The 144,179-nt window shown below is 44.3% G+C and overlaps 2 protein-coding genes and 2 non-coding genes across 5 annotated transcripts; 3 read left to right on the plus strand and 1 right to left on the minus strand.

Moving 5' to 3' along the window:
• Positions 1–22,306: 22,306 nt before the first annotated feature.
• On the minus strand, positions 22,307–22,441 carry LOC130030862 (small nucleolar RNA SNORA70). The gene has a single exon (XR_008793533.1). It is a non-coding gene; the product is annotated as a small nucleolar RNA SNORA70 (small nucleolar RNA).
• A 7,912-nt stretch (positions 22,442–30,353) lies between these two features.
• On the plus strand, positions 30,354–34,759 carry LOC130030096 (protein PET117 homolog, mitochondrial). Its single transcript, XM_056121252.1, has 2 exons — positions 30,354–30,477; positions 34,480–34,759. The coding sequence occupies exons 1-2, from the start codon at positions 30,382–30,384 to the stop codon at positions 34,627–34,629; spliced, it is 246 nt and encodes an 81-aa protein (XP_055977227.1). The 5' UTR covers positions 30,354–30,381; the 3' UTR covers positions 34,630–34,759.
• A 112-nt stretch (positions 34,760–34,871) lies between these two features.
• Positions 34,872–71,846, plus strand: KAT14 (lysine acetyltransferase 14). 2 transcript variants are annotated; one of them, XM_056121250.1, is made up of 10 exons: positions 34,872–35,227; positions 37,332–37,450; positions 44,490–44,611; positions 52,661–52,842; positions 55,774–56,190; positions 56,614–57,179; positions 65,027–65,163; positions 66,194–66,369; positions 67,919–68,109; positions 71,005–71,846. In XM_056121250.1, exons 1-10 carry the CDS (start codon positions 34,969–34,971, stop codon positions 71,176–71,178), a joined length of 2,343 nt encoding a protein of 780 aa, XP_055977225.1. In that variant the 5' UTR covers positions 34,872–34,968; the 3' UTR covers positions 71,179–71,846. The 2 variants fall into 2 exon arrangements, with proteins under 2 accessions (XP_055977225.1, XP_055977226.1); XM_056121251.1 differs by lacking the exons at positions 67,919–68,109; positions 71,005–71,846 and adding an exon at positions 66,588–66,635.
• On the plus strand, positions 49,389–49,509 carry LOC130030875 (small nucleolar RNA SNORA28). Its single transcript, XR_008793542.1, has one exon. It is a non-coding gene; the product is annotated as a small nucleolar RNA SNORA28 (small nucleolar RNA).
• Positions 71,847–144,179: the final 72,333 nt, after the last annotated feature.

Consider the following 144,179-nt stretch of genomic DNA (forward strand, 5'->3'; position numbering starts at 1 on the left):
TTCCTGTTCCACCAACTACCACTAGGAATGATCTCTGAACACAGAGTCAACAGTAACCCCCTGAGCACTGTTAGGGGTGGTCCCAACCTTAGTACCCACCCCTAACCCCCAAATGGGAGGTGAGAGAGAGGTAGTACAAAAGATTGCCTTGCATGTGGCTGATCCTTGCCACCTCTTTTAGTCCCCTGAGCATCACCATGGGTCATTCCCAGAACCAGAAATAGCCCCTGAGCATTGCAAGATATGGCATCAAATCCCTGTCCCCTGCAAAAAGTTATTTTAAATGGTAATGTCTTGATTATTGATAGCCATGCTGAAGGAAGAAATGCCTCAGTATATAATACAAGGCTAAAACAGTCTTCTTTTGCTCATAATTTTACATTAAGATTTTGGATAGAATTTTAGTCATACATAAATGAGTACAAAACTTAAGGACCACCTATTTATTTCCACAAACACATCCATTCCTGCCTTCTTCCATCCAACGGTCTCTCCACCTTCCTGCCTTCTGTGCTGGGTAGTGTTTACTCAGGAGCTCATGCCTTTCTGCGCGCACACAAAGACACTTCTGCAGGGTTCACTGTCTCGGGGTTAAGCTGCTGAGTCACAGGGTTACCTCCACTCAGTTGAAGCAGATAGAGCTGAAATTGTTCCAGCTCCTACTGAGAGTACAGCATGTCCCAGCTGTTTCGTGTCTTTGCCAACATGTGATTATGTGCCATTATTGTTTAACAATGCTCTATAAATTTACAACAACAGAAATTACAAGAAAGAATCTAATAGCTCTTTGTTTTTCTTTTTGGGTCACACCCGGCAATGCACAGGGGTTACTCCTGGCTCTGCACTCAGGAATTATTCCTGGTGGTGCTCAGGGGACCATATGGGATGCTGGGAATCGAACCCGGGTCGGCTGCGTGCAAGGCAGATGTCCTACCCGCTATGCTATTGCTCCAGCCCCTCTTATAGCTCTTATATTCAATTCACAGGAGTAATGTTAATATTTGTTTTCTGATCATTTTATTAAATTTTAAGTACAAAAGAACATAGTCATACCAAGGTTGTTTTGTTTTCTTTTGTTTGTTTTTGTTTTGGGGGTCACACCCAGAGATGTTCAGGGCTTACTTGTGGAGGTATTCAGGGGACAATATGGGATGCCGGGAATGGAAATCAGGTTGGCTACATTCAAGGCAAGTGCCTAACAGCTATGCTATCTCTCTAGCATCAACACCTACTATTGTGAAAGAGAAAAACCCTGTGTCCAGAGTTTGGACAAGTACCAACCAGGATGTTGCAGAAAGACCCACTCAGCTGCCAACAAACAGGTATTGCCTGAATGCACAAAAAAAAAAAAAAAAAAAAAAGGAAATCAGAGCCACTGTAGACAGCGGCAACACACACAGGAATATTCCCTCTCCTCTATCAACAGTAATGGCGGTCCTGTCTTCTGCCCAATGGTGGGTCCCATGTATCATATCATAGCAGGCTTTGGTGCAATCATGTTAATTAGCAACACATATCAACTAGCTGCTCAAGGAGGTAACAGATGTATCACTGTCCCGGAAGTACAGAGGAGGAAACTGAGGCCCCAAAGACAAGGGGTTGTTTCCAGTCAAGACAGCAAGGATGCTGAGAGCTGAGTAAGCTCAGTAGCCCTGCTCCCAACTCTGCCGAGAACCTTCTTACAGATGCACAAGTTCTGAGACTCTTATGCAGGAGGATGGCTGGAGAATCTCATGCAGGACGATGGCTGGGCTCTGTCACTAGAATCCAATAGAAATGGAAGACCTCAAAATGAAAAGCCAAAGGGGTATGAGAACAGACCTCTCTCCCCTCCCCACCTCACTCTCCTCTCTCTGCTGTTTCTCTTTGTCTCTCTCTCTCCCTCTCACTCTCTCTCTCTGTCTCTGTTTCTCTCTGTTTCTATCTCTCTGTCTCTCTCTGTATCGCTGCGTCTCTATCTGTCTCTATTTGTCTGTCTGTCTGTCTCTCTGTCTCTGTCTCTTTCAATTTCAGGGGGAACCTTAGGAGTTGGATGTGATTACTCTAGAAGCTGTGAGGAGATGGTATCAGATTTGCTATTCTCTTGGTTTAACCCTTTCTCCCTGATTTTGTTTGTGTGTTCATTTAAGTCTTCTCCCTGTTCGTTGGCCTCTCTCCTTCCTCTTTTTTCTTTAAGTAAAAGGAATGGGAATATTCTAGATATTCATTGTTTCTGTGCCCTCTGACTGAAGGAAGATACATATTCTCTGCTTTAAAAAAATTTTGGGTTTTGGCTGGAGCACAACCTGTGGTCCTCAGGGCTTACTCCTGGCTCTATGATCACTCCTGCCAGGGATCAGGGGACTATATGTGGTGTAGGGATCAAACCTGCTTGGCCTTTTGTAAGGCACTATTTCTCTGGCCCCTGCTTGAAACTTTTAAACCAAGTAAATCTACTTTTGAAATCAAGTGTAAAATCCACTGGTAACTCTAGTGTCTGGTATGGGCTCCTGACAAAATAATCTTTTTGTGCCTTGATTTCCTCATCTGTAAAATGGGAAAAATAGCAGCATTTATTTCATAGAGTAATTGTGAAGATGACTCAATACATATTCATATAAATAGCCCTTTTTAAAAAACATTTTAAAAGCAGCTTTATTGAGGGGGTGGAGAGACAACACAGCAGGTAGGGTGCTTACCATCCATCCTGGTGAGCTGGGTTTGATTGTGGCACTGTACCACATGTGGTCCCCAAGGAGAAAGCCCTGATATAGTCAGCATGCCTACTTTTCCCCCACCCCTCACCCCCCAAAAAAACAACCCAAAACAACTTTATTGAGAAAAGAATGTACAAACATTAAATTAGCACCCCACCCCCTTTTGAAATATTCAGTGATGCTCAGGACTTAGTCCTCATGCTGTGCTCAGGGATCACTCCTGGTGGCACTCTGGGCACCAACGATCGAACGGAATTGACTGCACATAAGGCAAACTCATAGACCTCTGTACTATGTCTCCAGTCCCTAATAATTTTGCCTTTTTGTTTGTTTTTATAATGTAGGAGCACTGCTATTTATTCAGTCATTGATTAAGCTAATTGAATTGGGCATGAACTCCACATTACTTTTTCTTAAATGTTTTGATTTTATAAGTTAGTTCGCAATAATTGATTACCTTCAATATTCAAATACCAATCCAACCACCATTACAAGTTCCCACCACCAAATTTGGGATGTTTCCATACCAAACCCCAATCCCTGTCCCAAAACACAACCAAAACAATATATTTCGTATTGTCTGTTATAAAGAATTGCTGAACATGCTTACAAAGGAGTGTTCATATAGGAAACAGTGTGAAGATTGTTCTATTTTGGCAGGAGTCATTAAGACATTCTATAGGATATCACTAACATGTTGTTAAAGTTTGGGTGATGTGAACTTTGGTATATATATATCTGAAAATATGTATAGATGCATATATACACATTTTCCTCTATGATCTGTTGCCTACTATATGAACCCCATCAAATGTGGTGTGGTAATCATGGAGAATGGGTAGGGAGTGTTTTATAATGCATCACGCAGCCTCGAACATGTTTACTCATATGTGAGGCTCTGCCTGAGCACTTGGGGAGCAGCCTTGAGCGTGGCAGAGGTTGGATTGTGGAGAATTTCGGCTGCCAGGGCTGGGTCCCTTGGGGCGGGAAGGGCTCTCATCTACCCCCCTCTGGGGCGCCCCATGTGAAACAGTCTGGTACAGAGTCTGGCGGCATAGTTATGGGGGCCTCATGTTATTCTCCCTTTTGGGAGAAGCAGCCATGTGATCTGGATGGTGGCCTATGTGAGACTATCTGGCGCTGAATTTTCCCTTGTTTTGTTTCATTATTTTTCCTTGTTGGTTGTTAGTTTGGTCTTCGGGCCACACTCAGTGGTCATCAGGGCTTACCCCAGACTCTCTGCTCAGGGATCATCAAGCCCATCAAACTGGGGCAAAATGAACCCTGTCAAAGTGCATCATTCAGTGGTGTTTTACTGAATTATATTTTAATAATTTCACTAGGCATTTTGTTGTAACAAGCATATAACATGTATTATTTTGTGCATGTTAAGGGAGTAGGCTTGGGGGATGACTGGAAAACTAGGAACACTGCTTTGAGTTAAGGATACATTCATGGTGGGACTATATGGTATTGGAGTATTGAATACCTGAAACAACTGTACTGAGAACAACTTTGTAAATCACAGTGTTTAAATAAAGTTAAAAAAAAGTATTTTCATACCTCCCTTTTTACCCGTGACCATACACACAATACACACACACGGGATTGTTAAGTAATGGTGGAGTTAGTTTTCACTTCAGTAATTATTTTGCACTGCAAAGGTATATCAAATGATCACATTGTACACCTTAAAGATACACAACTTTTACTGATAACTTATACCTCTATATACCTGGAAGGAAGAAATTTTTCTTTTCCTTTTTTATTCTGGAATGGGGGATTGGGCCAGCTATAATCAGGGATCACTCCTGAAGGGCTCAGGGGATCATAAGCACTGCCAGGGATTTAACCTGTCAGCCACATTTAAGACAAGTGCCTTGATCACTGTACTATCTCTTCTGGCAGGAAAAAAAATCAATTTGGGCAGAAAATATTAGGCATCGAGAAGAAAAAATAATTAAACACACAGAGAGAGGAAGAAATGGTATGTGCATTGTACAAAATCGATGAACTTTTTTTAAAATTATTTTTTAATTGAATCACCATGAGTTACACAATGACAAAGTTGTTCATGATTGAGTTTCAGTCATACAATGTTCCAACGCCCATCACTTCACCACTGCACATTTCCCATCACCAATGTCTCCAGTTTCCCTCCCACCCCCTCCACCCCCAGCCTGCATCTAAGGCTGACACTTCTCTCTCTCTCCTCGCCCTCTTCTTTCTTTTAGGCATTGTGGTTTGCAGTACAGTTATATCTCAGCACTCAGCTCTTGTCCAGAGGATCAGTTACAACTATCATTGTCATAGTGGTCCTTTCTCTTACCTAACTACACTCTCCCACCTCCCTGTGGCAAGCTTCCAACCATGGACCAATCTTCCTGAACCTTGTTTCTTTTGTCTTTGAATACTCACATACTATGTTTTTTTTTTATATCCCTCAAGTGAAATGAATGTGATCATTCTGTATCTGCACCTCTCACTCTGATTCATTTCACTCAGCATGATATTGTCCATGTCTATCCATGTATAGGCAGTCATCTTGGTTTTGTAGTTGGCGAAGGACAGGCGGGCGTAACGAATACTTTTCCCAGCTTCTGCAGCATCTACCAGTACTTCTGCTCTTCTCTCTTTGAGGTCTTCCTTGATCGCATCTCTGCACTGCTTTGCGAGCTCAGACGTTAGCTTGCAGTTGCCTGAGGCATGCGCCAAACCACGCTGGCGAATTAGCTCAAGAGTTTTCGAAGACAGGCGATTTTTGTGGCTATCTCTCTCGGCGTTCCTCGCACATTCATGGAGGTGCTGAACCAGTCGATTGTATTCCTCGTCAATGTTGTCAACAATGGCATCTTCCCATGTTGCCGCAATAGTGCCAAAGAGTTCCCAGTTGGTGGTCGTTCTGGGAGTTCTCTTTTTGAACTTTGCAGCCTTTTCTCCCGCTCTGTGAAGTAAATTTTGCACGAAGGAGACGGTGGTCCGATCCCGTTCGAAATTTTGGGACAACAGCGACATCAGTCAGGCAAAACCGTCGATTGAATATGATGTGGTCTATTTCGTTGTGGAATCGTCCACTGGGAGACTCCCATGTCCAACGTTTAGATTCTGCCTTCTAGAACTGTGAGTTCCCATGGATGGTCTTGGTCGACATGATGAACTCAGACAGTCTCTCACCCTGTTCGTTCCATTCTAGACCATGGGTCCCGATGTGAAGTTCTTCAACTGATCTTCTCGGTCCTATCTTGGCATTAAAATCACCCATGATGATCTTGTAGAAGTTGTGGTCTTCTTTATAGAACTTCTCCAGCTCCATGTAGGACTTCTCGATTTCTCTTTCATCATAATGAGATGTTGGTGCATAGACAATGAAGATAGAAACTGCAGGCAGTGAGCCACATCTATTTAAATATAAACGTCCGATTCGGGTAGTTAGGCATTCGAATTAATCAATGCTCTTGGCCAAGTTTGTGTTGACAAGGACACCGACGCATCTGACACCTCTTTTATGGCATGTTCCGAGGAACAATTCTTCTCCAGTGTCGAAAACGGCATGGTGAGATTCGTGCCTTCTTGTCTTGGTCAGACCAATGATGTCATACTTGATCATTCGCGCTTATACCATCAGGTCCTCGATGGATGTATCTGATGCTAGCGTATGTGCATTGAAAGTACAGACGATCATTTTTGTCTTCCTTCGTTGTGGCAGCCTAGTTCGGCCTTGAGATTTTGTCGGCATCTCCTTTCTCATCCTTCTCAGTGCTGCCATGTCGGTAAAGCCTTCAGGGTCAGGTGAATGAGACCAGTTGTAGTTACTGGTTTTGGCATATCGAATACAAAACGGATAGCTTGCCAGGCTCTTCCGTGTGGGCGGAATACTCTCGGTAGCTTGCAGTCTTTCCGAGAGGGATAGAGGCTTTTGGGGCGACCTCTAATCACCCTTGTAGGTGCTACCATATTTGAGCCCTATCAAATATGTTACGACAATTCCGGAAGATGGGTATTTAGTGTCTTATGATGAGTCGCGCGGCCGCTTTGCGGCCGCATGGGTCCGGAAAACATCCTGGAGTGTGGCAACGGCTGGGTAGTGGAGGTAGTGTCGATAGTGGAATTCGGTCAGTGGGGTATTTATCTGGGTAGGGTGGGTCTTCTGTGCGCAATCGGATCCCTGGGTGGTTGATGGAAGCAGACAGGGCAGGGTAGGGTGGGGCTCCTGATTAGAATCCCTTTGTCACCTGTGGTTGGTGGGAGCAAGCAGAGAAACTCTGTCCCTGGGTCTGCCGAGCTGGAGTCCAAGGTCTCAGAGAGTTTCGCTTATCTTGTTCTGTGGGTCTTCAGTCGTGCGTAAGTCTCCAGAATGGCAATGGAGAAGATTATCCATGACTTCTACTCAAATCTCTTCAATAGCCATGTCCACTTGCCGACATACCAAATTCCACAGGATGGATATGTCGTTCCCAACGTTCTCCCTTCTGAAATCCAACACGCCATTTTGTCGGTAAAGAAACAAACAGCACCCAGCCCAGACAAGGTCAGACCTGAACACCTGAAGAACCTTCCATCAGTACTCATCAATACACTGGCTCGGCTCTTCACTCGCTACCTGTCTGAATGCAAGGTTTCATCCCAGTGGAAAACCAGCAGGACCATACTACTGTTCAAGAAGGGAGACATCCATGACATTGGCAACTATTGCCCTATCTGCCTATTGTCTGTCATCTACAAGTTGTTCACTCAAGTCATCCTAAATAGGATTGGCAGAACACTAGATGAAGGACAACCATGCGAGCAAGCCAGGTTCCGCAAAGGATTCAGCACCATCCACCATATCCACACAATAACCAAACTCATTGAGGTTTCTCGGGAGTTCAAGATGCCGCTCTGTTTAACGTTCATTGATTTAAAGAAGGCCTTTGATTCTGTTGAGATGGAAGCGGTCATTGAAGCCCTAGCCAATCAGGGCATTCAAGCCCAATAAATCAAGATCCTCCGTGAGCTGTATTGTGGATTCACTACCAGAATCTCACCATTCTACAAAGAAGTAATCATCGATGTCAAGAGAGGGGTTTGGCAGGGTGATACCATTTCACAGAAACTCTTCAGTGCCACCCTCGAGAACATCATGCGACGACTGGAATGGGAAGGAATGGGAGTGAAGATAGATGGTCGGCAATTACACCACCTCCGCTTTGCTGATGACATTGTTTTAATAACACCAAACATCAGCCAAGCGGCACAAATGCTGGCCGACTTTGACCGTGAGTGTGGAAAGGTAGGACTACAGCTGAATCTTACGAAGACAATGTTTATGAGAAACAGCCTCGTTCCTGATGCCGCATTCGCTCTCAATGGAACGACCATCTCCGAATGCAACAGCTATGTGTACCTAGGTCGAGAGGTCAACATGACAAATGACCTGGCACCCGAGCTGCGCAGGAGAAAGAGAGCGGCTTGGAACGTCTTCAAGAACATCGAAGAAATAGCTAAGAGGATGAAGAACGTCCGACTCCGGGCACATCTCTCTGATTCCACTGTTCTTCCTGCATTAACATATGCCTCAGAGACCTGGGCCCTACGCAAACAGGATGAGAACGCTATTCAGGTCTCCCAAAGAAGAATAGAAAGAGCTATGCTTGGAATATCACGTTTCACTCAAATGAGAGAAAAAATCCGGAGTTCTGACATCCGTCGACGATCAAGAATCAGGGACGCTGTCTCATTTGCCAAGGTGTCAAAAATCAGATGGGCTGGTCACGTAATGAGATTTAAAGACGACCGCTGGACTAGAGCTGTTACTGACTGGATTCCATGGGATGTCAAAAGACCGCGTGGCCGCCCACCTACCAGATGGTCAGACTTCTTCATGAAGATCATGAACGATCGGTTTGAGGCTCTTCATGTTCCCAGAGCGAACAGATGCCATTGGGCTACACTAGCACGCGACAGGGAGAAATGGAGATGTTACTGGCGCCCGCTCAAGCAAATCAGCGACTAACGGGAAGTTAAGTGATTAAGTGATCCATGTATAAGCTTCGTTTTTTTCCTAACAGCTGTGTAGTATTCCATTGTGTCGCTATACCATAATTTCTTTAGTCACTCATCTGTTTTTGGGCACTTGGGCATTTGGGTTGTTTTCAGATTGGGGCTACTGTGAACAGTGCTGCAATGAACACAGGAATGTAGATGACATTTCTGCACTGTGTTTTTAGGGCCTAGGGTGTATTCTATAACTAGGTACTACTGGGCAATATGGAAGCTTTATTTCTAGTTTTTTGAAGAATGTCTATATTTTCCAAAAAAGCTGGACCAGTAAGCACTCCCAGAAGTAGTGAATGATGATCCCTTACCCCCACATCTGCCCTAGTCCTGGTTGTTCTTGTTCTTTTTGATGTGTGCCCATTCTCTGTGGTGTGAGATGACACCTTATTGTTGTTTTGATTTGCATCTCCCTGATGATTAGTGATGTAGAGCATTTTTATGTGCCTTTTGGCCATTTGTATTTCTTTTTTGAGGAAGTTTCTGTTCATCTCTTCTCCCCACTTTTTGATGGGGTTGGATATATTTTTCGTTTAAAGTTATTCTATTGCCTTATGGATATTAACCCCTTATCAGATGAGTGCTGGGTTAATAATTTTTTTATTCCGTGGTCTATGTTTGTAGTATCCTGGTCATCACTTCCTTTGAGGTACAGAAGCTTCTTTACTATTGCCCCATTTGTTTGTCTTTGCTTCCACTTGCTTGGTCGGTGGTGTTTCACCCTTAAAGATGTCTTTAGCTTCAATGTTATGAAGAGTTCTGCCTATTTTTTCCTCTATGCACCTTATATGTCTAATATTGAGGTCTTTAATTCATTTTGATTTGACATTTGTACATGTCATTATGAAGAAGTATGAGTTTATATTTTCATATATTTCATTTCATTTCATTTCATCATCCTGTTATTCGTCGATTGCCTCGAGCAGGCCCCAGTAACGTCTCTTTCATCCTAGCCATGAGATTATATTCAAGGCTATTTAGGAGAATGAGACCCATAATTGTTACTGGTATTTGGCATATTTGGTACATCACGGGGAGTTTGCCAGACTCTGCCCTGTGGGCAGGCTACATTCGATAGCCTGCAAGTTTGTCCAAAGTAGGAATGAGACAATAAGATGTCATAAAAAGAGTTCTGATAAGATGTCGCGAATGCGGCCGCGCGGTTCCAGGATCTGGATTTTATAGTCTCTGAGTCTTGGCCGCTGATGGGATTACACGGCGCCAGGGGGCCAGGTGGTGGGTGTGACCCCCGCCTACTGGAATTTGGAGGATCTGGGTGGAAGATGCTCGACTCCAATTCGAGTAGGCTTGGAGGTCTCGGCCCCGGAACCCGCGTGGCTTTGTCCCTCTGCCAGTACCTTCATGTGTGCGGAGAGTGGTCTCAGCATGGTGGTGGCTGGTCCTGGAGGTCTTCGGCTGCCGGAGCCCTGGTCGGGCAGGGAGGAAAGCTCAACCCACTCCCCTCCAAGGGGCTCCGGGAAGGAACACCCAGGCGCGGGGACAGAAGACTGCACTGTTCTCGTCCGGGATCTGGATTTTATATATAGAAATTTCATATATAGTTGATCTGTTTTTCCGACACCACTTGTTGAAGAGGGTTTCTTAACTCCATGTCATTTTTTTCTCCTTTATAAAAGATTAACAGATCACAAACCTCAGAGCCTATGTCAGGATATTCCATTCTATTTAATTGACCTGAAGGTCCATCTCTGGTCCAATACTATGCTGTTTTAATTACTGCTGCTTGGTAATATAGCTTGTAGTTGGGGAAAGTGATGCCTCCCATCTTCTTTTTCCCAAGGATTGCCTTAGCTATTTGGGGTGGTTTATTGTTTGAAATGAATTTCAAGAGTGTTTTATTTATTTCTTTGAAAATTAAAATGGGTATCCTTCTATAGAGAGAACTGAATCTATACAATAGATTTGGGAATACTGTAATTTTTTTAATGTAGGAGTATTGCTATTTGTTCAGCCATTGATTAGGCTGATTGAATTGGGCATGAACTCCACCTTACTTTTCTTTTCTCTTTTGTGTTCTAAGTCTTTAATCCATTTGAGTTCACTTTGTGCATGGTATGAGATAGCACTGAAGCACTGTCCTCCCATTGTTCATCGATTTGCTCGAGCAGGCCCAGTAACTTCTCCATTGTGAGACTTGTTACTGTGTTTGGCATATTGAATATGTCACGGGTAGCTTGCCAGGCTTTGCCGTGTGGGCAAAATACTGGTATGACATAATGGTGCAATTTATTGTGTGTGTAACTAACCAGTTTTTACACCATTTGTTTGGTTTGTTTAATTGTTTGGGGGCCACATCTGAAAGTGCTCAGGACTTACCCCTGACTCTGCACTCAGGAATTACTTCTGATGCTGCTTGGAGGAACATAAGGGATGCTGAGGACTGAACTCAGGTCATCTGTATGCGAGGCAAGATGTACTACTATTCCAGTCCATCCATTTGTTAAATTTATTTATTTCTTCATTTTATGTGGGTCACCTCATTGTCATAAAATAAATATCCTTATACTTAAGGGTTTATTTCTGGACTTTCAATTCTATTTTATGGGTATGAAAGTCTGCTTATATTTCAATGCCACACTTAAATACAATAATTTTATAGTATAGTTTTAAGTTCAGAGAAGCACAAGGCCTTCTCGATTCAAGATTGCTTAGGCTAATTTGGAGAAGAATTCTATGGTTCCATATAAATTTTATTAATATTTGTTCTGTGTCCATGAAGAATTCTATTGGAATTTTGATTGCACTGATTTTATATAGATAATGCTTTGGTCATTTTAACAATGCTCAGTCTTGCAATCCTTGAGCATGGAATAACTTTTTCTTCACCTCTTCACAATCACGATCATCCTGTTGTTCGTCAATTGCCTTGAGCAACCACCAGTAACATCTCCTTCTTCCTAGCCCTGAGTTTTTTTTTTTTTTTTTTTTTTTGCTTTTTGGGTCACACCCGGCACAGGTGTTACTCCTGGATCTGCACTCAAGAATTACCCCTGACAGTGCTCAGGGGACCATATGGGATGCTGGGAATCAAACCCAGGTTGGCCGCGTGCAAGGCAAACATCCTACCTGCTGTGCTATTGCTCCAGCCCCTGCCCTGAGATTTTAAAAGAGTCATATTCAATGCTCTTTTAGGGTTAGGAGAATGAGACCCATCATTGTTACTGGTATTTGGCATATTGAGTACGACACGGGAAGTTTGCCAGACTCTGCCATGCGGGCAGGATACTTCCGGTAGCCTGCCGGGTTCTCCAAAGTAAGAATGAGATAATAAGATGTCATGTGGCCGCAAATGCGGCCGCGCGCTTCCGGGAGCTGGGTTTTATAGTCTCTGGGTCTTGGTCGTTGATGGGACCACCTGGCACCAGTGGTAGCTGGTGGGTGTGATGCCTACCTGCTGGAATATGGGGGATCTGAGTGGAGAAGGCCCAGTTCCAATCTGAGCAGACTTGGAGATCTCAGCCCCGGGACCCGCACGCCTGGGTTCCTCTGCTGGTTCCTTCATGCATGAGGCTTGTTGGGACGTGTGGAGAGTGGTCTCCGCATGCCTGTGGCTGGTTCTGGAGGTCTTCGGCTGCCGGGACTCTGCTCAGGACAGGGAGGGAAACTCAATCCACTCCCCGCTCCAAGGGGGCCCGGTGAGGACACCCAGGCGTGGGGGCAGGAGACTCTTCACCTCTTATCTTTTTAAAAAATTTTTTAAATAATACCTTATAATTTTCTTTTCCTTTGTTTCTTTTTTGTTGTTGTTGTTGGGGGATCGGGGCCACACCTGTCAGTGCTTAAGAGTTCTGTACTCAGAAATCACTCTTGGTGGAGTTGGGGGAATCATATGTGGTACTAAGGGGTCTAATGTGTAGTACAAGTGCCTTGCCAGCCATACAATCTCTCCAGCCATGATGAATTGCAATTTTATGTATTTATTTATTGGTTTGTGCTCAGTCTTACGCCCAGTTCTGCTCTTAGTGATCACACCTGGAAGGACAGGGGCTCTGACGGGGTGCCGGGGATTGAGTCCAGAAAGACTGGGTGCAAGCAAGTGCCCTGAAGGTGCACTGTCTCTCTGGCCCCTGAGTTACAATTTTAAAATATGGCTTTCACCTAATTTGTTAAATTGGTTTCTAGGTATTTTTTTCCTTTTTTATGCAATTTTATGCAACAATGGAAATTAAAAATTATTTTTCTTAGGTAATAGTTCTTTGCATAAGAAAATGCAACAAATTTTTGAATTATGCTATTTTTTTTTTGCCTTTTTGGTCACACCTGGCAATGCACAGGGGTTACTCCTGGCTCTGCACTCAGGAATTATTCCTGGCAGTGCTCAGGGGACCATATGGGATGATTCTGGGAATTGAATCTGGGTTGGCCATATGCAAGGCAAATGCCCTACCTGCTGTGCTATTATAGCTCCAGCCCCAAATGATGCTTTTATTTATTTATTTATTTATTGCTTTTTGGGTCACACCCGGCGATGCACAGGGGTTACTCCTGGCTCATGCACTCAGGAATTACTCCTGGCGGTGCTCAGGGGACCACATGGGATGCTGGGAATCGAACCTGGGTCGGCTGCGTGCAAGGCAAACGCCCTACCCGCTGTGCTATTGCTCCAGTCCCGAATGATGCTTTTATAACCTGTCACTTAACTGTATTGGCTTTTGTTCCTAACAGATTCGGGGGGGGGGGGTGTTTCTGGGTTTACTATGTTTTATACTCTATTAAAATAGTGATCGATAGCACAGCGGTAGGGTGTTCGCCTTACACGCAGCCAACATGGCCGACCCGAGTTCGATTCCTCCGCCCCTCTCGGAGAGCCCGACAAGCTACTGAGAGTATTCAATATGCCAAACACAGTAACAACAAAGTCTCCAATGGAGACGTTACTGGGCCCGCTCGAGCAAATTGACGATCAACGGGAGGGCCTTTAAAATAGTGATAGCTTAATTTTTTTCTATTTTGAATTTCTTTTGCAGACTGCTATGGATAGTACTTCTAATATTATTCTGAGTCATCGTGGTGAATGAGAAACCTTGTTTTGTGCCTGATGTCAGTGGAAATGTTTTTAGTTTTTCTTTATTGAGTATGATGTTTGCTCTGAATTTGTTGATATGATCTTTACTATATTTATGCATAGTCCCCTCTCTGCATTTTGTTGAGAGTTTTTACTATGAACAGGTATTGATTATCGTATGGTTTTCATTGCTCCTTTTGTTTGGTCCCTAGCATAGGTTGAACCATACTTTCCCTCTAAACTAAATGTCACATGTCATGATGTGTGATATTTTTTAATGTATTGCTAATTTCACTTTGCCAAGATTTTGTTGATGTTCAGGGACATTGGCCTACAAGTTTTTGTTTTTTTGTATTTTTTGTTTCTTTTGTTTGTTTTTGGCTTTTTGGGTCACACCCAGCGTTGCTCAGGGTTTACTCCTTGCTCTGCACTCAGAAATTACTACTAGTGGTGCTTGGGGAACCACATAGGATGCTGGAGATCAAACCTGGGTCAGTCACATTCAAGGCAAACACCCCACCCACTGTACTATCACTCTAACCCCAGGGGTCTGTAGTTTTTTATAATGTCGACCTCATAGAAAGAAGACTCTCATTTCTCTCATTTTGGGGGAATAGTTAGAGAAATGTAGGTCATTGGTGGGATTTCCTATTTTGTTGCTGTTTGTGCTAGGGATTTAATCCAGGTTTTTATGCATAGAAGGTGCTTTCCTTATTGAGACACATTGTTGATGTGGTAATAAGGCATCTTTTTGTTTTTGTATTTTGGGTCACACACAGTAGTGCTCAGGGATCATTCGTGACTCTGTGCTTAGGGATGACTCCTTGCAGGGCTCAGGAAACCATATGTGGTGCCATGGATCAAGCCCAGGTCAGTTGCGTGCAAGGCAACATCCTACCTGCTGTACTATCACTGCATGTGCTTTGAAGGATTGTAGAAGTCACTCAAAAACTCATATAACCCGGACTTTCAGTTTGGAGTCTTTTAATTACTTCTTCGGTTTCCTTGCACCTAATTTATTTATTTAGGCTTTCTATTTCTTCCTGATTTGATCTTGATTTAAAATCACTTAATTTAAAAATGATTTTAAAAATGTGTCCATGGGGCTGGAGCAATAACACAGCGGGTAGAGCGTTTACCTTGCATGCGGCCAACCCAGGTTTGATTCCCAGCATCCCATATCCTTGAGCACCGCCAGGAATAATTCCTGAGTGCAGAGTCAGGAATAACCCCTGTGCATTGCCGGGTGTGACCCAAAAAGAAAAAAAAATGTCCATTTTTCTAGGTTGTTCAATTCAGAGACATAAAATTATTCATGGTGGTCTTTGATTTCTTTGAATGTCTGTGATATCTATTGTAATTTACCCCTTTACATTTCTGTTTTATCTCTTTTTCTTTGTGAATTTAGGTAAGAGATTTTTATTTTTTATTTATTTATTTATTTATTTATTTGCTTTTTGGGTCACACCCAGCGATGCTCAGGGGTTATTCCTGGCTCTGCACTCAGGAATTACTCCTGGCGGTGCTTTGGGGACCATATGGAATGCCGGGGATTGAACCCAGGTCGGCTGCATGCAAGGCAGACGCCCTACCCGCTATGCTATCACTCCGGCCCCGGTAAGAGATTTTTAATCTTGACTTTTAATGTTTCTTTGATTTTTTAAACAGTCATTCAAGTATTTGTTAGTCTCCAAATGTTTGAGTTTTTCTCAGCTTTTTTTAAAATTTCATTTTTGGGGGCAGTGTTTGGGGATAAACTTGGCAGTGCTCAGGGCTTATTCCTGGCTTTGTGCTCAGGGATCATGACTAGTGGTGCTCAGGGCACCATAAATGATGCTGGGAGTCAAACCAAGGTCAACCATATACAAAGCAAGAACCTTAATTCTGTACTATCATTCACGCCTCTAGCTGTCTTTTTAAAAAAATTTTTAATTTCATAAGTTAGTTCACAAAGTTTGATTACATTCAATATTCAAACACCAATCCCACCACCATTACACCTTCCCACCATCAAATTCAGGATGTTTCCATACCAAACCCCAATCCCTGTCCCAAACACAACTGAAATGATATATTTCATATTGTCTGTTATGAAGAACTTCTGAACATGTTTACAAAAAGGCGTTCATATAGGAAACAGTGTGAGGATTGTTCTACTTTGGCAGGAGCCATTAAGACATTCTATAGGATATTCCTAACATGTTGTGAAAGTTTGGGTGCTGTGAGCTTTGGTATATATATCTGAAAATATGTATATATGCATATTTATAAACATATTTCCCTCTATCTATCTGAACCCCATCAAAAGTGGTGTGGTAATTATGGAGAATGCGTAGGGAGTGTTTTATGATGTATGCAGTCTAGGAGTATGTTTACTCATATGTGAGGCTTGGCCTGAGCGCATGGGGAGTGGCTGTTGGGTTGTGGAGGTTTTTTGCTGCCAGAGCTGGGTCTCTTGGGGAGGGAGAGCTCTCGCCCGTTCCCTTCTGGGGTGCCCTGGTGAAGACAGCCTGGGGCAGGGTCAGGACATTCTTTGACGCTCTCTTTCAGGAGTTTTATTTTATAGTCCCTGGGTCTTAGTCATTGATAAGATTCCATGGCGCTGGGGGCAGTTTGTGGGTGCCATTGCTAAGCTACTGGAAAACTGGACACCTGGGGGAAGGAGGCCCAGTCCTATCCAAGTGGGCCTGGAACTCTCAGTCATGGGTTCCTGACTACCTCTGTGCTACCGGCCCTAACTTCATCTTTTGATCTCTTTTGAGATTTATGAGTTTCTGAAATAAGGCCAATAAGTGAGCTTATATTGCTGAGCCAGAGGTGGTTTGTGAGTGTGTCTCCCACATACCCAATTTTTGGCTGTTTAATTTCATGGTAAGCTTGGCCCCAAGTTGTTGGGTTCTGGACAAAGGCACAGCAGCAATTTGGGGGTATCTGGAAGTCTGAAGGCACCATCAGGCTGCTGGTGCATTCGCCCACAGGTACAGGTTGACCTACTGGAGGCACCATACCCCCTTCAGTTGTCTTTTATAATTAGTTTATACCTTTATAGCATTGTGATCTCCCTCGATGGTTCACCGCCTCATCATGGCGAGAGGGTGGCAACGATGCCAACCAGCAAAGAGTGAACCAACATGCCACCCGCATGGCAGAGCCTAGTGAGCTACCCGTGGCGTATTCAATATGCCAAAAACAGTAACAAGAATGAGCCTCATTCTCCTGATCCTGGAAGAGCCCCCAATAGGGCAGCATTGAAGGGGATAAGCAGGAAGAGGCTGCTAAAATCTCAGGGCCGAACTAGGCTGCCAAAACGAAGAAGGACTAAAATGACTGTCTGCACTTTTAATGCATATACAATGGCATCGGAATCATCCATCAAGGACCTGATGGTGCAAGTGCAGAAGATCAAGTACGACGTCATTGGATTGACAGAGACAAGAAGGCATCAATCACATCACACTATTTTTAACACTGGAGAAGAACTATTCCTTGGAACATGTGTCAGTAGAGGCGTCGGTGGTGTCGGTGTCCTCGTTAACATGAACTTGGCCATGAGCATTGATTCATTTGAATGCCTAACAACCCAAATTGGACTCTTACTTTTTAAAAAATTTTTTATTTATTGAATCACCGTGAGAACAGCCACAAAGCTTTCCAGTTTAAGTCTTGGCCATACAATGATCAAACACCCATCCCTTCACCAGTGCACATTTTCCACCACCAAGAACCTCTGTATACTCCCCCCTTACACCTGCTGTGTGGCAGAAGATTTCCACTTTACTCTCTACTTTGATCACATTCAATATTACGACAAAAGACCCACCATTATTATTTGAAAATTTCCCCAACAATCAGACCTGCCAATAAGCCATCATTAGATCATTTGTTTTCTATTGCTGATTATGAAGAGCATATGATGTTGCACAGCATGACCGTGATTTTGTATTTCTGATATTTTAGTAATAAGTCTGGAGGGATTTCTGCCAAAAGCCGCTGGGTTCTGAGATTGGTTTGTGTGGCTCTGGGATCATGACCGTTCAGGAGCCGGAAGACACATTTGTGGGCGGCAACTCGGGGCCTCGTCAGGACCATCAGGGCCAGTTCCACCCCCCTTCCAATGAGGCCCGGTGTGCCTTGTCACTGCAGTCTCATACCTGCCTGTCCATTAGGCTCTGAAAGATGTCGGCCACCATGCTGCTGCCCCCAGGGGGAAAAGGTGGAAGGACAAACACCCTTCCCCTCCCGGGGAGGCATGGCACTGTAATTTATTTATTTATTTATTTATTTTTTGTGAGACATCATGAGGTACAGTTGCAGACTTACAAATTTTTGTGCTTGGGTTTCAATTATACAATGCTCAAATACCCATCCCTCCACCAGTGCCCATTTCCCACCACAACGGATCCTAGTATCCCTCCAACCCCCCATCCCCCCATCCCACCCTGCCTCTGTGGCAGGGCATTCCCTTTTGTTCTCTCTCTCTTATTGGGTGTTGTGGTTTGCAAAAGAGACAATGGGTGACAATCATGTTTGGTCTATAGTCTACTTTCAGCATGCTTCTCCCATCCTGGGAGGATCCTCCCAACACCTTTATTTGGTGTTCCCTTCTCTATCTGAGCTCCCTTTTCCCCTACCATGTGTGGTTGGCCTCCAAGTCATGGAGTAAAACTCCTGGTACTTATCTCAGCCACTTTTGGGTGTTAGTCTCCTATTTTGTTACTTTATGTTCCCCAGATGAATGTAATCTTTCTATGTCTATCCCTTTCTTTCTGAGTCATTTTGCTTAACATGATACTTTCCCTGTAGTACCACTTGTATGTAAATTTTATGACTTCATCTTTTCTAACAGCTACATAGTACTCCATTGTGTAAATGTACCAAAGTTTCTTTAACCAGTCATCTGTTCTTGGGCACTCTAGTTTTTTCCAGATTCTGGCTATTGTAAAGAATGCTGCAATGAACAAACAATTGCAGATGTCACTTTGACTATACTTATTTGCCTCTCTGGAATGTATTCCCAGGAGTGATATTACTGGGACAAACGGGAGCTCAATTTCTAATTTTTTGAGAATCGTCCATACTGTTTTCCAAAAGGGCTGAATCAGTCGGCATTCTCACCAACAGTGAAGGAGGGTCCCTTTCTCACCACATCCGCGCCAGCACCGGTTGCTTTTGTTCTTGTGGATATGGGCCAGTCTCTGTGGTGTATGGCACTGTAATTTAATGCACAGTCAAGATGCATTTCTGTTGGGCATTATATTTTGCTCGAATTTTCCCACCACCATTCAAGCCTGCCCTCCAGGTACAGACACTAAATCATTTTCTTTCCATTGCTCACTTTGCATATCAGGAAAGGTTTGGAAGAATAGTCCTGGTTTCCACATACTGGAGCCATGCTTGTAGAAGCTCATGGTTCCTGGGATTTCATCTGGTGAAGGCGGGGAGACTGCACCTGCTCCATCTGGGACCTCCCAGCGATATAGGCTCAGTATGGGGCCTGGAGAATTCTTTGCATGTTGTGGTGCCTGCCGGCCAGGATTCTTCACTGCTGTGTCTGACGCTTATATTTGAATAGATGTGGCTCATTGCCAAAGTTTCTATCTTCATCGCCTATGCACCAACATCCAACTACAACAAAGAAATTGAGAAGTTCTACATGGAGCTGGAGAAGTTCTATAAAGAAGACCACACCTTCTACAAGATCATTGTCAGTGATTTTAAGACCAAGATAGGACCAAGAAAATCAGCCGAAGAACTCCATATTGAGACCCATGGCCTAGAATGGAACGAACAGGGTGAGAGACTGTCTGAGTTTATCATGTTGACCAAGACCAATCATGGTAACTCACGATTCCAGAAGGCCAAATCTAAACGTTGGACATGTGAGTCTCCTGGTGGATGGTTCCACAATGAAATTGACTACATCATATTCAATCATCAGTTTTGCCTGACCAATGTTGCTGTTGTCCCAAAATTCCAAATGGAATTGGGCCACCATCTCCTTCATGCAAAATTCTATTTCACGAAGTGAGGAGAAAGGGCTGCAAAGTTTAAGAAGAGAACTCCCAGAACGATCACCAACTGGGAGCTCTTTGACACTATTGTGGCAACATGGGAAGATGCCATCATTGACAACATCAACAAGAAATACGATCAAGTGGTTCAGCACCTCCATGATCGTGTGAGGAACACAGAGAGAGAAAGCCACAAAAAGACACCTGTGTTTGGAAACTCTCGAGCTCATTCGCCAATGTGGTTTGGCATGAGCCTCAGGCAATCACAGGCTAACATCCGAGTTTGCAAAGCTGTGCAGAGAAGCAATAAAGAAAGACCTCAAAGAAAGAAGAGCAGCAGTGCTGGCAGAAGCCGGCCACCTGTCTTTCACCAACTATAAGACCAAGATGACTGCCCTCTGACATCCTGATGGATCTCTCACATCTTCCAGAAGGGCGATAGAGAAGATTATCCATGACTTCTACTCGGATCTCTTCGATAGCCACATCCACCTGCCTGCATTCCAAATTTCGCAGGATGGATATGTCATTCCCAGCATTCTTTCTTCGACATGCCATTATGACATGCCATTTTGAAATATGACATGCCATTTTGTCAGTAAAGAAGCGAACAGTGCCTGGCCCAGACAAGGTCAGACCCGAACACCTGAAGAATCTGCTGCTAGTACTCGTCAATACACTGGCTTGGCTCTTCACATACTACCTGCCCGAATGCAAGGTTCCATCCCAATGGAAAAACAGCAGGACCGTTCTGTTGTACAAGAAGGGAGACATCCATGATATCGGCAACTATCGCCCGATCTGCCTGTTGTCCGTCGTCTACAAGTTATTCACTTGACTCATCCTGAATAGTATCAGCAGAACACTAGATGAAGGACAACTGTACGAGCAAGCTGGATTCCGAAAGGATATGGCGCAATAGACCATATCCACTCGGTGACCAAGCTCATTGAGGTTTTGCGAGAGTTCAAGATGCCGCTCTGTCTCATGTTCATCGATTTAAAGAAGACCTTTGATTCTGTTGAGACTTCAGTGGTCATCGAAGCCCTAGCTAATCAGGACATTGAAACTCAGTACATCAGGATCTTCCATGAGCTGTATTACAGATTCACCACCAGGATCTCACCATTCTACAAGGAAGTGATCATCGATATAAAGAGAAGGGTTCGGCATGGCAATACCATTTCACTTAAACTCTTCAGTTCCACCCTCAGGAATGTCATGCGATGACTGGAATGGGAAGAAATGGGAGCAAAGATAGACAGACGGCAACTACATCACCTACGTTTTGCTGATGACATTGTTCTAATAACACCAAACATTAGACAAGCAGCACAAATGCTGGCCGACTTCGACCGTGAGTGTGGAAAGGTTGGACTACAGCTGAATCTCAACAAGACAATGTTTATGAAAAATGAACTAGTCCCTGACGTTCCATTTGCTTTCAATGAAATGAACATCTTCGAATGCAGCAGCTATGTGTACCTGGGTCGAGAACTCAACATGAGGAACGACTTGGTGCCAGAACTGTGCAGGACTAAGAGAGTGGTGTGGAGCACCTTCAAGAGCAGAGAAGAAGTTGTTAAGAGGGTGAAGAACCTCTGGCGCCAGGCACATCTTTTCGATCGAACCGTTCTTCCTGCATTAACACATGCCTCAGAAACCTAGGCCCTAAGAAAACAGGATAAGAATGCTATTCAGGTCTCCCAAAGAGGAATCGAAGGAGCTATGCTCAGAATATCATATTTGATGCAAGTGAGAGAAGGAATTTGGAGTTCCGACCTCTGTCGATTATTGAGAATCAGGGACGCTCTCTTGTTTGCCAAGCCATCAAAAATCAGATGGGCCAGACACGTAAGGCGATCCAGAGATGATCACTGGACTAGAGCTGTTACCAGCTGGATTCCATGAAATGTCAAAAGGACACCTGACCTCCCACTTATGAGATGGGGAGACTTCGTCCAGACCCCGAACGAATGGTTTTGAGGCTCTTTGTGTTCCTGGAGCAAGCAGATGCCACTGGGCTACACTAGCTCATGATAGGGATGAATGAAGATGTTACCGATACCCGCTCGAGCAAATCAATGAGCAACGAGATGACAAGTGATAGCATTGTGATCTTAAAAAATTTTGATATGATTTCAATCTTCATAATTTTGTTTAAAAACAGGATCTATTTGGATGGGGTGGTTTTCATTGCTGGGTAGCAGGGACTCCAGGGCAACTCTGAGGTTCTTAAGAGTTCAGTGCCTGTCGTTTGTTCAAAATCACAGCTATCTGGCACGAGCCGGTTTTCAGCCACCACATCTTCAAACTCATCTGCATCAAGCTCTGTAAATCCATGGAGATGTGGCTCTCCTGATGCAAAGTCTCAATCACATGCACCTTACTCTGCAGTTTGATTGGGTTGGACATGATGGAAAATGTTCACCTTGGCTATCGTGCCTTAGGACATTCCAAAGCTCTCCCAGAGCACGTACCTGTTCGGAAACTGAGATCAGGGCCAGCATGAGAATGGATAGGAATGCCCAGAAGCGAAGGATTGTCTTTAAGGTCTCTTTGATCAGTCCATACAAACCACAGGCTGCTGACAATAGTGAGGAGGCTTCTTGTTTGCAACCACTGCAAGGCGAGTCCCAGAGGCCAGTGAGCATGGTCAGCTCAACGGGCTTCATGTTCAGGACTTTACTGATGCTTGCTTAGTGTTCCCTCTTGTGGGATACCCAGGGGAATGTTTCTTGCTTACTGGAAGAATGTATATTTGACTTTTGGGAAATGGAGAGCCCTGGAAATATTTATTAAATCCAGTTCTTCCAACACCTCTTTAAGTTTGTTGTTTTCTTGTTGATTGTCAGTCTGGTTGTCTATCCACTCATTTAAGTCTGTACTAAAATCTCCTACAGGGCATTCCCTTTTGTTCTCTCTCTCATTTGGCTGCCACAGAGGCAGGGTGGGATGGGGGGGGGACGGAAGGGAGGGATACTGGGATCAGTGGTGGTGGGAAATGGGCACTGGTGGAGGGATGGGTACTCGATCATTGTATAATTGAAACCCAAGCACAAAAATTTGTAAGTCTACAACTGTACCTCATAGTGTTTCACTAAAAAAAAAAAAAAAAGAAATCGAACCCAAATCAGTCATATGCATCACAGCATCCTGCCCACTGTATTATCTCTCCAGCCCCTCTCCCAATAAACTTATTATTAAAAAAAATAAAGTCTCCCATAATAGGAGTACAGCAGGCTGGGTGCTTGCCTTGCTCACAGCCAACCTGGAATCGATGCCCTGCACCCCATATGGTCCCCTGAGCATTGCTGTCCTGTTATTCACATGTCACATGAAGCATTGCTTCACAGTTATCAGTAGCTTTTTTTTTTTAGAATTTTGATATCCCTTTATTTATTTCTTTGCTTCGTGGAGGGTTTTTTTTTTTCTTTTTGGGTCACACCCAGCCATGATCAGGGGTACTCCTGGCTCTGCACTCAGGAATACAATACTCCAGAAGGTGCTGTTACTTTATTTAGTGTGTGTGCGTGTTAATGAGTTTTAAGTTCTCTTAGTCTATTTATCTATTCATTATTATATAATACTAATTCTTACCTTTTATTATCTTTTTTAGTTTGAAATCGGGCTGGAGCGATAGCACAGCGGGTAAGGCGTTTACCTTGCAAGAGGCCAACATGGCCGACCCGAGTTCGATTCCTCCGCCCTTCTCGGAGAGCCCAGCAAGTTACCAAGAGTATCTCGCCCACATGGCAAATCTGGCAAGCTCCCCCTGACCTATTCGATATGCCAAACAGTAACAATTGTCACAATGAAGACGTTACTGGGCCCGCTCGAGCAAATCGATGAACAACGGGAGGACAGTGTCAGTGACAGTTTGAAATCAGTTTTATCTGATACTAGTAACCTTGCCTTTTTGCTACTCTTTGCCAATATTACTGTTTTCCAACCTGCAAGTGAGTCTCTTGCAGACAGAAGGCTGCATTTTGTTTCCTGATGCATTCAGCCACCTGTTGCATTTTGATTAGCAACTTCAGGTCATTGATATTTAGTGAAATTATTGAAATAAAGAAATGTAGCTTTTGGAGGGTTGGCTCAATAAACTAAGTGCTAAATAAACTCAATGCTTTGACTATGAAAAGCCCAGGTTTGATTCCTAAGACCACCTGGTCCCCGAGGACTGCCGGAGTTAACCCCCACGCACAAAGCTAAAAGCAAGGCCCAAGCAGCATTTAGGGTGCCCCCTGCAAAGCAACTACAAAAAAGAAATATATTGCCATTTTTCTAAATGGGTTTGGGTGTTTCTGTAGTTTGTCTTTTCTTCTCTAGTCTTTCACTCTCTGCCCTAGACTTTGCTGTTGTCCTTTTATGTAGTGGTCAACTCCATTTGCACCTTCTAGTTTCTCTTATGACTTGAACTTACCATTAGGTTTACATCTTAAGTTCATAATTTAAATTCCATTTTAAATTTAAAACAAATAGAGTTTCACGTTCATTCTAGGAAAGCACACTATTACTCTTCTATCCCATATTTCATATTTCTAAAGTACCTTACTACTTCTGAGTGGAATTTCTTAGCCTGTTTTAGAAGACCATGAGAGAGTTCCTGAAGAGCCAGTTCAATGGTCATAAATCCTTTTGCCATTTGCTTTTCTGAAAGCTGTTTATCATTTCTTTTCAGAAATGATAAATGATAAATGATAAATGTGTATTCTTGGTTTGATATCGCTTTTATTTAGCACTTTATCTATTGTATTTGTTATGTTTTTGGCTCTGTACTCAGGGATCACTCCTGGTGGGGTTCAGGGGACCACATGAAGTACTGGGGATTGTACCCAGATAGGATAGAAATGCTGTACCTGCTCTACTGTTACTTTGGCCCCGCTCTTCAACAAAGAATTCTTCCGAGAGATAGAGGAGAGAGAGAGAGAGAGAGAGAGAGAGAGAGAGAGAGAGAGAGAGAAAAGCCTCCCATAGAGGCAGGTGGAAAGGGGGAGCAGCAGGGAAACTGGGACCATTGGTGGGGGGAACTATACACTGATGAAAGGACAGGTGTTGGCACATTGTATGACTGAAACCCAATCATGAGCAACTTTGTAACTGTGTATATCACTGTTATTCAATTAAAAAAATTTTTTTTTTTTTGCTTTTTGGGTAACACCCGGCTTTGCACAGGAGTTACTCCTGGCTCTGCACTCAGGAGTTACTCCTGGCGGTGCTCAGGGGACCATATGGGATGCTGGGAATCGAACCCGGGTCGGCCGCATGCAAGGCAAATGCCCTACCCGCTGTGCTATCTCTCCAGCCCTCAATTAAAAAATTTTTAAATGAAATAAAAAATTTTAAAAAGAATTCTTATTCTTTCGTTTTTTCTTATTTTGGAACCCTATAATACAAACATTGTTCCCCTTATTGCTATTGCATAAATCTCTTAAGTTATCTTAAATTTTTAAAACTTTGTGGTATTTTTCCTGTTCTTTTGGCAGGGGGCGGGGCTGGATCACAGAAGGCAGTGCTCAGGGCTTACTCCTGGCTTTGCATACTGGGATCACACCTGGCAGTGCTCAAAGAACTACCATGTGGGGTGCTGGGGATTGAACCTGGGTCAGCCATGTGCAAGACAAATGCCCTCCCCTTGCACTCCTCCTGCACTATTGTTCCGGCCCTCTTTCCCTAGTCCTTGAGCTCACTGATACAGTCATAGTATTCTGTAATTCTGCTGCTTAGTTCCTCTATTGTGGTTTTTAGACAATTACTTTATTCCTTCCTTGTGGGGACAAAGCTGATGGTGTTCAGGGGACCATGCCACATCTCACCAAGCGCGCACATGTCCAAGCCCTTTGCGTCATCTCTCCAGCCCCCGCCACTGTCTTCTTTAGTTCAATCATTTCTGTTTGGATTTTACTCATGCTTCTCTATCCTTGTTAAATTTCTCTTCCATAGATTGCCTAATTTCAGTGGACACCATTAAGATTATTGCTTTGAAAACTTCATCAGGGAGTTTGGAAAAGATCTTGCAGTTCTCAGGCTTTACTTTTTTTTTTTTTTTTTTTTTTTTTTTGCTTTTTGGGTCACACCTGGCCATGCTCAGGGGTTACTCCTCGCTCTGTACTCAGGAATCACTCCTGACTGCTTGGGGGACCATGTGGGATGCGGGGATTGAACCCAGGTCAATTGCGTGCAAGGCAAATGCCCTCCCCACTGTACTATCACTCCATCCCTCAGGCTCTACTTTTTATTCATCAAGATAGATGAATTCCTCCTCTGATTTAGTCTGTGTGGTGGTAGGCAGGAGGCTTAGAGATCCTTTCCCAATTGCAGTTTAGCGTTGTGTGCTCTTTCTTGGTGAGGGCATCCCTCCCTCCACTCTGGGAGTTCTCCTGCTACCCTTGTGTGCCAGGATTTCAGGCACATGTTCCCCACTCCATCTCACTGCAGGGCTTCCTGCATTCAGCCAGGTCGAAGGAGGCTGCAGCTGAAGCATGGGGCTGCCTGGCTGTGCACTGCTGATTGTAGCCTGGTGTTCTTTAGTACCAGCTGGAGAAGGGGCCTTCTCTTCGAACTTTTTGGGGGCTCTCCTTTTACCTTTTGCTTTTCAGAGTCCTGAGGACATTTTGTGATTGGTTCAATGTTTGGTGTAGACTCAGAAGTGAATGCAGGAGGGTATAAATACAGGTTCTCGGGGGTATGGTGCCACCAGCAGGTCAATCTGTACCTGTGAGGCGAGTGCATCAGCAGCCTGATGTCACAGTCAGACTTTCAGATACCCCAAAATTGCTGCTGCGCCTTTGGCCAGACCCCAAAAACTTGGGGCAAAGTTTACCAAGAAAGTAAATGGCCAAAAGTTAGGTATGTGGGAGCCACACCCACAAACCACCACTGGCTCAGCTATATAATTGTGGGCAAGAACTCTCTGGTTCCTGATCGAACTGCTTAATGGCCATGATCCCAGAGACCCAGAAACGAATTTCGGAACCCAAAGGCTTTTGGCAGAAATGTGTCCTGTTCCTGCAGTAGGTTACTTGCTCTGGGCCACTCCAGGTGGAAATAGGTTTCGTGCCTTGGCCTGTTTCCCCTGGCGGTCCGGTGACTGCCATCCTCCAGAGGCCACAGGACAGATAGGTTTGGGCCTGCAGTGACAAGACACATGGGGCCTCACTAGATGGGGGTGGAACCGGCCCTTTCCTCCCCATCCCAAAGAGACCCCAAGTCTCTGGCTCCTGACCAAGCAGATTAATGGCCATGATCCCAGAGACTCAGAAACAAATCTCAAAACCCAGCGGCTTATGGCAGAAATGCATCTGGACCGCATACAAGGTGGCCGCCGACTCAGAGCTTATTAGAAAGCCAGGTATGAGCAAGCAGTGACAGGGCAACTGCAGTCTCATGGGAAGGGGGGCAGTACTGGCTCATCCTTTACGCCCTACTGAGGTCATGAGTTGCCCCCCACAAGTGGCTCTCCAGCACAGCCATAACACCAGATGCACAGAAACCAATCTCATAATTATCTGGCTTTTTGCAGAAATCCAGAATCATTATATGACATTATATGATTCTCATACCAGCTATAGAAAACAAAGTATTTCACAATGCCTTTTCAGCAATTCTGATTGTTGGGGGGAAAATTCTAAACAATAATGGTGCATCTTTTGTTGAAATAATGAATGTAATCAATATAGAGAAGAGTTAAGTAGAAATCATCTGCCTCACAGGCATTGGGGGGAGGGGGGCATATTGGGGTTCTTGGTGGTGAATAATGAGTACTGGTGAAGGGAAAGATGTTTGATCATTGTATGACCGAGACTTAAACCTGAAAGCTTTATAACTTTTCCCACAGTGATTCAATAAATAAATATAAGAAGAAAAATAAATAAATAAAATTATGGGAAAAAAGTAAGGTGGAGTTCATGCCCAATTCAATCAGCTAATCAGTGGCTGAATAAATAGCAATACTCCTACATAAAAAAATAAAAATAAATAAATAAATAAATAAATACAGGTTCTCCCTACTGGGCCATCTTGGCCCTGTCTTGACAAATCCTTTTATCACTATTACTATCACCCCATTGTTCATTTATTTGCTCAAGCGGGCGCCAGTAACGTTTCCATCCGTCCCTGTTATGTGCTAGTAAAGCACGATGGCACATTGGGGACTCTTTCAGGGTCAGGGGAATGAGGACCATCATTGTTACTGTTGTTAGCATATCGAGTACGCCATGGGTAGCTTGCCAGGCTCTGCCGTGCAGGCGGGATACACTCAATACCTTGCCAGGCTCTCCAAGAGGAATTGAGGCTTTTGGTGCAGCCTCTAATCACCTTTACAAGTGTTCCCAGTCAGGCATATATATGCAGGCAGGATACTCTCAGTAGCCTGCCGGTTTCTCTAAGAGGGAGAACTAGGAAATAAGAGGTCACATGGCCGCTAATGCAGCCACAAGCTTTCGGGAGCTTGGTTTTATAGTCTCTGGATCCTGGTCGTTGATGGGGTTACATGGCAGTTGGTGGGTGTAACTGTCTAGCTACTGAAAGATGGGGGATCTGGGTGGAGGAGGCCCAGTCCCGAACCCAGCAGGCTTGGAGATCTCAGACCCGGGTCCCGCACACCTGGGCTCCTCTGTTGGTTCCTTCATGCGTGAGGCTCATTCAAGCATGTGGATAGTGGTCTCAGCATATCTATGGCTGGGTCTCGGAGGTCTTCAGCTGTTGGGGCTCTGCTTAGGGCGGAGAGGGAAACTCAACCCACCCTCCTTCAAGGGGCCCTGGTGAGGACAGCCAGGTGCAGGGGCAGGAGACTCTGCATTGTTCTCTAAACATATCACGATCACGATCATGACCATCCTGTTATTCGTCGATTGCCTCGAGCAGGCCCCAGTAACGTCTCCTTCATCCTAGCCCTGAGATTTTTAAGAAAGTGCTATATTCAAGGCTCTTTAGGAGAAAGAGACCCATCATTGTTACTGGTATTTGGCATATTGGGTACGCCACGGGGAGTTTGCCAGATTCTACCGTGTGGGCAGGTTACATCCGGTAGCCTGCCAGTTTGTCCAAAGTAGGAATGAGATAATAAGATGTCATAATAAGATGTTGTGCAGCCGCGAATGCAGCCACGCGGTTCCGGGAGCTGGTTTTTATAGTCTCTGAGTCTTGGCCGTTGACGGGATTACACGGCGTCAGGGGGCCAGTTGGTGGGTGTGACCCCCGCCTACTGGAATTCAGAGTATCTGGGTGGAGGACGCTCAGCCCGGATCAGAGTAGGCTTGGAGATCTCAGCCCCGGGACCCGCTTGCCTTTGTTCCTCTGCCGGTACCTTCAGGTGTGCGGAGAGTGGTCTCAGCATGGTGGTGGCTGATCCTGGAGGTCTTCAGCTGCCTCGGGCTCCTGGTCGGAGAGGAAAGCTCAACCTGCTCCCTTCCAAGGGGCCCCGGCAAGGACAGCCAGGTGCGGAAGCAGGAGACTGCACTGTTCTCTTTATACTAAACATATAAATTTAGTATAAATTCTTTTATGCTAAACAGAAATTACAGCACACACACTTTGATATAAGCCTCATCAATCAGCTCATATAAGAATGAGTTCAAATTGGGTCAGAGAGATAGTATAGCAGTCAGGCGCTTCCTTTGTACATAGCTGACCTGGGTTCCATCCTGGGTAGCCCATAGGGGCCCCCAAGCACTGCCAGGAGTGACCCCTGGGCAGAAGTGAGGAGTAAGCCCTAAATCCTGTTTTTCGAGAGGAAAAAGAAGTTCAAACTCCCCTCCCCCCAAAAAACTCCATGTTCTCCAGGTACCTCCCCTGCCAAGAAAACAATGATGGCAATGTTAGTGAAGACAGTTAATAAGCAAAGCACAGCAGTACAAAGATCAGAAGGAGTGGTTTGGGAGAAAGGGCAGCGAAATATCACCGAGGTATCCCACCCCAATATCCCCCAGTGATGCCTCTGGAAAGGGTTGAAATAAGGCAATCAATGCAAGAGAACTTTAACAAGGATAGAGAAAGTACCAAGAAAAGACCAACCCGAAATTGTTGAGTTAAAAAAGACAGTAGCTGGGGCTGGGAAGATAGCTCAGAGGGCTGGAACGCATGCATGCTTTGCCTGTAGGAGCCCCGAGTTCCAGCCCTGGCTGACCCGGTCCCCGGAGCACCACCTAGTTTGCTCTAACAAAGAAGGAATACAGTAGTTGAATGAAAAAACAAAACAAAACAAGACAACAGAAGGGCGGAAAGGCAGAATGACAGATGGTAAAAATTAAACCAGTGAGTTCGAGGACCAGGGAAAGGAAACTATCAACAAAGAACAGAAAATAAACTTTAAAAAAATTAGGTAACAGATTCATGCGATAGCATAAGGAGGAAGAAGGCTGAAATAAAATGCCCTAGCATCCGGGCCAGCTCCGGGCCTCGGCCCTTTGTCTAGGCGACCGCCTGGTATGGACGGACTCCCCCACTCCCACGCCCCCTCCTCCGCCCTCGAGCCCCCGCTCCCCGCGAGGCCACCGTGCGCGCTCGGCTCTCGACTGCTCGCGCCTGGCGCTCCCGGCCGGCTCTGCGCTCGAGCCGTCGGGCCTGGGGGCACAGAGGGCGGCGCGCGGCGGGGCCGGCGGCGGGCGCGGGGATGTCGAGGAGCTCCAAGGTGGTCCTGGGCCTGTCGGTGCTGCTGACCACGGCCACGGTGGCCGGCGTGCACCTGAAGCAGCGGCTGGATCAGCAGGTCGGCGCACTGTCCGCGCGCTGCCGGGGGAGCGGGCGGGGGTGACCCTCGGGTGGCCCAGCCGCGCTGGGTTGTTGGGGTCGTAGGAAGAGTGTCCCCTCCGGCCCCCTGCGGCTCCGGTCGCCTCCCCTAGCGGGGTGCGGGGTGAGACCGTGCACGTGCGGGGTGGGACCGTGCCCGGGGTGCGGGGTGGGACCGTGCACGTGCGGGGTGGGACCTTGCGCGTGCGGGGGGCCGGCACCGCCGAGCGCGCCCCCAGCCCAGCCACTGTGGGTGCTGCCGTGGTCCTCGGGGAGAGTCCGCCCGGGCTGGGAGTGACCGAGGCGCGGCCACCGGCCCCAGTTTCCTCCTTCCGAGCCTTCGCTTCCGGAAGTGCCCGGGATTCGCCTCTTCTGGCTCCCGGGCGAATAGTTTCTGGACTGAAATTGACCAACGTTTAGCGACTCTGTGCTGGACGCTCGGCAGTTTGGGGATCCGAGCTGCGGAAGCGCGTCCCCCTTCTGGGTCGGAAAGGCGAATGACCGCCGGCCCTGCCCCCCGGGGCGAGAGTGGACAGCGCTGGGGGACGGCGCGTGGGCCGGCGGGCGGGGCGGGGTGCGCCGGGTGGGATTGGGAGGGCGCGGCAGGGAACAGAGAGGAGCTTCGGAGGTCTTTGTCCTCGGTGGCCGAGAGGAAGAGGGAAAATGTGTGGTATAGGAATTTTGGCAAGGGGAAGTTGCCGTCATGCCTTTAAGTGTTTTTATTTTAATGCCCGCTGGCCATCATCCTTTAAAAATCTTTTTATTAAGGCATCGTTATGCATTAAAATTCAGTTTTCAATTATTAAACAGTTACATATTAAACCATAGTTTTGTTTCATGCATACATTGTTTCAGCACCAGTTCTACCACCGGTGTCTGCTTACTTATCTGCACCAGTAATTGGCTCTTCAGGTTCCTCCCAGCCCGCCTCGCTGACACATTTTTAAGTTTGGTTATTGTAGCATGAGTCTCATGCTTGCAGTGTTGTTCACTCAGTAGTTTAGGATATGTACCTGTAGCACATTTCTAAACCACCTCTGTGCAGGATGCCCCCCCGACCCCTGCCTGCTCCATTTTTTCTATTATGTAGGGTAGAGGTAATCTAGGTATCAGTGGAAGTTTATTTGACAGAATGGGGAGACTATCGGTGATGACAGAAGGTCAGGGAAGAGATTGGAATTGGGGATCAAGCCACTGGTTTTAAGGAGGTAACTTTTGGATCAGGGGCCTGTATCCCTGTCTATGGAAGGAGATGAAAAATAAGGTGATCCAGAAAAACAATTGAGAGGAAATGGAGAATGGTGTATCAGATGGATATCGAAGAACTGGACTTTATTACTGTCATTTTGTTTTGTGTCATACCCAGTAGGACTCAAAGCTTCCCTCTGGCTCTGCGATCAGGGATTGCTTAGGGTTGTATGTGATGCTGGGGATAACACCCGGGCTTGGTCATGTGCAAGGCAAATACCTTGTATTTGCACTGGTAAATAGCACTGTACCCATGGCTGGGGTTTTTAAAGAGTTGGGGTAGGGATGGGATCTTGGTGGTGAAACTTACCTGCAGGTCTTGTTTTCTGGGGAGTCTTCACAGTGTGGGCACTAGTTTCCACCCTAGTATCAGAGTGTCCTGAGATGGCTCTTTGCCGTAGGCTTCTCAAAAGGCTTTTGAACCAGCAGCTGAGAATCACAGTTAGAAGGGAAGAGTGGAATAGAAAGATTTATGTATTTGAAGAAAGTTAGGAAGCAAACATTGCCAGAAATCTTTTATTACTACTATTTTGGGGGGATTGAGGACCACACCCAGGCAGTGCTCAGGACTCTCCACTCAGGGATCACTTCCGGTGGACTGTAGGAAGTTTTGGCAATTGAACCCAGGTCAGTCATATGCAAAGCAGGGCCCCCACTATCTGTCTAGCCTCCATTTGTTTTATTTTATCTTATCTTTTGTTTTTGGGGTTGGACCCATTGGTGCCCATGCTCAGTCACTGGAGAACGCATGTGTGGGTGGTACTGATGGAACTGCAGCATGTAAGCCAGGCACCATACCCTCTGCACTTTCTTTCTGGCCCGCTTGCATTATTTCACATCCAGTCATTGATGGTGGACTTAATAGAAATTAAGAGCAGGGGTAAGAGTAGGACAAATGCTCAGCACCGTGAATGTCTTGGAAGGTTCAAGGAAGCAAGAAGTAATAACTGTTATTTCTGATCATTTCTTGTTGAATGTTGTTGGCAAGGCAGATGTCAGAGTTACAAGAAAGATGTTGGCGAGGCAGGAGAGGTAGTACAGCGAGTAGTGTGCTTGCCTTGCTCATGGCTGACCCAGGTTCGGTCCTCAGCATCCCATATGGTCCCCTGAGCCTGCCAGGATCCCTGTGTGCAGAGCCAGAGTACCACCAAGTATGGCCCCCAGACAAATGATATTTAAGGTGATCATGATAGACTTGAACATTAGAGGAAGATAGCAAATGTGGAAAGTCTGCTGAAATTCGAGAAAGGGTGGATCTTCGGCAGATGTGGAAGGAATGATTCCAGATGTAGGATGGGGGTGGTGTAAGAATGTCCTGGTGCAGCATTTTTTTTGGCCTTTTTACATCATTCAGCTGGTACTTGTCTGCATATGGGGCAGTTATAACCACTGTGGCAAACCATTGATTTATGCCCTCTTACACCTGTGGACCTGTGCCTACAAACCACAGTCCTGGAGCACCGAGCATAGGATGGTGGAAATGGGGGAGGGAAAGCAAGAAGGTTGAGCACCTTCACATCTTTTATTGTTTCTTGTCTGTTTGGTTTTTATTTTTTGCCCGCGCACACAAAACAGGCTGCTCCTGGATCTGTGCTTGGGGACAGCTCCTAGGGGTGTCTCGGGACCTTGTGGTGCAGAGGATTAAGATGGGCCCCTGCATGCAAGCAAAGTGTGCACTCAGCCCACTAAGCTATATCTCGGGCCCCACACTTCCACTTCTGACCTTGGGATCTTGCCAGGTTGCTCAGGATTCAAGAAAGTTGTTTTTCAGTTTTCAGCCCCAGGACTCTTTAAATTCCTCGACTGCCCCTTAATAGCAAGTGAAGTTCTAAGTGGAGGAGATCCAGGAAGTGGGTACTTGGGGTAAATTTCTAATATAGGCATGATAGGGCCAGAGAGATAGTACAGCAGGTAGAGAGTGTTTGCCTTGCATGCAGTCGACAGACCCAGCATCCCATACTGTGTCCACTTCCTCCACTGTTGTCCGATACCTTAGTTGCAGCGTGTGTGTGTGTGTGTGTGTGTGTGTGTGTGTGTGTGTTGGGTCAAACCCAGCAGTGCTCAGGGCTTATCCTAGCTCTGCACTCAGGGATTATTCCTTGCAGGGATTAGGGGACCATATGGGGTGCCATGGATTGAACCTGGCTCAGTCACGTGTAAGGCAAACACCTTACCTGCTGTACTATCTCTCTGGCCCTCATACCCAGGTTTCTTAACCAGTAGACTTAAAAAAAAATTTAAGGCCCAGAATGATAGTATTATGGGTAGGGCATCTCTCTTGCATGTAGCTAACCCAGATTCACTCCCTGGCACCACATATGGTCCTGCAAGTACCACCAGGAGTGCTCCCTGAGCACCACAGGTCTGGCCCAACAACAGCAACAAAATGTTTTAAAGGTAATTTTGTTATGACTGTCTCAGTAAATGTTTGATTTGTGTATCTTTTATATATACCTGTCGTTGCCAGTTTAAGAAGCCTCTGTTCAATACTAAATGAAGAATTTCTTAAAGTATGGCAAGAATTCATTTTAATGATAACAGTATTAGCACACCATCATTAACTTGTTTCTTAATTATGTTTTACATTCATTTAGAAAATTAAAACAGTAATTGAATATTTGAAATCTTGAAAGTTTTATGTGAATTTTGTTAACACTTTTTTTGGGATTTGAATGGTACAAGAATGAAACCACCTGTTCATGGTGTTACTGAAATCTGTTTTTTACATTTTTAGAGACTTCATTACGGCGTGATCAGAGACATTGAGAGACAGAATCGGAAAAAAGAAAACATTCGTCTTTTGAGAGAGCAAATTACTTTAACTGAGCAACTTGAAGCAGAAAGAGAGAAGATGTCATTGACAAAGGGATCACAAAAAACATGACTTGAACAAGAGATGTTAGTGGAAGGACAGTGTCGAGTGTGTTTGTGTCTCTGTGTAGGTGGAGAATAGTTTAGTGAGGTAGATCTCCAGCCTTTTCTTGACGCCTTGCCCATATAAACTTGATTGAAAAAAAAAAAAAAGAGTAAGCGATGGATCACAGATTCTAAATTATTGCTTTGGGAGGAAGCCCTTAGAGTTGAGTCAAGAAGTCAGCAGAAATTCTGAAGAGTTTCTGTCTCTGTGATACTGGCCTGTTAGCTCCTGTAGCCTTTGGGCCAGCCCAGTAATTTAGGATTATTGCCGAAAAGCACTTCTTATCTAGCCCATAAGCAGAAAGGGATGGATAGTAATATCCATCTGAGTAGTCTGATAAGTCGGCACGATGATGAAGCCACGAGAACATCTACCTCAGAAGGACTGGAGGAGGGGGAGGTTGAGGGGGAGACTCTCCTGATTGTCGAGTCAGAAGACCAGGCATCTGTGGACTTATCTCATGATCAGAGTGGGGATTCCCTTAACAGCGATGAAGGTGATGTGTCGTGGTTGGAAGAGCAGCTGTCTTACTTCTGTGACAAGTGCCAGAAGTGGATTCCAGCCAGTAAGGAGCCTCTCAATTTCTTTGGTTTGTTTTTCTAACCTGTGAAACACGAATGTAAAAGAGACCTTAACCAAAGATAATCATATTAGTTTGGTGGATTGCTTATTTATTTCAGACAACACCTGTACTAATAGAAATACTGTCAACCTGTCACACTATTAAATGAATGTTCTCGGTTGGTCACTGACACTATCACTGTCCTCCCGTTGTTCATCAGTTTGCTCGAGTGGACCCGGTAACATCTCCATCATGAGACTTGTTACTGTGTTTGGCATGTTGAATACGCCACGGGTAGCTTGCCAGGCTTTGCCTTCGGTTGGTAACCCAATAAAAATCAGAAAATTGGAAATCTGTGTTAAAGACTTAGCTACATTTCTCTAGATCATGTTATAAGAGCATAAGATTATTATATCTCTAATAAGATCATGTGGGACTAAATAATTAAAGGCTAAGTTATAGGATGATCCTTCTAGTTCATAGTGACATGTAACCGTGATTGGATGTTTAAGTCAGACCAGAAGTAGCAGATGCGTAGTTTGTCCTCTTTTGTCTGGGTCATTTGTGTTTTCCTACTCACTCTCCTCCGTATTACACTAGCGAGTCTTGTGTCCACTCTGCCTCCACATCCTCCATCAGCTGCTCTGCTTCCTGCCTCTCGCAGGGTATCTGCCAGCCCGTACCACTCTTACCAAAACAGAACTCTTTGGTTGGCAGAAAGTCATATGCACATATGTATTTAAGGAATTCTTCATGTAATGGCACTTGTGAGTGGGTCAGATTTATGTACGTGGTGGAACAGGTCATTCTAGTCATTCTCTGGTTGGATGGAAATGTTTTTAAGATGGATTAGTAATTAACGATATTTTCACAGAAAACAAAACTTGAATGTACTACCTTTTAGCTAGTTCTTTGTTTCTGAGCTTTCACGTGGGTTCTAGAAAATCTTAATGATTTCCCCCCTAACCTCACAGGTTACATTTTAAATTGTCCTTTGTGATAGGATCATGTACCAACTTTATCCTCTGCCCTTGGTGTCCCTTTATCCCCACATAGAAACAGAACTTTGCAGTTAGGGTGAACTTGAACCATGCCCTCCATCCCCCCCCCCCCCCACAACCGGGGGCCCTTCTACCCACAATCCATTCTATGTAGGACTATAGAGATCTCTATAGTCTCCATAACAACACCCACCCCCAGCGCCTCTCTTTACCTGGCTAATTCCAGTGTCTGTCAAGTCCCCTGTAGACCTCCCACTTTTCCTGGCTCTCTTACTATAATTGGCCACCCTTGATTTTACTTTCAGTACCAAGGCTTGAAAACGTGGCTCCTGCCACCAAGCTCCATCCCAGGCCGTCACGTTGCTGCAGGTGGCTGCATAGCTTCCGAAAGTGCTTTGTGTTACCTAGGGAATAAGGCCCTGAAGACCACCACCCTTTGTCTGGAGGCAAAGTCACTGCTTGTGGGTAGACCTAGATGATAAAACCACTCTGGGTGCTTCCAATACTCTGAGGATGGAGAAAACACTGTACTTGAGTGACCTACCTGCATCCCCCACATGAGTAAGCTGCATAGCATTCACGAACTGCCGAGAACAGGCACTGCCTGTCTTGTGCGTTGTTTTGTGTTCCCAGTTCTTTCTTTCTTGGTTTTGGGGTCACACTTGGAGGTGCTCAGGTCTTACTCCTGGCTTTGCATTCAGGGAATCTCTCCTGGAGGACTCAGGGGGCCATATCCGGTACCAGGGATTGAACCCAGGTCATCTACATGCAAGGCAAGTGCCTTACCTGCTGTACAGTTCCATGTGTTCCCAGCTCTTATCCCAATGCCCGGCCCACAGTGCAAAATTGAATGTTTCCTGAAATACTGTAGCTAAACCTGCAGGAATCAGGAATGTTGGAAAATTCAGTATTTTTGTCCTAAAAGTTAGGAGATGACCTGTGATGTTGGCAGAATAAAAATCTCCACTTCTGTGAGAATGGGGGTGACTGAAAAAAAGGAAAACCAGCATGGAAAACAAAACATCAATAAACAGTGTAAGCCTTCCTCTGAGTTCTAACTGGTGTAGATAACATCTGTGATGTGCTTTTTTTGGTTTTTCTCCTAGGTCAGCTGAGGGAACAGCTCAGTTACCTTAAGGGTGATAACTTCTTTAGGTTTACTTGTTCTGATTGCTCAGAAGATGGGAAGGAGCAGTATGAAAGGTTGAAGCTGACATGGCAGCAAGTAAGTAAAAAGTGACTTAGAATTCTAAAAGGTTGGCCCCTGAAGGAATTCACTGGATTAAATAGAGAATGAGTCAGGAATGTAAGCTTTTTTAGGGCCACTTTGTATTTTCACAATGAAAATGATACATAGAGTATGTTACAACTTAGATATAAAGGCATTCATGATAAAAAAAAAAAACCTCAGTGCTGGGTTAATGAATCAGGCTTGGTAATTTTGAAAATCTTAACACAGTTTTATTAATTTGTTTTTTAAAATTTTTTTTTATTTTAATGAATCACTGTGATATAGCTACAGACTTACAAACTTTCATGATTGTGTTTCCGTCAAACAGTGTTCAAATACCCATCCCTCCACCAGTGCCCATTCTCCACCACCAATGTTTCCAATATCCCTCTCCCTACCTTCAACGTTTATGTATAATTTTAAAATGATTTTAATTGGAAATGAGGTTCACATTTTTCTGGTAGTCACAGTTTAGAAGGGTAAAAAAGCAGTTTAAAAAATGCAATGATGGCTACCCTAGGAAATAGATTTGTTTTGTTTTGGGGCCACACCTGGTGATACCCAAGGCTTACCCCTGGCTCTGTGCTCAGGGATCACTCTTGGCAGGCTTAGAGGACCATATAGGGTTCTGGGGGCTGAACTCTGACCTCGTGCAAGGCAAGCGCCTTACCCTCTGTACCATAACTCTGGCCCTGGAAATGGATTTTGAAGCCCTAATGTGGCTGATTGCAGAAGGGGAGTACCAAGGTCCTCAGGGACCTCCAGAGCTGCCCCTGTGATTCTGGGAGAACCATGTGCTACCTGGGATCAAACTGGAGTTGGCTATGTGTAAGACATGTGCCTACTTAACCCCTTGTACTCTCTCTTCATCCTCCTTATGTTCTCTTTACTTGCTAAATTTGATACTTGGACCACATCAGAGGTGCTGGGGCTTGACCCAGGATCAGCCACATGTAAGGCAAGTGCTTTAATCCCTCTACTATTTCTCTGTTCCCTCTAATGTTGATTGTAAAAACTCTCCAAACTCTCTCCACTCTGGCCTAAGCTTACTATAGGCTCAACGTAATAGCTTTATGCTGATCTACTGGTTATATCTTTTTGATTGTGTTTTTATATTAATATGTCTACAGGGCACTGGAGTATACAGTCTTTATGTTCTAAAGACAAATGGTGTAGACATTACTCATGTTTTTGTTTATCTGCTCTGGCAGTGCTCAGACTCTGCACCAGCTCTATGAAAATACAAACACCATGCTTTTCAGGTGATCCTTAAGATGCTTGTGAAGTACCAACCTGCTGTTGCTGTCCTCAGACCCCCCACTCAGAGTTTTTGTTTCAGCAAAATTAGTGTAGCCTGGTGATGAATGGGACAGCCAGGCTAACCGCTCCAGGCTGACCTTCTGGATTTTATTTAGACAGTAAAGAGGTAAATAAGTTAATTAACCAGAGCACTTTTTGCTATGAAGGAATTAAACAGTATTGAGAAATAGATTTCCAGAATATGCAGTCTAAATCACTAAAATGTTCCTTGTAAATTGTAGTTGTAGCCTTAGTCTATTATTTAAGTAATAAGTGCTTTTTAAGGAAGTTTTCTGATGAAATCTGTGAGTAGTGAATTTAGGGAGCCTTATTATCCATTTTTATGTACTTGTTTTGGTTTTGGGAACACACCAGTGATGCTTCAGGCTCACTTCAGCTGTGCATGCAGGGATCACTCTTGGTGGTGATGGGGATCTGTCTCTGGTGCCCCCGTTGAATCGGGTTATCTGTGTGCAAGGCAGGCATCCTGCCCACAGTAAGATCTCTCTACCTCCAACGATACCTTTTTAAACTTTCTAAAAAATATGTAGATATTGAACGGAACTTTGTGTTGAGCATGTAGTCTCCTGAATATTGTAATTTCGATATTTTCCCCAAGTGTCAATGGGTGCTTTATTAGCTGAGGACAAACCAGCATCACTGCCTACCACCGTCCCACTCTGCACTGGCTCGCCCAAGGGCTGTTAAGCAGCTCAGCGTTCTTTTCAAGATTAGTTCTGGAGCTGGGTTGTTTCATTCTTACTTTGTTATTTTTTAGAATAAATTTTCTACAGAGATGCTTTTTAAAAGAAAAACTGGCTTCTGGACATCTTGCTCAATGAACAATAGGACTCAACTTGAAATTTTTTTTGGGGGGGTGGGGGCCCACACCTCCTGGTGCTCACAGTTTTTTCCTGGATCTGCACTCGGGAATCATTGCTGGCAAGGCTCAGGGGACCACCTGGGAGGGTTGGCTACATGCAAAGCAAGTACCCTATCCACTATACTGTTGCTTCGCCCTGAATTTGAGCTTTGAATCAGGTAAACTTTGACTTTTTTTTTTTTTTTGGTGGGGGCTGGGGGGAGAGAGTCACACCTACTGATGCTCAGGGGTTGCTCCTGGCTCTGCACTCAGGAATCACTCCTGGCTCGGGATGCCAGGGATCAAGCCCCGGGATGGCCGCATGCAAAGCAAATGCCCTACCCACTGTATAAATCATCCTCTTTTTTTTTTTTTTTTTTTTGGCTTTTGGGACACATCCACCAGTGCTCAGCTTAGTGTGGTATCTTGCTTGACTCTATGTGCAGGAATTGCTCCTGGCAATACTTGCAGGACCACATAGGGCTTTGGGGAGCAAACACAGGTTCGCTGCATTATTTCTCCAGCCCCCCAAATTCATCTTTTAATTTCCCAAAGATGTATTCAATTCCTCCGCCCCTCTCGGAGAGCTCAGCAAACTACTGAGAGTATCTCACGCACACGGCAAAGCCTGGCAAGCTACCCATGACGTATTTGATATGCCAAACATAGTAACAAGTCTCATAATGGAGACGTTACTGGGCCCGCTCAAGCAAATCGAAGAACAACAGGAGGACAGTGACAGTATTGGTATTGGAGTCATTGGTGTGCTGAAGCACTGAGTTAGGGCTGGCTGACAAGTTTTTTTCTCAGTAGACTGCTGGCCAGTGTTTCTGGCTGTGGCCAAAAATTCCAACCTCTCTGGGAAGAGCTGAGACACCCTAAGTCATGAGTACATTCTGCTGAAGCTACCCGATACCAGATAGTCTAAATATTGGGGTGTGAACTGATATGTATATATTCTTTTGGCTTTTTGGGTCACACCCGGCAGTGTTCAGGGGTTACCCTGGCTCTGTACTCAGGAATGACTCCTGGCTGTGCACAGAGAGACCATATGGGATGCTGGGGATCCCGCCAGGGTTGGCTGTGTGCAAGGCAGATGCCCTACCCACTGTGCTATCACTCCATTTCTGTGGACTGACTGTATTTTTAAATCTTAAACTTTCTCCTTACTGATTTACCGAAGTATTAAGTAAAAATTCTTGGTTTTGTGGCCGCCGCTGGGGCCACATGGTACTAAGTGGCTGAGCCCCAGTCCCCTCTATATGCTTGTTTGTATTACAAAATACCAGCAGTCAAGAGCTCTGCTCTCCTGACTTAGAGGCCACTTTCTCCCATGCCTTCTGTCCATCTTCAACTCTTTTTTTTCCCACTTTTTATAATTTTATTTATTGAATCACCGTGAGAGCAGTTACAAAGCTTTTGGGTCTGAGTCTCAGTCATACAATGAAACACCCGTACCTTCACCAGTGCCCATTCTCCACCACCAAAAATCCCAGTATACCCCCATCCCACACCCTCCCCCTGCCTGTGGGGCAGATGATTTACACATTATTCTCTCTCTACTTTGATCACATTCACTATTTCGACACCAGACCCACCATTATTTGAGATTTTACCCCAACACTCAGATCTGCTGAAAAGGCAACAATAGACAATTTGTGTTCTATTGCTGATTATGAATAACATATGATGTTGTGTGGCTGCAGTAGGGCCATGTGTAAGATTAATTTTTAAGAAATTTTAACGCTTAAATCTGGAGGGATTTCTGCCAAAAGCCACTGGGTTTAGAGATCTGCTCCTGAGTCTCTGGGATCATGGCCGTTGAGCAGCTTGATGAGGAGCCAGAGAGGCCGTTTGTGGGCGATAACTTGGGGTCTTGTTGGGTGGGGAGGACAGGCCCGGCTCCCCCCACCCCCCATCCCTTGAGGCCCAACAAGTTTCATCACTGCGGGCCCAAGCCTGACTGTCCAATGGCCTCTGGAGGATGATAGCCACCAAGTCGCCAAGAGGGAGCAGGCGGAGGGACAGCACCCATTCCCCCCTGGGGTGGCCTGGCGACAGTAACCTACTGCGGGGTCCGGACACATTTCTGCCAAAAGCCGCTGAGTTTCGAGATTTGTTTCTGAGTCTCTGGGATCATGGCCGTTGAGCAGCTTGATGAGGAGCCAGAGAGGCCATTCGTGAGCGATGACTTGGGGTCTCGTTGGGGTGGGAAGGACAGGCCCGGCCCCCCCCCCCATCCCGTGAGGCCCAACAAGTTTCATCACTGCGGGCCCAAGCCTGACTGTCCAATTGCCTCTGGAGTATGACAGCCACCAAGTCGCCAAGAGGGAGCAGGCGGAAGGACAACACCCTTTCCTCCCTGGGGTGGCCTGGCGACAGTAACGTACTGTGGAGTCCGGATGCATTTCTGCCAAAAGCCACTGGGTTTTGAGATTTGTTTCTGAGTCTCTGGGATCATGGCCATTAAGCAGCTTGATCAGGAGCCAGAGAGGCCATTCGTGGGCGATGACTTGGGGTCTCGTTGGGGTGGGGAGGACAAGCCCGGCTCCACCCCCATCCCATGAGGCTCTGTGTGTCTCGTCACTGGGGGCCCAAATGTGACTATCCAGTGGCCTCAGATGGATGGAGGCCACTGGGCCGCCAGGGGGAACAGGCCAAGGCATGAAACCTATTCCCACCTGGGTTGGCCCAGCACCGGTAGCCTACTGCAGAGACCAGATGCATTTCTACCTAAAGCCACTGGGTTCTGAGATTGGTTTCTGAGTCTCTGGGATCATGTCCATTAAGCAGTTCAATCAGGAACCAAAGAGGCCTTGCCTCCAATTATATAGCTGAGCCGGAGGTGGTTTGTGGGTGTGTTTCCTACATACCTAACTTTTGGCCGTTTACTTTCTTGGTAAACTTTGCCCCAAGTTTTTGGGGTCTGGCCAAAGGCACAGCAGCAGTTTTGGGGTATCTGGAAGTCTGAAGGCGCCATGAGGCTGCTGATGCACTCGCCTCACAGGTACAGATTGACCTGCTGGCGGCACCATACCCCCTTTCAACTCTTTGGCAACTTATGAACAGTTTGAAATGAAGAAAAAGCTTGACCAGATATATATTGGGTGAATAGGGTAAATTTTACATTCCTGTCCTGTACATCTGTTTCTGTAGTATAGGGCGAAAATGATCTCTTGCTCTGTGTTCCTTTTTCTAATTGTGCTGTACAGATACTTGGGAGCCCAGCTAGGATCTGTTGGTCTACAAAGCCAGCTTCTCATTGCTGAGCCAGACCTGACACTGGGGAAGCTGAGGACTGGGCTAGGCTTTGCTAGGCTCCAGGAGAGGTGTGCTTCTTCTATGGAGTTTCTGGTTTGCACAGTAAATATTAAGATAACTAGAAAAGGTATTTTCAAGGAAATATGTGAAATTTAATTTTTTTCACCCACAAAATGTTCCAGGTATATATTTAAAAAAATAGATCCCCAGAGATTGGAGAGATGGAATAGTGGTTAAGGCCCTTGCATGTTTGGTCCGTCCTTTTGCACAGTTTGATCCCCGCCATCACGAGTTCCCCTGAGCACTTCTGGGAGTGATCTCTAAGCACACAGCCAGGAGTAAGCCTGAGTATAGCCAAGTATTGTTCAAAAGCCAAAAGATAAAAAATAAAAATAAATAAAAATTCAAGAAGTAAGGTCACAGACCTTTACGTTTTTTCTGCTGAAATTCACAGTGCATGCATATTACTGCTACTCTAGGAGTCTGGGATTTGGCAGAAGCAGCTAATCTCATTTTTTTTGTTTTTTGGGTAATGTCCAGCGGTGCTCAGGCCTTAACTCCTGCCTCTGCACTCTGGGATCACTCCTGACAGGCCTGGGAGACCATATGGGATGCCAGGAATCAAACCTGGGTCAGTTGTGTTCCAGGCAAGCACTATATTTGGAGTACTCTCTCTGGCCCTTCCTTAAAGTATCTCTTGAACAGTAACTTTAAAATTGTGGCAACATACACCTAACATGAAAATTTGCCAGATCTCTGTATTTAACTGTGTAGTTTGTGGCACTGGGTTCTTTCCCATTCTTCTGCAATCATCGCTTAGCTGTTTCCTCTGCAGAACATTTTATCTTCCCAAACTGAAGCTGAATCCATTAAACCATAACTTCCTCATGAACAGTGACTGTGAAGGGAGATCCAGGCTGGCCAGTATAGACCTGATGTAGGAATAAGTGGAAGAAGAAAAATCAGTCATTTGTGGGCCATCTGCCCTTTTTTGTAAATTTAAGGATGGGAAGTAGAAGCATCAGAATTGCCTCGGCCTTTTGAGTCTTACAGTTTTACACTAGTCTCCTGGTAAATTATTTCAGCAGAAACCACTGTATATGTTCATTAATTATGTTCATTCAGCTGAAACATGAATAATGTTCATAGTTTTGTCCATGTGCATGACTAATTCCACAGCTACAAAATTGCTTGTAGGCACAAAGAGAAGTATTTGAAAGGACAGTGAATATAATGAAAATGTTAAAAGTGATTTCTTTACAAAAGTGTTCTAATCTGGTTTTTCTTTGTTCTATATTTGAGGTCTTTTTTTTTTTAGGTAAAATTTTCTAAAATTTTAGTTTATTAAAAATTATAAATTAAATTATAAATAATTTTTTAAATTTACTTACTATGATTTACAGGTGTTTCAGGAATACAGTGTATTGAAGTCATTTGCAATGAACTTCTGTTATCTGTTTTTCTGAAAAGTACTTCCCTGTGGGACTATGAATTTGTAGCCCATTAGATGACAAGATTGGGCTAGATGTGAGAGCTCTGGGCAGTGCCGCATGACAGTGGCTGAGCTGTCCACTGTTAATCATGTTTTTCTCTCACCCTTCTCTGTTTCAGGTTGTGATGTTGGCAATGTACAACTTGTCTCTGGAAGGAAGTGGCCGCCAAGGTTATTTCAGGTGGAAAGAAGATATCTGTGCTTTTATTGAAAAACATTGGACATTTTTATTAGGGAATAGGTAAGAAAATTTTTAAAATACTATTTCTCAGTGATGATAGAGAAAATGAACAAATCATGGGATTTGAGAGACCTTAGCTCTTTAAAGAATTAGAATAGTTCATGCAGTTGATTACATTTTTTTAATCCAGAAAATACTGTTCTCGTCTAAGAAATTGGTTTTTGTAATTACTTAAAAAGAAGCTTATTTGGGGGCCAGAGATAGTACAGCGGGTAAGGCACTTGCCTTGCACACAGCCAACCCGAGTCTGACCCTTGCTTGGCACCCTGTACGGTCCCCAAATGTACCAGGAGTCATTTCTGAATGCAGTGCCAGGAGTAAGCTCTGAATACTGCCAGGAGTGGGTCAAAGACAAAAATCAACAACTTATTTGTATAAAGTCATAGTGGAAATGTAAATTCTTAAATAACCAGTTTCTGTTATTTAATAGTTACTTAAATAACTACTTCCCATGAAAGCTGTTTCTGCTGAGCATGAAGAGATTTTTTTTTAATTATTTAAAATATTTTTATTGGTTTGCCACAGTTTTAAGAAACTATGTACATTTTGGGGTTCACGTTCATTACAATATGAATTGTACTCATTTTTTCATTAGCACAGCGGGTAGGGTGTTTGCCTTGCGCACAGCCAACATGGCCGACCCGAGTTCGATTCCTCCGCCCCTCTCGGAGAGCCCGGCAAGCTACTGAGAGTATCTCGCCCGCACGGCAGGGTCTGGCAAGCTCCCCGTGACGTATTCGATATGCCAGACACAGTAACAACAAAGTCTCCAATGGAGACGTTACTGGGCCCGTTCGAGCAAATCGATGATCAACGGGAGGGCCTTTCTAATGTATATTGATTTACAAATATACATTTACTGTGATATGTATGACATAAAGGAAAGATTAAAAAAATCATGCTTTCAGATCTGAAATACCTACCTCATCCCAAAGAACATTTCAGTTTTTGAAGATCAAGTTAAAAAAATAAGACCCAAATAGTCATTTAGAAAACATTTTACAAGTGTAACCACATTAGAACATTAGAAACAATGCATGTTCCTTTCTGCTGATTTCTTTCTACATGAACATTTTAAAATGCAAGTCTAATGGATTTGTAATTATGACATATTTTTACTTACTAGAGTCTTCTATTACAATCATCAACAGCCTATATGTTCTGGAACATAACATATGAATTCAAATGCATTTTCAATATATTTTCTATACTTTGTAGATCAAGTTGTAGGGGCTGGGGAAATGTCATTATTTAATTTAGAACTCTTTAGTATTTTTCGTAATATAGTTTTCAGTAGGTGTTGTTCGGAGTAAGATGTGTGACATATCAATTGCTCAGTACCTGCTGTTACTTGTGATTAAGAGACAGACACAGTTCAAGGAAAATTGTCTTGTAATTACTACAAAGAGCAGGCAATCAACACAAGTATTGTCTTTTTTATATTTGAAAAAGAGAGAGAGAGGGAAATTAAACCAGTACCTTTATTTGAGCATTAAAGCTCATTTAACTTAAAACTGTTTTCACAAAATAACTGCCACCCATGGTGATGGCTCTATGGGGGTTAGTTGCCCTATGCTTATGGGCTTTTAATCTGACCCTTTTAATCTTACATCACTCTACACAATTACAATAAAAATAATAGTGTTTTTCTTCTTCAAGACACTATAATCAATATAGAGATAATGGTTTTCAATCATTAACGATCACGATCACGACCATACTGTTATTCGTCGATTGCCTCGAGCAGGCCCCAGTAACGTCTCCTTCATCCTAGCCCTGAGATTTTTAAGAAAGTGCCATATTCAAGCCTCTTTAGGAGAATGAGACCCATCATTGTTACTGGTATTTGGCATACTGGGTACGCCATGGGGAGTTTGCCAGACTCTGCCGTGTGGGCAGGTTACATTCGGTAGCCTGCCAGTTTGTCCAAAGTAGGAATGAGATAATAAGATGTCCGCGCTTCCGGGAGCTGGGTTTTATAGTCTCTGAGTCTTGGCTGTTGATGGGATTACACGGTGCCAGGGGGCCAGTTGGTGGGTGTGACCCCTGCCTACTGGAATTTGGAGGATCTGGGTGGAGGATGCTCAGCCCCGATCCGAATAGGCTTGGAGATCTCAGCCCCGGGACCCGCATGCCTTTGTTCCTCTGCCGGTACCTTCAGGTGTGCGGAGAGTGGTCTCAGCATGGTGGTGGCTGGTTCTGGAGGTCTTCAGCTGCCGGAGCCCTGGTGGGGGCGGGGAGGAAAACTCAACCCTCTCCCCTCCAAGGCTCCCCGGCGAGGACAGCCAGGCGCGGGGGCAGGAGACTCTAGACTCTAGACTCTCTAGATAACCTCCAGCCGATCGCACGCCGCCCCCCCCACCCATGGCGGCCCCGACCCAGCCTCCCCTCGGGGCGGGCGCCGATGGCTTTGGTGACTCAATAATTAACATTAATAATTATTCATTTTATTACTATATTAACTTTAATCTTGCTTTTAAGTCAACTCAATTTTAAGTATATACTTAAATCATTGAAAAAATACCAGAAAACAAAACTGTAAATTGTTGATGTATTTTTTCCTGAAAATGAATAAATAATTTTTAAAGGACTATTTATGCATCCTTTATTCTATGCTAACAGAAACTTTATTTTTTTTAATAAACATTTTTTAATAGTGAGACATCATGAGGTACAGTTGCAGACTTACACATTTTTGTGCTTGGATTTCAATTATACAACGATCAAACACCCATCCCTCCACCTGTGCCCATTTCTCACCACCACGGATCCCAGTATCCCTCCCACCTCCTATCCCCCGCATCCCACTCTGCCTCTGTGGCATTCTCTTTTATTTATTTATTTATTTATTGAATCGCTGTGGGAAAAATTACAAAGCTTTCAAGTTTAGGTATCAGTCATGCAAATATCAATCACAATTCCATTTACCAATACTTATTTTTCTCCATGAAGAACCCCAATAACCCCCCCAACCCCCCACCCCCAGTGTCTGTGGGGTAGATGAATTCTAGTTAACACTGTCTACTTTGACTAGCTTCATTGTTTTGACAAAAGTTGCATCATTATTATTAGACTTTACCCCCCCCCCCCCAAACTCAGCCATGCTGAAAAAGCATTGTGAAATGATCTGCTTTCTACAGCTGGGTTCAAGAATTAAATGATGGCTATTGCGGCCGCTTGGTTTTGGATTTCTGCTATTTTATTTATTAACCCTGCAAGTATTTCTACTGAGAGTCAGATAATTAAGAGATTGGTCTCTGTGCTTCTGGGGCCGTGGCCGTGCCGGAGAGCCGCTCGTGCGGGGCAACTGGTGACCTCGGTCAGGCGTGAAGGACGGGCCAGAGCGCCCCCCGTCCCATGGGGTATCCATCACGCCCCCACCCCCGGCTCAGACCTGCTCTCCACCAGGCTCCCATGTGGCCGCCATCTTTCTTTCCAGAGAGGAGAAGGTGGAAGGGAGCAACACCCTTTCCCCTCCGGGCAGGCAAGATGGCGTGGATTAATGTATAGTCCATTCGCTTTTCTGCTCCAAGCTGCTGGATTTCTGTATTAAGTCCTTGTGCTTCTGGGGCCATGGCCGTGCTGGAGAGCCGCTCGTGGGGGGCAACTGGTGACCTCGGTCAGGCGTGAAGGACAGGCCAGAGCGCCCCCCCCCCCCCCCTCGTCCCATGAGGTATCCAACGCGCCCCCAATCCCAAGGGCATTCTCTTTTGTTCTCTCTCTCTTATTGGGTGTTGTGGTTTGCAAAAGAGGCAATGGGTGACAATCATGTTTAGTCTATAGTCTACTTTCTGCATGCTTCTCCCATCCTGGGAGGATCCTCCCAACACCTTTATTTGGTGTCCCTTCTCTATCTGAGCTCCCCTTTCCCCTAGTATGTGTGGTTGGCCTCCAAGCCATGGAGTAAAATTCCTGGTACTAATCTCGGCCATTCTTGGGTGTTAGTCTCCTATTTTGTTACTTTATGTTCCCCAGATGTATGTAATCTTTCTATGTCTATCCATTTCTTTCTGAGTCATTTCGCTTAACAGAGCATGAGGAGTTTTTAAAGGCATTCTTAGAATCTTAAAAAAACATTTAACTAGGGGCTGCAGTGTAGGAGAGTGTGTAGGACACTTGCGTTATATGCGGCTGACCCGGGTTCAATCCCTGGAACCCCACAAGGTCCCCCAAGCACCACAATGAATGATTCCTGAGCACAGAATCAGGAGTGAGCCCCCTGAGCACCGTTGGGTATCTCTGTATCACTGTCATCCCATTGATCGTGGAATTACTCGAGTGGGCGCCTGTAACATCTCTGTTCCTCCCAGCCCTGAGCTTTTAGCAGCCTCTTCTTACTCGGCTTTTCCCAAAGATTGGAGGCTCTTTCAGGGTCAGGAGAATGAGACTTTACTGTATTTGGCCTATCGAATACATCACGGGGAGCTTGCCAGGCTCTGCCCATGTGGGTGGGATACTCTTGGTAGCTTGCCGGGCTCTCTGAGAGTCATATATTTATATATTTTTCTATGATTTGTTGCCTGCTGTCTGAACCCCATAAGATATGGTGTACTATTTGTGGAAAATGGGTAGAAAGTGTCTTACAATGAGTCACGCAGCCACTTTGCGGCCATGCGGTCCAGAAAGCAGCCTGGAGCATGGCAGTGGTATGACCCAAAAACTTTTTTGAAAAGTTCCTTTAAATGAGAGCAGGTGGTTTAATAGTTGGGTGAAGAGCTTTTTGTTTCAGGGTAAGGATTATTAGGTCTTTTTAAAAGTCTATGCCCTGCTTGCAAGCAACCAGCACTCTGTGGCAGATGATCAAAACTGACACAATTTGCACTTGCTATAGCAAGAAGGTTTAACCTATGCTGGTATTCTTTTCTCCTTGAGACAAGCCTTTCTACTGATTTAACAGCATTTAAAAAACTTTTAATTAAAAATTAAATAATAGAAAAATAAAAATAAATTAGTAAGTCAAAGCCATGGGTCCGGGAGATCATTCAAGGGTTAGCTGGCACCTGGGATTTGCACGTGGAGGCTTCAGTCTCTGTTGGGCGCGTTTCCTTGAACAGTCGTCTTGGGAGTAGCCCGAGCGAGAGCCTCTCTGTAGGGTCAAAGCGCCCCCTTCCCCCATAAAATCAGTGCCTCATAGGAGGTAAGAAAAAAAGTTAGTTACTGTGCTCATTTGACTTGCTCTTCATAGAGTCTTACTAGTATTAGCTTTTATTCTGGAAGGTAGAAACTTACACACGGGGTAAGCGGTTGAGTTGGAAAATTGCCCACACCCAATTTTGTGGTGGCTGACTCCTGGCTTTATGCCAAGGGATCACACCTGTGAGGTTTGGGGACCATATGGTAGGCTGGAGATCGAACCCTGGCCAGCTGCGAGCAAAGCAAGTACCTACCCTTTGCACCATCTCTCAGCCTCTTTCCTGTTCCACTTTGAGACTCAGTGTAGTCTAGCATCTGGGCGTGCAAACACGCATGTGGCTTATTTGCTGCCCTTCGTGGCTTATTTACTCCCCCTCAGGATGAGCTTTGATTCTGGTGCTGAGGGCTCTGCCTCACTGGCCGCTTTGCTTCCTCCGACTTGAGGTGCCAATGCAGACACTAAGGCCGTATTTTAGCCAACATGGTCTCTATGCGCCCAGTACAACCTTCGTTGCTGTCAGGTGTATTTGGGACAGCACCGGTGAGCACTTTCAGGGATGAGATTGTTAGGCACCATCCTGGATCTGTGGTGCTGTTCATTTTGCATGATCGAATGAGTTGCACCTGACTGAAGGCTCTGGGAACCCCAGGGCCAGGCAGAGGGTCGGTATTCATCCCTACTCTGAAGCTCACGGCCCTGAGCCCATGACCGGAGCCCGGGAAGGCAGTGGGGAGGAGGAGCGTCTTCTGATGGTCGGTGGCGGGGCAGAGAGATAGATGAGTACGTTTTTACAAAAGGAGTTATTTTTGTTCTTGGGTTATTTCGTGATACTAGGGAAAGAATTGACAGTATAACTGGTCCTTTTTCATAGCAAGTTTGTTGCCTTCATTTGATAATGACTTAGCACTATTTGTGGGACTGATTATGCCCCATTTATAAGGGATAAGAAGGGGGTCAAGCTAATAAATTGGATCTTGGGATGTTCTCACGATCTGGCATGCTCTTCTGTTTAGTGGATTGTCGCTTATGAGGAAATTGGATTTAAATTGCCTGATTTTAAGGATATTGCAGTTTTATTGGTTCATTTCTAAAGCGTGTTCTGAGAGCATTCAACTAAGGTTTTTTTTTTCGTTTTTAATACTTCTACTGAAAGACATGAACTGCTCTCCACTTTCTGTGCTTAACCATGCAACACATGTTTTTGGTCATATTAGTGAATCTCCTGAGCGATCGCTTACTTCAAGCAAAGCACATAGTTCTTTTGTGTGCCATGGGTTGAACCTAGTTCTCCTGCTGAGACCACATCCCTGGGCCTTCAGTTGTATCACTTCTTAAGAAGGAAAAACATGAAAAGAAGGAAGGAAGAGAAAGAGGGGGGAAAGAAAGAGAAAGGGGGAGAGAAAAAAGAAAAGGAAGGAAGGAGGAAAGAGAGGAAGGAAGAAAGCTCGCTCTGGGGCTTCTGATGAGTAGCTGGAGTGCTGAGCGTGCGCCCGCAGGCGTGACCCTGTGTGATGCTCAGCACCGCATCCCACCCCAGAATTTTTTTTTTTTAATTGCTTAGTTTGAGGGGAAAATTCACACAGTCTTAATAAGCGGGAAGCCCATATTATTTGCCCTAAATAGAATGAAATTATAAAAATAACTGCTCTATGGGCCAGGAGATAGTTGAGGGGTTAAGGCGGTACAGTGGTTAAGGCACATCGTTCCTGCTGGTACCTCCAGCATCACATGTGGTCCCTGAACACTGCCTGAAGGGAGCCCAGATCAGGAGCCCTGAGCACAGTGGGTTTGGCCCCCAGACAGCAACAAAACCAAAGTAAATATGTGCTTAAAACTTACTGTAGTATGTAATGGCTGTTCACAATGGTAACTGTTTCACCATTATATACTATGTAATGCAGTTCTAAATTTGAATATATTTCCTTTCAGATCTCTCTAGACTTCTCTTTTATGGATTTAATGTTTTATTAAGGTATAAATGTTTAAAAGTTTGTTTAGGGCCAATCTATTATACCTATTATTTATTTTTATGTTACGGTCACAGTCCTCCCGTTGTTCATCGATTTTCTCGAGTGGGCCCAGTAACGTCTCCATCGTGAGACTTGTTACTGTGTTTGGCATAACGAGTACATCACGGGCAGCTTGCCAGGCTCTGCCGTGTGGGCGAGATACTCTCGGTAGCTTGCCGGGCTCTCCGAGAGGGGCGGAGGAATCGAACTCGGGTAGGCCATGTTGGCTGCGTGCAAGGCAAACGCCCTACCCGCTGTGCTATCGCTCCAGCCCATTTTTATGTCGTTGTTTTTAAATACTTGGACTACCCACCCCCACTTTTTTGGGAAGGGGGCAACTCTGTATTTTTAGAACATACCCTATAATTTTATTCCCACTGTGGCCTTTCAAGGTAAATAGGAGCTGACTGAGAGATACATTCAACTCCTTAGGGAATGTGGACTTTCAATGATGAGAATTGCTTTCTGAGCTTTGAATAATTTTATTTAATTCTCCCTCCCCCCCACCCCCACCCCAACCCAGCAAGCTAGGAAGATAAACACTCTTATTATTATCCTCTTTGGGGGAGGGGGAGCACACCCACAACATTTACTCCTGACCATACACTATGGGATGCTTGGGGAGCTTAGTGGATGCCAGGGACAAAACCCAGGTCAGCCATATGCAAGGCTAGCATCCTACCCACTGTCCTGTCGCTCTCTGGCCCTGCTTTATTTTAAGGAGGAAGAAACCGAAGTTGCTGGAAGGTGAGAAAGCCTGGCTTGGAAGCCAGCCAGGCTTTTCTCTAGACTTGGCAGTTTCTTCCAGAAAGCTTCTGTAGCCTGCTACTGGCCGGGAGTCATCGCGGGTGCATGAATCAGAGTAGACCTGAAAGCCGGTAACTTTGAAATTCTTGCACTCTCCAGAAAAAAGACATCCACCTGGTGGAGTACAGTCGCGGGTTGCCTCAGTGTGGGAAGTCCTATGTACTTCCGCTCAGGGGCCCAGGAATTTGGAGAACCAGGATGGTGGAAACTTGTTCACAACAGGCCCCCGACGATGAAGCCAGAAGGAGAAAAGCTGTCAGCCTCAGCTCTGAAAGTCAAAGGTACCTTAGACAGCTGCGGGAGCTGCTCTCCTGGGCTAGGAGGGGGCATCGGGGAAGGCCCTGGCGTGGACACGGCTGCCTGGACCAGTCCTGCTGTCCCAGATGGCCCCTGGCTTCCTGAATGCAGAGCCCTTAGTTCTTCTGGGTGTGGCCCAGTTTTTTTTCAAAGGTGCTTTCCTGACCAAAGCCCAGTAGGTTTGGTCAGGAAAGTACCTAGTTAATTAGGAATTAATTGCCCTTTGCCAGACACAGTTCATTTGCTTCTTTGTAGCTAGTCTGCTGGGCAATTTTATTTTTCGTTTTTTAACAGGCTGTCTCTGTCAGTGCTGGGTAGAGTGCTGCAGAGCTTGGCCTGGGTGGTGTTGGCAGCCGTGGGGCTGTATCTGCTGGTGTGGGAACTGAACTCAGCACCTGCTGTGTGAGGTATCTGTTGTGACTATTTTATGTATGCTGTAAATAAGGGTTGTTTTTGGTTTTTGTTTTGATTTTTGTTTTTGGGCCACACTGGCAGTGCTTAGGGGTTACTCTTGGCTCTGCACTCGGGACCATATGGGATGTTGGGGATTGAGCCCAGGTTAGTCACATGCAAGGCAAATGCCCTACCCACTGTACTATCACTTCCACCCCATAAATAAATTTTCTATGAAAAATATTTTAACATTTCCTAACCAAGTTAACTAGATAAAATCACGATGAAAGCATTTGATCCTTTCCTAATCTTTGGTATCTTAAAGATGCTCTATTTTCAGTGTGATTTGCCTTTTAAATCTTTTAACGCAGAAAATTTTTGTTGTTTTTGTTTTGGGCCTACACCTGAAAGTGCTCAGGGTTTCTGTTGGGCTTGAAGGACCATAATGGGGTGCTGGGGATTGAACCCAGTTCAGCCACTTGCAAGGCAAGTATGCTACCTGCTGTTATTGTACGCTATTGCTCCAGCCCCTGTAAAATTACAGGAAAATTTAAACACATACAGAGGTGTATTGGGTAAGCTGATGGCTCCCCTGCATATCTTTCACCTCTTCTGCCGTGGAATGCTGGTGACCTCATTTCCCTGAACATCTTCCAATTCTTTACAGATCTCCACTATGGGATTTAGAAGCAAATCCCAGCTCTAACATTTCATTCTTTATAATTTTTCTTTTTTAATGGGAGCTGCGACCAAACCCAAGGCAGATGCGCTGCTGTTGAGCCTTGTCTCCAAGCAGCGCTCGACTCATTTTTCGTGGACTGTGGGGAGTTTGAGTCACCACACTTGTTAGTACTCAGCTACAACTCACTGTGCCATGGCCTGGGTGACTCCTGGTGATGGTGGGGGGACCATTGTGATGCTGAGGACCAAACCCAAACCTGCAGCATGCCCAGCACGCCCTCTCGACAGCCCACTGAACTAGGTCCCCAGCGCCAACATTTTAGTCTTCAAATATTTCAGTACCGACAGCAGGAGATGCAGTTACCAATTTGGGTTTGACCCCTTGTGCCTCATATGGTCTCCCACTTCATACCAGGTGAGCCCTGAGCACAAGCCAGGTGTGACCCGCTCCCCTCGCCCCCCAATTTTAGTACACATTTCAAAGGCAAGGAACCTTTCTATTTTTGTAACTTGAAAAGAGTGACATGGGGCCAGAGAGATAATACAGCAGGTAGGGTGCTTCCTGACTCAGCTTTGATTCCTGGCATCCCTTAGGATCCCCCAAGCCTGTCAGAAGGGAAACCTGAGTGTGAAGATAGAAATAACCCGGAATACTGCCAGGTGTTGCCTAAAAACCAAAACCAAACAAACCCTGAAGAAACCAGGAATGTCATTTTCATACTTTAATAAAATTAACAGTAAGGAGCTGGCGATATCTTGATCATTTCTATCATTTGTTCGTTTGTTTTAAATTTCTCCCCCTACCTTGTTTGGCTTTTATTTTGGTTTTTCTTTGGGGGCTATACTTTGGGCGGCGGGGGGGGGGGGGAGACTCTTCTCAGGGATTGCTTCTGGCAGTAGCTTGGGGGGCCTTGTGCTGGGGCCCCACGCCAGACTGCCCACTGTTTCACATGCATGTAGCCCTTTGAGCTAACTCTGGGTAATTTAGCTGAATTTTGGGGTGATAACTTGAATCCTACATACACATTTCTGTTACTGTGTCAAGGAGCATTTTCAGCCAAAATTTTTATTGGTTTTACCAAATTACCCTCCAGAATATTACACCAAAATTTAAACATTACTAAAAAGGCACAAAAATATCCATTTGCTTGTTTCGTCTCATATTGAGTTTTATCCTGTTTTAGTTTAGGGAATTCATTGATTCTCTTTAATGAACGTGGTAGTGAGTATACAATAGTAAGTCAGCGCAAGAAACCATAATTCTTCCAAGCACTGTTGGGAGTAACCCTGAATACTCCTTTCCCAAAGGAAAAGAAACTAAAGTGAAAAATGCGTTTTTTGGTTTTTTTTTGCATTTTGTTTCTCAGGGAGGGTTATGTGTGGCAGTGCTCAGGGACCGCCCCCAGCAGGGGAGCAGGGGGTGGGGAACCCAGTGGGATGCCAGGGTATGTGCAAGGTAAGCACCTGCCTGCTGTCCTGTCTCTGGCCCTGAAAAATTCTCCAGAAGTGTAGGTGTTGGTTTGGTTTGGTTTGGTTTGGTTTGGTTTGGGGATGCTAGGGACAAAACCTGGGTGGGCAACAAGCAAAGCAAGCCCCCTTCTCACTGGATTATTGCTCTGACCTCCCTAGATGTTTATTTATTTGTTTGTTTTTGCTTTTGCTTTTTGGGTCACACCCGGCAATGCACAAGGGTTACTGCTGGCTCTGCACTCAGGGATTACTCCTGGTGGTGCTCAGGGTACCATATGGGATACAGGGAATCGAACCCGAGTCGGCAGTGTGCAAGGCAAACGCCCTACCTGCTGTGCTATTGCTCCAGCCCCTGTTCTTTTCTTTCATAGCCTCAAAACCAACTTTAGATCCCATCATCACTGTGGAGGGACTTAGGAAGCGGGCAAGTAGGAACCCTGTGGAGTCGGCCATGGAGTTAAAGGAGAAAAGATCCCGCACACAGGAAGCCAAGGACATTCGCCGCGCCCAGAAGGAGGCGGCGGGTTTCCTGGACAGAAGCACATCTTCCACCCCCGTCAAGTTCATCAGCAGGGGCCGCAGGCCAGACTCGGTCCTGGAGAAAGGAGAGGTCATCGACTTCTCCTCCCTCAGCTCCTCCGACCGCACCCCGCTGACCAGCCCTTCCCCATCTCCCTCCCTGGACTTCTCTGCGCCTGGCACCCCTGCCTCTCACTCTGCCACCCCCAGCCTGCTCTCCGAGGCTGACCTGATACCAGATGTGATGCCTCCGCAAGCCTTGTTCCATGGTAAGACTCTCCCTTCCTGGTGTTTGCTCTGCTTTGGGCCACACCCCGGTGGTGCTCAGCATTGCTCCCAGCCAGCCCAGGAACCCTTGGCTGTGCAGTGGGCTGAGGGGATCAGACCGGGGAGGCCACGTGCAAGGCAAGTGCCCTGGGTCTCTTTTTTCCATTTTGTTGTGGTTTTGGGGCCACACCCTGCAGTGCTCAGGGCTTCCTCCTGGCTCTGCACTCAGGGCTCACCCCTGCCAGTGCTTGAGGACCCTAGCAGGGGCCTGGGACCCAAACTCAGACTGGACTGGGGAGCATGAAAGGCCGCGCCCTGCCCACTGGGCTCTCATTCTATCCTCACGGGTTATCTTTATCTTTGTTTGGAGGGTGAGCTCTGCCTGGGGCGCCTGTTTCATGACCACACACTTCTCCTCTGCACAGATGATGACGAGATGGAGGGGGACGGAGTCATTGACCCGGGGATGGAGTATGTCCCGCCCCCGGCAGGCTCCTCCCTCCCCGGGACAGTGCTGGGGGGGCGGAAGAAAGTGAGAGCCCCCGAGCAGATCAAGCAGGAGGTGGAGAGTGAGGAGGAGAAGCCCGACCGGATGGACGTGGACAGCGAGGACACCGACTCCAGCACATCCCTGCAGGTGAGGGCTCGCGACAAGAGGAAGGCCCAGCTGGAGAAGGACCGGAAGCCCAAAGCGCCCAAGTACACGGCCGTGAGCATCTACGAGGAGAAGCTGCTCCTGCGGAGGCTGGAGGCCTGCCCCGGGGCCGTGGCCATGACCCCCGAGGCGCGAAGGCTGAAGCGGAAGCTGCTGGTGCGTCAGGCCAAGCGGGACCGCGGCCTGCCGCTCTTCGACCTGGACCAGGTGGTGAACGCGGCCCTCCTGCTGGTCGATGGGATCTACGGGGCCAAAGACGGGGGTGCCCGGCTGCCCCCCGGGCAGGCCACCTACAGGACGACGTGTCAAGACTTCAGGATCCTGGATCGGTACCAGGTGGGTGTCGGGCTGGGATCCCCAGAGCGGACAGGGAGACTGCGTCCTGGTGCTTGGGGCTTGCTTTCATTTGAGATATTTGGACTTTTCTGGCGCCAGAGATTGAACCCAGGGCCTCATGCCCTTGCGGCCTTTGCCCTCTGCCTTTGAGCCAGATCCCCAGCCTTGCCCTGTGAAGTAAAACCCCAAGTCGGCATTTACAATCTTTTTTTTTCCCCTTTTGGGCTACACCCTGCAGTGCTCCAGGGCAGCTCTTGGCCCCTCACTCAAAAATCACTCCTGGGAGGCGCGGGGCACCCTGTGGGATTCTGGGGATTGAATGCAGTCAAGCCACTCGCAAGGCAGACGCCCTACCCACTGTTCCTGCGTTCCAGCCTCCAACTTTTTAAAATCCTGAGTAATTCTGAGAGAAAGGAAACAAATAGCAAGGGAGAAAAAAAAATAGCATTGTTTGTTTTAAATTGTTGACCACTGATACACTTTTGGAGATTTGCAATTTCCCCTGCCTCTGCTGGGCATGGACGACCACCCCAACGCTCCCTCATGCCTCGGCCCTTTGTTGAGGGCTCACGGTGTGCTCCAGACCGCTAGGCAGTGTTTCCAGATGTTTCCACTCCATATGGTTGGGAGACAGTGTGTGTGTAGAGAGAGAGGGCAGCCGGGGTGGGCGCAGGGCAGAATTGGGATATTCTATAGAACACGAATCCTGTCGTTGCTCCTGTGAGCAATTGTCTACCCTCAGACCCGCCAGGTTTCACCTACCTGCTTGCAGGAGAAAGTGTCCTGGATATGCCTGTATTTTTGCAGCATCTTGATAACTAAACATACTGCCTTACTAATACAGCCTTTGCTAATCTGTTGGCTCTAAGGTTGAATCTTGGGTTTTGTTGACTTTGTTTTGATTACTGGAAGGTTAAACATCTTGTTTCTGTGTTTTCATTTTGGGCCACGCCCAGAAGAGTGCTGGGACTCACTCCTGGTTTAACCTCAGGGGTCACTCCAGGCATGAACAGGGTGGACCCCTTCAAGCCCAACACCCCACCCACTTTACCATTCCTCCTGCCCAGGTTAAACATTTTTCATGTTTTCTAGTTGTTGTGGCTCTCTGTGAATTGCCATTGCGTTTTTTGCTTCTTTTTCTATCCTGTTTGGAAATTTGTAGTCTCTCCTTTATTGACGATATTCTGATATTCTGTGGTGTACATTGTGCAGGCTTTTTCTTTTACTGTGCTGGGCAGTTGGTGTGTCAACCCTGTTTTTTGGAATGCTCCTTGTGTTTTAGAAAGTCTTCTTAACTTTCCATTTTCAAGTTTTTCTGTTCTACTTTAATTTTTTTTTTTTAGGTTGGCTCGGTTATGTGGCTGTGGGGTTCTTGCCGCTAGTGCTTGTCAGGCTTCAGCCCCTGGGCTGGTCTCTGCAGGCGTAGACTGGTGTAGACTGGCCCCGGGGGCAGAGGCAGTCACAACAGTCCATCCTTGGTCCTTCGTCCTTCAGGTGGGACTCACGTCTCTGGAATGTCCTGTGCCCTGCCCTTGGCTATAGTTCTCTGCAGGTGGTCGATTCTTCCCTGTTTCAGCGAAGCATCCTGAGTGATGTTCAGAGTACTTGGTAGTCTTTCTGCTCTTCACAAAAATCTATCCAAAATTTGAATTTGGAGAGGGTATTTTTCTCACTTTTCTCTTTAAATGATACAGGTTGTTTTGGCTTTTTTTTTTTTTTGGTAGCTTTCAGATACATGCTAATTTCTAAAGCATCTTTGGCCTTGGTTTAATTAATTTATAATTTGGCCCAGGAAAATATATAATGTTAATGCTTCGGTATAAAGAAAGGCATATATTCTATTTTGTGAGTCTTAAAAGTATTTACTTTCTTTTTGTTTCGTTTGGTTTTGGACTGTACCCGGTGGAACTGAGGGGCCTCCCAGTGTGCTGGTGTGTCAGGCCTGTGTTGCAGGCCTTGGCCATCTTCCTCACCCCTGTTCTTTGTCTGATAATTTCAACAAATGAACGTGTAGGCTTCCTCCCAAACAAAAAAGTAGCTCGATACTTTTTGGAGGGGGGTGCTTTTATCTGCTTTTTTTCTTTCTTTCTTGCATGTTTAGGCCCCTGTCTTCCAGCTCCTGTGGACCCCCAGGATATTCCACGGGGGCCACAGGTAAAAATCACATAAATGCGGGACCTTAACATGAGACTGGGGGCCATCCAGAAGGACAGAGGGCCCTCGGGGGGAGAGAGTTGAAACATGCTGCTCACTCAACTGATGCCAGTAAATCTCACAATTGTTCCAAACTTCCTACTTTCTTTTTCCTTTTTGCAGCTCTGGTCCTCATCATTGACTTTATTCTCCCCTCTGAACTCTTCAATATGGATGATGACAGTTATTTCATTATCTTTTTCATGGCTTTTTTGAAGAGTTCCTAATACCATTTGTTGAGTGCTTTATTCAGTGATGGAAATAACTGATGATAGATGATAAATAGGAAATGCTGTATAACAACTTCTCATGTTTCAGGTTCCTTGGAAGTCTACTTTTTTTTTTTTAAAGTAGAGATAAAATTTATAGATCTTGAGCATACAGTTTGACAAATACAGACACACCTTAATCAACATATTTTTCCCATCATCTCCGAAGAACCTTCCTTCCATCTTCACTGCAGTACCTCACTTTCTCACAACTATTCTCTTAATTTTGTATGTGTGCGTTTGGGCTACACCCAGTGGTGCTCAGGGCTTACTCCTGGCAGAGCTTAGGGGACTCTGTGTGGTACCAGGGATTGAACTAGGTTGACACTGTGCAAAGCAGTGCCTTAAGTAACCTGCTATACTATTGATACTGCTCCTGTTCTCCTAATTTTTATTATTATAGGTTTGTTCTGCTTAGTCTCAAACTTTATATAATTATGCAGAATCTGCTGCTTGGCTGAATTTTTTTTTCTTTTTTCATATTTATTTATTGGATCACTGTGGGAAAAGTTACAAAGCTTTCAGGTTTAAGTCTCAGTCATACAATCATCAAACACCTTTCCCTTCACCACTACTTATTTTTCATCACCAAGAATCCCAATATACCCCCCTCCCACCCCTCCCAATGCCTGTGAGGCAGATGATTTCTACTTAACTCTCTCTCTATTTTGATTACATTTATTATTTCAACAAAAGATGCCCATTATTGTTTAGAATTTCCCCTCAACAATCAGAATTGCTGAAAAGGCATTGTGAAATAATTTGATTTCTATAGCTGGTTATGAGAACCATATGATGTCGGCGATTTTGGATTTCTGATATTTTACTAAGCAAGTCTGGAGAGATTTCTTCAAAGAGCCAGATAATTACGAGACTGGTTTCTGTGTGTCTGGTGTTATGGCCGTGCTGGAGAGCCGCTCGTGGGGGGCAACTCGTGACCTCGGTAGGGCGTGAAGCATGAGCCGGTACTGTCCCCCTTCCCATGAGTCTGCAGTTGCCCCGTCACCGCCGGCTCATACCTGGCTTTCCAATAAGCTCTGAGGTGGTGGCCACCTTGCTGCCGGGGGTGGCGGGGGGGGGGGGGGGAGAAGTCTACCTTTTATTATTTTATTATTATTATTATTATTATTATTATTATTATTGTTATTTTGCTAACAGCTTTATTGGGGTACGATTCACATACTATACAATTCACCTGTCTAAAGTATACCATTTTGGTGGTTTCTAGTATATTTACAGAGCTTAACCATCACCATAATCAATTTTAGAACATTTCCATGACCCCCTTTTGCTATCTTGCTTAGCCTTTCTAACCTACCTCTCTTGATTCTGCTTTCTCTTTTTACAGACGGACCTATTTGGGACATTTAACCAAAATTGGAATCATATAAGTAGTGAACTTTTTTAACTGCCTTCTTTCACTTAGCATAGTTTTTTCAGGATTCACCCATGTTGTAACAGATATTTATTCAACTGCATGGATATGGATATGTCAGATTTTTGGTTTCTCATCCATTGATGAACTTTGAGGATAGGCTGTTGTAAATAATGCTACGGTGTATATTTGTGTTCATGTTTTTGTGTGACTATACTTTTTATTTCTCTTGGATATATGCTTAGAAGTGCAATTGTAAAATGCTCACTCAATGTTTGACTTTTTGAAGAGCTGACAGATTTTTTTCCAAAGTGACTACACCACTTTCTGCCCCCACCGGCACTGTACAATTCTGAATTCTTTACATACCCCTGCCAGGACTTGCTTTTGTCCATCTGTCTCTCCAGGTGACCACCATCCTAATGGGTGGAAAGTGCTGGCTCATTGGAGTTTTCATGGACATTTTCCTGATGATGGTGTGTTGTAATTTTTAAGGGTTCTTGTATGTTTAGTAAGTTAATTCTGTTCTTGTGCAGTTAGTGTTGCTACTGCTTCTTCTCCTTCTTTGTCTTCATCTGTTTGTCTTGCATTTCTTATGTACATGTCTTGAATTATTTTTATTCTGCACTCAAGGCTTACTCCTGGTGGGCTTGGGGGACCATATATGGTGCTGGGGATTGAATCCCGGTCAGCCATGTGCAAGGCAAATGCCCTACCCACTATGCTATCTTCACCCCAAATCCTTTCATTTCATAAACTGTCTTTGCTTGGTAGCGTACACCTGGGAAGGCCAATAACCTGTCACCCTATTAGCGGATTTTATAAAGTGGGGGCCTCAGGGGTCAACCATATTTCTTTTCTTTCATTTTGACCCACACCCATTGGTGTTCAGGGGTTTACTCCTGGCTTTCTGCTTAGAAATCATTCGTGGTAGTGCTGAGAAAACCATATGGATCGCCAGGGGTCAAATACAGGTCAGCCTTGAGCCAGGCAAACAAGTGCTCTAGCCACAGTGCTCTCTCTCTGGCCTTGAAGTCAGTCAGACTTCATCCTCATCTTTTTCCAGTCAGGTGTCTCATCAGTCAGGAAATTCCCAGAACTTCTGACCCCACTGATAGTTCACTAGTTTCTGCTCTTCCTGCTGAGGGTTATGGAATGTTCAGGGGCTGTTCTGATGGTATCTGCTCTGCCTCCAAAGGCCCCAGCACTACCCTGATAGTTCCCCTCTGGCTAAGGCTTGCTGGAGATGGATTGGTAGCACTTTACCTAGAAGTGGCTCAACCAGGGAAGTCCCCCACCCCACCCTTGCGGGCAAAGCCTTGATCTCCAGGGCTCCCTCTGCTCTGTGCCTCACCGATGGGGGGCCCTCCCCTGTCGGGGCTTCACCAGCCTCTGTTCCACCCTTTCTTCCCTCACTCCAGCACCGTCACCCAGTCTGAATTGGGGGAACAGTCTCAGTTGCTTACGTCATGCTCCGTTTCATTTAGAAGTTTCAAGGAACTCATAAAAAAACATTGAGGGATGGTCCCCTCCTCCCTATTCCCCCCCCTCCCCCCAGTATTTTTTTTTCCTATGTGTCAAACACTAGTCTAGTAGCTAGAGGTCTCGTAGTGATTAAGGCAGAGTCCTGGCCTGTGGAGCTGCCACGGTGAGTAGGGGGGTGACAGGAGTCCTGCAGTGAAGGGAGCACTGTGGGGACAGGCGGAGAGGGCAGCGACGCCTCGCTGGGCAGCACAGTTATGCACACCATGTACTGTGTGCAGGTAACCCTGGGTCCAAGTCCCAAGCCTCAGGGAGGAACCAGGCAGAAGGTTCTGTGCGGAAGGCCTGAGGGCAGGAGTGGATTTGGTGTATGAGGTGGGAACGCAGTGATGGTGGGAGAAGGTGGTGGGAGATGAAGCCAGGGGTCACGGGGCCAGATGCTACAGTTCCTGGGTAAGAAGCGTGAGTGCATGTTGCACCTCTGCGGGTGGAGGTGAGCTATGTGGTAGTTTTTTGTTTTGTTTTTGTCTTTTTGGATCACACCTGCTGATGTTCAGGGGTTATTCCTGGCTCTGCACTCAGGAATTACTCCTGGTGGTGCTCAGGGGACCATATGGGATGCCGGGGATCGAACCCCAGTTGGTCGCGTGCAAGGCAGACGCCAGACTCCCTGTACTGTCTTTGGCGCCTATGTGATAGTTTGAGGAAAGAAAGCAAATCAAAAATAAATTTTCATAAAAGAATCTACTCTGTGTGGAAAGTGCATGATGCAAGGGTGAGAGGCTGGCAGGAACCTGGGGGAGGCAGGCAGAGACGGTGGTCTGAGCAGAAAGCAGTGGGGGAAGGCAGTTGGGGTGCTGATAAGATCTACGGAATGCCACAGAACTTACCTTGCAGCATTCACCAGATGCTGTTTTGTGGGCTGGTGATTTGGTGACTATTTCAGTTATCTCTCCTTAGGTTATGAACTATTCCAGGACTTAGGGCTTTGAAGTAGTTATTATTTCCTCTTTCTGCGTCTCTGCGCCGGTTGGCCTGAAATGAGGGGCTTGCATGGCGCCTCTCTGCCCAGACGTGGTGGAGACGGGAGTGACCCGAGAGCCGGCCTTAGAGCCCCACTCCAGGTGGAGGACTGAGCCTGGCAGAACTCAGAAGGGGAGAAATGGATGCTGGAGACCTGGCTTCTGTGCTATTCCCGACTGTCACTTCTTTCCCTTTCTGGTTGTTTGAGCCTGCTCCCTGCCTGTCGGGGTTCTAGCAGAGGGGAAATGAGCTGGCTTTCGGTGCAAGAGGCCACTGGTATCTTTCAGCACAGAAAGAAATGTTGGTGGTCGTATTTGGAAGTCAGCCCCCACGGCATTGGATTCCATTTGGAAATGTATTTTTAAGTCCTGGGGAAATGGCCAACTACCCAAACTGGACACCCCAAGTTTTGGGTCCAGTTTGGGAGCGGTAAGGAGAGCAGATGACCAGAGAAGAAATGCCTTTCTCCGTTCCAGCACTTCTTTCCTAGGCTAAGTGCAAGCTGATTCTCAAAAACAACTCAAGTTTCTAAACTTCATCCAACTCTTGGCAAACCGCTTTATAAGTGTGCCTTTTAATCTTCTGTCTGAGTTCTTGGCTATAAAACCCTAATTGCGCTTGCCCTGTTCCTACATGACCGAGCGCCAAGGAGCAGAAGAACGGACCCTCCAGTTGAGCTCTCAGCAAAACCTCTCTGTTCTGTGAAGAGGCATGTAGCCCACCCCCAGCCCCCAAGAACAAAGACCCGCCGCCAGGATTTTTGCTTTGGGGTCTGTTGGAGGGATGCTAATGTACATCAGTCTTGCTTTTGTCAGTTACTCACTGGAGTAGAGATAGATCTTAAGAAATACAGACAGTTGCATGGGAGATTACTTGCCTTGCACTATGCGTAAAGCCTGAGTTCAGTCCCTGGCACCGCAAAAAATTATATATATGTAAAGCCCAGAACATCTGTATAAAGTAGATAGTCCACATACAAGTACAGCAATAACTGGCCCCACTGGCTTCTGGATCACAATGATTCTGAAAACCTGAACCCCTGCACACATCACTTCCTGAATGGCTTGGTATGCTAGAGGCTGCTCTGGGTCACCCCTGCTGGGCTCCTATCTAGAACGCATATGTGTCCCAGTCTCTGCTTGGCCTGTTACTGTGTATTTATACAGAGATAGCCACAAGTTGGTATTGGAACTGGAGCTTTCCAAATAGGCAGTGTAAAAAGTCTTCCTGGAGGAGAGAGAGAGAGTAGAGAAGAGAAGAGAAAGTGCTCAGAGGGCTAAGTGCAGTCTTTGTCAGCAGGTAGCCCTGGGTCAGTCCCCAGCATCGTAGAGTTGACTTGACACCACCATCTGTGACCCCCTGATCACCAGCTTAGAGTAGCTTCAGAGCACTGTTAGTTGTGGCTCCCAAGCCAAAATAAATCAAGAGGAAAATGCCCTCTGTACTAGTTTCCCATAGAAATGAAGCCCATCCTTGAAGTAATTTTGTTTCTTTCTTTCTCTCAGACAGCCTTGCCTTCTCGGAAGGGATTTCGGCACCAGACCACTAAGTTTTTGTATCGTTTGGTGGGGTCAGAAGATTTGGCTGTGGACCAGAGTATTGTCAGCCCATACACTTCCCGGATCTTGAAGCCTTACATCAGGTACCCAGAGAGGAGCTGTGCTGGCGATGTGCCATGCGGGCACAGCCGCATGGTCTCTGAGCCTTTCCCCTGGCCGGATGAACAAACACCAGCACCCAAGCCAGGGTCCGTGTCTCTGCTCCGGGCCAGCTCCTCCCTTGCAGGTTTCACTCATACTTCTCTTTGCAGGAAGGACAGACTTTTGAAAGAAATGCAAAAAGCTGAGCAGATTGAACTGTTAGATTTCATGGCAGTTGTAATATATCTGTTGTTCGGTTCTAAATTTTATTTTACTTCTGCCTTTTTTTTTCTCTGCCCTCCCCTATAAATCTGGCTGCTACAGAGACAAAAAAAAACACTGCGTTTTTTCCTTTCTCATCCTCGTGTAAAACGAAAGAACATCAGCAAATTATTCATGGTCTGTTGGCCAATTTCAAATTTGAGAGCCATATATATTTAGTGGTCTGTGATGTGGAACCCTTAGAGAGGCCTCAGCCCGGCGTGCCTCTGCTGTTTCTAATGATGTGCTCTGTGGGGGCGGCAGGCAGGGCCAGTGTGCACGTGGTTTCAGTGTAACTGCAGTTCTGTGGTCACGTGATGCCCCTTGCCCAGCGTGGCTGCCCCAGCACATGTGAGCTGCTCTCATCTCTTAATCTGTTACCTCTAAGGTTGTGCAGAGACCCTGTGGGTTAGATCCTCACCCCCCCCCCCCCCCCCCCCCCCCCCGGCTGTGCCCTGGTTCTGTCCACACCAGGATGAACAAGGATGCTGTTTCTAGGCCATTTGGCCTCACCACCACTCTGGAGTTCCTGGCAAAGCCTGGGAGAGCTCAACCAAAATTTTTCCTGCACTTTGTTAATTTCATGCCAGAAAAATATTGTCGCTGTTACCAGCTTTATCACCATACAGGGGAGTAACACAGACTCATTTAGAGTGTCAAGCAGGTCAGAGTGTGGCCGAAATGTGTCAGAATCTCTGTGGTTGAAATGTGTAGGAGTCGTATTGGATGTTTTTCCTGACTTGAGTCCGTTTGCTCTCTGTGGTCTTGGAGGCGTGACTATGAAACAAAGCCACCCAAACTGCAGGTCCTGTCCCAGATCCGTTCCCACCTGCACCAGAGTGACCCTCACTGGACGCCAGAGCCTGACGCACCTCTCGATTACTGCTACGTCCGGCCAAATCACATCCCAACGATAAACTCAATGTGTCAGGAGTTTTTCTGGCCTGGTATGTTTTCCTTTGCCAAACTGGGCAGATGGTTTTTGTATTGTTCACTTTTAATTGGTGTTTGTACGTGACCTCAAATCACTACACATATGATTTTATTTAGTTTGTTTCTACTAACATAAAAATTATAAACAATGAATAACTTTCCTTTCTAAGATGTCAGCAGGGCAATAAACAGTGTTTTTGTTTGTTTCTTTTCTATTTGTCTCTATTTCCAGAGTAAAAGATTCATCCTGTTTTGCTTCTGCATATGTTTAGATACCAGGTAATGTCTGTTAGAGATGAGTAGACTGTTAACCTGGGTGTATTTGGATCCTTTAGATTTTTCTGCACTAATTCTGTATGTTTGTTAAGTTTTCTGTTTCTTAGAGAGTGTATTAGCACAGCAAAAAAAAAAAAAGTTATTTTAAAAACCCCAAATCCAAATACTAGGGGTAGAGAGATAAAACAGGAGGTGAGGTGCTTGCCTTGCTCCTCACTGACCCCATACAGTTCAGACCCCCTCTAGGTGCCACATATGGTTCCCCTGCACACCGCCAAAGGTCACTCTTGAGCTCAGAGCCTGTGATATTCCTGAATAGCACTGGATGTGACCCACAACTCAGAAACACAGGCAGAAACCACCAGGTACTGACGAACTAATTACGTGCTTGGCATGCGGAGTCCCAGGCTCAGCCCCACTGGTGCCAGAGCACTGTTGGGTGTGCCCCAGATAACCAAGAAGGGGAAAAATTTCATCAACTTTAACACAATGTTTTTGAAGACAACCAAAGCCATCAATTAAAGGAATGCATTTTCATTGTTGAATATGAACACTTTTTAAAAAAATGGATTTGCTTTATAATTCTGCTTTGAAATGTAAGGGAAGTAATCCATGCCATGCAGATGTTAGGGAAGATTTCATCAGGATGAGAGCCGTGTCATCTCTGTTCACCTTGGAGTAATGTGGGCTGTTGACGGGAGAGTTATGACTTTTCTTTGGGGAGTGGTGTGGGGATGAAGACATCAGCCTGCCCTCCTGAGACCACCTACTTCCTGCCCTCCCACTCTGTACCTTGCAGTCCTTATGCTTGGAAGCATTTCTTTAACCACCCTTTGTTGTAGAGTGTAGCACTTGTGCACCAGAAGCCTGTACATTACATATGTATGTATGAGGTAAGGATTAAAACCAGGACACACACAGGGAATGTGTGCCCGGCCCTGTGCAGTCAAGGTCTGCACTCACTGGGACACTTACAAATCTGCCAGCTGACTCTGGCGGGAGAGGCTGAGCTCAGCCAGGTGTGTGCTTCTCTGCTGTCCGTTCTGCTGTGCCTGTCTTCTCTCCATGTTTATACTCGAACAAGGTGACTTTCTATTATTTCTCAAAATTAGCTTTTCTGATCTGAATGTGTGGTGTGAGGAGTAGGATCTTTGTCTCCACTTTCATTTGTTTTTCTAGCGTCCAGGTCTAGCTATAAGTACCTACTGAATAACTCAGAACCACTGATTTTTGGAATCACTCATCCCCGCAGGCGTAGAATCTGAATGTCCACTGTGTCCTCTCTAGGCATCGACCTCTCGGAGTGCCTGCAGTACCCCGACTTCAGTGTTGTTGTCCTCTATAAGAAAGTCATCATTGCCTTCGGCTTCATGGTTCCTGACGTCAAGTACAATGAAGCTTACATTTCTTTTCTGTTTGTCCATCCTGAATGGAGAAGAGCGGGGATCGCCACCTTCATGATTTACCACCTCATTCAGGTACGTCATGCTCATTGTCTGCAGGGCTCCCCGCGGGCTCTCCTGGAGCTCCTGGGGAGAGGCGGGACAGGGTGGAGCTGGTCCTGCCAGCACTGCTCCAAGATGGATGCTCCGGAACGGAGTGAAAGAGAACGGCACACACTCATTCACAGACCAGTCTCCTCCCTGTATCCCTGTAGAGTGCCAGACTCTAGATCTAAAAAGCAAACTGAGTCAGGAGAGATAGTATGACGGCAGGACAATTGCCTTTCATGTAGTTCATGTAGGTTTAATCCCTTGCGCCCCATATGGCCCCCTGAACACCACCAGGAGTGATTCCTGAGCACCGCGCCAAGAGTCAGCCCTGAGCACTGCCAGGGTGACCCAGAAACCTACATACATAAATAACAAAGTTGGTTTGTGATGACGATGGAAATCAAGAGACAGTACCAAAAGTGAGAACCTAAAGCATTCTGTATTAGTATCTTAGAGTCACTATTGCATGACTCTGGGAAGTAGAACTGTGATTTTTAAGTCTTTTAAAAAAAATTTTGGGGGGGCTCCTTGCCCAGCAGTGCTCAGGATTATCTAGCTCTGTGCTCAGGATCACTTTTGGGTAGCTGGGGGTACCAAAAGGGATAATTGAAGCAGGGCAAGGCATGCAAGGCAAGTGCCCTACCCACAGTACTATCACTGCAGACCTAAGTCTTTTTAAACAATTTATTTTGTTTTGTTGGGGGCCATACCTGGCTCTGCACTCAGAAATTACTCCTTGCTGTGCTTAGGAGGCCATGTGAGATGTCAGGATTGAAACTAGGACAGCCGCATGCAAGAAAGACATCCTACCTATTTTAATATCTTTCCAGCCTCTAAACATTTTAGTAAAACTATTAGTAGTACACAGTTTTTTTTTTCAATAAACTTCTCTTTAATTTTCAGAATTGATAATTTTCATTAATTAAGTACACAATTTTTTTTACTGATTGTTTTTAATTTAATTTTACTGTCACTATGTAAGCTGACATGAGCCTTCTGAGGCTTGATTTTAATAATGATTTGTAAATTCTCTTCTGTTACATTTGTATCATTGCTGAAGAAAACAGAACATCCACAAACATGGAAGGATTATTTGCCTCAGATTTTTCAGAAAACCTTTTTTTAGAAACCATTTGGTGTGGAGGAATGTGTGCTGGGAACATTTGCCCAGTAATTCCCAAGAATTAGTAGGAATCTCAAACAGTCTCCCAAGAAATCGCTTGGCAATTGGTATTGCAGGTGAGACCTTCTCGGTGACTTCTGCTCCGTTCCTCCTTCCTCTGCCAGCCCCTCAGAGAATCCACCTCTGGGTTCATCCTGATCCCAGCAGAAGGTTCTGCCTTGTCCTTTACCTGTAGACTCGAGGGCAGTACAGAGAAGGCAGTGCCTGGCACGGGCAGCTGGGCCATTGTTTTGCTTATTTGCAGTGTAAAGGATGTCACCCCACAGAATTCACTTTCTACATACATTTTATACAGTACATATTATCCTATACACTAACTGTTCCCAGTAACTAGCAATACTTTCTTGTATAAGAAAAAAAATATCACCTCTGTGCAGATCTAAGTCTAGCAGAGAAGGTAGTCTGCCTGCCTTAAGACAAGTTCTTCAGGAGGTGCCTGTGGGAGCCTAGATTTTAAAATTCCAAGGAACCCTCTCAACTTCATTATTTCTGCACCTTATTAAAAAGCACCTTATTATATCTTAGTTGATATGACTATTGGTTACTTACTGTAGATTATATTTTTAAGGGCTTGTACTTTTAGAGTGGGCATTACTTTTTGCACTTAAGCTGATGCTAAGTACATAATTTTGAGAAGCAAATTCTTTCCATTGGGAAGCGATAGTAGGTGGGCTTTGGGATTCAGAAAGTCTGTACAGGGCCAGGAGGATAGTCTGGCATTACATGTGGCTGACCCAGGTTCAGTTCCTGGCACTCATGTGGTCCTGAGCACAGCCAGGAGTAAGCCCTGAACACTACTGGATATGGCCCAAAAACAAAAAAGAAAAAAAATCTATGAAAGGTCATCAGGTTCTATGATTAAGTAAGCCTTAATATTTCGTGTCTGGCCACATAATTTATCTTTTTTTCTTAGATCTCAGAAGGATTTCATTTATTTTAATTTGTGGACTATTCCCAGCATGGTACTCAGAAAATCATGTGGTGCCAAAGATGACTGAGCCTCATGCGTGTAGAGCATGTTCTCCAGTCCTTTGAGCTATCTCCCTGGCTGTGGGAATTTGATGGTGATGGTTTGGGCCATGCCTGGCTATGCACTCAGGGATCAGTCTGAGTGAGGGTCCACACGGTATGGTAACTATGCTAACTATGCTAAAAACAATCCAGTTTTATAAAGGCGAACCTCTCAACTTGCTCTGTTTCTTCAAGATTGTCATAGTGTTTGATACTGATGTTTGATATGTTTAAATGTAATTGAGGGCTAGGAGCTGACTCAGAAGTCGGGAACACATGCTTAGCATGTGGTACCCTGGGGCTCGGTCTCCGGCACAGTTGAATCATCCCAGCACTGAGGGATGTGGCCCACTTGCTCTTAAAGCCCCATAAATGTAATTGAGTTATAAATCAAATCATTGACAATAAAATGTGCCTCTTGGTCCCTTGCTTCAGAGGGAAACATCTACACACCCAGAATGCCATCAATTTTCTCATTCTTGATGAATTATTTTCTTGAATGTTTTGATCAGCAGGAAAATGTCATTTGGTTTCCAGCTGTTGCTAGGTGTTGCAATGTCTCAGCTACAGTCCCATATTCTCTGGTTTCCATAACTCACTGCCTACACTTAAGAGGGTTTCTTCACCTACTCATTTTCCCTCAGGCCTTTTCATTTTCATCTTGTATTTTTCCACCCTTTTGGCAGACCTGCATGGGCAAGGATGTAACCCTTCACGTCTCAGCAAGCAACCCTGCTATGCTGCTGTACCAGAAGTTTGGATTCAAGACTGAAGAATATGTCTTAGATTTTTATGATAAATATTACCCTTTGGAGAGTACAGAGTGTAAACATGCTTTCTTTCTGAGGCTCCGACGCTGATGTGAAGACAGCTCTTCGTGGAGATGCCCTTAGAGAATGGTCTCTATGTAGACCCGAGAGTGTCCATTTCACTGTGGGTTCTGATGTTTCCCTGCGATTAGATGTTGGCTTGGAGCTTTCAGCTGAGATGAGAACAGCAGTGGACAGGAGAATGAGTTGTGAACAGCCCTTTAGAATTTTCTGGAGAGGCCTTTGACCTGCCGCATCTTGAGACTCCTTTAGTTAACTAAGACTGGAAGATGCTGCTCTCCACCTCCTTCCTGAAAGTTGTAAAGGAATATCTCCGTTGGTGTTCTTAATGAGTCCGTCCTAGTTCAAAGGACAAGAAAATGTGAGAGCTGTTCAAGATTTGTGCGGTGCCCTTCCAGAGAGTAGGGTACAACTGCGTAAGGGATGCCGGCCCTTTCCCTGGTCATGCAGTGTTGGGAGCTCGAGGGCACTGGTGAGTTGCAACCAGAAGAAAATGTTTCCTCAGCACATCACTTCAGCTCTTTCACTATGAGCATCTCCCACTGGGCCTGGGCCTGGGAGTGGAAGACTGTTTCCTCAGGCCTGTGAAGTTGGTGGTCTGTATGTGGGCAGCCAGTCATTTAGATCGTTCTGCTGGATGAAGGTGTGGGCTGCTGAAGGCGTATATAAGACTTAGACTGCTGTTTGTGGATGTTGGAGCTGGCCTGTCCAGTTTTTGCAGATCCAGCAGGAACATTTCCAAAAGTATCATATTCTCAAATAAAAATATTTCTTATAACAACCTATAGTCAGATCTTTCAGTCTTACCAATTTCTATTCAAACTATCATTCAAAGCAATAGTTCTGGGGTGAGAACTATTGTACTATAGTACCTACACCGTACGTAGTTGACCAGGTTGGATCTCCAGCACTTATGGTTCCATGTGAACATAGAGCCAAGGGTAAGCCCTGAGCACAGTAAAGTGTGACCCCACTCCTGGTGGGCTTGGGGGACCATATATGGTGCTGGGGATTGAATTCCGGTCAGCCATGTGCCAGGCAAATGCCCTACCCACTGTATGCTCTTCACCCTGAATCCTTTCATTTCATGAGCTGTCTTTGCTTGGTAGCATCCATCTGGGAAGGTCAAGAACCTGTCACCCTATTCGCAGGTTTTATAAAGTGGGAACCAGTTCTTTTCAGAATTCAAAGAAAGCAAGATACTGTCTAGACAGCTGCTTGCACATTTAAAATTTTGTGTTTCAGAAACCTGTGGACCACCAGCTAAGAGCCCTTTGTTCTAGAAACTTCCTTCAAGCCACTTGGATTCTCTCTGAGGGAAACATGTCAAGAAAATCTGTCCCCTTTGCAAACAGTCTAACCTCCATCCCACAGTGTGAGGCTGAAACAACTCATCTCCTTCCTTTTCCTCTCCTCTTTCCTTGCTTTGGTCTTTCTAGGAGGTTCCTGTCTTTTGTTTTGGTTTTGGTTTTGGTTTTTTGGGTCACAGCCAGTGATGCTCAGGGGTTGCTCCTGGCTTTGTACCAGGAATTACCCCTGGCGGTGCTCAGGGCACCATATGGGATGCTGGGGATTAAACCCAGGTCAACCATGTGCCAGGCAAACACCCTGCCCACAAAACTATCACTCCAGCCCCTGGTTCCTGTCTTTAGAGAAATTTTTTGTGGACTTTAATGCAAACGCTTGGAGTAAAATTGAGGAAGTGACATTTTCTGATCTTGGAGATAAAGTATATGAGTGACCAGCATTTGTTGGTAAACCATTTGCCTCTATAACTTCAAGGAGCCAAAGAAATCTATGATTGCCTTAATCCACTCTGTACTTTTCTTAATGCATCTCTCACAGTGCAAGGGAAGCATTTTCTCACTGAACTTTATCCCTGGTGCTTTATTTTTCAACTGGGGAGCAACAAAACCCCACCACCTTATTCAGCATAACCTTGATTTACCATGTTGACTGATTCTTTGCTAAAATATTTACAAATAACTCCCAGATATATTATCCTACTTATTTGGATAGGCATATTTTCTTATATCATTTCTATGTATGTTGTCCCTCCTCATAAGATAAACATTTTTGAAATTGATAGGCAATGTAGTGAGACCTGAGAGGCCTCAAAAATGCGCCTCGTGTAGTTGGTTGGTCTGGGCCAGTGTCCGAGTGCTGACACCCTTGTCTGTAGTCTTTCCTCCAGATTCGCCACTCTGGGCAGACTGGGCAGTGCTGCTCAGTGTTAAGGACAGTTGTTGGAAATACTTCCTTTCTGAAATGAGAGTTAATGCAAGGGGTCAAGGCTGAGATGTGGGAGAATATTTTTAAATAGACATGGTTGGGCACATTTTCAGTCATAATTTGTCAGGAACTTAAAGTAAGGAAGAAGTCTTGGGTCTTTGTTTTGTTTTGTTTTTTCCATAAAAACAGATACAGGCTTTTCAAAAGCTGAGGGATCCTTCAGTTATTTTTGAGGTTTCTGAATTTCCTTAACTTATATCTAGACACCCATTAGGAGGTGGCCCAATGGTAGCCAGGTTTGCCCTCCACAGGCCCTTTGGAGATAGGAGTGAACGGGAAGTAACCATGTCCATGGCCTCTGGAGGTGTCGTACATCCAGCTGTGCTCAAGACTTGCTTCTGGTGCTTAGGGATCAAACCCAGATCAGGAGCTTGCAAGGCCAGCATTCTACCCCCTGTATTCTCTCCAGCTCTCGTGTCCATGTTTATCGAGTCTTTCTAGCTCTCTTTATACTAGGACATTTGAGAACCAGATCCAGAATTTTGAAATGTTTAAAATAAACATCTAAGTGAAGTGTTCATTATCTAAGACACACAGCACTGGGACCTTGCTTGAAACTCCTGTAGATGATTGTGCAGGTGTTAACCTTACTCACAGGATGAGGCTGTGCTCAGATATCTGCTGGCAGGAAAGGGCTTGAATAGGAACCCTGAGACCTGGGAATACTCATGGCCTGGCTCCAGGACTCCCCATTGGTAAGCATGTAGCTCACTGCTGAGTTTCTCATATACAAAGAAATGTACTACATCTGAGCATGAGAAATGGGTACTAAGTTCACAAACAATTTTTTTCCCCAGTAAAACATTTTATTTGGAGATTTTTAGGAAGGGGATGGGGGAGAGAGAGCATAGAGAACTCGGGCCCCTCCATGGGAGGAGAGAGCCCCCTACACACACCCCAGATTAGATATGAAGTACGCATCTCAGGAGGGGAGATGCAGACGATGTGTGGTTGGGGCCAGAAGCTTATGTGACTGTCCTTTGTTGAACGCCCAGGAGGCTCTAGCATGAAAAGCTATTGAGCTACCTTCAAGCTTCCAGCACTGCCAATGCTCTTTTATCCTTTAAAAAAAATTTTAATGTGTTGATGAGTCCATTTAATAAGTATTTTCCCTACTTTTACCAGAAGAATAGATGAGAACTTTGGGATGCCCAGAGATAGAAAATTTCCTGGTGCCTCTCAGCGTGAGTCATTTCCAAGGCCATCACTTTTTTTCTTGTAGATTTTTTTTAAAGAATGTTATTAGGAAAACACCATGAGGTACAGTTGCAAACTTAGAAATTTTTGTGCTTGGGTTTCAGTTATACAATGATCGAGTACCCATCCCTCCACCAGTGCCCATTCTTCATCACCAATGATCCCAGTATCCCTCCTACCACCACTCCCATCCCCCCATCCCACCCTGCCTCTGTGTTAGGGCATTCCCTTTTGTTCTCTCTCTCTCCTTTTGGGTGTTGTGGTTTGCAATAGAGATATTGAGTGGCAATCATGTTCGGTCTATAGTCTACTTTCAGCATGCATCTCCCATCCTGGCAGGATCCTTCCAACACCCTTTACTTGGTGTTCCCTTCTCTATCTAAAGGCCATCACTTTTTGACCCTTACTCCAATAGGTGACTTGTGTTGGTCCTGAGCTTGCATCTAAGCAGAATAATCCACAGCCCATGTATTCCCCCTGGTAATTCTCACTGTCAGTTCGCCTGGGTCTCATAGCAGAACGGGGCTTCTTGAAGTTTGGACTAAGACTGAATGACATCTGTCCTTTCTGCCTACAACCCGGAAGCTAACACAGAGCATGGTGCACAGTAGGTCCATTAGTGAGGGTCATCTTATCTTCCACAACACAGGAGGATTGATAAGAGTACAAGCTACCAGTTTTCAATTCTGCATTGACTTGCCACTCTCTTGCCACTTAGTAACTTTGTGCAAGTCACCTAAACTTCGTGTACCAAACCAGTGAGAAAAATAGTGCTTACCTTATATAGTCACTGTAATGGTGCTGACTTAAAGAATAAAACAGCCAGTTCACTAGAAAAATGGGTTTATTCCTGACTTGCAAAGGAATTGCACATCAAGACATGCAAACATAAAGAGGGCCATATGGCAAATCCAAAATGTAGAAAGGAGCTTGCTTATATAGAAGACAGGTGGGAGCTGGGCCTACTCCTGAACAGTCTCTTCCTCTGGCTAAGCCCCTGCAGCCTCCACACATGGCCTTTGCCATGCTAATGGGCCCACACTACAGATCATGAAGCACACAGCTACGAATGCGGCAAAATGATTCAGAGATTACATGCAGCTCAGATATACTTCCTGTCATTTGGTGAAAACAGGCAGAGAAGGAATAGCACAACCCCCAGCTTAATCCTTCGCATCTTCCAAGGGATCTAATTAGAATCACTCCCAGCACCACAAGAACACTAGAAAAACAATGTAGAAAATACACACAAGCCCACCAAGTTCAACGAGCAAAAATGTCACCGAAAGCACAAACACACCAACCAGCTCAGTAAATCTCAGACCTTAGTAACACAATGATGAAGTTGTTTAATGAACTCCAAGAAAAAATGGCACAGGTAGTCAGCAAAGCACAAGAAAGTACAAGAATTGAAATGAGAAAACTACAATCAGAATTGAAGAGCATAGTAGGTGATACAGAAAACTGAAGCTCTGAACAGCAGAATAACATCAGATGAACCCTAAGATTAGAAGTAAGAAACTGTTAGGAAACAGCAGAAGGTGGAGAATAGTCTGAAAATAAATGAACTGCATACAAGAGAACTATGGGTTAAGTTCAAGAGGAACAGTATAAGAATCACCAGAATACAAAAATCATGAAACAATAAGTATAGAAATCATTGATAAGAATTACCTAGAGTTGAAGAATACAGGTACTGAGATTCAGAGGCCCACAGGATCCCAGCAAAAATAGACTCAACTATGAAAATGCCAGGAAACACTATTATCAAAATAATAAATTTCAAAGATTGAGAAAGAATATTGAAATCAGCAAGGTCATAAAAGAAAATTACATACAAAGGAAGGCCCATAAGATTTTCAGCAGTCTATCAAATGAAAAGAATTGAGGATGGAGGGTGTTTGGAGGATCCTCCCAGGAGGGGAGATGCAGGTTGAAAGTAGACTGGACTGAACATGTTTGCCACTCAATGCCTCTTTTGCTGATCACAATATCCAAAAGGAGAGAGAGAACAAAGGGGAGTGCAGGGAGGGATGGGGGGGAGGGATATTATCCTGGTGGTGGAAGATGGGCACTGGTGGAGGGATGGGTGTTTGAGCATGGTGTGACCAAGATTCAAGCACAAAAATTTGTAAATCTACAACTGTACCTCATGGTGTTTCACTAATAAAAAATTAAAAAAAAAAAGAATTGAGGAATACCAATTCTAGCCAGAAAACAATTGAGGGATACCACACAAAATTTCAATGAAATAAACACCTCACCAAGGATACAACTCTTCTGCTGGTATACTCACTATCCAGTTATCACTCATATTTGAAGGAACAATACAGAGCTACAAGAAATAGCTTAGGGAATTCTTGACCTTGAAATCAGTTTCACAAGAAGTGTTTAAAATGATTCTTTAAAGGACAAGGCAAAGTTCTCAACATGTAGCATAAGTAAACAAGATGAAAATTAATCACATTCCCTGATTTTAAATATTATAAAGCTCTAGTAATCAAAACTGGTACTGGAATATAAATTCTCAGATAAATGGAATGGAATCTATAAACAAATCTATGGACAAACTGTGACAGAGAAGTTGGGTATATGAAATGTATCAAGGGAAGTTTCTTCAGCAATGATGCTGGGGAAACTGGATAGGCACACGCAAAAAGAAGGAAGGGGGGGGTGGAGGGAAAGAGGGAACTGGATATGTCTCACACCAGACACAAAATTCAAAGTAGACTAAACTCAAGATCAGATCATAATCCATAGTAATACACTGAGGAGGGGTTAGAAACAGCAAGGGGGGTAAGGCACCTTGCATGTGCCTGAGCCTGGTCTGCTCCCTGGTACTGCACATGGACCCCTGAGCACCGCCAGGAGTGATCCTTGTGAACAGACACAGAGCCAAAAGTAAGCCCTGAGCATAAATGGGTATGACTCAACCTTCCCAACCCAAATACACTAAGGAAGACACAGGCAGATTATCAGGATATAGACACCAGAAGTCTTTAGTGATTTGTTTCCATTGACAAAGACAACAAAAGCAAAAATAAACAAGCTGGGCTACAACTTAAAAAGATTTTGCATGACAGAAGACACTTGGGCTAAAATTAAGTAAATTTTAACCCTACTGTATAGGAGAAAATATTTTACTACCATACATCAGGTAAGAACTAATGTCTAGAATAAAGCACTCATAAAGTTCCACAAAAACAGAAAAAAAAAATCTAGTAACCCCATCAAAGAGTGTGTAGAGATGAGCAGATACATCCCTAAAGAGGTACAAGAAACATTGTTCATCATCACTTGTTATCAGGGAAATACAAATCAAAATGACAATGAGATATTGTCTCATACTAGTAATAATGGCATATGTCAAAAAGGCTGGAAGTAATGTGTGTTGGTGGGATGTGAAGGAAAGGAGCCCTCTTTCACTCTGGATGGGGATGCTGACTGGTTAGACCTATATAAAAAACCAGATAGAGATTTCTGAAGAAAAGGTAAGAATAGACATTCTTGGCATTTATTCCAAGAACACGAAGACATTAATTCAAAAAGATATATGCATACTGTGTTTACTGTTGTACTAAGTATAAAAGCCAGAATATGTAAACAACCAAAATATACAATGGCAGACAAATGGACAAAGAAGTTATGGTGAATATGTACTATGCAGCATTATGCTGATTTAAGAAAAGATGAAATCTTGAGTTTGTTGCAACAGGATGGCATCATGCAAAAGGGTCATGTAAAAGGAAATAAGTCAGAGGAAGAAGAATAAATAGTGAATGATCACTCTCATCTGTGGTATATAGAGAAATAAAACAAGAGGGTAGACATTATCTGTTGAATGATGACAAACCCTTGCCTGTGATTAAAGAACCAAGATTACCAAGCAGTGGCAGGGAGACAGTAGTGTGTGGAAGAAAGAGACAGCCTGGGAATGACACAAGACACAAGGACAGTGGTGGAGGGTCTCTTCGGTGATAATCAAGGTATAGTAACTATGTATATCAAGTATTAACATTATTGCAGCCATCTTACCTAAATGCAATATATATATACATACATATGTCTAAATGTATCTATGCAATATAAAATATGTACATACAATATAAATATTAAATATGAATGTGTTTATATATAAATATATACATACACATATATAAATGTTTTCTATAAGAGTTGGGGCTTTTTGTGATTTATTTTTTTAATTAATTTTTTTTAAATAAACAGATTTTATTTGGAGGATTTTTAAGGTGTGGAGGGGGAGACAGTGAGAGAGTAACGTACTCAAGAGAGAACACAGGCTTCTCCAAGGGTGGAGAGAGCCTCTACACACATACCAGCATTAGACACGAAAGCATGAAAATACACATCTCAAGAGGGGAGATGCAGGTGACACATGTACTCAGCCGTCACATGTGCTCGGGTCCCGTGGGCGCAAGCAGCACATGGGTTCCGGCAGCATATGCGCCTAATTAATTTTTTTAATTGAATTACCATGTGATGTACAGTTACAAAGTCGTTCACGATTGGGTTTCAGACATAGAATGTTCCAGCACCCATCCCTTCACCAGTGCACATTTCCCCCCCAAAAAAATGTTGATTGTTTAAATCCCTCAATTATCCTATCTGTGGGAAATGTCTCAAGAGATTTCTTGGGGCTGGAGCGATAGCACAGCGGGTAGGGCTTTTGCCTTGCAATGCAGCCAACCCGGGTTCGATTCCCAGCATCCCATATGGTCCCCTGAGCACCACCAGGGGTAATTCCTGAGTGCAGAGCCAAGAGTAACCCCTGTGCATTGCTGGGTGTGATGCAAAAAAAAAAAAAATTTCTTGACCTTCGTCCTGGTCCTCTAGAGAGAGTCCTGGTGGGCAGCGCATTTGGCAGACCTTTTAGGTACTGGGGTGGGTTTGAAACTAAGAGTGGGCTCAGGGGAGAAGAGAGGAGCACTTGGGTCTCTGGGAATAAATGGCCCACACAGGGCGGGCGGCTGCTCTCTGTCAAGTGGAGCACAGTCAAGCCAGTCCTGTTTGAAGTAGATTATTAAGTGTTGGCCTCAGGGCTGGGCTCTGGCGAGCTTCCCATTTCATCTAGCACTTTCCACCAAGTCTGTGTTGGAGAAGGTGAGAGAGAGAAGATAATGAGACATAATTTATTATGTAAATCTGAGGCTGGTCTTAGCAGGCCATGGCTTTCCTGGGGCATCACTAAGGACCTTGAAGAGACGCCCTGTGATTTATTTCTGGCAACAGATGCATCCAGAGTTCACAGATCACCTAACAGGCCTCTGTCTTCACAAACTTACTCATTACTTTGACCCATTTCTTGGGTCCCTAATGCCAACTGAAAAAAAGGCAAACAGGCAATAAGGCAAACTTATTGAGGGGGAAGGGGTGTGGACAAAAGATTTCAGTATTTCAGAAGGGAAAATTCACTAAATATCAACAAATATCACTGAGGGTAGGAATAGGGTGCATATATTGGAATAATTTTTCAGGGAAAAAAATTAGCAATGTTATCAAGAAATTTAAAATACTCATAATCGAGCCTAGTAATTAACTCCCTTACTATCAATTATTGCCACAACCTTGATATGTAAAAACCACCCCAAACTCAGTGACTTAAAGTTTCTTGCACGTGGGTATCAGGAACTAGCAAGGTCTTACTTCCCGGCCAGCAAATTGGCCTAGAAGTTTCATGAAGTCTGGTAGGAGACCTTTGTTTTCAAAGTCAGAGATGAGTAGTTTATGAATTACAGTGATAGCAGCAGCCAGAATTCTGATTTTGACACCAATTCCTTAAGCCCCAATCCTTGCAGGGTAGCACAATGTTTACTTGTGATTTCTGTATAAGCAGTAAGAGGTACAAAAATGCACAAAATCAATTCTATGTGGATTATAGACATAAATGCAAGAAGAAAAAATAATAAAATGTCCATAAGATATTTTTGAGATAGGTTAAAAAATTAGTCATAAAAAGGCATTTATTCATTGGACTACATTAAAATTTATATAGTTCAAAAATGGGCTGGAGCGATAGCACAGCAGTAGGGCATTTGCCTTGCATGCAGCCAGCCCGACCAAGTTGGGTTCAATTCCTCCGCCCCTCTCGGAGAGCCCAGTAAGCTACCGAGAGTATGTCGCCCTCACGGCAAAGCCTGGCAAACTACTCATGATGTATTCGATATGCCAAACACAGTAACAAAAAGTCTCAAAATGGAGATGTTACTGGGCCCGCTCGAGCAAAATCGATGAACAACGGGACGACAGTGTTGTTGTTATAGTCCAAATGACAGATATTACCCGTATCCGTGACAGTATCCTATATCAAAAAGACCAGACACAAGTGTTGGTGAGAGTAGAAAGAGACAGAAACCCACAAACGCAATTGGTGGGAATGTCAATTGGTTCAACCTCTACAGAAGCTGTATGGAAAACTCAAAATGTTGGAAATGCATCAAACATGTGATCCAGCAATTCCACGCCTAATCCAAATAATAGAAAAGCACACTTTTTTTTTAAAAAAAAAAGGATATCTAGACCAGTGTTTGTTGCATTGACAGTTACTAGAGCTAAGTTATGGAAGCATCCCAAGCTCCCAAAGTGTGTCACAAAGAGCATCTCTCAGAGTTATTCTAAACACGGAAATAAAAGTAGCCCTAGAGCACCACCAGGAGTGGCCCCAAAAACAAAACCAAAAAAGTTCTCTTCAGCCCCTGGCACCTTTTTATCCTTTTAAAAATTCTCTTTATTCTTTTTTTTTGGGGGGGGGGCGGGTGTATTCCTGGCAATGCTCAAGGGTTATTCTGGTTCTGCACTCAGAAATCACTTCTGGCAGTGCTCAGGGAACCATATGGGATGCCAGGGGTCAAATCCAAGTCATCTGCATACAAGACAAATTTCCTTACCTGCTGTGCTATCCCTCTGGCCCCCATTTTGTAATTTTTAAGTATACAGTTCAATCTTATTAGTTCATTCACTTTATTGTCAACATCACTACTGTATTTCTCTTTCAGGTACCAGTTGAAACACTCTGCTTAGTCAGTGCTAACTCTCCGAACTTTCATTCCATCCCAGCCATCTCTTACAACCACCTTCTACATTCTGAATCTATGGATTTCAGTATTACAGGAACATTAGATGGAAATGGTACAATATTTGGTTTTTGTGTGTGTGTTACACACACTCTATCTTGTTCCCCACTCCCTTTTCCTCAAGTAACCGATCTTAGTTTTATTACCAACGTCCACTGGTTTGCATTTATTTTATTTGTAAACCAATTTTATATTATATATTCTGTTGAGATGGAAGCCGTCATAGAAGCCCTAGCCAATCAGGGCGTACAAACTCAATACATCAGGATCCTTCGTGAGCTCTATTATGGATTCACTACCAGGATCTCACCATTCTACAAAGAAGTAATCATCCATGTCAAGAGAGGGGTTCGGTAGGGTGATACCATTTCACCAAAACTCTTCAGTGCTACCCTTGAGAACATCATGCGACGACTGGAATGGGAAAGAATGGGAGTGAAGATAGATGGTCGGCAACTACACCACCTCCGCTTTGCTGATGACATCGTTCTAATAACACCAAACATCAGCCAAGCGGCACAAATGCTGACCGACTTCGACCGTGAGTGTGGAAAGGTCGGACTACAGCTGAATCTTACAAAGACAATGTTTATGAGAAACAGCCTCGTTCCTGACGCTCCATTCGCTCTCAACGGAACCACCATCTCCGAATGCAACAGTTATATATACCTAGGTTGAGAAATCAACATGATGAATGACCTGGCACCTGAGTTGTGCAGGAGGAAGAGAGCGGCTTGGAATGCCTTCAAGAGCGTTGAAGAAATAACTAAGAGGACAAAGAACCTCCAGCTACGAGCACATCTCCTCGATTCCACTGTTCTTCCTCCATTAACATATGCCTCAGAGACCTGGGCCCTACGAAAACAGGATGAGAACACTATTCGGGTCTCTCAAAGAGGAATCGAAAGAGCTATGCTTGGAATATCACGATTCACTCAAATGAGAGATAGAATCCGGAGTTCTGATCTCCGTCAACGCTCAAGAATCAGGGACGCTGTCTCATTTGCCAAGGCATCAAAAATCAGATGGGCTGGACACGTAATGAGGTTTACAGACAACCGCTGGACTAGAGCCATTACTGACTGGATTCCACAGGACGTCAAAAGATCGCGTGGACGCCCACCTACAAGATGGTCAGACTTCTTCATCAAGACCCTGAATGATCGGTTTGAGGCTCTGCATGTTCCTTGAACGAACAGATGCCATTGGGCTACACTAGCACGCAACAGGGATGAATGGAGACGTTACTGGCACCCGGTCGAGTAAATCAATGAATAACGGGGAATCAAGTGATCAAGTGATATTACATATGTTCAATTAGACATGTAGATGAAATCATCCAAATTTTCTCAGTATCAATGTTGAAAAAAACTGGTCTTTCCTCATTGTATAGTCAAAAATCATTGGATCATGTACTGTATCACTGTATCACTGTCATCCTGTTGTTCATCGATTTCCTCGAGCAGGCACCAGTAAAGTCTCCTTCATCCTAACCCTGAGATTTTAAAAAGTGCCACATTTGAGGCTCTTTCAGGGTCAGGAAAATGAGACCCATCATTGTTACTGGTTTTTGAATACGCCATGGGGAGTTTGCCAGACTCTGCCATGTGGACAGGATACTTTTGGTAGCCTGGCAAGTTCTCCAGAGTAAGAACTAGATAATAATATTATTGGAGTCAATCAACTCCCAAGTTACAAAGCATAATATTAACTGTCTTCCTGTGTCCATACAGAAGGGACATTGCTTTAAGGTGAAATAAGTTCCCTGTGGCAAGGTTGAAAGGACAAGCCCATTGTTATCCTACAGTTGATTCCTCTGCTTCTCATCTCCTAACCCACACAGCTTCCCAGAGTAACCTCATTAATATAATAAGGGACACCTTTGTCTCTCTCTAGTGTTAGGAAATTCTAAGGGATTGGGAAGTTCTAAGCTTTGAGTAAGGAACTGTGGATAAAGATCAAATATGTATGTATGAGAAATGAGAAATGTATATGAACATATATGTATGAGAAAGGTATACTAAAAAGTCAAATATAAAACGGCATAGCAAAATAAATGAATAAATAATAAAATCAATTGACAACATCTGTCATCCCCATCCCCCAAACTCCTGAATTCACAGAGGAGCCATTATCAAAGAAAGATCTGAAAGGTGGGCCAGAGGGAAAGGACAGAAAACAATTACAATAATTTAATCTCGATCACGATCATCCTGTTCATCGATTGCCTCGAGCAGGCACCAGTAATGTCTCCTTCTTCCTAGCCCTGAGATTTTAAAAGAGCCATATTCAATGCTCTTTTAGGGTTAGGAGAATGAGACCCATCATTGTTACTGGTATTTGGCATATTGAGTACGACACGGGAAGTTTGCCAGACTCTGCCGTGCAGGTGGATACTTTCTGTCAGGTTCTCCAAAGTAAGAACAAGATAATAAAATGTCGCACGGCCGCATCTGTGGATGCATGCTTCCAGGAACTTGTTTTATAGTCTCTGGGTCTTGGCCATTGATGGGACCACCTGGTGCCAGTGGCAGCTGGTGGGTGTGACACCTACCTAATGGAAGATGGGGGGTTTGGGTGGAGAAGGCACAGTCCCGATATGAGCAGGTTTGGAGATCTCAGCCCAGGACTCGCATGCCTGGGTTCCTCTGCCAGTTCCTTCACGCATGAGGCTTTTCCGGACGTGTGGAGAGTGGTCTCAGCATGGCTGTGGCTGGTTCTGGAGGTCTTTGGCTGCCGGGGCTCTGCTCAGGGCAGGAAGGGAAATTCAACCCGCGCCCCCCTCCAAGGGGCCCCAGTGAGGACAGCCAGGAGTGGGGGCAGGAGACTCTGATAGCAGATAGCACAGTGGGTAGGGCATTTTCCTTGCACGCGGCCAACCCGGGTTCAATTCCTCTGTTCGATTCCTCAGAGAGCCCGGCAAGCTGCCGAGACTATCCTGCCCACAAGGCAGAGCCTGGCAAGTTCCCCGTGATGTAATTGATATGCCAAAAACAGTAACAAGTCTCACAATTTGTGGTGAGACATTACTGGTGCCTGCTCAAGCAAATTGATGAACAACAGGAGGACAGTGCTACAGTGCTACATTTTATTACTTTAAGTACATAAGCTACCTCCTAGGTAAATTTCTAAGTATTTCATTATTTTTCATCAATTAAGTCAATGAAATTAACATTCTCTCAATTTCCTTTTGGGATTGTTTGTTGTTAATGTTAGTTGATGAATTGATGTTGATTTTTCATTTTGCTCCATTCCTTTTTTAAAAATGCATGATTTTGTACTTTTCCATACTATCAGTATTTAGATCAAGTCCATTAAGCACTGCATAGACTATCAGAGTATTGATATTCTAGACCAGACACCAAAGCTACATGTTTCCAAATTTATGTTAAGAATGTTTAAAGTAGTATCTGCACAATAACCTCTATCTTGTATCTTCTTGGCCAACAAAGCTTAAAATGCTATCTAGCCCTTTAAGAAACTGTCAACAACCCATTCTAGAATATACAGACCTCTTATTGAAAGACCATTGTTTTCATTTTTTTTTTAATCACAGTAAGATACAGAGTTACAAAGTTGTTTATCATTGGATTTCAGTCATACAATGTTCCAAACACCCCTTCTACCAGAGTACATTTCCCATTAGCAATGTCCCAGTTTCCCTCCAGGCCACACCCCTCCCACCCCGGCCTACCTCTACCGCAGGCGTCTCTCTCTCTCTCTCTCTCTCTCTCTCTCTCTCTCTCTCTCTCTCTCTCTCTCTCTCTCTCTCTCTCTCCCCCCCTCTTTTTAGGCATTGTGATTTGTAGCAAAGTTATTATATGTGTTTCCTTGCCTCCTTTCAGCCCTAAGTTCTTGTCCAGAGTGATCATTTCCAATTACCATTGTCATAGTGGTCCCTTCTCTGTCCTAACTGCACTCTCCACCACTTGTGGCAAGTTTCCAATCATGAGCCAGTTCTCCTGGCCCTCATTTCTATCATCCTTTGGGATTAGTCTCATGATATGTTTTTTTTAACTTATTTATTTTTTAATTGAATCACAGTGATATACAGTTACAAGGTTGTTCATGATTGTTTTCCATATCCCACAAATTAGTTTAATCATTCTATGTCTGTTCCTCTCCCTCTGTCTCATTTCACTCAGCATGATACTATCTCCGTCGTCCATGCAAATTACATTACTTCATTTTTCCTGGTGGCATATACATGTCTGTTGTAAACCTCTATTAGAGAATCTCTCTACTTTTTTTTTTTTTTACAATTCCAAATGCCCTGGAAAGAAAGCACAACTGTTTTGCCTCTCCTCACAGTGCCTCTTTCCCTGCATGTTTGCAGTATAAATCTTCAAAAACTGATATTCTCATTGTTGGAATTTCCATTTTTTTTGTTTTCTGAGTCACACCCAGCAATGCACAGAGCTTACTCCTGGCTCATGCTCTCAGGAATTATTCCTGGTGGTGCTCAGGGGACCATATGGGATGCTGGGAATCGAAGCCAGTTTGGCCCCGTGCAAGGCAAATGCCCTATTTGCTGTGTTATTGCTCCAGCCCCTGAAATTTCCATTTCTTTGTTATATTGAGCACCTCTTCATTTAAAAACTTTATGCTGTGTCTTTTGTACATTTTTTGGAAGTTGGATTATTGGTACTTTATCAGCTTTATTATGTTTGAAATAATATTTATTTAATGAGAAAATTGGGCCTTTGTCAATTTCATAGGGGTAGTAAATATTTTTCTAATTTTTATTTGATTCAATTTTTTTTTGGGGGGGGGAGGCATTCCCAGTAGTGCTCAGGGATCATTCCTGGCAGTGGTCATATGGGATGCTGGGGATCAAACTCAGATTGGCTGCATGCAAGCCAAGCACCTAATCCACAGTACTATGTCTTCAGCTATTAGGTCTTCCATTAAAAAAAAAAAATCTTTTCGGAGACTCACAGATAAATCTCAGAAGAGATCAACAAGCTGCAGAGATGTCTCAGACCCCAAAGTCACCACCTAGTTTAAAATTTAACTCCAGCTGTATCACCTTATTTATAATTTTAAAATTCTTGGAGCAACCTCTCATACTCTATACCACTGATGTACCAGGAGTAGCACACATTTTTAGAGAATTATTTATAATAATCAATACAAAGTAAATTATTTAGGGCCTGCTATTGGGGCAGATTTTGGTGGTGGTTGGGAAAATTTATGGTGGTAGGTAAGGTGTAATGGTGGTAGGGTTCGTGTTGGAATATTGAAAGTAATAAATTATTGTGAACAACCTTGTAAAACTAAAATAAATCTTTTCTTTTAAAAATGGGCTGCATCTGTGGTGGTGGGAAATGGGCACTGGTGGAGGGATGGGCATTTGATCATTGTATAATTGAAACCCAAGCACAAAAATTTGTAAGTCTACAACTGTACCTCATGGTGTCTCACTAATAAAAATTAAAATAAATAAATAAAAATGGGCTGGAGCAATAGCACGGCGGGTAGAGAATTTGCCTTGCATGCAGCCGGCCCGGCCGACCCGAGTCCAATTCCTCAGCCCCTCTTGGAGAGCCCAACAAGCTACCTAGAGTATCTCGCCCGCACAGAAAAGCCTAGCAAGCTACCTGTGACATATTTGATATGCCAAACACAGTAACAAGTCTCACAATGTTACTGGGCCCGCTCTAGCAAACTGATGAACATTGGGAGGACAGTGCTATAGAGCCACAGTGCTTTTAAAAATTGTTGAAGGTGGGAGCTGAGAGATAGATAATACAGCAGGTAGGGTGCTTGCCTTGCAATTCCTGGCATCCTGTATGCCCCCCTGAGCATCTCCAGGAGTAATTCCTGAGTACAGAGCCAAGAGTAACCCCTGAACATTGCTGAGTCTGGCCCCAAAACTAAAAAAAGAAAAGAAAAAAATACAAAAGGAAGAAAAGGAAAAAAGAAAGAGAAAAGAAAATGGGGGAGGGGGTAAGATAGAACCCAAAGGCTTTATGCTTGCAAGTCTGTCACTGAGCTACCTCCCTGGTCTCTCTTTAAAAAGCTTTTGAAGTACGCTCCAATGAAAATACCTTATATGCACTTAAATCTGGCCTCTCTTTCCCTTAATATTTAGTATTTTCTGGGTTTTATATCTTACTTGGAAATATCTTCCCTATTTGGAGATAAATGTTAGAAAGGAAGAAAAATACCCAACTCGGGTTTTTCCTCTTGTACTGCTATGTTTTTAAAAGTACTTGAATCCATCTGGAATCGACTTTGGTGCGAGGAGTAAGGTATGGCTCCAGCTGGTACTCAGCTGTCCCAAAGTCGTTTATTGAATAATACATCTTTCCCCCCACAGCTTTGAAATGCCATCTTTCCATATGTATGGACCCATATGTATTTGGGTCTATTTCTGAACTTGAGTTGTTTCATTGATCTAGCTGTATGTGCTATCTCATGCTTCTTTTATTAAGTATAGTTTTATAATGTCTTTTGTTATTTAGAAGAAATGCTTTTCTTCTTTCTATTAACCTGCAGAATGTTTTGACTATTCTTACATGTCTTGCTTTCACATAAAGTTTAGAGTTAGCGTGTCTAATTTTAGAAAGAAGATGTGGGGAGAGGGAAAGAGAGTTCAGCTGGCTGGTTGCTTCCTATGCAGGCCAAGTGGACGTGATCTTGGCACTGCACATGGTTCCCGGGGTGCCACCGACCGCAGCTCCTGAGAACTTTGAGGTGTGCCCCAAAACAAAACAAAAATAATTTCAATGTGATTGCATTGCATTTTTAGATATATTTAAGGGAGAAAAATAGTTCTTTCTATTCAAAAACAAGCCATTCTTACCGATCATTCTAGTTAGTTTTTATATTATTTTAAAGATGTCTGCTTGAACCTTAAAGTTGGGTTCATTTAAATTTATTTCAGTTCAGTTTATTCCTGAGTATTCCATCTTTTGTGGGTATTGTAAATGGGATTTTTCTTCTATTGTATTTTTAATAGGTTCTTTGCATTTGAAAAAGTGATGACTTTTTTTGCATATTAAATTTATAATTAACCACAGTACTGAATTTTAATATATTTTTTAGTTGAGTCTCTTGGACTTCCCAGATACACATTCACCTACAAACAATGATAATTTTACTTTTTCTAAAAGGTAATCAAACTGACTTTTGCTACAAGATTTTATTGCAAGGTCATTCAAGGAGCCCTTCATTTTTCCTTCCTAGAGAGCTGTGTCTAAGGTTGGAGTATACCAGAATTCCCAGTGGTAATTCTCTCTCTTCTCTGCTCCAATTGCTGATTTCCCACAATCAGAAAACCTAACAAAGTTAAGCAGAGGAAACATGGGTTTATATCTGGAGTTAAGAAAACTAACTCAGCTGCAGAATGTACAGACTGCTTGAGGGACAGGAGGCATAGAATTAGTCAGCAGATCAATACCACCCTCACAGCAAAAAATTTCTTTTCAGTGTTAGGTAGTTAAGGATTAGTAACTAAGCATAGATGGCAAAAAAAATGTTTTTACATCTTGTTCTGTGCTTTGGAGCAACTCTTGACAGAGGTAGGGGGACCATATGCAGTACCAGGGTTAAACCACTGTTGGCAGTAGGCAAAGCAAGTGCCATAACCCCTATACTACTTCTCTGGCCTAAAGATGGCAAATATTTCCATACAGGGCTAAATAGGAAACACCAAAGCCTTTGTAGCCCAAGAGGCAAAAACAAAGTTATGTAAGTATTTATATAACCATTTACATTATGCAACCATTTAAAAATGTAAAAATCATTCCCACTTGATGTCTGTACAAAAGCTGTAGGTTGTCCATTTTTGGTCAGCCTAGGTCAAAAGTTTGGGATGAGGGAGAATTATATGCATTTTCTGCCTTCCCCTTGTACCATCTCTCCGGCCCAAGTGTACCTTCTTATTAGAGGATCCCCTAGTATACAAACTGCTTCTCTCTGACAAGACTAAGCAGGAGGAGTAAATACTAAACAAGAGTGAAATGAAGAAGGTAGTACCAGCTAAAATTGAATTAGCATTTATTATGTGCTAGATAATAGCACCTGAAACCCAGCTGTGCTTTCTATGTTCCTTTCCTAGTTTTTAAGGAAGAAGAACCAGGGACTGGGAGAGTCACCCCATTAGCAGGTGGTATTGTTAATTATTGGGACTTAGTACTGGATCCCATGTAGTACTGAATGACAGGAGAATAAGTCATGGAAGGTTAAGGATTTTGAGGATGCCACTCAGGAAAAGAGGCCACAGGGAAGGGGAGGAGATGGAGAGCAGGGAGCTGGAGACTTTTACTCTGAACATTCCAGGTAGAACACACACTAGGCAGATGACTCCAAAGTCCAGTGTAGGAGTAAGCCAGGGCTGCAGACAGGAATTTGGGAGGAGTCCTTAATCCCCAGGAATATTGACACTTAAGACCCGCTCCAAAGTCCATGCCCAGCAGCGGTCTCTGCTGAGCACTGGGATAACCTAAATGCTGTCACCTTAGGACCCCTAAGACGGATAACTCAAGAACTTGGTTCAATTTCCCACCTGCTAGTACAAACCAATTTTGCCCACAATAGAGCAACTCCCCTACAACAGACTCTGGACACTGGTTCATCTGTCAGACTAACCTCACACATCTCACCTTCCCTGACCAATCTGCCACCTACTGGTTGGGAGTCATTGCTGTACCTCAGTCTCATCCGTAAAATGGGTATACTAATGGAAACTTCATCAAAGAGTTATGAGGAATAGCACTGTAGCACTGTAGCACTGTCCTCCCGTTGTTCATCGATTTGCTCGAGCAGGCCCAGTAACATTGTGAGACTTGTCGTTACTGTGTTTGGCATACCAAATACGTCACGGGTAGCTTGCCAGGTTTTGCTGTTAGGGCGAGATACTCTTGGTAGCTTGCCGGGTTCTCCAAGTGGGGTGGAGAAATCAAACTCAGGTCGGCCGCGTGCAAGGCAAACGCCCTACCCGCTGTGCTATCGCTCCAGCCCTATTAGGAATAAATGAAATAATATCAATACATGTGTACTTAATATCAATGCATGTGTTATTCAAGTGCTGGTTGAGGTAAGTAAATACATGAAAGAAAAAATTTGTTTGATAAGAATTATGACTATTAAGGAAGAATGTCTAATTGAGGGGAGTTGTGGTGGTATCAACAAAAGAGGTGTCTTAGGGTGCATCCCCAGCCTTCATCTCCTGTGATGGCCCCGTTAGACTAGAATTTACCTTTTCTTGACAGTACATAGTGCTGTAGGAAAGCAGGTCTTTTGATTATTCTAATTTTTCTAATTTCCTCCACTAACAGCTGATTGAGTGGTTTATATTATATTATTATTCTTTTTTGTTTGTGTGTTTGTTTGGGGGCCATGCCCAGCTGGGTCTACACCCAGCTCTATGCTCACTCCCGATGATACTTGCCGGACCATATGAAATGCTGGGAGGCTGGAGCGATAGCACAGCAGGTAGGGCATTTACCTTGCATGCAGCCGACCCAGGTTTGATTCCCGGCATCACATATGGTCTCCTGTGTACTGCCAGGAGTAATTCCTGAGTGCAGAGCCAGGAGTAACCCCTGAGCAACGCCGGGTGTGACCCAAAAAGCAAAAAAAAAAAAATGCTGGGGATATAATCAGGGTTGGCTGCTTGCAAGGCAACCCTATACTCTCTCCTGCCCTATCATTTTTCTTTTGTTTTCCAACTTTTAAAAAAATTATTATAATGTAGAAAAAACCCACAACAGTTGATACAATTAAAGAATTAAAATGGATTATACAGCAAAACTCTAATATTAAAATCAATAAATATAAAATTAATTTATGCAAAAATTGTTATATCTGATTCAGGGTTGTTAAGCCCTTGTCTAAGAATTTATTGAACTGTTTATTGCTTTAGAAGGTGTCCTGTGGTCCAGATACTTCTGCGATCCAGATACTCTGGTCTGAGTCAACATGGCAGAGGCCATGGGAGGTGTGGCTGCCAGAACTTCTGGAAGTACTGGAGTTTAGAGGAGGGCTACCCACCTCTACACTGAAGAATACCAGTTCTCTGACTGGGTACTTGGTACTGAAGCTATTGGCAGATTGGTGGCTCTGCAGGAAAGATTTGTGAAGTAGTGGCATTCAGCCTTTGGCATAGCTGCAGTGTGGGGTATGGCTGTGCCTGCCAGGGCTTTGGAAGGCCAGTATTTGACTCACACACGTCCCAAGAGTGCTCCAGAGTTTCCAGCTGTGGGTACCATGATTCCATAAGTTTTAGCTGCTTGGCATGCATCTCCTGGGAGACTTAGTTGGGAATCCCCATCATTTAAAAATATGTATATAAAAGCACTGTGTATGAGTTATATAAACACACTGAAAAGTGACCAATACAATGAATAGTCCCAGACTGAATGCACATGGTTGCTTGCACCATATCAAGAAACAGAGCGTGACCACTACTGGGATCCCAGGTCACCTCTGTCTGCGTGGATGTACTACATATGGCTGCACTCTGCCTTATCACTCTGTGTAAATGGAATCCTGTAGCACATTCCCTCCCAGGTCTGGCTTGGGCCTTTCTAGTTACGTTTGTAAGCTCTGCTCATACTATTGAGTCTAGAATGCGTATGATCAAAAACATTGTGAGAATATCTCTGTCACACAACTTTATGCTATGAACTAATACATTGCAAAAATAAACTATAATTTGTCCTTCTGTTGATGGGCATTTGTGTTACATTCAACTAGAGGACAATACAAGTACAAATACTAAGGACATTCTTATCGATGATTTTGGGTGGCTCCAGGCACTCATTTTTCTTCATAAACTGGAGTGGAATTGTAGAATCAAAGGTTAGGGTTATTAGGATATTGCTCCAAATAGATTTCCAAGATAGTTGTACCAATTTACTTCTACCTGAAGTTTACTTTAAGAGCTAGGATATTCCTTTAATATTTGAGTAGTTTTGCTATTTGAATAATTTCAATGAGGCCTGGTTACTCTCTAATAATGCTATATTTGGTTTTGACATAGAGTGGAAAATACTGCTCAAGGAATGCAGTTTTTTATGTTTACTTATAGTAAAAGAGAAATGTATTCCTGTATTCCTCCTGACCCAGAAAATAATAGAAAACAGCATTCTTTTTTTTTTCAATTTTTCTTTTTTTATTAGTGAAACACCATGAGGTACAGTTGTAGCTTTACAATCTTTTGTGCTTGGGTTTGATTATACAATGATCAGATACCCATCCCTCCACCAGTGCCCATTTTCCACCACCATGGATTATATCCCCCCCACCCCCACCCCCCATCCCCCCCTGCCTCTGTGGCAGGGCAATCCCCCGTGTTCTCTCTCTCCTTTTGGGTGGAAAACAGCATTCTTAACCTTTTCACTGCATTAAATGATTAATTAACAATCTTGCTGGGCAGGATCTTGGACTCTGGAACCAATCACTGTGCACATACCACTGCCCACGAGCTCTCTTTTGTGTCCCAGGACAAGAGACTCCCCTTCCGTCTGTGTTTTCACTTGTAAGGTGAGTCTACAATACCTTCTTCCTACAGTAGTTGTGGGGGAATGAATGAGATCTATGGAGAATGCTTAAAACAGAATGGCATATCATAAATCCTCAGTAAACACTAGCTTCTCATATAATTCAAAAGAATATCAATGATTTAAAAGATGATACTGGGCACAATGTTAAAACAGCGATGCTATCCATTCACCTTACAACCATTAGGACTCAAGGATATGCACAAGAAGAAGAGGCAGACATAGAGGGATGAACAAAGCCTGCAAGGGGTCCTGTCATAAGAGAGAGCCAAAGAAATTGTACCTTCACATAACAATCTCAAGAAAGATGCTCGAGAGATAATACAGTAGGGAGGCTGCTTACCATACACACAGCAGTCCTGGCTTCTATCCCTGGCATGCTCTATGGTCCTTTGAGCACCTCCAAGAGTGTTCCTGAGCACAGAGCAAGAAATTCTAAACTCTAAGCACAGCTGGGTGTGACCTCAAAACAAAAATAATTTCAAGGAAAAAGAATGAATCTCAGAACACAACAGCTCGCCACAGAGATATTCTGGACCCCAATTATTTACAGTTTTAGATATCTTATACTATTCATAACAAGTAATAGAAAATAAATTATTTAGCATCTGCTTGTGGGGCAGGCTTTAATGGGTGGTAAGAAGATTCAAAATAATTGTGGAGGGCAGTTGTAATGATAGTGGGATTGGTGTTGAAATATTGAATGTAATCAATTACTGTGAACAACTTTATGAAAATAAAATTTGGGGGAAAAAGAAAAGAAAAGAAAAATACCCTAGAGCCACCCAGATTGCAGTGGGCAGGGCGGCGGCAGGCGTGCAGGAGTCTTGTTCCAGAAAGCGGGAAGACTCCGCAGCGGCGCCCTAGGTGATGGGGGTCCTTCGTGCTCGCTTCTGCTTCCGATCCCCAGTCAAAGCAGTTCCTGAAAATTGGCTGGAAGAGAATCGAAAAAGATGACAACAGAACCAAACGAGAGATTTAAAAACAAGCACATGGAACAGCACCTGAAACCAACAGCATAATTTAAAAAGACAGCAGATGATCCAACAGGACGTGGTGATAGCCAGTGGATTTGTGGGAAGCTTTCTGCTAGGTCTGGCAGCATAGAGGACTTGAATATTCTATCACAGTGGAGTCACAGTGAATAGAGAAATGGTGACAAGAAGGTCCCTCAATGTTTTGTCCTGCCACATTTGGAAGCGATGTAACCACAAGCTGAACAGTATCAAACTCACAACTTAGCATTGTTCCTATTTGAAGAGTGGCAAACCAATGTCTGCCATAAAGTAGTCTATAATAGTATTTGTAAAGTAGTACTCCTGGACAAACATGACTTCCATTTTTTAAAAAATTGCATGTTTAGAAATTAGCCTGTGAAATAGCACCATGATAAATATGAAGAGAAAAAAGTGTTAGGTCTATTCACTTCTTAGCAAAATAATATCCTGTTTAAATTAAAATATTATTTATTGCACTTTATAATATATTGCCAACATTTTAAATTTTTCATTATGGTATCAACACTAGGATTGCTAAAAAAAGATACTTGCAAAGGGGTGGGAGAGAGAAGTATGGGGGTTAAAGTGCTTAGTTTACATGCAGCCAATCCTGTTAGTCAACTGTACATATTGTCCCTGAACATTTCCAGGAGTGATTCCTGAGCATAGAGCCACCTCAGTCAGCTTCGAGCACAAAAATAAATAAGTAATGTCTGCAAAAACTGAAGAAAAGTAATGCCCTATTATGAAAGGATTGGGGGGAGGGGAACCTACTAAAAATCTTGTGAATTTGTGATCCAACTAAAAGTGTAAAAACACTGGATCGATGATGTTGAAAATTTTTTAGTTTAACCTTACATGTAATAATAGATGATTATGTTTTAGAGGAATCTTGCTTTTGAAAGATATACCAGAAGTATCTACAAGTAAAAAATTCCATGTCTAGGATTTGCTTCAGCATAAGCTGGAGGGAGGACCACTAAGAAGGATGTGGAGGAACCAGACAGGTCCCCACTAATAGACCTTGACCTTGAGTAACGCATACTGGGGATTCCTTTCACTATGAGCTATTTTTGTGTGTCATTAAAATTCTCTATATAGTGAAGTTATTTTTAAGCTCCTCAAAAAATGTGTAATTTATTATAGAAAAATTCCCATCAAAATTGCATTTAATTTTCCACAAGGAAAAAGATACAGGAAAAATCATAAATTGTTTTTTCAAAATGTTTTTAAAATATTATTTTAAAAATGCGTGCTACAGCTGCAAGTCCCAGGAGACACCACAGAGCCGGAATCTCTCCAGGCCCCATACCGGGCCAGTTTAACCCAGGCACCCCAGATGGAGCAGGTGCAGTCTCCCTGCCTACTCCAGATGGGGAAACCCGGTGACCCAGAGCTCCTACAAGGAAGGCCCCCCTCCCAGTATGTGGGTTCCAGGACTAAATCTCCAGGCAGCATAGTGGCAGAGGACCTAGGCTGTCCCTCCCCAGGTCCCTGCCAGCCCAGTAGACTGGCTGTTACACCCACAATTTGCCTCCGGGCACCATCTTAGCACACCATAGTCCCTGGCCCAGAGACTCCCATTTGAATCCCAAAATAGATTAGTGCCATACAGAGATGTCTCTGGAACCCAACCATTTACAATCTAAAAATTTACATTTACAATCGCGGCTGTGCGAGCTCTCATGATATTCAAAATGAGCAAAGGAAAATAAATTTATCTAGCATCTGCCCCTGGCAAGTAGGCTTGAATGGTGGTGGGAAATTTCGAGCAAAACATAATGCCCAAAATTAGAGAGAGAGTACTGGGGAAATTGTCTGCCATAGGGGCAGGGTGAGGACTGAGATGTGGATGGTGGAAAATGTGCACTGGTGGAGGGATGAGTGTTCCATCATTGTATGGCTGAATCTCAAACATGAAAGCTTTGTAACTCTATCTCACGGTGATACAATTTAAAAAAAAAAGTGATGTGAAATTCATGCCCAATTCAATCAGCTTAATCAATGGCTGAACAAATAGCAGAGTACTCATGCATTATTTTAAAAAAATGTGTGCAATATGGATGAGTAGGGGGTGAAGTCATTAATTATTGGAAGTTGGAAACCTGAAAGAATTTCTCCAGATTCCTGGTAAATCTGAGATGCATCCTTCTAATTCTATACCCCACTAGGGGTAGACCATGGAACCTGGGCAGTGGACAAAGAGATCTGGCCGTGTCTACGACCACATTGCTATCTGCCTCCTGGTGCTAGTTCAGCATCCGTTCCACTATCTGGTAAGGAATAAAGAGAATCATAAATGTAGGTACTCTTGCTTCACTTGGGAAACCAAAAAGTCTGAGATTTGCTTTTGGAATGATGATGTGCATAGGAAAGTTTAAAAACTGACAATTATTTTAGAGATACACACAGAATCCTAATACTGTAAAGTTAAAGTTTGGTTAGAGAATTGATCATCCTTTATTCTTAGCTGTACATATTTGATCACTGAATCTCTAGAAAGGATAAAAAGGAAATGATATTTTATTCTCATTTCCTTGTCACATTATCAGCTCTGTCCAGTGACTTCTGATTTTGGAGTGGGGTGGGCTTCCCTACCCAGCAGTGCTCAGGGCTCATCCCTGACTCTGTGCTCAGGGGTCAGTACTGGTGATGTTCAACACCATAAGCAGTATTGAGGATCAAATTTGGATTGGCCATCTGCATAGCAAGCACCTTAACTCCTATACTATCTCTCTGGCACCCTGGTGACTTCTTTTAAACAATCATTTCTCAGCCGCACACGCTAGGGGAAAAGGCAGCTCAGATAGAGAAGGGAGCACCAAATAAAGTGTGTTGGGAGGATCCTACCAGGATCGGAGATGCATGCTGAAAGTAGACTATAGACTGAACATGATTGCCACTCAATGCCTCTTGCAAACCACAGCACCCAAAAGAAGAGAGAGAACAAAAAGGAATGCCCTGCCACAGAGGTAGGGTGGGATGTGGGGGATGGGGGGTGGGAGGGATACTGGGATAAGTGGTGGTGGAAAATGGACACTGGTGGAGGGATGGGTACTTGATCATTGTATAACTGAAACGCAAGCACAAAAATCTGTAAGTCTACAATTTTACCTCATGGTGTTTCACTAATAAAATAAAATAAATAGATACATGTTGGCTGCGTGCAAGGCAAACGCCCTACCGCTGTGCTATCGCCATGGGCAATAGCACAGCGATAGGGCGTTCGCCTTACAAGCGGCCAACGTGGCCAACCCGAGTTCGATTCCTCCACCCCTCTCAGAGAGCCCGGCAAGCTACCGAGAGTATCTCACCCGCGCGGCAGAGCCTGGCAAGCTCCCCGTGACATATTCGATATGCCAAACACAGTAACAACGAAAGTCTCCAATGGAGATGTTACTGGGCCCACTCGAGCAAATCGACGATCAACGGGAGGGCCTTTACCTTTACCTTTAAATAGATACATAAATAAATAAACAATCATTACTTAAAACAATTGATCTTGGCCCAGTCCAGCGTATTTGGCTGTTTAAAGGTGGTACAGAGTTCAGGGAGATAATATAATGTGATTTCTCTATATTGCCCCTCCCTACTCCATTTTAAAAATGGCTTCACAGATATCAACTTTTTTTTTTCCCTTTATTTTATTTTATTTTTTTTTAAAGTTGTAGATTTACAATTTTTTGTGCTTTGGTTTCAATTATACAATGATCAGATACCCATCCCTCCACCAGTGCCCATTTTCCACCACCATGGATAATATCCCTCCCACCCCCATCCCCCCATCCCCCCTGTCTCTGTGGCAGGGCAATCCCCTGTGTTCTCTCTCTCCTTTTGGGTGTTGTGGTCTGCAAAAGAGGCATTGAGTGGCAAACATGTTCAGTCCATAGTCTACTTTCGACATGCATCTCCCCTCCTGGGAGGATCCTCCAAACATACTTTATTTGGTGCTCCCTTCTCTATCTGAACTGCCCTTTCCTCTAGGATACCTGGCTGGCCTCTAAGTTATGGAGTAATCCTCCTGGTGCTGATCTCAGCTATTCTTGGGTATTAATCTCATACTTTGTTACTTTATATCCCCCAGATGAATGCAACACAGATATCAACTTTTACAATAACACAGCTTGCGATTTATGTTGATGCCTCAGAGAGCCTCCTGTGTATTTCTGGGTCTGACCACATTTATGAAGTGTTGTGATTATGCCATAGGTAGTTTAGCATTTCTTTGCTAGAACCAAAAGTGGTTATGGTTATGCATAATCAACGTAGATAAGAATTTCACTTTGGAGCCAGGGATGTGACTCAGCAGTAGAGCAATAGCCTTTCATGTTTGAAGCCCATACATGTAAAATGTACATGAGCCAAATAGATCTTTGATACTGCTTGTAGTGGGTAGGGTGTTTGCCTTGCACGCAGCCAACATGGCCGACCTGAGTTCGATTCCTCTGCCCCTCTCGGAGGGCCCGGCTAGCTACCGAGAGTAGACATGGCAAAGCCTGACAAGCTACCCATCACGTATTCGATATGCCAAACACAGTAACAAGTCTCACAATGTTACTGGGCCCGCTCGAGCAAATCGATGAACAACGGGAGGACAGTGACAGTGACAGTATAGTTCATGTCAAGGCCCCTGTGAAACGAGTGGGTCCACATCCTCAAGGTGGTAGGGAAGAGAATTTAGTGTCCTAATACCACAAGACTTTGTGAAAGCCAGAATAGAAGGCACCAGGAGGGTGGCACTGGGTCATTTTTCTCTCCCTGGAGTTTCCCCGTCTGATCCTGTCTTTCTCACTCTGAGAATCTAAGTGATTCAGCAGGTTTAGTCTGGGAGCAGGCGCCAAGGGTTCCTGCCCATATTTGCAGACACACAAGATTCCAGGTTCTGTTCCCCAAGCTTGGTGTCCTCAGCCAGAGTTCCTGGGAGCTGGCTGCAAACCGTGGGAAAGGTAACTCCCACTGTTTCTCTCCGTGGGGCATCGTTCTGCTGTTACTCACCTGGGGCAGCCCTTCATGAATGTTTAGTTAATGCAGCAATAGGAAGATTCCATGCCAACAACCTCTTTGGGATTCCGGTCTCATCAAGAAAACCTCATCAAGCCATTGCCATTTACTCAAAAGAAACCGTGCCCATAAAAACACAGTGCCAGGAACGTGGCTGCACGCCTGGCTCCAGCGCACCCAGGCTGCTCTTTCTTTCAAAAGCCCTGGCAGCCACTCCCCACATCATTTGGGCACAGGATGTCACTCCTGAGGCACGCCTAGCTAGATTCTTGATTTATTGCATTTATGAGGAAAGGTTCTTTTATTTACTTGGCAGATGCCTTGGGGCTTCTGTTTGGAGAGGGTTACAAGAATTATGTGGCGAAGTGAAGGTTCCAGTCACACATGGTCGCCTGAGCTCTGCTGGCTGTTTGCCAAAGACCTGCGGGAATCTTGCTGTTGTTTATGAGGCTGCTCTGGGGTGAACTGTTTGCCTCACTATCTAGACATGAATACAAACTGAGGGCAAAGGCTGAGCCTCCGACCCAGAGTCACAAATTCCATGCCTCTCACGGCAGGCAGTAAGGAGTGGTGGGGAGAGGGGTGAACTGGGAAATGCTTGACTTCTAGCAAGCAACTCCCACCACCTAGCTGATTCCCATTGTCTTGGGGAATTGAGTGCTCAGCTGAGTCAAGTTTTTTGAGTTGTCAAAAGAGGCCAGGCATTTGTGGCTAATGTGAAAGTTCTAGATTTTTCATGTTGACAACTATTTCTTCAAGTGTATGAAAGATGGTCAGCATCACTAATCATTAGGGAAATTCAAATCAAAACTAAGAGATATTTCTTTATTCCCATTAGTGATACTATTATTTTGTTTTATTTATTTATTCATGTTGGGGGACTGGCACACCCAGCAGTGCTCAGGGATTACTCCTGGCTCTGTACACATGAATTATTCTGGGGAAGGGTGGGTGGGTACTTGGGGAACCATATATGGTACAGGAGATGGAATCCAGGTCGGCCACATACAAGGAAACTGCCTTATTCACTGTACTATCTCTCTGGCCCCTATTATTTTATGTTTTATGTTTAATTCTTGTTGGGGGGTTGGGTCAATAAGAATTAAGAATAAAGAAGCAGTAGCAGCAGGGCTTACTCTTGGCTCTGTGTTCAGGGGACCATATGTCATGCTAAGCATCAAACCAGAGTCAGCAAGATAAGCACCTTGCCTCCTGCATTATCTCTCTGACACTTTAAAAATAAAAAAACAACAAAACACATGGAGGGCAAAAGAGATAGAAGAGGGACCTATAGGGTTCTTGCCTGGCCTGGCTGACGCGGGTTTGGTCCTGAGCAACATATATGGTCCCATGAGCCCCACCAGGAGTGATCCCTAAGCATAAGGCCAGGAGTAAACCCTGAGCATAGCCGGGTGCCCTCCACCAAAAAAATATCTCCCCTCAGAAAGTAAAAAGTGTTGGAACCATTGTGCCATTTGTTAATATGTCAAACAGTAGACTTTCTGCAAGAAACAGTCTGTTCGTTAATCTCAAATGATTAAAAATAGAGTTACTGTATGATGCGATTATGTGCGAAATAATCATAAGTATGGTTCAGGCCAAACACAATCTCTTTGGGTCCTTCTGTACCTACGAGGGGTGGCCTGGTCCCCCACCATACATAGTTCCCCATATAGGCTTGTTTTCTGTATTCATGTTTTTACCCAGCACTGGAGCGATAGCACAGCGGGTAGGGCGTTCGCCTTACACGCGGCCAACATGGCCGACCCGAGTTCGATTCCTCCGCCCCTCTCGGAGAGCCCGGCAAGCTACCGAGAGTATTCGATATGCCAGACACAGTAACAACAAAGTCTCCAATGGAGACGTTACTGGGCCCGCTCGAGCAAATCGACGATCAACGGGAGGGCCTTTACTTACTTTACTTACCCAGCACAGCTCTGCACAGCCCAGTGCTTTCCAGTTGTAAGATATAGGGTCCTTCTACTGTGGGTTGGTCAGGGTTATAATGCCTTTGTGTTTGTTTCTACCCCACAGTCTCTTAAGACACTGACCCAAATGCCTCCACTGGACAGCCACTGTTAACTCACACATGCCTGTGGAATGCCCATGGGGGGGTGGGGGTGGAAACAGCTCCTGCCACAGGAACTGGCTACTGACATGTGGATTTAAATGGTTCTTTACATTTACAAACTCTTGGAATTTGTGCCTCATGTTTTAAGAGGGGGGCAGAAAAACCACCATGGTACACAAAGGGTGGAAGTTCATATAGACTGATCTAAACATTGTGAAAGGAGGAGAGAGGAGAAAATATTAGCAGAATAGTTTTCTAAATTTTATTTTAGTCACTGTGATTACACAATCAAGGTTGGGGGATGTTGAGAGGGAGGGGCATGGGAACCTTGGGCAAAGAAGGTGTGTACACTTTGATGAGGTGGTATTGGAATTATGTACACAGGAAGGCATCGTTAACAATCTTGTAAATCACAGAAACTCAATTAATTAAAAAGTTTTCAATATTAAATAACAACTTCAATACTAATAACATCTCAATAAAAAATAGATTAAAACCAGAAAAATAGATACCATGATTTACAATGCTATTGATGATAGGGTTTTATGCATACAACACTCCAATACTACACTCCTCATCAGTGTCTTTCCCACACAGTTTCAGGATCCCTCACCTCAAGCACCCACCATAACCCTCTCCCCACCATAGTGAGCTCAGCTCTGTGGACCAGTTCTCCAATTCTGTTGCTTTTCACCATTTGTTGATCCCTTGCTATGCTTCTTTATGTGGGAGAGATTATTTTGTACCTGCTCCTCTCCTTCTGAATGACTTCACTCAGTAGTATAACCTCCAGGTCCATCGATGTAGTGGCAAATTAAATGATTCTGTTTTTTTCTTATAGCCAAGTAGTCATCTATTATATATATACATATATATATATATCATAGTTTCTTTGTTCAGCCGTCTGTTCTTGGACTCTTGGGTTGTTTCCAGATTTTGACTATTGAGCATAGTGCTTCAATGAACACAGAAGTGCAAATGCTTTTCCTGAATAGAACTTTGGGGTCCTTGGTAGATGCCAGGAAGTGGAATTACTGGGTCATAAGGAAGCTCGAGTCTTAGTTTTTCTCTCCTCACAGTTTTCTTATAGAGTTTTAAATTTTGGGTGTTGCCTATTTTCTATGAGATATTCCAACCTCATGGCGCTTTCTTTTCTTTGCTTCCCCCACCCCCATCACAGTCCACCTTCCCTTCTCTTCGGTGCTGTGGTTGCAAGACATCACACAGACTTGGTCTTTCCTCACTGACCTTGCCTACGTACTTGCCAGAGTCACACCAGCTATGCTTACGCACATTTGAGCTTTAGTGCTCTGAAGATTGTTGTGACATCATACCTGTGTTCTTGGGAGTGGAGGTGGTGCGTGCACTCCTGGCTATCTTGGTGCTCACACAGTAGCGTTGTGCTTACACGTGCTTATGTACGGTTGGCTGTGCTCCAGAGATTGCACACTCTGAAGTCTGAGATACCAGAATGGACAGGTACCACGCCCAGCATTCTTGAACAGCACTGGGGATCAAATTCAGGATTTTAAACTTGCAAGTCAGGTGCTTTTAACCATGAAGCTATTCCCTGGAGCCTCTTGATTTTTCTTCTGACTGAAGGTTTTAGGAAAAGTAAATGAAGGTCCAGGGGGATGACTCAAAGGATTTGAAGCCTTGCCTTACTTGAGAAGGCACTGTATTCAATTCCTGGCACCACATAGTCCTCAAGCATCACCAGGTATATCCCCAACAGCCCTCAGCACTGCCCAAATAGCATTGCATCACTAGGTCTGAACACTGAAGCTCCAGGCCTCACACTTAGATCAAATATAAAGGGAATGGCCCCCAGGGCCGTCAGGTACTGCTCTGACCCATTCACACCACACCCACACCCAGTCCAGGTGAGATTAATCTCCTGACAATTCCTCATCAAATTCCATGCTGTTCGTAGTTATACATCCTATCACTAGCGAGGGAAAGAAAAATGGCATGGAAAGAAAAGGGCCACCTAGTTCCTCAGAATCCCAATGGGATTCTCTACAACTACAAAGTTTCGCCCTCAGCACAGAAGAGGCATGGCAAACCCAATGGGGAAGATGTATAGAAGCCCACTGAGCATATGGAATTCAGAGCCTTGAAACCAGTCTTGCAAAGATGCATTCAAGGAGGGTAGAGCGATAGTACGGTGGGTAGAGTGCTTGCCTTGCACTCGGCTACTCGAATTCAATCCCCAGCACCTATATGGTCTCCTGAACAGTGCTAGGAGTGATGCCTGAGCGTGGAGCCAGTAGTTAGCTCTGAGCTTGGTGTGGAAGAGGAGGAGGAGGAGGAGGAGAAGGAGGGCTTCGCATGTGATACTTATGGTTGCCCTCTACTAGATTAAGGAAGGTTTGTTTCTACTATCTTGCTAAGGGATTTTACATATCCAAAATAACAAATTAACATTTCATCTATATTGAATGTTATATACATATAACATATAGAATCGGGTGTTTTTTTATATTCATAGAGATTTTTATTACAATCCTTATTAATGCAGACAGGCAGATGTATAAGATTTTTAAAAATAAAGTCAATATTATCTTTCTTAAGGATAAAAACACTTTAATACTTCAATAGGCCTATTCAGATTTTTCCCTTAATTTTTTAGCTCTCCACTTTTACTAAATTTTACATTTTTATGATTTCTCTATTTCATGTAAATCTTAAAATTAGTAAAAAATTATAATTTTAATTTAAATACCTGTAAGAAAAATAGTTTTTGAGAATTTTCTTTATTTTATCTATCTTTAATTTACAATTTTGTAGAATCCTAAGAGACTAGTTTTATTCACTATGTGTGATGTGTCACCACCTCCACAATAAGAAAAAAAAGATTTATTCCAGATATAAGACAATAAAACATATTACAGGAACAAAAAGTTGTCAAAATAATAAGAACTAAATATTTTGTCTGTATAGCTGAGTTTCTGCGGGGTTGGGGTGGGGATTCTGGGATGCTGGGTAGGGAAGCACGCTGTCGTGTTGGAATGTATCCTTGAAAGTATGATCAACAGGATTTTAAATCCTAGTACCTCAATAAAAGCAGATTTTTTAAAAGAACAAAAGCTATTAAAAATAAACCAAGTACCTTTTGAGTTATCTTAAAATGACCATCTTTTCTTGGGCTTTTTACGAAAAATTTAAAACGAAATAAATTTTAAACTAAATAAATTGAGCGGGAGTGGGGGAGCGAATCCCTTCCTGAGGAGCTTAAATTCTAGAGGAAAGACAGAAAAGTCAATGTAACATTTTAGCACCTGAGGAAGAGGGTGCGATGAGTCACCAAGACAGAGAGAGATCCCACAGGACAGCCGTCAGGAAAACATCTTGCTGAAGTGGGTGCCTGAGCTGACTATTATCAGGGTGACAGGAACTAATCTGGAGATAGTGGGAGCAGGAAGAGGAAACCCAGAGAGATGAAATTCCCCAAATGTGCCCGTGGCATCGAGCCTAAAATCAGGGCCCACTCTTAAGTGCTACCACAATATCTGGTGGAGCTTGTGGCCCTAATCACAAGCCCCTGCTTCCCATTCTGTTCTGCAAGATGCAGCCCTAGAACCAGTGGCCCCTGGCAAGGGACACACAGCCCCTGCCTCACACTGATCCATGACTTCCAGTTCTGTGGGCTCCTAGATAAGGCAGTCACAGATCCCTCCCTTCAGCCAGCAGTCAGTCTGCTCTCTCGATACAAGAAATTGCACCTTCACAGGTCTCTTCTGTTATTCTGTCTCCAAGCAGAGCTCTTGTGGACCTGCTTGGCTGTTGTGTCCTCACCCAGGCCAGGTGATGTATCCAGTCATCCCCATAACCCTAGGATGGGAAACCCCCGACCGGCAAGAAGAATAGGAGCTGATCAGAGAGATGTCCAAAGGGCTGTTAGGGGAGAACCACCAATCAGCACTGCTAGGGGAGGTGATGAGAGTGAGTGAATGGTAGCTCTGATCACTTGATCACTTGACATCCCATTACTCATTGATTTGCTTGAGCGGGCACCGGTAACGTCTCCATTCGTCCCTGTCACATGCTAGAGTAGCCCAATGGAGTCTGCTCGTTCTAGGAACATGAAGAACCTCAAATCGATCCTTCAGGGTCTTGATGAAGAAATCTGACCATCTCATAGGTGGGCGGCCACGTGGTCTTTTGACGTCCCGTGGAATCCAGTGGGTAACAGCTCTAGTCCAGCGGTCGTCTCCAAATCTCATTACATGTCCAGCCCATCTGACTTTCAACGCCTTGGCAAACAAGACAGTGTTCCTGATTCTTGACCGTCCACGGAGGTCGGAACTCTGTATTCTTTCTCTCATTTGAGTGAAACGTGATACTTCAAGCATAGCTCTTTCGATTCCTCTTTGGGAGACCCGAATAGCATTCTCATCCTGTTTTCATAAGGCCCAGGTCTCTGAGGCATATGTTAATGCAGGAAAACAGTGGAATTGAAGAAATGTGCCCGGAGCTGGAGGTTCTTTGTCCTCTTAGCTATTTCTTTGACTCTCTTAAAGGTGTTCCAAGCTGCTCTCTTCGTCCTGCGCAACTCAGGTGCCAGGTCATTTGTCATGTTGACTTCTAGACCTAGGTACACATAACTGTTGTATTCGGAGATGGTCATTCCATTGAGAGCAAATGGAATGGCAAGAACGAGACTGTTTCTCATAAACATTGTCTTCGTGAGATTCAGCTGGAGTCCGACCTTTCTACACTCACTGTTGAAGTCGGCCAGCATTTATGCCGCTTGGCTAATCTTTGGTGTTATTAGAATAATGTCATCAGCAAAGCAAATGTGGTGTAGTTGCCAACCGTCTATCTTCACTCTCATTCCAGTTGTCATATGACGTTTTCGAGGGTGGCACTGAAGAGTTTCGAAGAAATGGTATCACCCTGCCGAACCCCTCTCTTGAAATGGATGATCACTTCTTTGTAGAATGGTGAGATTCTGGTAGTGAATCCGTAATACAGCTCATGGAGGATCCTGATGTATTGAGTTTGAATGCCCTGATTGGCTAGGGCTTCAATGACCGCTTCCATCTCAACAGAATCAAAGGCCTTATTTAAATCAATGAACGTTAGACAGAGTGGCATCTTGAACTCTCAAGAAACCTCAGTGAGCTTGGTTATTGTGTGGATATGGTCGATGGTACTGAATCCTTTTTGGAACCTGGCTTGCTCGCATGGTTGTCCTTCATCTAGTGTTCTGCCAATCCTATTCAGGATAACTCGAGTGAACAGCTTGTAGATGACAGAAAATAGGCAGATTGGGTGATAGTTGCCAATGACATGGATGTTTCCCTTCTTGTACAGTAGTACAGTCCTCTGTACTACTATAGCATGAGGGCAAAGACCTGCTCATGAAAGTTCTACCATGAGGGTAGCTCTGAGAATGAGCTGGTGGTGCTCATGAAAGTTCTACCAGAAAGTAGGCAATAGGCACGGGTAGTGGTGGTAGGAGCCTGTGGAATGGGTAGAACAGGAATGAGAACTGGGTTGAGCAGGTCACATCTGAGTTTTAAGTAAATGACTCCAGCCAATATACAGCTCAAGCTCAAAGGGGAGGGGGTTAGAGGTAACAGGTCTGATTAGGGAGCTAGTGCAGGTGCGTCAGGGGCAAGATTAAAGGCTTCAACCAGAACCAGGAACCTTGGGGGAACTGTTTATAATGAAGAATTACGATTAGTCTTACTTAATCGAAAGGCAGCAAATTTGTGTTGAGTCCACTAGTGAATGAATGAATATTAATGGAGCTTTTGCTGGGCCTAGCAGACAACAGAACTAGAAGTTGCTAAGAGCAGCCCGTCTAAGGTGAGTGAGTTTCTAGGGCACACCTTGCTCTCCTCTTGCCAAGACTAATGGAAGGTTTGTGGAGATAATGAGATTGGAGATAAAGATATATTTCCCTGGTTTATAGTTCTGATTTGTAAACCTGAAAGACAACAGCAATCACGTGCTGAATTGCTGATTCAGGCTGGGTGTAAAAATTCCTGTTAATGCAAAAACTACCTTCATTTTCTCACATGAAATAAAACTTGAACTTCTTGAGCACTTCCTAGCACTCCAAAAGCGGGGTCCCGATGAAGGGACTGCATGGACCAAGGGCCAGCTGTAAGCTACCCTGGCATCAAAAGGAGACAAGCTAAGCGCCATAAGTATAGCAAGTTAAGAGCATGATCACGGGACAAACTCTGTCATGACCCAAAAAGAAGTAACTGAATAACTATCCTGCTGGGGTTAGGAAAGACTAACCTGGTCTGAGGACTGTGGTCTGGAATATATAGCAAGATGTTCCCAAGAAGAACCAATCTTTTTTTTTTATTTAGATTTTTATTAGTGAAACACCATGAGGTACAGTTGTAGATTTACAAATTTTTGTGCTTGGGTTTCAGTTATACAATGATCAAATACCCCTCCCTCCACCAGTGCCCATTCTCCACCACCACTTATCCCAGTATCCTTCCTACCTCCCGACCCCCATTCCACCCTGCCTCTGTGGCAGGGCATTCCCTTTTGTTCTCTCTCTCCTTTTGGGTGTTGTGGTTTGCAAAAGAGGCATTGAGTGGCAATCATGTTCGGTCTATAGTCTACTTTCAGCATGCATCTCCCATCCTGGTAGGATCCTCCCAACACCCTTTATTTGGTGTTCCCTTCTCTATCTGAGCTGCCTTTTCCCCCAGCGTGTGCGACTGATCTCCAAGCCATGGAGTAAACCTCCTGGTACTTAAAACCTGGTACTCTGCTATTCTTGGGTGTTAGTCTTCTATTTTGTTACTTTATGTTCCCCAGATGAATGCAATCTTTCTATGTCTGTCCCTCTCTTTCTGACTCATTTCAGTTAGCACGATACTTTCCATGTAGTACCACTTGTATACAAATTTCATGACTTCATCTTTTCTAACAGCTACATAGTATCCATTGTGTAGATTTACCAAAGTTTCTTTAACCAGTCATCTGTTTTCGGGCACTCGGGTTTTTTCCAGATTCTAGCTATTGTAAACAGTGCTGCAATGAACAAACAAGTGCAGATGTCACTTTGACTATACTTTTTTGCCTCTCTGGGATATATTCCCAGGAGTAGTATTGCTGGGTCAAATGGGAGCTCAATTTCTAATATTTTGAGAATTGTCTATACTGTTTTCCAACAGGGCTGAACCAGTCGGCATTCCCACCAGCATTGAAGGAGGGTCCCTTTCTTGCCACATCCATTCCAACATCGGTTGCTTTTGTTCTTGCAGATGTGGGCCAGTCTGTGGTGTGAAATGATATCTCATTGTTGTTTTGATCTGCATCTCCCTGATGATTAATGATGTAGAGCATTTTCTCATGTGCCTTTTAGCCATTTGGATTTCTTCTTTGAGAACGTTTCTGTTCATTTCATCGCCCTCTTTTTTGATGGGGTTGGATGTTTTCAAAAAGAACCAATCTTAAGATTAATATATCTCTTACTGTTTTCGTACAAAATGACTAGAAATATTATCAGAAGTAAATTTACTGTGGTTGTTTAAATGTATTACTAGCCAATAAAAGAATAAAGCAATACACGCTGGATGGAATCTTGCCCTTGAGTGGATCTCCTGGTAATCTGGAGTGCTGAATCCTCAAATAAGCTTTTGTCCTTGTGTTAATCTCCTAAAGGAGTGGCTTTACCTCTCTTTGTTATTATGGTAATATTCAATCACACTTATGTGTATCCCACCCTTCATGATTTCTATATAAGTATGATATAAGGGGAAGGAGGGGGTATGAGAACTGAAACTTTGGAGACTTTGGAACTTTGAGGTCTTTGAGGACTAGAGGGTCTTTGGGAACTAGAAGGAGGATAAATGATGATGTTGACAGGAAGTAGAGGACTATGAGACTATGACGAGATGAGGAAGAAAATGTAACAAGATAGAGGACTTTGAGGTCTACGAGGAGACTAGGATGATGGAACTGTGATGACTGGGACTACAACCAAAACTACGACTACGACTGTGCTGTAAGGAGAAAATCAGACTACACTGGGTAGGAGAGAGAAATAAACTGTCTGCCAGCCAGCCTGGGGCCCGGGCCCAGTTTCTCCATTCCCATGGTCCTTTGTCTGTTTGTCCATCATGGTGGGCCAGCCTGGGGAGGCGATTCTCTGCCACCAAATGCTCGAGTCCTGTGTGCCCCACCACACTTTTTCTTGGAAACTCACATTCATTATTTTTATTATCAGTGGTGGCAGAGATCAAGCCTAAGCCTGAAACATGAAAGGGAGGCACTATATACCATGGAGTCACATTCCTGGCTAGCATTTTTTCCTTCTCAGGTTTCTCAATGCAATTAGTAAGCAGAATTCCTCTCCCCATGGATGGTTGTCACAGACACAGAAGACTGTACCAAGTACTTCCAAACACACAGACATATGTCCTTCCATAGACAAACTTAATTTCAGAACAGCTCCAGTTAATCTACACAATTGTACAGTGAGCAAGCAGAACAAATTACAAATTCTCAAGTAAGACTTAGCTAAACATATACTTCCTGGTGGCATTACTCATGGCTAGCTGTGGGGTTAATTTTCTAGCCCCATTAGAAAATTATTGTCTCAGCTCACAGGTTTCTGAGCAGTTCTTTCCCAGTACCCCCACGACCCAGAGAATATCCCATTGCATTCTAGGATCAAATAATACAAGCTTTATATAAGTGCTTCATAGCCAACCTCGATGTAAGGTTGAAAAAAAAGTATTTTATTTCTTCCTTCAAAGAAACATCCTGAGTTAATTAAATACCAGTGTGGCTGCTGAGTACTCATAAATCTCAAACCTAAGAGTTGAATTAGACTTTACTTTTTATACCATATTGATCCTCACATGGTACTTTAAAATAATCACAAAAAATACTGAAAACTCAGGGTTTGTTGTAGTTGTTGTTTGAGGTCCACACCAACTATGCTGAGGGCTTACTCCTCACCCCAACTGCAGGGGTCACTCCTGGCAGAACTCAGGGGAACATACAGAATGCCGAGGATCAAACCTGGGTTGCCACATGCAAGGCAAGCACCCTACCCCCTGTACTCTGTTTCTGGCCCCTGAAAACTCCACTTTGTAAATGTACGATGATATTGAAAAGAATGCTTTTTACTCTAAGATTGTAAGAGAGAATTACAGAGCCAGAGAGAAAGTACAGGGGTTAAGGTGCTTGCCTTGCACACGGCCAACCCCAGTTTTAATCCGAGGCACTGCATTGTCCCTTAGCAATTAAAGAGTGCAGCCTTAGATGGCCCCCCAGCACCACCAGCATAGTTTGTTGATCTCTGGCTTACACAGCCTGAGCATCATCACATCTTGGGCCTGGTATTGAACTGCCAGCTCAGCATCCAGGAACCACCAGGAGGGACTTGTGAGTCTCCTGAACTCTGCTTGCAGAAACCGTCTCTTTAAAAATAAAATATTAGTTGCTCCATGCTAGTTTCTAAAGTCTCAGTTTTCTCGTTTCCTGAAATGGTGATAAAATACATACATCTTCCTTCCTTGACATTTCTGTTGTGAAACATGAGTGGGATAAAGTGAAAAAATGTTCTCCTAAAAAGTTAAAGCACTATAGCAGCCTGGGGGTAGTTGAGTGGCTAGAGGGCCCAACTCACAAGTGTGAGGCTGAGAATGGAAAGCCAGCACCACAGGCAAAAGAGGCAGGCAAGGCAGCAGGATGTGCAGTTCCTGGCATGCTCTACCACAAAGTCCAGAAAGATAGTACGCAAGGTAAGGTACTTGCTTGCATGCAAATCTGAATACCCTGCACACATATGGTGCTCAAAGCACAACCAAAGCTCACTCTTGAACACAGAGCCAGGAATGATCCCTGAATACTGTTGAATATGGCTCACTATTACCCCTACCTCAAAAAATAAGAATAATTAAGTTTTGTTTTACTTTTTGAGTCACACCCAGCAATGCACAGGGGTTACTCCTGGCTCTGCACTCAGGAATTACTCTTGGCAGTGTTCTGGGGACCATATGGGGTGCTGGGAATCAAACTCGGGTTGATCACGTGCAAGGAAAACACCCTACCCACTGTACTATCGCTCCAGCCAACACTACAATAGGTCTCATACTTATTACTTATAGTAATAAAGACAAATGGAGTTAAGAAATTAATTACTAAGTACCTTGAAAATAATTGCCATCATTTATTTAATTTTTTATTTTTTTGCTACTAAGGGGATAGGCCGTGCACTCTGCCACTGAGCACCGGCCAGCACTCATTCTTCCATTATTGTCACTCAAAAGTTGTGGAAGCGTATTAGAAATTCAGGGTCTTCCCTGATTTTCTGCTTGCTTTCTGCCACTCCAGGTGAGATTGCTTTTGGCTGACATCACTGAGTCTACTCTGAATCAGGAGACAGAGCTCTTCTCCTCCAGCTGGATGCCAGCATTCTCCACACCCAATCCACATCATGATAAGGCCCACACCATAGCTCCTGAAGTGCATAGCCACATATGCAGCCGCACAACAGATCTGTTTAACAAATTACTGCTCACTGCTTTGCTTTCTGTCATTTGATGAAGATGGGCAGAGAAGAAAGAAAGGAACCTCCAACCAATCCCTCAGCATCTTTAAGGAAGTCTAACTACAAAGACTCATCCCCAGCATAGTAAGAATACTAGAAACCCAATGGGGAAAACACACAGAAGCTCACCAAGTTGAATGAATGGAAACAATATCACCTGAGACACGAAAATACCAACCATCTCAGTAAATCTCAGACAATGGCCTTAGTAAGACCATGATGTCAACACAAGGAAGTAGCCAGCAAAGCACAAGAAAGTACAAGCGTTGAAATGAAAAATCAACCAAACACACTCCTTTCCCCAAGCTTCTACAGTCAGAAATAAAAGAAATGAAGAGCATGGTAGATAGTATTTAAAAAAACAAACAAAACAATAGAAGCACTGAATGGTAGAACAACAGCCAAACAGTCAAAGATCAAAGCATTCCAAGATGAGAAGAAAATAACCACTAGAAAACAGCAGAAGGTCAAAAATCATCTGAAAATGAGTGATTAGCATACCAGAGAACCATGGGATAAGTTCAAGAGGGACATATGAGAATCATCAGAGTATCAGAGTCCCTGAAGAACAGGAAGACATGAAGGTAAAGAAATCATTGATAAGAATCCCCGAGATGAGAAATATCAACATCCATGAAAAACTGAAAATAGAGCAGCTAGGAAAACTCCAAAACATATTAAACTCAAAATCCAAAGATAGAGAAAGAAAATAGAAAGCAGCAAGATAAAAAATGATCTTATTTTCATAGGAAAGCCCATAAGATTTACAGCAGATCTGTGAAATGAGACTGTATGAGCCAGGAAAGATTGTACGGATACAGTACAAAAATTTAACGAAATCAACAGCTCACCAAGAATACTCTACCCAACTGATTACCAATCAGATTTGAAGGAATGATACAGAGTTTCATGGACAAGAATCTTTAAAAGATCTTCTTTTATTTATTTTATTTAATAAATTTATTAATTTATTGACTTTTTGGGTCACACCTGGTGATGCACAGGGGTTACTCCTGGCTTTGCACTCAGAAATTACTCATGGCAGTGATCAGGGGACCGTATAGGATACTGGGAATTAAACCTGGGCCAGCCGCATGCAAGGCAAACACCCTACCCAGTGTACTATTGCTCCAGTCCCTTATTAAGAGACACTTGACTATGCAAGTCCCATTTATCTTTGTCTATTTATCTATGTGTAGCTTTGTGTTGTGTTTCAATGAATGTTAGAGAGCAGTTATCTCTTCAATATCGTATTTTCATTTTATTTAAATATACCCAGAAGTGGAATTGGAATTGCTGAATCACACAGGAATGCTATTTTCATATTTTGGAGGATTCTTCATATCATTTTCTATAGTAATGTATCAATTTACATAACACCGGCAATAGACAAGTTTCTCTCTTCTTCACATCCCTATCATAATTTGTTCTCTCTCTCTCTCTCTCTCTCTCTCTCTCTCTCTCTCTCTCTCTCTCTCTCTCTCTCTCTCTCTCCCTCTTGGTGGATGGGGGCACATACAGCTGTGCTCAGGGCTTATTCCTTGCTCTGCACTTACGAATCCCTCTTGGAGGACTCGAGGGACCATGTAAGTGCTGGACATCAAACTCAGGTCAGTCACCAGCAAGTGTCTTACTGGATGTACTATCTCCCTGGTCCCTATCTCTTATCTTTTTAGTTGACAGCCACTCTAACAGATGTAAGTTGGTATTGTTGTGGTTTTGAGTTGCATTTCCACGATGGCCAGTGAGGCTGAGTGCCTTTTCAGGCACCTGTTGGACATTATATGCATTTGTGCATATATGTGCATATATCTTTGCACATATATATGCTTTTGTACGTATGTCTTTCAAGGCATTTGTGCATTTTTATGCTTTCATGTTACTGATTAGTGGCAAGGGGAATTCGTTCAAGTCAGGCTATTCCTTCATGCTGAGCAGTGTGGGCTTGGGCATTGGGATGATGCACAAAGTATAATTCTTTCCACCCATTTTGTGTGGTTATGGTCAGGACTGTTGTTGTTCTGTGGTGTTGATGAAACTTAAGTGGATTCCTGAGTTCTCCCCAGAGCTACTGTCTTCCTTTTGTATTAGTTTATGGAGGAGGGCCCCCAAGAAGTGCTCAAGGGATCTAACTCCTGGACATGCTTGGTCACCAGGACCTGATGTTCCAATGCTAGAGCCTGAGGATAAAAAGATGCTTGGACCTTGTGGTGTTAGGGACCACCAGGCCCCCCAGGCTGTGCCTGGGGACTATGTGGTGCTGGAAGTTGAACTTGCTTCACTGTGCCATTGACTGCTGAGATAGCTCCCCAGCCCTTCCCCAGAGCTGTCTGGCATATTCAGGAATGGATCACAGTCTTACTGGGGGTATCTGCTGAGAGACTGAGACTGAGGCCCTCTGCTCTACCATCTGATCACCTATGCTTATACTTAAAAAAAAATCACCTACTGATTAATAACTTGAAAACACAGAGTCAATTCATACAAAATATTTGCTCAAAAGATATCAATAAGATTTTTCTATGCTACTATATACAAGTACAATAGAGAAAAAGATGACTATAGTATAGGTACCAAAGAGTCTAAACCTTCCCCTAAGTTGGCCCTTAACCTGCTGTGAATCAAGGTGAGTGATCTGGCTGTGCTATGTTAGTATTTTCAGTGCACTACTTTATAGGGCCTATAAAAGACTTAATTAAAAACATTAAAGTAATTATATTATTTATCCTTTAGTTTCTCTTTCCGCATAAGCACTATTAGAGCAGAATATATTCCTCCGGGCATGATAAAATACAAACAACTGATAGATAATAGTCAAGATATAAAATACCCAAAATAATTAGGTTTCAAACTTGAAGATTTTATTCTCACGTTGGCATTCACTCAAGGAAACACTGAGAGGCAGTTAAGAGATGGCTTTTACACAGACCTCTGCTTGATCTAGCTCAGCTCGGCCCCAGACTAACTGGCACCCTCACACATTCCTGACCGGCAAATGGGAAGGGCTCAGGGGCTGGTCCACAACTGCCAACACTGTCGAATGAAGCTCTATTTCCTGGGTGTGGGTAGGAGAAGAAATAGTGACGGGGGTGGGGGTGGGTTGAGATACACCCAGGGATTACTTATGAGCATGTTCCATGCTCATAAAGCTGCAGGTGTTCCTTGGGTTTAGATGGGGGAGTACTCTGCCCACTATGGTAGGGGTCCTCCTCCTGCTGGCAGCTTCATCTCTTCAGGAGAGAAGCACACTTTTGGGATTGCTTTCTCTAGATTTCATTTTGTTCATCCACAAAATGTAAATAACAACCCTCCTTTGCTATGTGACTATGAGGAGTAACTAAGACCAGGCCATACCATTTTTGCCTGGTTTCTTTCTTCTTGGTCTTAGAAGCCAGCCTCTATATAGCAAAGCTGCTAAGGCTTTTACTATTCTACCAACAGCTCCATAAAGCCCACGGCCTACAGCCAGCAGCCTTAGAAGAGTCTTTAGATGAGATCAAACCTATGCTTTCAAGTCTAATGCACCACCTTCTTTGTCCCTAATTGAATTCCCATCCCCATAGGAACTGAAAAAAATTTAAATGAATAATGTTGCTTTACGCCACCAAGATTTGGTGTTTTGTTTGTTTGTTTGTTTAAAAATTAAAGCATCTTTCTGTTTTGGTTTAGGTTTTGCCACACACTGCCATGCTACTGCTTACTCCTGGCTCTGTGTTCACGGATCACCCCAGTGGGCTCAGGGACCACATAGGGTGCTGGGGATCAAACCAGAGGTGGCTGCTCACTAGACAACCCTACCAGCTATACTATCACTCTACCCCCTAAGACTAGAGCTTTTATAGGACCTGAAATTCCTTTTTCTTGGTATTTAACCCCCAAACAGAACATTCGTTCAAAGACATATGCACACCTCTTGTTGAAGCACTTCACTTGTTTGCATGTAGAAAATTCATGGGGTCTGTGTGCTCATTCTGTCACCTTCCTTCTTACTGTACAAGGCAATTTTCTCTAGGGTCTTTCATTATCTTTAGGGTTTTCTCTTTTCTATTTGTTTTGTTTGTTGGCCACCCCAGCTGTGGTAAGGGCTTCTTTCTGACTCTACTCAGGGATCAATCCTAGTAAGACTCAGGTGACCATACGGGCTGCCAGGGATCAAACCTGGTTGGTCACATCCAAGGCAAATACCTCCTATACTAGCTATCTGACTTCTACCTTTAACTCTTTTTCTTCTGCACTTCTCATCTGGAATGCATTATAAACTTTTGGACTTTTTTTTCAATTCAAAGTTATACATATAATGTAGATACAATTATTTCATTTCTATGCTCAGGGACAAGCACTTGGTCTTTTGTTTTTTTCTAGCACAATAATATTAGACAACTATATTACATAATAAAATACCTTTCTACATTTGAAATAGAAATGTATGTTAATATGTATGATGTATATATGTAAGGTGTATATATTTGATTATAGATGCTTCGATAAATTACATTATCAGTGAATTTTATTTTTAAATACTAAAGGGGTTTTACCTAATTTTAAGTATAATGAGTGTCAAAGGTTAATGACCTGATATAAGGATTCTATATAAGGAGTTCAAAAGAAACTTAACCACATCTCCTCTATGACAATCAAAGACTCCGTAAGAAACCTGTACAATTCTTTTTTTTTTTTTTTTGCTTTTTGTGTCACACCCCGCAATGCTCAGGGGTTACTCCTGGCTCTGCACTCAGGAGTTAATACTGGCGGTGCTTGGGGGACCATATGGAATGCCAGGGATTGAACCCAGGTTGACCGAGTGCAAGGTAAATGCCCTATCTATTGTACTATCACCCTGGTCTGAAACCTGTATGATTCTGTGGTTTTTCAGAGAATAGAAATTGTTCGACAAATGTGACAAATATAGTCACAAAAAGAATGTTGAATGTAGGAAGTTTTTATTTGAGCTTCTTTCCCCTTGGATGGTCCAGAAACAGAGTAGGGATGCTGAAACTCTTTTAACTTCTTAGAAAATGCAGTTGTTCAAGCTATTGAAGTCCAAGTCTCTGAGGGTGCCTTCTTTGCTCCATTTTTACTTACCCTGTCCTCTACTTCCCAAGATCCAGGGAAAATGCATAACATATATATATATGTATATATAGTGTTTATATATTACACACACACACACACACACACACTCACTATGATGAGAACATTTTGAATTAGTCTCCTGAATTTGGGAATGTTATGGTAAAACATGCCAGTACCTCTTGGAAGGTAGTTGCAAGAAAAATACACCATTATAAAACACCATCCTATGCACACTAACTGTTGTTATTAATGCTCTCTTCCATCTGTGTGCTCATAAAACACCCTTGTGTAACCTTTTGAAAGCTGCTGATTATAATGAAACCAGACAAAGTGACAGAGGTGCCTGTAACTTCTAGAGCAGATTTCATTCAAACAGACTCTTGACTGCTGTAATCATCCTGGCTTCTTAATATCATCTTCCGAGGATCTGTGAGTCATTTGCAGACATGATCTCATTTATCCATACAACAAACCTATATATAGGTGGGATATTATCCTTATACTGTCTCGAGATCACCAGGAAAATTACCCACAAAGACCGAGACTGGAAATTTAGTCCTGCAATTCTCACACTTGTTCCAGACCTGTTAGAGCTTGTTGTGACTGCTGGAAGTCACCCAAGACATTTGCAGAAATACATATGCATGTTGCCGTTTGATGCGAAAAGAGTAATATGAAAACTTAGGGACTTGATACATTCTTCAGAAGAGGAGCCATAAAAGAGTCTAACACATTCCTGAAAAAAAAAATCTCTTAAAATGTTTCTGGTTAGCATACATGCCAACAACAGCCCTCGAATCTTCCTCGAGTGTATTAGGAGGGGCCAGGAAAATAGCTCAAGGGAGAGAAGTCCCCTGGCACTAAAAGGTTCCCAGTGCCCCAGGGATATAGCCTGGGGGCCCCTCACACCTCTAGCTGAAGTGCAGCAAATTTCCAGGCCAGCAGGACCAGTAAGACTCACACACCAGACGCAGTATCCCTGAGACCCCAGTATAATTGGGGAGGCTCCTATTGGAAAGTCACAATGTCACACATGAAAGGAGAAGAAAAATAAAGAAATGAAATCAAGAAACAGTCCTTTTCACAAAACAATCCAGATAAGAAAGAATGGTTTCCTTCTGGAGCCCTCTGCTATTGGAAGCCAACATTACATTGCTTATACAGGAAAGGGAATCAAAGGAAGGGAAAGAAATACATGGAAACAATTTCCGTTACTGAATGGGAGGGCCGCACCCTGCAATGCTCAGGGACTATTTCTGGCTCAGTGCTCAGGAGTGATCCCCTGGTAGTGCTCAGAGGACCATACGTGGCTCTACACTGAGGTTGGAGGTATAAATGGCAAGCCCCTTGATCCTGTTCCCTCTCTATGGTCCCTGAAACAATTTCCTTTAAATACAGCTAATTTTAATCTGTAATTTATAGCCATTTCCTTCCTATTTGCTATAGCATTGGAGACAAGCAATAAACTGGTACACTCCAGGATCTTCTCAGTCAAAAGCATGTACCTGTAACACAAGTGATGTACTTACGCTCTTTATGTGGTTGACATGTCTTCCCCTGAGTTGAAAGTACCTCAGCGTGTTGTTAACACAAAGCTTATTTCCTAAATCAAGAGTGAATTAACTATAATAGAACATGGTTTTAAAGCAATATTAAAGGCATCTTTGTAATCTATGGAGTATAGAGTTTGTTTTTCACCATATCCAGTAATGCAAAGGTACCCTACACATCCTCCAGATTTCAGAGCATCTTGTGGGAAATATACAAGACCTGACTTTGAGAACTGGCTGTGTGCATGTATCATAACGTGATGTTTCATATAGGAGCATGTCTTGTTGAATTTCATTACCAAATCAATAAGTGTGAGAGATACAATGGGACCCATTTATATTTTATTTTCAGTACAACATTGAACTCTAAGAAATTCACAGTACAGCATGTAAGCAAGACCAAATTAATTATTGTAACAACTTATAATAATAACTTGAAAGAAGAGAAAAATATTGAGTATCTGATCTTTGACTGGAAACATAAAAAAATTCTAGAACCTTGACCTTTCAATGTATTGTGTTATTTGTTTCTGTTTTTCATTGCCAATAGCATTCATTCTTTATTTTATTTTGTAAACACCTCCCACCATACACAAAAGAATTCTACTCTTCAAGAATCCTTTTATCCCTACACACACACACACACACACACACACACACACACACCTGAATAGTCAAAGCATTTCCTTTCTTTCTTTCTTTCTTTCTTTCTTTCTTTCTTTCTTTCTTTCTTTCTTTTTTTCCCATTTTTGAGTAACACCCACTGATGCACAGAGTTCACTCCTGGCTTTGCACTCAGGAATTACTCCTGACAGGTGTTCAGGGGATCATGTGGGTTTCTGGGAATCGAACCCAAGTCTGCCACGTGCAAGGCAAACGCCCTCCCCTCGATACTATCAATCCAGTCCCTGACTATAATCAAATTAAAAAGCTTTTTGCATGGCAAAATAAATGAGCTAAAATTGAAAGATGCCCTACTGAATGAACAATACATCAGACAAAGGGGTTGATATACAGATTTATAAAGCACTCACAAAATTCAACATATGGTCTCCCAAGCCCCTACCAGGAGTGATTCCTCAGAGTACAGCCAGGAATAATCCCTGAGCATCACCAGGTGTGCCCCCACTCCCCAAAGAGAAACAGATATATGCGACCAGAAGTTCACCGGGAAAACCCAGGTCTCCCAACTCTCCCCTAAGTTCCTCAAAAGTTGGTAAAAGTTTTCTATCAAAGTCTGAGTCATCAGCCTATCTCATAATTTTTTTAACATTTCACCTACCTCTTGAACACTTCTCTCTCTCTCTCTCTCTCTCTCTCTCTCTCTCTCTCTCTCTCTCTCTCTTATTTTTTTGTAGTAGATCATTTTTTTTCTTTCTTAAAAAATTCTTATTGCATTATGGTGAATTACAGAGTTAGAAAGCTATTCATGATTATCAGGCATACAATGTCCCAACACCAGTCCCTTCACCAGTGTCCACTTCAGCCCACCAATGTTCCCAGTTTCCCTCCCACACACCCCCAACCCCCACCACCTCCACCCCCACCCCAGGCCTGCATCTAGGGTAGACATTATTTTCTTTTTCTTTTTTCCCCTTTTCAGTGCTTTTTGAATGTCAGTTCTAGGGTTAGGAGAGACAATGAGACCTGGCACCCCTGGTAAAGCTTGTTCAGGTGGGAGAGAAGACCATGAGGAAAATAGTTGCAGCACCCTGTAATGCATATGCTAAGTACAAGCGGAGAGTAACTCAAAGGTCTAATGTATGCTTTGCATGCAGGAGAGCTGACTTTGATTCCTAGCTCCACATGGTCCCCTGCATGCCGCTGGGCATGCCCTCCCCCCCAAATATTATATATACGACTGAGGTTTTAGTGATACACTAGGAGGAGGCTTCAGAGAAGACAGGACGCTTAAGCCAGGCTTTGAAGAAAGAGTAAGTGTTTACCAGGGAGAAAAGGGTAATACACAATCCACTGGATTCTAAAGGATGAGCCTGAAGCACAATATTTTAAGTAAATTTATGGTAGAGTTCAGGGAATAATGGGGGCGGGGGCGGGAAAGAAACAAGAAAAGTGAACAAGTGATCAAAACAAGGCATAGTTGAGTAGACTGGAGCAGGGGTGACAGCCCTCCAGGCAGTAAGGAGACACCAGGCTTATTAGTAATTTGGGTAAATGGTCAGAGTGTTTCAATAACAGGAGAGAAAACTAAGTGGAACCTGGGAGCTCCCAGATGACCAGAACACTGCTGCCCTGACCCGGGTAAAAGGACAGGGACAGTCTACACTCAAGGTAGAGGCAACACAGCAAAGAGAATCTGGCTGACAGATGTAGGACTCCAGAGAGATGCTCGGTCACCACTGCAAGTCAGAATAAACAGAATTCAAGCTATAATTATGTTTAAATTTGTGTTGTAGGGGCTGAACAAATAGTATAATAGATAAGACACTTGTATTTCCTGCTGTATGACCTGGGTTTTGGTCTCCAGCACCCCAGATGGTCACCGAGCTCCTCCAGGAGTGAGCCCCAAGCACCGGGCTCACTTACGGAGAGCTCACTTACGGCTCACTCACGGTGCTTAGGGCTTACTTAGAGTAAGCCCTAAGCACCACAGAGTGTACCCTCCCAAAAAATGAAAAAAATCATATTTAGTCAGTGTTTTTGTTTTGTTTTTACCTAAAGCAAAAATGTAACATCTCCAGTTGCTGCTAATACCTTGTGGAACTGGAGAAGAAAGCCAGAGGATATGGTTGATCTAGATTCTTTGCCAAGAATCATGTATCAATTCCTTAAGTGAAAGGTGTTTTCTTACATGGACTTGTTTTACCTCAGGCTGCTATAGCATAAGTCCCTGAGACTGGAGTGTCTTAAACAATTGACATTCCCCACAGGTCTAGGGGCCAGAAGACCAAAGATCAAAGTTCCAGTGGATTTGCTATCTGGGTATAACCCACTTCCTGGTTCATACAGAGTCATTTTCTCACTATGTCTTCACAGGGTAAAATGGGTGAGGGAATTTCTGGAATCTCTTTTATAAGAGCACTAGTAGTTTGGGGATTAGGTTCAACATAAGAATTTTAGGAAGACTCAAAAGAGCCTGTAGCGGCAATCAAGAATACCACAAATAATCTCTTTCCTTTCCATAAATAATCTTTAATGTTGTTAAAAAGCAAATCCAAAGAAAGAATCACAGTTTGAGTCATTACACCATCGCTTATTTATTCACTTTCTTTTCCTTTTTTATTTTTTTAGTTGTTTTTGTTTTGGGGCCACACCTGGTGGACCTCCGGGCGTTCTCATGGTTCTGTGCTCAGGGATGGCTCCTGGCCTGCTCAGAGGACCAAAGGGAGTGCCAGGAACCAAACCAGGGTCAAACACACGGAAGGCAAGGGCTCTATCTGCTGTGCTGTCTGACTGGCTCCTGCTTATTTGCTTTCTAATGTACATATTGCCTGGTGTCCCCTGGAATGAATGTGTGTTCCCCCCTCCATCCCCCAGGAGGTAAACATTCCCTTATTTATTGTCAAGTCTATGAACCTAGAACAGCTTGTTCTAGGCACTCAAATGTTTTAGCTTATTTTGGTTTTGACTAAGAAAAATTATCTAGCCTTTTCAAACTAAAAGTCTATTTTTTGTTGTTATATTATTTGGGGCTGTACCTGGTGTGCTCAGGAGCTACTTTGGCTTTATTGAGAAGTGATTCTTCCTAGTGGTCTGAGGGACCATCATGTAGAGCTAAGGATTGAATCTGTTGCCGGCCGTATGCAGGAAAAGCCCCGATCCACTGTGCGTCTTTCTGACCTCCTGAAAGATTCGTTTTATCCTGGATGTAGAAGGTCAAGCCGATAACATCATTAATGAGGTATCAACATCATTAATGAGAACCACACATAAGATACAATTAAATGTTTCAATCTTACAATCTCACTTGGAAATACATAATAGTAATGGGTTCCTCTGGGGCCTAGGTACGTGTATTGTTCAGGAAAAAGACTAACTAAACCCTGGATTCTGAGTAGTGGGTCTGCTCCCACTCACCACCTGCATTCAGAGGGATAAAGGAGAGACTGGATTGCTGTGTCTGGGGCGCCCCCTACTGCCCATGCTGAGGCCAATTAGGTTAGAGATCAAAAAACCACCATTCCTGGAAATGAGTTTCATTCCTGAAAATGAGTTTATAGATAATTAGTCAAAAACCATATATTAGATTGGGAAAACTGAGGAACAAAAATAAAATATTATTTTTCATTGTCACACATATGGTTAAAACTCAAAAATGGAGGAGACTGGATTTCCTGACCCATGTCTTTTAGACTGAGCCCATGATTCCAGTTAATATTGACTGTGCCAGAGAGATGGTGCAAGAGGTCAGGTGCTTGTCCTGCATGTGGCCGACCCTTGTCTGAAACCCTAGCATCTCATTGTTCCATGAACATCCCTGAGCACAGAGCCAGGAATAGCCCCTGAGTACTGCTCTATGACCCAGTGTCCACCCACCCCACCATTAATAATAACTAATCATAAATTTACTGTGCAGTCCTTATAAGAAATACCTTCAAATTCCTATAGCTTGTTTGTGTTGCTAAGGGACAAATCTTGTGCTTTGCATTATAATATGTGACTAAAATATAAAAGTTGTGATTTGGGGGAATTTTTTTGATAAATGCTCATTGCATTTATGGGAAGTTCTAGGACAAAAATTCCTAACCTAGTGACTTGAATGAGGTAGCAAGGAACTTTGTGGAGTGTTGGAATCATTTAGAGAAATTTTGGGTTTCATGTTTGTCTGCCTTTCCCAAAGTTCATTAAATGGTACACTTTTTCATTTCATTGTTGGGGCGATGCACACTGGGCGGTGCTCTGAGCTTATTCCTGGCTCTGGGCTCAGGGATCACCCCTGTTGGTGCTCAGGGAATTATATGTGGTGCTGATGATTGAACTGAGATTGGCCACTTGCAAGGCAAGCATCTTAAGCCGTGTACTATCTCCTACTAGCCCTATACGTAAATTTTATTTAAAAAATATAAATGAGGGAGGGGGACAGAGGAATAGTATCATGGATACGACCCTTGCCTTGCATGCATCAGCCTAGGTTTGATTTCTGGCACAATATAAGGTCCCCTGAGCTTTACTAGGAGTAAGCCCTAAGCACTACCAGGTGTGACACAACAACAACAACAAAAAACAAACAAAAAAGAAACTAAATAAGGCCAGGGAGATAGCTCACAGGGTTGGAACATGTGGGAATCTCAGGTAAATCATAGGCACTGCATGATCTTTTGAGCATGACAGGAGTAACTCCCAAACACCAAACATTTAATAGCAAATATTAATGACATACATGTTGAAGTGAACAAGGGTGAACTGACATGTGATACTTCAAAATGCTTCAGAAAATTAGATGGGGTAGACGGATAGATAGAGGGATGATAGATATGAATGTATGTGCTATAATGTATAGTTTGGGGCCAGGGATGCAGTTCAGCAATAGAGAACTTGCCTTCCACGTGTAATGTCTTGAGTTTGATTCCTGGCACTAAGTTATCACAACAGTATCAAAAAGAAGAGGGTTGGAGCGATAGTATGGTGAGTAGGGTGTTTGCCTTGCACGTAGCCTATCCAGTTTCGATACATACGGTCTTCTGAGTACCACAGGAGTGATCCCTGAGCACAGAACCAGTAGTAAGCACTGAGCACATCCGGGGGTGTTCTGAAAGCCGAGAGAGAGAGAGAGAGAGAGAGAGAGAGAGAGAGAGAGAGAGAGAGAGAGAACAGTGAATAGGGTGCTTGCATTGCATTCTGCTAACCCAAGTTCAATCCTTGGAACCACCTATAGTACTCTAGTTCTCTGAACTGAATACCGAGCCAGGAGTAAGCCTTGAGAACCACTGAGTGGGCCCAAAAACAAACCAAAAAATCAAAAAAACAATAAAACCCATGATTTATAAAATTATTGATGAGTTTCAGGCATTCAATGTTCCGGCTCCACATCATCACCAGTGTTGGCATCCCACCACCAGTCAGTCAGTTTCCTCCCTTTACCTACTTCTTGAGCCAGAGCGATAGCACAGCGGGTAGGGTGTTTGCCTTCATGCAACTGACCGGGATGACCCTGATTCGATTCCTCCACCACTCTTGGAGAACCCAGAAAGCTACTGAGAGTATCTCGCCTGCAGGGTAAAGCCTGGCACTACCTGTGACGTATTCGATACGCCAAACACTATGCCAAACACAGTAACAGCAAGTCTCACAATGTTACTGGGCCCGCTCAAGGAAATTGATGAACAACAGGAGGACAGTGACAGTGACCTACTTCTTATTAAATTATTTTTATTTTTTATTTTTATTCTCCACCCCTCTTGGAGAGCCCGGCAAGCTACTGAGAGTATCTTGTCCCCACGGCAAAGCCTAGCAAGCTACTCGTGACATATTCAATATGCCAAACACAGTAACAAGTCTCACAGTGGAGATGTTACTGGGCACTTTTACACTAGAATTGACTCTTATGGTTTTGAAGTACATAGTTACCTCCCCTCTACCTCAAGGAAATATCCAAGACTCCTGTTCTGTTTTCACTAATCTACTTCCTCAGTTTTTCCTGGCCCTCCCCTCTTTCTTTGAAATTCTTATTTCTGTAATCTAAGGCCAAGGGTTGGCTATTGTTTCATACCTTCCTTCCTTGCATTATTATTATTTACCACAGGTAAGTGAGGACATCCATTACTTGTCCTCCTTCTGACTAACTTCGCTTAACATGATACCCTCTGTTTCCATCCTGGTTATAGAGAACTGCATGAGTTCATCTTTTCTTATGACTTCATAGTATTCCATTGTGTATTTCACGAGTCTTGTTGGACTTTTTGGGTTGCTTCTATATCCTAGCTGTTGTCCTAAGCATTGCAATGATCATAGATGTACACATATCTTTTCAAATTGCTGATTTTCTATTTGGGAGGTACATGTCAAGAAGTGGAACTGCTGGGTTATATGGATGCTCTCCCCTTAGATTTTTGAGAAATCTTCATCTTGCTTTTCTTTTTTGTTCTTTCCCTGCCCCTGGGGAGGGAAAGGGTGTCCGTCTCTTCTGCCATCCTTCCTGCCACCCCCGCAGCATGGTGGCCACTGCCTCAAAGCTCACCTGACAGCCAGGTATGATCCGGAGGTGACGGGGCAACTGCGGCCCCATGGGATGGGGGTTAGAACTGGCATGTCCCTCTTGCCCTGCCAAGACCACAATTCCGCCCCCCCCCCCCCCCCCCACGATGGCTCTCCGGCACCGCCATGGCCCGAGAGGGACACGGACCCAATTCAGAACCCAGCAGTTTCTGGCAGAAACGCGAATGGACTATACATTAAGCCACAGCGCCATGCCGACACCCCTCCCCCTCAGGGAAGGAAAGGGCATCTGTCTCCTTCACCATCCCCCGCCCCCACAGCCCATATTGCTCTTCACAGGGGATGAAACAAACAGCATTGCCACCAGCAGTTGATAACAGATAACAGTCCTTTTATACCAGCGTCCCACCAGCACTGGTTATTTCCTATGTTCTTGGTATGCCATTCTCACTGGTATAAAATTTCTCATTATTATTTTTATTTGTATTTTCCTGATAATAAGTAATGATGAGCACTTTTTTTTATCTGCTTATTGACCATCCATATGTTCTCTTTGGATAAGTGTCTGTTATTCTCCTCTCCCCAATTTTTGATGTTTTATTTGTTTCTTTATTGCTGAACTTTGTGAATGCTTTATATATCCTAGATATATTAGTTCTTTATCTGTGTGAAAACACCTTCCCATTCAGTAGGTTGTCTTTGTTTTAGCCAGAGTTTCTTTTGCACATAGGAACTTTCATTTTGACGTAGTCCCATTAGTTTATTTTTGTTATTGTGACTGCAAAGGTGGATTTTTGCATGGTTGTGAGTTCTTGAGAATTGCATTAAATATTTGCATACAAAACCCAGATGCTTAAGAAGCTTACAGTTCAAATAGATAGGTTTTTGATCCTTCCCCAAGGCCAGGTTTTCCTTTCACCCTTGTACAATGCCCTTAGTCATAACTCTCAAACCTGGATTCTGGTCGCCTCTAGTGGTTGATACCTGGTCCTGTCCCTCTGCCATTCTCTATTGGGTTCCCACTTCCCTAGTCTGAAATCTTGTCTCTGGACCTCCTTCGGGCTGTACCCCAGTGATTCTCTGTTGTCTTTGCTGTACTTAGTCTCTGACCATGGCCATGTGCATGTGGTGAAGTCCTGTGCTTTATCACTGTCCAGGTGTCCAAGACCTGCCTAGTCCTGCTCCCTGTCTGGGTGTGCAGACCCTACCTCACTCTACAGTCTGGGAGTAGATGAGTGTGTAGTTGAGAGAAATCCAACCCCACCGAAGCCTGGCTGGGGCTTCTTCTTTGGCTGCTATTTCCCATCTGTCATCCATCAGCTATTTCTGACTGGATACTTTTTCAGGTGAATGAGATTAAAATGACAAAATTAGACTAAGCTTAGATTAATTAGTAAACCTGGTATTCTATTCGTTTTAATTCGATTATATGGTGCTCCACTCCCCCTGTGTTAAATTCTTTGCCAATAATACCACATCATTGAAAACACTCTTGAAGTATAGAAACTGGAATATTTTGCCTATGTTTTCCTTAAAGTATGTCATGAATTTTAGTCTTATCTCTAGATTTTCACTTTGACTTAATTTTGACTTAATTTCACTTTGACTTAATTTTGTGTATAGTGTGAGAGTCAGATTAAGTTTCCCTTCCTTCCTTCCTTCCTTCCTTCCTTCCTTCCTTCCTTCCTTCCTTCCCTCCACCCTCCATGCATGTGATTATCTTCCCAGCACTATCTGTTGAAGAGGTTTTTCTTTCTTCATTTCATGCACCGAACTTTTTTGTCATAGATTAGCAGTCCACAGACCTGAGGGTTTATCTCTGAGCTCTAATCCATTAGCCAGACAATCTTTCCAGTACCATCTCAGTTCTGCTAGAAGACAAAGCTACCTCACTTTGGTGCTGGGTACAGCTGTTGGGTCCTGCAGTTTGCTATATATGCATGCCTTTGCTATATTATACAAGCCTCCCTAATGCACTGAACTCATTTAAATAGGGTTTCAATATGTTTATTGTCCCAGTGGTGTGCAGTAAACCAATGTGTGAAAGGAGTAGGGTTTGGCAGCCAGACAAGGGTTTAGATTTGAGTTCTAGAATGTACCGTCTCCATGATTTTGAGCAAATTACTCAATAGTAGTCCTATTTTCTACTTTAAAATGGGAGTGATCTCCATTTGTATTTTCTGCATTTTTAATGAGATTATGTGGGTAAAACACAGTACCTAATTTCTGAAAAAGCTTAAAAGTAACAGTCTATGTACCCCTTTATGCATTGATTTTACAATCAAAGATTTTTAAAAATGGGCTGAAGTAGTGTTTAAAAATCTAAATATACAGGTGTTGCGGTGACTTGGGTGAAGAAGGGAGTAGGGGAAGTAGCTTTGAGAAAACAGCCTTCCCACCTCTCTACTTACTCACTTGGCCACTTAAGTAAATGCCTGGCATGAGTCAGGAATGTCAGGAGCAAAACCAGGTCATGGTACACAAGAGACAAGTGGACAGGACTTACTACGTCAATACATGGGACCAGGCTTCGAGGGACAGGATGAGTGACATTATACACTGGTAAAAAGAAAGGCCTGGTCATTGGGAGGGACTTGGACCCATCTACTTAAAACAAACAATAAACTTCTTTTTTTAAAAAAAAAATAATGTAGGAGTACTGCTATTTGTTCAGCCATTGGTTAAGCAGATTGAATTTTGCATGAACTCCACATTACTTTTTTATTTTATTGTATCACCGAGAGATAAGGTTACAAAGCTTTCGTGTTTGAGATTCAGCCATACAGTGATGAGACACCTATCCCTCCACCACTGCACATTTTCCACCACCAATGTCCCAAGTATCTCCTTGTCCCCAACACATCCCAGTCCTCACCCTGCCTCTATGGCAGACAATTTCCCCAATACTCTCTAATTTTGGGCATTATGCTTTGCTCAGATTTTCTCACCACCATTCAAGCCTACCTGCCAGGGGCAGATGCTAGATAATACATTTCCCATAGTTCATTTTGAATATCACGAGAACTCGCACAGTCATGATTGTAAATGTAAATTTCTAGATTGTAAATGGTTGAGTTCTAGAGACATCTCGGTATGACACTAATCCATTTTGGGATTCAACTGAGAGTCTCTGGGTCAGGGCTGTTGCTGCAATAAGATGGTGTCTGGAGGCAAACTGTGGGCATGACAGCCAGTCTTCTGGATGGGAAGGGACCCGGGGAGGGACAGCCCAGGTCCTCTGCCACCTTGTGGCCTGCATATTTAGTCCTGAACCTGCATACCTGGGCCTTGCTTGTGGAAGATCTTGGTCAACAGGATTCCATCTGGAGTAGGTGGGGAGTCTGCACCTACTCCATCTGGGCTGCCCCGGTGATACTGGCTCAGTATGGGTCTGGAAAGATCTCTGGCACTGTGGTGTCTTCCGGGACTCACTGCTGTATCTCTGGGCCAGGGCTGTTGGCCAAGATGGTGCCAACAGGGCTGTTGGGCTAAGATGGTGCCCAGAGGCAAATAGTGGGCTGACAGTCAGTTTTCTGGGTGGATGAGGGGCCAGGGAGGGATAGCTCAGGTCTCTGACGCCAAGCGGCCTGGAGATTTAGTCCTGGAACCCGCATACCTGGGTCTTGCTTGTGGAAGCTGTTGGTCACCGGGATTCCATCTGGAGTAGGTGGGGAGACAGCACCTGCTCCATCTGGGGTTCCCCGGTGATATTGGCTTGGCAGAGAGATCTCTGGTGCTGGCCCTAACCCTAACCCTAACCCTAACCCTAACCCTAACCCTTTCCAACCCTGCCTCTGCCTCAATGGCAGACAATTTCTCCCATACTCTCTACTTTTGGGCATTATGGTTTGCAATACAGATACTGAGAGGTTATCATGTTTGGTCCTTTAACTGCTTTCAGCACACATCTTCCATCCTGACCGATCCTTCCAACTATCATTGTCCTGTGATTCCCTCTCTATTCCAGCTGCCTTCTACCCCAGCTCATGAAGCACTTCCAACTATGGGGCAATATTCCTGGCCCTTGTGTCTACTGTCCTTGGGTTTCAGTCTCATATTATTTATTTTATATTCCACGAATGAGTACAGTCATTCTATACCTGTCCCTCTCTTTCTGACTCATTTCACTTAGCATGATACTCTCCATGTCCATCCACTTATAAGCAAATATCATGACTTCATCTTCCTAACAGCTGCATAGTATTCCATTGTGTAGATGTACCAAAGTTTCTTTAACCAGTTGTCTGTTTTCAGGCACTCAGCTGTTTCCAGATTCTGGCTATTGTGAATAGTGCTGCAATAAACATATAGGTACTGATGTCATTTCTACTGTGCTTTTTTTTGCAGCCTCAGGAAATATTCCCAGAAATGGTACTGTGGAGTCATATGGAAGCTCAATTTCTAGTTTTTAAAGGACTGTCCATTGTGTTTTCCAGAAAGGCTGGACCAGTTGGCATTCTCACCAACAGTGAAAGAGCAAAGGACACAATTCTTAAGTTATAATTCAATGAGGATTTGAAGCTCGAGTGAGAGACTTATATACACCAATAGGGTTTTGCCTTCATTGGTTTTTGTTTTTGTCTTTGGTTTGTTTGCGGGCCACACCTGGAAGTTCTCAGGGCTTATTTCTGTTTCTGTGATTAGGGATCACTCCTGGCAGAGCTCAGGTGCCAAAGATCAAATCTGGGTCAACTATCATTCAGGCCTCCTCGGGGCTTTTGTTTCTGTTCCTATTTGGGTGTGAGGGACTAATAAACCAGGATAAGCTTTCTACAACCTCTTCTTTAGGTTTGTGCGGGGCGACTACCCAGTCCCCTGTCATTCCAGGACAGGAAACCATTATTTTGTTGACAATGACAATTGTTCACAGAATGTTCTCTTCTTGTAAATTGGCCCCGCCTCATGCCTTCCTCCACTTCCACCATATGAGTGCCCCCCCCCCCCCCGCAGCCACTCATGGACACATAAGAACAAACCCTCTGCAGGTCACCCTTGCCACGTCCTCTGAGTGGCATTTTCTATCCCAATAAAACTCTGGGTGCAGCATTATAGCTTTCCGATTGTCCTCCCACAGGGAGGCTCCCAAGCTGTGGTGCTGGGTCCCCAAGGCCATAGCCATAATGCTGGAGTAGGGAGCAGGCGAGGCAGCAGATGGAACTTGGGGCCTTCTCAGGAGAATGATTTAGGTGCTTGCCTTGCATGTGGCCCACATGGGCTTGGTCCCTGCCACACCATTTGTTCTCCCGAGCACCATCAGGAGTGAACCCCAAGTGCAGAGCCAGAAATAAGCCCTGAGCACAGCCAGGTGTAGTGCAAAAACCAAATTTAAAGAGAGAGAAGCCCTGATGAATAAATAAATAGAGAAGCCTTTTGGCACTGTGTTGTGTTCTGTGTCTTTGAGCTACTTTCCTCATCCACAAATGATTAATTTTTCCTCAAAATGTCATTCAAAGCACCTCTATTCTTCAAAACCATTCATTTCTCCCCTTTCTTACATGTTTTATTTTTGACAGGTCAGGAATTGAACCAAGGGCCCTTATACATACAAAACTACGTGCTTTACAACTGAGCCTCATTCCCCTTTCTTTCTCTTTCTCTCCTTTCTTGGCATCACGGTCTACAATACTGTTAATGAGATTCGTGCATCACATACAATTACTACATTGTCCCTCATCCACATCCATCTACCACTGACCCAGTATTCCCCTCTCCTAACAGCCCCCCCTTCATTCTTCCCCTGTCATAAGTTTACAACTGAAGAATAGTCCTCAATTTCTGTTGCTGTTGGGAATTTGTTCAATAACAATGGTAAAGGTAAAGGTAAAGGCCCTCCCGTTGATCGTCGATTTGCTCGAGCGGGCCCAGTAACGTCTCCATTGGAGACTTTGTTGTTACTGTGTCTGGCATATCAAATACTCTCGGTAGCTTGCCGGGCTCTCCGAGAGGGGCGGAGGAATCGAACTCGGGTCGGCCATGTTGGCCGCTTGTAAGGCGAACGCCCTACCCGCTGTGCTATCGCTCCAGCCCAATAACAATATTGATTTTTAAAACAAAGCTGAGGGCCAGGGAGATGGTAGAGCCATTATGGCAATTCATGTACCCAGTCCTAGTTTGTTCCCTGGTGCCATGTGGCCTCTGGAGAATCCCCAAACCCTTCTGGTGGTTTTCCTAATTGTGTCTGGCACTGCAGAGTCTGAGAATTATCAGATCCTTGGACTCTAGCACTGAGTTATTCACAGGGTAAAGTGTCACCAGGAATAGCCCCCAGAGTACCATTTAAGAGTCCACCCCCCTCACAAAATAGACCAACCAATCCAAGGAGGCATATTCCAGACCAAAGAAAGCTTGAAGCATGGCAATTAAACATGAGATCATAGATTGGATCCTGTGCCAGAAGGAGAAAAATGTTCTATAACACATTTTGCATTCAATTGTCAGATTGGAATAGGAATCGTAGGTTATATAAAAGCATTGCATCAGTGCTAAAGTTGCTGAATTGGAGAGCTATTTCGTTATGCAAGAACGCCCTTTTTCATAGGAAACATAATGACGTAGCTTGGGGTCTATGATTTATGCAACTTACTGGAAAATGACTCAGGAAATAAGTGTGTGTACAGAGATAGGAAGGATAAGACTTAGACGGACAACCAAGAGCCCCTGGGGGCTAATGTCAGCAATAGGTGCATTTGGGTAAAGGGTGTGCTTGTGTTTTGTGTGCTAATTTTGCAACTTTATGTAAGCTTCCGATTATCTTCAAATTAAAAACCCTAGTGTTTAGAAAAAGAGATTCTTTTACAGGACAATAAAGAAAACTCAGGGCCAGTGAATTACTACAGTGGGGTGAGTAAGTTGCTTGCTTTGCATGTGACCAACCTGGACTCAATCCCTGGAACCCTGGATGGTCCCCCAAGCCCACTAGGAGTGATTCCTGAGCACAGAGCTACAAGTAAGGCCCCAAACATCTCTGGATATGGCCTAAAAACAGAAACAAAAAAGAAAAAGAAATGAAAAATGGACTCAGTTACCTATTTCTTTAAGCAACGGCAAACACAAGCTATTGGGAACACGCGGGTAATCATGGCTCTGAGCACACATCTGGTAAAGGTGCAGCTGGGAGAAGCAGGGTGAGCGGATATGGCAGTGAGGAGCTGGAGGAACAGGTGTTCAGCCCACACTCAATGCTGGGGATCCACCTGCTCAACTATTACCACGGTTTCACAGTTACCCAATTTGTACACCAAAGCCTTTGCATTCCTTTTTAACTGGTCCTTTCCTTTCCTGATCAAGATGAAGGTTTTTTGGCTCTTACTTTTTTTTTTTATTTCAATAATAAGATCATTTAATGGGATAATTTCCTAGATACAAATTGGTTTTTCCTTTTCCTTCAGTTCACTTTAATTTTTATCTTTCAATAATAAAGGCATTTAATGCTATGTAATCTTCTGTGGTCAGAATTTCTTTTTGCTCTCCAGGCTCGCACTGGTTTGGGAATGGGTGATCTTCCTCCCTCTCCCTGTTCTTCCAGGAGCCTGGCAGTCACACCCACGAACTGCCTCTAGGACTCTATAAGCTCATTAATGGTCATGGTTCAGACTCATAAATAAATCTCAGAAGAGAACAACAAGCTGCAGAGATGCCTCCGGACCCCAAAGTCACCATTCAGTTCAAAAATTAACTCCAGCTGTATCACCTATTTAAAACTTTAGAATTCCTGGAGTGTCATCTCCTACTCTATACCCCTGATGTACCAAGGTAGTACACCACATTTGATGGAGTGTAAAGTAGATGACAACAAATCTGGATTAAAAATACATATTATATTTATATATTAATATAAGAATCTTTATATATATTTGTATATATTATATATAAATATGCACATATATATTTGCACACAAGGCTCAACAACATGTTAGTAATCTAATATACAAGGGTTTAATGGCTCCAGGGTGAGATACAACAATCTTCACACATTTTCCTCTAAGGAAACTTTTTTGAATCATTTTTAGTGGATTATTCACAACAAGCAATACAAAATAAATTATTTAGGTCATGTTTTGGGGGCAGGCTTTGTGGGGAGGGGATTTGAAATGTGGTGGGAAGGTGTAATGGTGGTGGGATTGGTGCTGGAATATTGAATGCAATAAATTATTGTAAACAACTTCTAAATAAACCCAAGGAATTTCTTTTTGCTACTTTTTCAAACTTGAGTTGAAACCTTCATTTGTTTTCATAACTTTTTTCTTTCAACAATGATTACTTGCAGTGATTTTACTATAAATGAAAATCTGGCTTTATATAGTATTCATGTTCTTTCCAATGTAAAACAATTTTCTGTTCCCCTTCCAACTTCCTGTTCCAGGACTCAAAAACTAGAACTTTACATATTCAAGGCAAGTGCTATACCACTGATCTACATTCCTGACACCCAACAATTTCCTTTTGGTCTAGTTATCTGTGGTTTGAACTGATAGATTGGCTCAGTTGTGGTTTTGGGCCAAACCTGGCTGTGCTCAGGGCTTACTCCTGGCTCTGTGCTCAGGAATCATTCTCGGTGCTCAGAAGATCATCTGTGGTACTGGGGATGGGATTTCTGTTGGCCACATGTAAGGTAAGCACATTAGCCACTATACTATCTCCCAGGTCTCAAGCCAACTTTCTATCTTAACTTGCCAAACCAAGTTAAAGCAAAAGATTTTGATGATTGAACTTATTCCACTTAGAATAACAATTGGCTGCTTAAACTTTATTACTCAGATTTATCTAAATCTGACCAAACTTGATAGTTAACAATAAATACCAACTTGTTTCATTCACAAATATTGCAAAACAATTTCTGTGTCTAGCATCTTTGCAGCAAGTGATTTCAGGCTTGCCCACTGAGTTCACATTAACAGACATAGATTACATATGTCTGGCTGCCATGACAGGAACTAGTTTTGCATGTATGCTCCTAGAGACAAGCACTCAGAAGGCAAAGGAGAAGCCTGGACACAGTGGGGAAATAGTTAACTTCAGTTCCTTCCGGGTAGTGTGTCCTTTCACAGGCATATGGATGGGAGAGAATTAAATCTGTTGAGGTCTTGCCAAGGAGTAAAGAAGTCTTAAATCAGATATGACATACAACTCTTCCTCAGGGGAAAACTTCCTTTCCCAAGAATGACATTGTGTGATTATCATAGCTTGGCATGAATATATCAGGTTCAGAGTAAATTTAGTGTGTTTTATACATGTATTTATCAGATATCTCGAAGCCAATTTAACAAAAGAAGTCTAATATTTATTTAAGGTGTTTTAACAGAGAAAGCAAAACTGACTGAAATACATGCTTTGCATGCAGGAACCCCAGATTCAATCCCCAGTTCTGCATGGTTCTCTGTACCACGGTTCTCAAGTACCTCTGAAAGTAACGCCGAGAGGTGACCTCCTAAAACCAAACCAAACCAACAAGAGTGATATTCAACTAGTGCAAGGATAACTCATTCAATGCAACTGTAATGTTATTAGTTATGCTCTAAGTAAAATATAAATCTTATGCCCTTCAATTTAATATGAATATTATAATATTAATATTAGTACAATTGGTTTTACAGAAGCAACTAAAATACAATATAGTTAAACTAGCAATTTGTTATATATCCATGAATAATATTAATTTTTTAAAGTTAATTTTTTGTTTGTTTTTTTTCAGCCACACCCAGAAGTGCCCACGGTCTATTTCTAGCCTCAGTGCTCAGGAGTGAGTGATCCCCGGCAGTCTTCGAAAAACCATATGAGGGGATTCAAACCAGGGTCTGCTGCATGCAGGATAAGTGCCTTACCTCTTGTAACATCCCACCAGTTCTTTTTTTCTCCAGTACTGGGGATCAGTCCTGGTCTCTTATAGTCGATGCATATGTTCTACCATGGAGCTACACCCATTCTTCCAAGGACAATAGAAATACCAGTTACAGGCCTTTTTTAATACAGTAAACTAAATTTTACACAACAACTGGGTAAAATTAGCCTGTGCAATGCATTTTTGTTGGCCAAAGAGAATATCATCAGCCTGTACAATATGTTTTTGTTGGTCAAAGAGAATATCATTAGACTCTACAATATATTTTTGTTGGCCCAAGAGAAAAGCAATTTAAATTTTGGGTGAGAGCATATCTGACAGTGCCTAGGTGTGGTACTCAGGGAGTTGCTGAGGGACCGTTTGGTGTTCGGGATTAGGGATCAAACCCAGAGCTTCCATATGCAAAACATGTACTCTAGCCCTTTGGGTTATTTCCTAACCCTGACATTGGGTGAGGGAAGGAGAGGCAGGAGGCACACCCAGTGGTGCTCAGGTGTCACTCCAGACTTTTCACTCAGGGGCCATATGTAGTGCTGGGATTCAGACCTGGTTACAGTCACCACTGCATGCTAAGAAAAGGCCTTAAACTTTGTACTATCTCTCTGCCATATCACCAACCTTTCTTTAATGAATGAGTACTGTCTTAACTGCAATAGATAATTTTTCAGCAGGACACAGTATCAGTAATCTGGGGAAGGGATAGCAAGTCCAATACTTAAAAGTTCCAGACACAGCTTTGACTTTACTAATTCTTTCTCCCATCCCAACTTGAAACTATAAAACCAAACTCCCAGAAGAGAACAAGGCAGAGTCTCCTGCCCCCACACATGGCTGTCCTCACCGGGGCCCCTTGGAGGAGGGCAGATTGAGTTTTCCTCTCTGCCCCGAACAGAGCCCTGGCAGCTGAAGACCTCTGGGACCCAGTCACTGCCATGCTGAGGCCACTCTCCACACATTTGGATGAGCCTCACACATGAAGAAACCAGCAGAGGAACCCAGGTGTGTGGGACCCTGAGATCTCCAAGCCTACTCGGTTCAGTACTGGGCCTCCTCCACCCAGATCCCCCATCTTCTAGTAGCTAGACAGTTATATCCACCAACTGCCATGTAACCCCATCAACGGCCAAGATCCAGAGACTATAAAACTAAGCTTCCAGAAGTGCGTGGCTGCGAACCTCTTATTCTCTAGTTCTCACTCTCAGAGAACCCGGCAGGCTACTGAGAGTATTATGCCCGCATATATGCCTGACTGGGATCACCTGTAAAGGTGATTAGAGGCTACTCCAAAAGCCTCCACCCCTCTCGGAGAGTCCAGCAAGCTACCGAGAGTATCCTGCCTGCACGGCAGAGCCTGGCAAACTACTCATGGCGTACTCGATATGCCAACAACAGTAACAATGATGGTCCTCATTCCCCTGACCCTGAAAGAGTTCCCAATATGTCATCACGCTACACTAGCATGTGACAGGGATGAATGGAGATGTTAGTGGCACCAGCTCGAGCAAATCGATGAACAACGGTGTGATAGTGATAGTGATCCCAACTTGATTGCAATAAACCTAAAGTACAGAAAGCTTATCACTGTATCACGGTCATCCTGTTGTTCATCGATTGTCTCGAGCAGGCCCCAGTAACGTCTCCTTTGTCCTAGCCCTGAGATTTTAAAAAGTGCCACATTCGAGGCTCTTTCAGGGTCAGGAGAATGAGACCCATCATTATTACTGGTTTTTGGCATATTGAATACGCCTCGGGGAATTTGCCAGACTCTGCCATGTTGGTAGGTTACTTTTGGTAGCCTGCCAGGTTCTCCAGAGTAAGAACTAGATGATAAGATGTCATCATTTGCATTTACGGCCGTGCACTTCTGGGAGCAGGGTTTTATAGTCTCTGGGTCTTGGCCGTTGATGAGATTACATGGCGCTAGGGGCAGTTGGTAGGTGTAACGCCTACATACTGAAAGATGGGGGATCTGGGTGGAGGAGGCTCCAGTCCCAATCCAAGCAGGCTTAGAGATCTATGCCCCGGGTCCCGCACACTTGGGTTAAAATAACTAATGTCTATACTGTGTTATGTTTAGATCTATATGCATACATACTTGAGTTGCCAACACTACAATCCAGGTAACATCTCTATCACTTCCAAAAAGTTGTGTCCATTTGGGGACTAGGGCTGGTAAAAATTTTAAGATAAGCCATCTTTACTTTTTAAAAACATTTAAAAAAATTTCTACATTTTCATAAAGTTGTTCACATTGATTACATTCAATATTTCAATATCAATCCCACACCATTACAACTTCCCACCGCCATTATTTTAAATTTTCCCACCACCACTCAAGTCTGCTGCCACAGGCAGTTGCTAGACAATTTATTTCCTACTGCTTATTATGAATATTGGGCTGGAGCGATAGCACAGCGGGTAGGGCGTTCGCCTTACACGCGGCCAACATGGCTGACCCGAGTTCGATTCCTCCTCCCCTCTCGGAGAGCCCGGCAAGCTACCGAGAGTATTCGATATGCCAGACACAGTAACAACAAAAGTCTCCAATGGAGACGTTACTGGGCCCGCTCGAGCAAATCGACGATCAACGGGAGGGCCTTTACCTTTTACCTTTACCTATTATGAATATTACGAGAGGTCATGTGGCCACAACAGTGGCCGTGCACTCCTGAAATTCTAAAAAATGTAAATGATTGGGGTCCAGAGACATCTCTCTAGGGAGCTAATCCATTCCAATATTCATTTGTGTGTCTCTGGATCAAGGCCACTGACACTCTTAAATGGCACCCGGAGGCAGTTTGTGGGTGTGACAGCCAGGAGCTCAAGGGGATGGGGAGAGAGGTAGGGGTGTCCCATCTCCACCTCCACCTTGTGGCCTGGAGTCATCAGTCCCTGGTGCCGAGTACCTGAGTTTTTCTTCTGGAAGTTTGTGGCCACTGGGGTTTCATCTGTAGTGGGCAGAGAGGACACCCACTCCATCTGAGGTGACCCAGTGAAATCAGCTCGGCATGGGGTCCGGAGAGATCTACTGGCGAGCTGCTGTCTTTCAGGACTCATTGCTGAGTCTCATCTTTTTAAAAAAGTATAGTTTCCTATAACTATAGACACTGTGTTGTATCTCTAGGACTTAGCTATCTTGTGCAGCTATAGCTTTATACCTACTAAACAACAACTCCCCATCCTCTTCTTGTAACCATCTTTAATTTTTTTTTTTCAAATTGAATCTCAACGAGATACAAAGTTACAAGGTTATTCATGACTGGGTTTCAGCATATAATGTTCCAACAGCCTTCCCTTCACCAGTGTACATTTTCTACCACCAATTTCCCCAGTTTCCCTTCCATATGGCAGGCACCTTTCTCCGTCCCCCCTTGCCTTTTGGGCATTATGGTAACCATGAAAAGAAATTAAATGACCCCCAGCATCATCCCACAACAGTGTAATCACTATAGCACAAACAGGCGATATCTGACATACTACAACCGTGTGTGTGACCCAGGTCACTCCAATAACAAAAAAGTCAAGAGGCAGACCTAGGGAGAACCAAACAAGAATTCAGGAGGAAATCGTTAATACACAAAGGAGTTTCACAGTAACAAAGTAGTCTGGGGATGTGAAAATGCCTCTGCGGTGTGAGACCCTGGGTGCCATCCCTTGGGATCCCCGCATCCCAGTCCCGCACCCCCCAAATAACCCAGAAAACGGAAGTCGCAATGCAGGGGTATCACCAAGCGTTGCTTTAGATGTCCAGTCTTGGCGTACGTTTCTCAAGGGAATACCTGACCTAAATTCAACATCAAGACACATTGGAACAGGATTGAAAGGACTCATCCTGAGACCTAGGAAATACTGAGTCTCTCCCCGGCTCGCTGGGGCCCTTTTCCTCGCCTCCTCGAGCAGGACGAAATCCTGAAAGTCCAGGGCAGAGAAGTAAAGGGAGGCCCAAGAGAAACGTTGAGTGGCGCGGGCTCTGCGCCCCACCTTCTCGATGTGCTGCCCCGCGCGGCGCCCACCCACCCCGGGGTAAGGTTCCGAGCCTCGTGGGCGGCGCAGCTCGGAGCCCCGCGCGTCGAGGCGCCGAGAGACGCCTCAAACGGGGGCTCTGACGGGGCAGGAGGGACACTGAGTTGAGGCGCCGACCGGGATCACGGTCCTCAGACCTGGAGCTGCCTCTCCCGAACTGGGTCCGCCCAACGGTTCACTAATGTCACGCAGGCAAGTGGGCAGGGCACGACCCCGCTGCCGGGGCCCGCCCGTCAATCTGCCCAGCCACGCAACAGCCCCCGCGGGAGCGGGAGCCCTGAGCGTGCCAGACAGCCCGACGCTCGCTGCGTCATCTCTGCGCGCGAGGGGCCCGGCCCGCACCGGAAGCAGAAGTCGGCCACGGGCAGCTGGGGAGTATAGTCTGAGAGGGGAAGGCGCTGGAGGAGGGGCTATGGCCGTCTCAACCGCAACCCGCTGCATTCCCCAGCAAACGTTATCAGCTGCAGCTTCCTCCCAGGTCGGCGTCCGTTGCCGGCCCACAGGCCGTGTCTCGCGCCGCCGATTCCTGGGAGGCGGGGCTGCGGCCACGCCGAGGCTTCTGGGTAGTGTGGTCCTGGGGCCAGCCGGACCGCCGAGGCTTCTGGGTAGTGTGGTCCTGGGGAGGGGCGCGCGCCAGCCGGACCGCCGAGGATTCTGGGTAATGTAGTCCTGGGGCCCTGCCGGCGCCGACTCCCAGCCGGTGGCTGAAGGGACGCCTCGCTCTTTGGTGGCGCTGGTGAGTGAGGCTCCCGCGACGCCCGTGCCCTTCCCCGCGCGGCAGGACAGGTCCCGATGGCTGGAGCCGTGGCGGCGACGGGCCGGGCTCCCTTCAGTGCGGGGCGTGCGGGCGGCCGCGGGTGCGGTGGGGGAGCCCGGCTCTGGGGGCTGCGCTCCCGCCGCGCGCCCTGGGGTGGGCCGGGTCCGACTTGCGCAGAGGCAGGGGGCGGGCGCCGTGCTCTCGGGCTCCTGGGTCCACCCGGGCTGGGGTGCGGCCGTGCGTGGAGCGTCTGGGTTGGAGGGGACCGACCGTACTTGGGGCCCGATTCCTGCTGGGGCAGGCGGGGCGGGCTGGGCAGTGGGTGTGCGGTGGGCAGGGCGGGCTGGCTGCAGTGAGTGTGCAATGGGCAGGGTGGGTTGGTTGCAGTGGCTGGGCAGTGGGTGTGCAGTGTGCAGAGTGGGCCTGGCTGCAGTGGGTGGGCAGGGCTATTTCTGGCAGGATCTTGGGGGTCATGAGTGGTCGCCCCTCGCACCCCCATGCCCCAGGTTCGTGTCTCGGAGGAGCTCGGGCAGGTAGGCCCTGGACAAATGTTTGCAGCCCAAACTTTGAGCACAGGAGCCCTGGATTCTTCCACCTCAGCGGTGGCAGGGCTTTGCAAATGTGGCTTCAACTTCTTATCATGGCGACATTTGTAATAAGTTGACAGAATCCATAGACGCAGAGAAAGTGCCTGTCAGTTCGTGATGGCGAGACCGAGAAAACGACGCTGGGTTTCCCACCACTTCCCTGACTGTTAAGTAAGAGCATCTCCTCTCCAGCCCGAGCTCACCTGCCAGCTCGTCACTTGGTAACAGTGTCCCCTGTGGACAGGAGACGGACCTCTGTAGCCCAGTGGCCACACCTATAAAATGAACCTGAACAGAATTCCGGGTTGTTTTCCGCATAGTCTAGTCTGGAGATGTGAGTAGTATAGGACTAAATGTCTTTTTTTTTTTTTTTTTTTTTTTTTTTTGCGGGTTGGAGGGTGGACTTTGGGCTACAGCCAGAGGTGCTTAAGGCTTATTCCTGCCTCTAAGTATAAGGACCACCTGGTGGGGCTCAAGGGTAGTGGTGCTCGGGATAAAACCGGGGCTGCCATGTGCAAGGTGAGTTCCTTGCCCGCTGTGCTATCACTCCAGCCTGAAAAGTCTTCTATATTCTGGGCCCAGTAAGTACTTCCTTTTCTTACTAAGAATAGAAGTGAGTGCCGATCCCTTTGGGGTCAGCAGCCTGTCAGGGCCTGCCGTGTCCACAGCCCACAGTCCAGTCCTCAGCAGGCTGCCGACAGCTTTCCCTTCTGGGAAAGGTGTTTTTTAATCAACACATTTTGTTTAAATATACATGTATGCAACTTGCTCAGGTAAGAGGTAGGTGATCGGATTACTCCAACTCATAGAATGATCACAGGATAAAAGGGAAAGAATAAACCACTTTGACAAGTGTTGATTATGGACGAAAGTGCTGGACTTTAAGGACTTATGTAAACCAATGTGACAGACACATTGGTTTTATGTATTTTTTATGTATACATTTATTTGGTTAAAGATATAACAAAGATGAACTTCAAATATTATAAACCATGTGTTGTGGTTGTCTGTCTCCTAGTATGTGCTTATTTTTGGCTGAAGGAAAATGGAAGGTCCATCCTTGATGCTTTTGAAGATGAGGAAGCCCTTCCCTGCTGGAGCTTGAGGGTTTTCAGTGATTTTTTCTGTATCTTGGGAAGCAGGGGAGTACTTGGCATCTTGACAGCGTAGCCTCAGGCACGCATCCTTTAGCCTCTGGTATACTGAAACTTGGTTCTGTTTCTTCGTTGTATGCCCAACCAATTCCCATCCAGGGAACAGAATCTAACAGTTTCAGGAAACAAGGCCTGTTGTAAGGGTGAGGATTTTTACAGGGACTGCTTTTCACAGCCTGGATCCTCATTCAGGCCCCACTGCATTGGTCCAGCACTCCTTCTCAGGGCTTTCTGCTGTGGTTATCAGAGTTCTGTTTGTATTCTCTCCAGCCCTTTCCGCTTCTCCTAGCTCAATCTGTAGCATGTCCTAATCATATTTCACCTGCACATACCTCAGCGGGCATCTCTGACATGTGTCTCCTGTTTTAACATAACGACAATATCATTATTACATCAGCAAAATAAGTAGTTTTGACCCCCGATTGTTAAGCAAGTTCCTTAATGGGGCCTCCAAGTCCATCCCATGTGTGCTTGCGGGAGAGCCAGGGGCTGTATTCTATGGCACTCAGAAGACTGTGGGGATTTCAACTTGGAGCCTTGCATGTGCCAGGCATGTGCTCCGCACTGAGCTCTTTCTACTCTGCTTCTCAGCCCCCCAGATTTGATTTGGTTTAGTTTTTTTGGCCACACTCAGCAGTGCCCAGCACTTACTCCTGACTCTACACTCAGGGATCATTCCTGACAGTGCTCGGGGGAACACCCGGGGTACCAAGGATTAAACCCAGGAAGCCTGTGTGCAAGACAAGAACCCTACTAGCTACACTGTCTGTCCCCCAAATTGTGTTTTTGTTGTGGTTTGTTTTGTTTTTTAAGTCAGAACAGCTCTAGGCAGAGGCAAAAAAGGTAGATGTATCTCAGTCCTTCCTTTGTTTTCCCCTTGCCGTTGTTGATCTGTTTTAGCAGCAGGAACTTCTGCCCATGGTACAAGATGAGTACAAGGTTTTCCTCTCTTCCTTTGTTTTTCCCAGTTGTACGAGACTGTTGGATGGTAACATCCTCTAGTTTCACTTGTTCTGTGACCCTGACACCTTCTTTGTGCCCCTTCACTCTCCGAGCTTCTGCTGCTTTCTCTGGCTTCTTGTGTACTGTTCCTAGACCTCCCACCATGGACTCCGAATGTATAAATACATATCTTGTCATGCTAGCCTGCTACAAAGGACCTCAGTTGTCTACCTTTGCCCAGATTCCAGAATCAGATTGCCTGGGTTCAAATCTCACTTCTATCATATCCTAGCATTGTACCCAGGAGCATGTTACTTTACTTATCTGGTATTTCTACAACATGTCTGTTAAAACATGGGTCACTATGGTGGATACCACCCGAGATGTTGAGGTGTGCTTGTGATATGCTTGTGATGAGGTTCCAGTATCTGGTACAAATTAAATCCTATGTCATTATTGGCTAAGATTATTTCTTCCAACTTCTAATTACCATTTCCACTTTTTCCTCTGCTGTCCAATCCTTCCAGACTCCATTCTCTCTCTGTATGGGAATATGTTCCATCAATACTCCTTTAGTTCCCCATGCCTCTTCACTTTGGTATGAAGAAACACCTACTGACCAAGCTCAGCTATGAAAGTCCTCGAGCTGGATTCCCATTCTTCCTATCACCAGCTGACACTAATACATAAGGACTATCTGGCTGCATCAGAACAGTCCAAAGTTGTCATCCTGTTGTTCATCGATTTCCTCGAGCAGGCACCAGTAATGCCTTCATTCGCCCTAGCCCTGAGATTTTAGCAAGTGCCACATTGCAGACTCCTTCAGAGTCAGGGGAATGAGACCCATCATTGTTACTGGGTTTTGGCATATCGAATACGCCACGGGGAGCTTGCCAGACTCTGCCATGCGGGTAGGATACACTCAGTAGCCTGTCGGGTTCTCCCAGAGAGAGAGCACTAGACAATACGAGGTCATGCGGCTGCATTCGGGAGCTGGGTTTTATAGTCCCTAGGTCTTGGCCATTGATGGGATAACACAGCGCTGGGGGCGGGGGGGGGGTGTGTGGCGCAGTTGGTGGGTGTAACACCTAGCTACTGGAAGATAGGGACATAAACAGTGGGATACTCTGCAGCTCTGAGGCCAGGATCCTGTGACGTGCAGCACAGTGGATGGAAGTAGAGGGTCTGCTGAGTGAATACAGCCAGAAGAAAAGGGAGACATCCAGAATGATCTCTCATATGTGGGAGTAAAGATACGCAGCAGGGATATCAGTAAGGATCCAGGGCG

The sequence above is a fragment of the Sorex fumeus genome, unplaced genomic scaffold, assembly GCF_029834395.1.
Source record: "Sorex fumeus unplaced genomic scaffold, SorFum_2.1 ptg000044l, whole genome shotgun sequence".
NCBI lineage: Eukaryota > Metazoa > Chordata > Mammalia > Eulipotyphla > Soricidae > Sorex > Sorex fumeus.

Bases quoted from the DNA above. Each gene is read 5' to 3' on its own strand.
- LOC130030096 (XM_056121252.1), top strand. From the start codon at position 30,382: ATGTCGAGGAGCTCCAAGGTGGTCCTGGGCCTGTCGGTGCTGCTGACC. The intron at 30,478-34,479 runs GTCGGCGCACTG...TTACATTTTTAG, and splicing joins AGCAGCGGCTGGATCAGCAG to AGACTTCATTACGGCGTGAT.
- KAT14 (XM_056121250.1), top strand. From the start codon at position 34,969: ATGGATAGTAATATCCATCTGAGTAGTCTGATAAGTCGGCACGATGAT. The intron at 37,451-44,489 runs GTAAGTAAAAAG...TCTCTGTTTCAG, and splicing joins TGAAGCTGACATGGCAGCAA to GTTGTGATGTTGGCAATGTA. The intron at 66,370-67,918 runs GTATGTTTTCCT...TGTCCTCTCTAG, and splicing joins TCAGGAGTTTTTCTGGCCTG to GCATCGACCTCTCGGAGTGC.